The sequence below is a fragment of the Cetorhinus maximus genome, chromosome 14 (genome assembly GCF_964194155.1).
Source record: "Cetorhinus maximus chromosome 14, sCetMax3.hap1.1, whole genome shotgun sequence".
Classification (NCBI taxonomy): Eukaryota; Metazoa; Chordata; class Chondrichthyes; order Lamniformes; family Cetorhinidae; genus Cetorhinus; species Cetorhinus maximus.
This window is the reverse complement of record NC_135892.1, coordinates 106059398-106203576: the sequence shown is the minus strand read 5'-3', so window position 1 is coordinate 106203576 and position 144179 is coordinate 106059398. Positions and strand designations below refer to the sequence as shown.

General features: G+C 44.6%; 2 protein-coding genes across 3 annotated transcripts; one reads left to right on the top strand and one right to left on the bottom strand.

The window, feature by feature from the left end:
• Nucleotides 1-19176: 19176 nt before the first annotated feature.
• On the bottom strand, nucleotides 19177-26011 carry dldh (dihydrolipoamide dehydrogenase). Its single transcript, XM_078557431.1, has 11 exons — nucleotides 25818-26011; nucleotides 25335-25628; nucleotides 24804-24864; nucleotides 24415-24672; nucleotides 23394-23454; nucleotides 22160-22290; nucleotides 21862-22031; nucleotides 21534-21750; nucleotides 20258-21050; nucleotides 20023-20137; nucleotides 19177-19837 (listed from the first exon to the last, which is right to left on the bottom strand). Exons 1-11 carry the CDS (start codon nucleotides 25890-25892, stop codon nucleotides 19832-19834), a joined length of 2181 nt encoding a protein of 726 aa, XP_078413557.1. The 5' UTR covers nucleotides 25893-26011; the 3' UTR covers nucleotides 19177-19831.
• A 15405-nt stretch (nucleotides 26012-41416) lies between these two features.
• On the top strand, nucleotides 41417-102985 carry fam120b (family with sequence similarity 120 member B). Of its 2 annotated transcripts, none has more exons than XM_078557430.1 (11): nucleotides 41417-41466; nucleotides 56815-57872; nucleotides 61573-61753; nucleotides 64015-64128; nucleotides 66195-66370; nucleotides 67859-67951; nucleotides 83476-83682; nucleotides 86407-86509; nucleotides 86816-86971; nucleotides 98269-98326; nucleotides 102766-102985. In XM_078557430.1, exons 2-11 carry the CDS (start codon nucleotides 56859-56861, stop codon nucleotides 102767-102769), a joined length of 2106 nt encoding a protein of 701 aa, XP_078413556.1. In that variant the 5' UTR covers nucleotides 41417-41466; nucleotides 56815-56858; the 3' UTR covers nucleotides 102770-102985. The 2 variants fall into 2 exon arrangements, with proteins under 2 accessions (XP_078413556.1, XP_078413555.1); XM_078557429.1 differs by having other exon boundaries at nucleotides 98251-98326.
• Nucleotides 102986-144179: the final 41194 nt, after the last annotated feature.

Here is a 144179-nt window from a genome sequence, read left to right as displayed (position 1 = left end):
CTGGCCAGGAAGCATCTGTTGCAGTCAGGACATGAAAGCATCTGCTGCTATTGCTCTCCACTCCCAGCGTACCATAAGATATGGCTTCATCCAAAGGTGCCTTTGTAGCTGCAATTGTTAATTCCATCATTGTGGACTGCAGGCTGTTCCCTATTACACCATAGTGTTACTAATACACACTGACAAATAAATCTCACATATACATAGACCATACCAGAATCACAACACACAGTAGCGCTTGTTTATATGATTGCTCCTGTTGGGTTGCTGTCAACTTTGCATTCCCATAAACTCTCATATTGATTTGAAAAGTTGTGGCAAAGGTATTAGCGATTATTACAACATGAGAAAGGTTCTGTGCGATTGTAGCGAATTTGAGCTATTCTGCTCAGAATTCAAATGCAAAGCAATCAAAAGATAAGTGTCATTATATCTCGGTTTCTTGAAGTGATCATTAAGGGCTGCCTTTAACCATTGCAAGCCATGATTTATTTGACTGATTTTTAAATACCTTCACCACAGGCTCCTGATGGACATGGGTGTCCTCAGCTGTCTTCCTGCCTTGTCCTTATGTCAATGTTGTGAGTTTGTACAGAGCTTCTCCTGGGAACTTGCAGCATCAGAGTTTCCAAGCAGAGAGCACCGGGTCTCCAGAGAGCTACATTTAAATCAGGGCAATATCCTCAGTGTCAGCACAGAATAGCCCACCCCATGGGGTAAGATAGGGAAGACATAGCAGATGTTGGTGATAAACCCTGTTTACATTCTAAAATGTGGCTGCTTCATATACCTTTCTGGAGCAGTTATGGAATTCTCAGGCAAAGTGGAGGGAGGAGGCAAAAGTTTCTCTTGGTGACATTAAAATTACTATAAATATTGCATGGCTATCTATCTATCTATATAAATATATAGTTTCTGCTCAGTAAAGTCTAGCAGCTCAGGATAAGGTTCTAGTTCAACTACTTAATAGTGAACCCAGATATCCTTAGTGCTTCACTTTTTAAAAGTAAGGAACTGAACTCCGGTCAAAATTAAAGGAATTGGGCCCAGCTTTCTTGAGAAACCATGTTCCATTTAAAGCCAGAGGGTTTTCCCTGTAAAAGAATACACTTAATAGTGTCTGCGTTTTGGCAGCTTTGTTTGCTTGTGTTCATTGTCGAGGCTGTAGCATGTGGTCTTCTCACAACTTGGGCGAAGCTCCCCTACTATCACCCTTCCTTTGTCAAAAAAAAAATCGGTGCATTTTAATTGTGCTGAATTCTAATTGTTTTTCCCAAGACTCCCCCAGCAACAACCTTAACCAGATCCCTCGCCCAATCAGGAGGGGCCAAGGGGGTCAGGCTGCCGCAGCACAAGAAGGGGTGGGGTCCAGCATTGTACATTCTGACAGGTGACCAGTACGACAGCACAAAGAGTGGGTCATAGCTGGAGCCAGATCTCTTTTCTCAGCTTCATGTTCTTCACTCCTCACAATCTGTCCAAATTTAACTCGCCATTGAGGACCTTAGCCGCAGAAAACAGCTTTATATTGACTAATCCAGGCAGAAATAAAAGTACACACAGAGACAGGTTCGAAGGCGGGACACAACTATTCTCTTTCTCTATGCCTCCAGTGAAAAGTCTTCAGAAAATCAGTGACAAGATTAATCAGCCTGTGGAGCTGAAACACATGCTTGACTTAAACAACCTCTTTGCTGTGTTAACAACTGCTCCAATAGTTCTCTTGTTATGCTAATGCAGATTAGTGCAAAACTCATTCCTTCTCCACTGAACAGGCCAATTAATTCAAAACAATCTACATATGCTAGGCATTACCTCAGAGACAGTCGGAGCAGTGCATACATTGCATGGAGAAATTGTATTACAGTACCTTTCCTAATGCTCCGACACATTGCAATTGTGGTTGGCACACAAACCACAGGCAGAGAAAAAAAGTCTGCAGTGAATGCAAAGTGACAACAATCTGTTTTCTTTTCTTATCTGTTTTTTGGTGCCTGTTTGATTTTCTACTGGCAAAACAATAACCATACAGAGAGGAATGGGGTGTCATTCCCACTATATGTCTATCATAATGTTGTTTAGTCAGTGCTCCGAGCTCAATGGCTCCATTAGCGCAGTTCCCTTTTCATAGGGGCTGCGTGCTGCAATCTGCAAGGTCACTTCATTCTTCATCAGCTCCCTTTGCGCTACCATTCCGAGATTGTATTTGTCTGGCAGCTTATACAGATGTTACTGTTTTATTAAAGTGCAACAATATAATTTGTTCTCCCCAAAAACAATGCAATTGTAGTCTAAGCGAAAAGCAAAATACTGCGGATGCTGGAAATCTGAAACAAAAACGGAAAATGCTGGAAAAACTCAGCAGGTCTGACAGCATCTGTGGAGAGAGAAACAGAGTCAACGTTTTGAGTCCGTATGACTCTTCTTGAGAGCGCTGAACGTAGTCTAAGCGCCTGGTCACCTGTCCTAACATTTCCTTCTTTGGCTCAGTATCAGTTTTTTGGCCTGATTTCACAACCTGGGACATTTTACTGTGTTAAAGGTGCTATATAAATGCAAGCTGTTGTTTTTGTTGTGGGGAGCTGTCTGTGAGCAGAAACATTTCACCCTCTCCCTCTCCCAGTTGATTCCACAAAAACGAAGAAGATAAAGTGATAAACATCGCTGGTCTGGTGATTGAAACTTGGTAAACACATAGCCTGTTTGCCAAAAAAAGAAACACTGGACCTGGATAAGAAACTGTGTAAATTGTCCCTAAAAGTAGCTAATTTGCAAATTGATGCGCCACAACTAAAATAAATCACCCATTCAGCAATTCAGTCTAAAGAAAAACACAAGGGCAAAAAAACAATATATATTTCACACAAAAGTGGCCAGGTTTCTTAAAAGAAGGATGCTGTTAGGTGAGAGTTGGCACTGTGCTGGCTATATTTAACATGCTGAACATTTTTTTTAAAAAAAGGCTAATTGGTGCACATTTTCTGCTTGGTTGACGATTTTGTGTTTGAACATTATGCTTGGATCAGCAATTCTGCACAATCGCAAATAATGAGACGGGGGGTTTGCAATACTAGGCGTAGAGCAGGTTTCGGCTCAGATCAGAAGTTAACTGTACAGTGGTCTTGCACGGAAGTTGGCCAGGAAGACAACAAAACAAAAGACACAAACCAAATTTTTTTGACCTACCTCCTAACTAGTCTATAACTCATGCCACATAATAACCTATTCCTGTTTACCATGTATAATGCCCGGTGTTTCGCTGTGGTCTATGGCTTGTACAGTGAAGCAGGCAGACATTTGACCCACAGTCCATTCTGAGTAAAATCTCAGCTGAGGTGAAAGTAGGAGCTTTACTGTTGGTCTTAGTGAGCAAAAGGCCAGAAAGAGTCAGGCAGGATTCATGTAGCTGACACCCATCCAGGAAGCTCACCGCAAAGCACTCGTACGTGGCCATTAAGTGATGGTGGAATCTGTCTTTGCTGTGATACCTGTCGCAAACCTTTGTCACATAAGGAATGGTCACTTAGGAGGGATCAGAGAAAGAAAGAATATTCCACAATCTCAGGATGCGCCAAAGAACTGTACGGGGAGAGATGGTGACGTAGTGGCAATGTCACTGAACTAGCAATCCAGTGATTCAGGTTAATGTGCTGGGGACGTGGGTTTGAATATCCCACCATAGCAGCTGGTGCAATTTAAATTCAATTCATTTTTTTAAAAACTGGAATTGGAAACTAACCTCTGTAATGGTGCCCATGAAACTATCATCGATTGCTGTAAAAACCATCTGGTTCACTGATGTCCCTTAGGGAAGGAGATCTGCTGCCCTTACCCGGTCTGGCCTACATGTGACTCCAGAACCACAGCCATGAGGTTGACTCTTGACTGCTTTCAAGGGCAATTAGGGATGGGCAACAAATGCTAGCCTTGCCAATGATACGCACATCCCACAAACAAATATGATGTATTGCAAATTGATGCACTGTAGCTGAAATGCTTTCAACAATTATGTATTTTTGAAGAGTAGTTGCTGTTGTAAAGCAGGAAACACAGCAGCCAATTTGCACACAGCAAGCTCCCACAAACAGCAATGTGATAATGACTGGATAGCCTGTTTTAGTGATGTTGTTTTGTGGGATAAATATTAACCAGGACCCCAGGGAGAACTACCCTGCTCTTCTTCAAACTCATGCTCTGTAATCTTTTACATTGACCTGAGAGGACAGGTGGCTGATTCAAAAGAAGGCATCTTCAACAGTGCAGCAGTCTGTCAGTGCTTCACTGAAGTGCAGCTCAGATTTAGTGCTCAATTCTCTGGACTGGGACCGTACCCCAGCATTAGTTTGTGACTTGAAAAGAGAGGGGGGGGGTGAAAAGATTTTTTAAAACCCTTGAATGATATTGAACTGATCTCTTGACATATACTTCTTTGTCAGAAATGTTATTTTCCCTCCAGTCACAAACTCTGGTACGTTTAATAATCCGGTTTGCCAGAGTTTCTATTTTCCCATTTCACTGTTTAAATATCTTCACCTAAAGCACTTTGGGTTTCATTCAGAAGTAGTTGTAAATAGTAGGTGTCACTTCATGCTTAACTTACATTCAGACACATGTGCAGGCTGGCCACAATGAATGCAGACAGTGACAGAGTGTGGTTAATGATTAATAAATGGAATAGGTTTCCTGTGGGATGTTCCAGTAATGGAGAAAATATGTTACTCCTTACATGGTCACTACTCTTTAAGGCTTTTGAGATGAAGGCCTCACCTTTGCACTGCCTCATGACTTGTTGCACCTTTGACCTCTGTACAATAGCATGATCGTCTGCTTGGTTGAGTGCTGGACTCCCTAGCATCCCGCAGGGCTCATCTGTTGCAGTGCTGGAAGGGCTCTCACACCCATGACCCTCTGCAAGTCTTTTATTGTGTCCCAACTTGCTTGAGTTGTCCCTCCAATTATCTGTGGCTCAATAGTAACCAATCCGGCTGCAGTCCGCCCTTAAGCTGCAACAATCTCTCTCTCAGCGTTCCCTGTGTGACATGGGGTGGCCACAATGCTGGTTGATCACCCTTCTCCATCTCCATTCATATCAACCATCATTTATGGATGCGGCAGGTAGTTACAAGCGGCTACCCTTCCCGTCTCTAACCCTCCCCATTCCTCCAGGTTGGGGACTGCCAACAGTACATGCTAGCTTGCCAGCGCCAGTGGCTGAGTTTTTCCATGGGCAACATGCCTGGAATGGGACTCGAACGCAGATCATTCTGGCTCAGAGGCAGGGTCGCTGCTGCCTCTGCCTCAAGACCCTGCTCCTTACACTCCAACAATATTATGCTGAATATTTAAGATGGATGAAATTTCCATTTTAACGAAAATTGGGAACTTAGCAGTTTTTCCTCCTTAAGTAATGCCCGCCAGAGCATTTTTTGGTAAAGGAGGGATTTTGAACCTGCTACTTTAACCAGATGGGAGTGGCTTAAGAGCATGTTTGACACCTGTGATGTTCTATCTCAGCACATGCTTGTGACACTGGTCTCATGCTAAATGCAAAATTTTTATATATAAATATATTTTTGGGTATTGTTGAGAAAAGAGACATGCTGTCAAAGCTTCTCATCGTGCACTTATCAGGACATTTCACAGGAAATTACCAACAGCAATGGGGTAACAACAATTTATACTGCATGAGAAGAGCTGCTCTTCCCATGCAGTATAAATTGTTGTTTTCCCTGTAGTAGTTGGTAATTTTTTACAAGCTATCCTGATGAGTGCAAGATGAAAAGCTTCGACACCATGTCTCTTTTTTCAGCAATACTCAAGTTCTGTACTACCAAATGCCTATTAAATATATTTTTATGCAACTCCCAAACAATACATGGTAGTGTAGGAGTTATGTTAATGTACTATTAACCCAGAGAATGAAAGTTCAAATCCCACCATGGCAATTTTAAGAATTTGAATTCAGTTTACAAGACCTGCAGATAAAAAGTTGGTATCGGTAAATGTGGCAATAAAATTGTCAGATTGCTGTAACACGTTCACTAATGCCCTTTAGGGAAGGAAAGCTGCTGTAATTACATGGTCTGGCTAAGTATGATTGCAGCCTTACAGCGACCCTTTACTGCCCCCTGAAGCGGCCTAGTAATCCTATCAGTTGTTTCAAGGAGAAAGCTGACTACCACCTTCGCAAGGGCAACTAGCAATGGGCAATAGTTGTCAGCATTGCCAGCAATGCCCACATCCCAGGGGTAATTTTTAAAAAACTATTCAATGAAAATGTTAAAAATCATCATGCAAATGCACAACATTTGAGACCTGAAGATCTCCCGCTCCAATTTTCTCCACTTCTCTCTTGAAGACACTCACTTATGGCAGGCTATAGTATCCGTTGTCTGGCTGTTGACTGATTTCTGCAGCACAACTGGTGACACATCATTTACTTATCACCATGTAATGTTGCCCCAGGTCTATCACAATCTCATTCATCTTTCAGATGCAAAGTCAACTGCTCTCCCAGGAGTGATGTCATCAACCAGGAGAACAATATCACCTTTTGATGACATCTACTAAGTTTTGGATGAACAAGGTGACTGCATTGTGCTTCTGTCAGAAGAACCTAATTTAAGGTGATTGGCTAAAGAACCAGAAGCCATGTGAGGAAGCAGTTTTTTAATGCAGCGATTTGTTTATAATCTGGAATGCACTGTCTGTGGAATCAGATTCAAAGGCAACTTTCAGAAGCGAACGAGGTGAATAATTGAAAGGAAAAATTATTAAAGGTCTATGCGGGAAAGAGCAGGGAAGTAGGGCTAATTGGATAACTATCAAAGAGCTGGTAAGATGGGACAAATGGCCTCCTTGTAGATACTACTGTGATACTATGAGATACAACAAACCCAAGCTTGTTTCCTCAAGAGGTCTCTGCATTGTGCTCTTGCAAGAAGAACCCAATTCATCATGGAATGCTTTAGCACACTTTGAAGACATTGTGCATCCATCACTTCAGCAAATATACCACATCATTGTTACGTGAAGATGTCATCCCCCACTAAAAGTACAAAACTGAGATGGTCTAACTCAACTGTTTCAATCACAGATTCATCAGCATTGTCTATAGCACCTTCTTGTGTACAAATTGGCTGACTCATCTGCCTGCATGACAGTTATGAAAAATGAATTCATTGTATGTGAAGAACTTTGAGCCAATGAGTGGGATGTGATAAGGCAGTATTAAAATGCCAGGATTCTTCATTTCTGGCCCGTGAAACCGAAGCCATCGTGTCATGGTCATTTTATCCGGGTCTGATGGTTTATCCGCTTTCAAGGATGTTAAACATCTTAATATTTTCTCCCTCACTAGGTTTATCCACAGAACCATAGAAAGGTTATGGTATAGAAAAAGGCCATTCAGCCTATCCTGTCTGCACCGGCCGCAAAAGAAAGAATAAAAACACTAGCTGTCCATTCTAATCCCACCTTCCAGCACCTGGTCCGCAGTCTTGCAGGTTACAGCATTTCAGATGCTTATCCCAGTTACCGTTTAAATGCATTGAGGGTTTCTGCCTCCACCACCATACCGGGCAGCGATTTCCAGATGCCCATCACCCTCTGGGTGAAGAAGTTTTTCCTCATGTCCTCTTTAATCCTCCTACCAATCACCTGAAATCTATGCCCCCTGGTAATTGACCCCTCACCTAGGGGAAACAGGTCTTTCTTGTCTACCCTATCTAGGCCCCTCATAATTTTGTACAACTCAATTAGGTCACCCCTCAGCCTCCTCAGTTCTAAGGAAAACAACCCCATCCTATCCAATCCTTCCCAACAGCTGCAATTTTCCAGCCCTGGCAACATTCTTGTAAATTTCTTCCGCACTCTCTCCAGAGCAATTATGTCCTTCCTGTAATGTGGCAACCAGAACTGTACACAAAATTCCAGCTGTGGCCTAACCAGCGTTTTATGCAGTTCTATCATTACATCCCTGCTTTTGTGTTCAATATCTCGTCCAATAAAGGAAAGCGTTCCATATGCTTTCTTTACCACCTTATCCACCTGTCCTGCCACCTTCAGGGGCCTGTGAACATGCACTCCAAGCTCTCTCACTTCCTCAACCCCTCTCAATATCCTCCTATTTATTGAGTATTCCCTTGCTTTGTTTGTTCTTCCCAAATTAATTTCCTCACACTTCTCTGGATTGAATCCCATTTGCCACTTTACCGCCCACTCAACCAAACCATGAATAAAATTCTGGAGTCAGATATATATACATATACATATTATATATTGTAGTCCAGGGGTGAGATGCTGCAGAGTGCCAGGTCAAGGGAGGCAGGGTGGGGTGGAGGAGGTGGGGAAGGGGAAGAGGCTGACTGCTGTGTGTGGAAGATTGAGGGTCTGTGTGTGTGTATTTGCGCGAGTGACAGGTTGGTGTGAGCGTGTGTGTGTATGTGAGCGAGTGCGTGGGGGTAATAGAAAGTGAGTGTGTATATGTGTGTCTGTGTCTGTGTGTGGGGGTGTGAGAAAGTGAGTGAGTGTGTGTGGGAGTAATAGAGAATGAGTATGTGTGTGTCTGTGTGTGGGGGTGTGAGAGAGTGAGTGAGTGTGCGTGCGCGCGTGCGCAGGGGAGTGAGAGAGTGAGTGTGTGTGTCTGTGGGAGTGAGGGAGTGTGTGAGTGAGAAAGTGAGTGAGTGTGTGTGTATGTGTGTGAGTGAGTGAGCGTGTGTGAGTGAGAGAGTGTGTGAGAGTGGGATTGAGACAGAGTGAGATTGTAAATCCACCTTACTCCCAGTCTTAGGTTCCTCCCTTACCCTCACCACCACACACCAACACACACACACACCCGCGCACGGTGGGTGAGGGTGAGTGAGTGATCACGCTGAGACTGGGAGTGAGCCTGGCACACACACTCTGACCCTCTCACACTCTGGTCCTTTTTATTAATTACTCTGTTTTTAACATAACAACTTATTGCTGTGACACTGCTTTCTTTCTGCACAGCATCTCAACTCGGTTTTGAAATTCACTGCACGGGTTGTGGGCATTGCTGACTAGACTGGCATTTGTTACCCATCTCTAATTGCCCTTGAGAAGGTGGTGGTGAGCTGCTTTCTTGAACCGCTGCAGTCCCTGTGGGGTAGGTACACCCACAGGTGCAACGCATTCATTAAATGCATTTTTCCCAGCAGAGACCCCCCCGCCTTTGATTTCTATCAGATAAACTCAATGAAGAAGCTTCTAAACAGATCGATTTGCAGCCTTGGATGTTTAAGGACCCATTCCACTGAGGTGAGATGTAATCTTGAACATAAGGAAGGTTAATGACAGCATCCATTTGGAAACTTCTTCAGTCACAATGGCTCAGTTGTAGTTAATACAAGCACAACATCATCATTTTATTAGCCATTTATAAAAATTATCAAAATATAGAGATGTGAAGCCTAGGTAAAATATATATCACACTCATTTTAATAACAAGATGTCCATTCTAATTCATCAAATAGTGTGTAATCTGAATTACACATTCATGGGGGATGCATGGAGAGCATTACAATATTACTGGACAAGTAATGCAGAAGCCTGGACTAATGAAATCATATCACACCATGGTGGCTGGGGGAATTTAAACTCAATTAATTAATAAATAGCCTCACTTGTCGTGATCATGAAATTATTGGATTTTTGCTAAAGCCCACCTCGTTCACAAATTAGCTTTCAGGACAGGAACTTTGCCATCCTTAGCTGGTCTGGCCTACATGTGACTCCAGACCCACAGCGATATGGTTGACTCTTAACTGCCCTCTGAAATGGCCAAGCAAGCCACTCAGTTGTATGAGGCTCGATACCCACTGTTCAAGAGCAATCAGAGACGGGCAACGATTGGTGGCCTTGCCAGCGACACTCATGTCCTAAGATGAATAAAAAATAAATAAATGCCATACCATTTTCGATACAATCATACCTGATTTAAATCGAGCTCTAATGGCTTGCTTGCTGTTCTCCCAGTTTAGGTAAATGAGTTTTGCTCTCATTTGATATTCACATCGTGATATCACAGAAGCTGCGTTAAAAAAAAAAGCATTTGGCACGAAAATAACAAAGCTTAAAATCTGGACTGAAAATGTGAACAGCATTGAGATCTAACTGAATAGAATAGTAAATCACTTGAGAGTACAATAAGTTGCAATTAAGAATAGACAGCTGGATGGAAAGAGTTGGCCTATAGTCACAACCCTCAATTAGGAGTGTGCTACTTCTCAATTACTGCTTAAATGCAAAAAAATATACATAGTGAGCTACTTTGTAATGAGCATCAGGCAGCTGCATAACTATACTTGAAGATATGTACAATGCACAGGTGCTTGGAGGGCTGAGAACGTGCTGGTCCTCCTTATGTAGAGTGCTCTCGAGATGTTTTCCTGCATGTGAATGGAGCTACATGAAGGCAAGCTGATGTTAACTCTTCCTCCTATGTTGCTGACATAGTATTATATAGAATTACATTGTAGCTGCAGCACAGAAATAGGCCATTCAGCACAACAAACCCATTAAGGCGTCCCCAAATGAACCTCCTCCCACTCTTCCACATCTAACCCCATCAACATATTTTCCTTTCTCCTTCATACCTTTAGCTAGCCTTCCCTTAAATGCGTCCATACATGTCGCCTCAACTACTCCTTGAGGTAGCGAGCTCCACATTCTAATCACTCACTCAGTAAAGAAATTTCTCCTAAAATCCACCTTGGATTTATTAGCGACATTCTTATATTTATGGCCCCTAGTCCTGGCCTCCCAGCAAGTGGGTCAATCTCCTCCATCAAACCTTTCATAAACTTAAAGACCTCTTATCGTTCAAGCCTTTTTTCTCTCTTTTAATGTTTCCTGATTAAAAATGAATTTTTTTGGTTATATTCTTTCAGAAGTGCAGTTTTTACCTGTGGATATGGAATGGAAAACTGCACATCGGTGTCTTTCATGGGCATCCATCAGAACAGGCATCTGTAAAACTGATTGCAGGATGTTTGGAGTTAAGGAAGGTACTCAACTGTAGGCACTTGTTGTGTCGTGTTTATTTTTTTTATTCATTCATGGGATGTGGGCATCCCTGGTAAGGCCAGAATTTATTGCCAATCCCTAATTGCCCCTTGAGAAGGTGGTGGTGAGCTGCCTTCTTGAACCGCTGCAGTCCCTGTGGTATAGGTACACCCACAGTGCTGTTAGGGAGGTAGTTCCAGGATTTTGACCCAGCGACAGTGAAGAACAGCGATATATTTCCACGTCAGGATGGTGTGTGGCTGGGAGAGGAACTTCCAGGTGGTGGTGTTCCCATGTGTCTGCTGCCCTTGTCCTTCTAGGTGGTAGTGGTCGTGGGTTTGGAAGGTGCTGTCTAAGGAGCCTTAATGAGTTCCTGCAGTGCATCTTGTAGATGATACACACTGCTGCCAATGTGCGTCGGTGGTGGGGTGAGTGAATGTTTGTGGATGGGGTGCCAATCAAGTGGGTTGCTTTGTCCTGGAAGATGTCAAGCTTCTTGAGTGTTGTTGGAGCTGCACTCAATCACACTCCTGACTTGTTTCTTTAGATGGTCGACAGATTTAGGGGAATCAGGAGGTGAGTTACTCACTGCAGGATTCCTAGCCTCTAACCTGCTCTTGTGGCCACAATATTTATATGGCAAGTCCAGTTCAATTTCTGGTCAATGGTAACCCCCCAGATTGTTGATAGTGGGGGATTCAGCAATGGTAATGTCATTGAATGCCAAGGGGTGATGGCTAGATTCTCTCTTGTTGGCAATGGTCATTGCCTGGCACTTGTGTGGCATGAATGTTATTTGCTAGTTATCAGCCCAAACCTGGATATTTTCCAGGTCTTGCTGCATTTGGACATGGACTGCTTCATTATCTGAGGAGTCGTGAATGGTGCTGAACATTGTGCTATCATCAGCGAACATCCCCACTTCTGACCTTATGATGGAAGGAAGGTCACTGATGAAGCAGCTGAAGATGATTGGGCCGAGGACACTACCCTGAGGAACTCCTGCAGTGATGTCCTGGAGCTGAGAGGACTGACCTCCAACAATCACAACCATCTTCCTTTGTGCTAGGTATGACTCCAACCAGCGGAGAGTTTTCCCCCTGATTCCCATTGACTCCAGTTTTGTTAGGGCTCCTTGATGCCACACTCGGTCAAATGCTGCCTTCATTTCAAGGGCAGTTACTCTCACCTCACCTCGAGATTCAACTCTTTTATCCATGTTTGGACCAAGGCTGTAATGAAGCCAGGAGCTGAATGGCCCTGATGGAACCCAAACTAAGCATCAATGAACAGGTTATTGCTAAGCAAGTTCTGCTTGATAGCACTGTTGATGACCCCTTCCATTACTTTACTGATGATGGAGAGTAGACTGATGGGGTGGTAATTGTTATGTTGGATTTGTCCTGCTTTTTGTGTACAGGACATAACTGGGCAATTTTGCACATTGCCGGGTAGATGCCAGTGTGTTGCAGCTGGTATGGAACAACTTGGCTAGGGGCGCGGCAAATTCTGGAGCACAAGTCTTCAGCACTATCGTCGGAATATTGTCAGATTTCATAGCCTTTTCGGTATCCAGTGCCTCCAGCCGTTTCTTGATATCAGGTGGAATAAATCGAATTGTCTGAAGACAGGCATCTGTGATCCTCCGGAGGAGGCCGAGATGGATCATCCACCTTGGTTGAAGTTTATTGCAAATGTCTTTTGCGCTGATGTGCTGGGTTCCCCCATCATTCAGGATGGGGATATTTGTGGAGCATCCTCCTCCAGTGAGTTCTTTAATTGTCCACCACCTTTCATGAGGTTAGGGTTGCCACCCCCATTTTCGTTTCTGGTGCCTAAGTCGATGCCAAGTGGTCAGTCCCATCCGGTTTCATTTCTTATAGACTTCGTAACGGTTTGATACAACCGAGTGGCCTGCTAGGCCATTTCGGAGTCAACCACATTTCCATGAATCTGGAGTCACATGTGGGCCAGACCAGGTAAGGGTGGCAGATTTCCTTCCACATGGGTTTTTACTCACCACCATTTTATGTGGCACGTGACACGCGCCCGGAAGTGCTGAGCGCTCCTTGTACGGGCGGGGGGTGGGGGAGGGTGGTTGCCTGAGTGGGAGTCTGGGCTCTTCCACGCATGCGCGCGAAAGAGCGCAGAAATCTCCCTGAGGAACAGATCTGCCTCACGGAGATTAGATTAAGTTCAAAAAAATTTAATAACGGGAAAAAAAAATTTTTAAGACATGTCCCCTCATGTGAAACTGTCACATGAGCTGGGAAATGTCTGTTAACTTTATTACAAATTTTTACAAGTCTTTAAAAACCTCCATGAAACCTCATCCCGCCCGTGGATGAGGTTTCATGACAAATGCGAAGGCCGCCTGGGCTCTTTGCCTGCCCACTAACCTTGAGTTTGGACGGGCAGCTCAGTTAATTATTTCAATTGATAGTCAACTGGCCTTAATAGGCCTTTGACAGTTCGACAGGCGCACAGCCAACTCAGATGCACACCCACCGAACTGGAAGTCTGAATGATGCGCGGTGACGTCGGGAATCATGCCCAACATCACCGTGCGTCATTTTAAGCCTTGGCGAGCAGGCCCCACCTCCGCTCGCTGAGCTGAAGATTGTGCCCATGGTCATCATTAGACTTTTAATTCCAGACTTTTATTGGATTCAAATTCCACCATGGTGGGTTTCAAACCCTAGTCTTTAGACTCTGGGTTACTAGTCCATTGACAATACCATTGTGCGACAACCTCTCCAGTGTGTTTATACGCTTGCAAATTTTCAATAAATCCCAATATTTGAATAACAACTGTAATGATTCCAACAGTGTGAAACTTTGAAATAAATTGGCATCCATCCCAAGTTGTGGCCTTCTGTAGAATTTTATTACAATGAAATTAATTGAGTATTCAGATACAGTTTGTGACTGCCATCATGCCATCAAATAACACTGTCTTCAAGCTGTTTCCAAAGCCTTAGCATTGAGGGAATGCTATTCTGAGTAAACATCATTGGCTGGAATTTTGCGGCTTCTCGCTGGTGGTTGGGGGGGGGCACAGGGACAGGGCCATAAAATGCAGCGAACCATTCTAAAACTCCGTTTATTTTGGTGGGACCATAAAATCCCGCTGGCATAAAATTCCGCCCATTGTTTGCAGCAGGAAGAGAGACTTCCAAAAGGCATTTGAAACAGTGCCACACAACAGATTTGTGAGCAAAGTTATAGCTCATGGAATAAAAGGGACAGTAGCAACATGGATACAGAGTTTGCTGAGTAGCAAATAGAGAGTAGTGGCTAATGAATGCTTTTCAGGCTGGAGGAAGGTTTGTAGTGAAGTTCCCCAGTGTTGGGACCCTTGCTTTTCCTGATACATATTAATGACCTAGATCTTGGTGTACAGGGCACAATTTCAAAGCTTGCGGATGATACAAAACTCAGGAGCATTGTGAACTGCAAGGAGGATAGTGTAGAACTTCAAAAGGATATAGACAAGTTGGTGGAGTGGGCAGATAGGTGGCAAATGAAGTTCAATGCAGAGAAATGTGAAGTGATTCATTCTGGTAAAAAGAACATGGAGAGACAATATAAGATAAGGGGTACAACTCTAAAGGGAGGTGCAGGAGCAGAGGGACCTGGGTGTATATGGGAATAAGTCATTGAAGGTGGCAGGGCAGGTTGAGAAAGTAGTTAATAAAGCTTACAGTATCCTGGGCTCAGGGTGCAACAGCAAAGAGGTTAAGTTGAAATTGTATAAGTCATTGGTTCGGCCTCAGCTGGAGTATTGTGTCCAGTTCTTGGCGCCACACTTTAGGAAAGATGTGAAGGCATTGGAGAGGATGCAGAAAAGATTCACAAGGTTGAGGAGCTTCACTTAGGAAGATAGACTGGAGAAGTTAGGACAGTTGTCCTTAGAGAAAGAAAGGCTGAGAGGAGATTTGATAGAAGTATGCAAAATCATGAGGGTCTGGACAGAGTAGATAGGGAGAAAGTGTTCCCACTCATAAAAGGATCGAGACCAGGAGGGCACCGCTTTAAAGTAATTAGTAAAAGAAGCAACAGTGATATGAGGTAAAACTTTTTCACACTGCAAGCAGTTAGGGTCTGGAACGCACTGCCTGAGAGTGTGGTGGAGGCAGATTCAATTGAAGCATTCAAAGGGGAATTAGAGCGTTATTTGAAAAGAAAGAATGTGTAGGGTAATGGAGAAAAGGCAGGAGAATGGCACTAAGTGAGCTGCTCATTTGGAGAGCCGGTGCAGACACAATGGGCCAAATGGCCTCCTTCTGCACGGTGATGTTTTTGTGATCCTTGAGATTCTGTTTTACTGAGGGCGTATAACATCTAGTCAGTTTTGGTGAAAATGTATTTCAGAAAAAGCAACTCAACAATTATTTTAGCAGGATTATCTCTAATCAACATAGGATGTGGAGTTATTAGCAACTTGCATTCATGGGCCAGGATTTTTCCCTTGTCAGGTGGGCTGGTGGGGGCTGGGCGGGAGCAGTTGGGGTTGGACTGCGATTTCATGCTGGCAGGCCAATTAAGGCCCGCCCAGCGTCAAACACGCGCTTCAGCGCTCAGCGCTACCTGTGCGTCGGGGAATGTTCTTAATGAAATGTTTACATTCTTATTTGCTGTTGGAAACCTCATCCCATCCGTGGATGAGGTTTCCTAAAAAATGCAACGGCTGCTTGGCCTTTTCGCCTGCCCGCCAACTGTGAGGTTGGGCAGGCAGCAAAAAAAAATTCTTTCAATTATAATTCAAAGGCTTTAATAGGCCCTAAAATTGTCGCCGGCCCACTGACCAAAATATCGTGCGAGTGCGCGATGATGTCGGGACGCTCGCCTGATGTCATCGCGTGTCATTTTACACTCGGTCGGGTCGGGCACATGCCCACCTGACAAGCATTATGTCCTGACCAAGGTTACAACCTTTGCAACAGTCCTGCCTCAGAGGCAGCAAGTTGACCAGAGATGAGCCTTAATCTAGGCTGACATTTCAGTGAAATACTGTGGGAGTGCTGCACTGTCAGTGGTGTCATCTTTTGAAGAGACATTAAAACAAAACCCCTGAACCGTGAACATATAAGATCCCTTAGCATTATTTGATGAAAAGTAGAACAGCTCTCTCAGCGTTTGGCCAATATTCATCCAATATCACTAAAAGGAATGAATTATCTGGCTAGTAGCATCCTAATTTGTGCAAATTGGCTACTGGGATTGCCTGCATTACAACAGTAACTGCCCTACCAAGGTACCTAATGTGGTTGTGAAGTGCGTTGGGGAATCCTGAGGTTTTAAATGTAGTGTGTAAATGCAGGTACATTCTTTATTTCTCATATAGAGTTCCAGTGCAGGATAAACCTCCAAATCATTATTGTGAATGAAGGGATACAGCAGGTACTGAAGATTGGAAAAGGGGAGATAATTGAAGAAGCTGCGTTTGGAGAATTGAAGGTGTGGACAAAGGAGAGGGTTTTAGAAAAGGAGGGATGTGAAGTCAGGACAGCCTGGAGAAATACAAAGGAAGCTGGATGGCGTGAATATATGGCTCAAATTGAAAACAAGGGTGAGAATTTTGACTTCGACATGCTGGAAATCTCTGGACTTGGAGAGAGCAGGGTAATGGAAGTGTGGGGTTAAGAGCTGGTGAGGGAATGAGCTGCAATATTTTGGCTTGAGCTGGACTGATGCAGGGAAGCCAGAAAGGAGAGTGTTGAAGAAATCAAACCTCAAAGCAAATGAACGGATGGTTGACAGTTTCAGGAAAGATGGGGGCAAGGAGAGGAGACAGACAATAATCGAGGAGGAAATAAAGCAGATGTGGTAACAGCAGCCAAAAGGAGAGGAGGAAGTTAACCTTTGGGTCAACAGGTCTCCAGAATTCTGCATTTCCTGACATAGCTTGAGATAGTGTCTGGAGAGGGTAGGGGTTGGAGGGGTGGTGGTTGTAGGGCAATAATAGAATAGGGGTAAGAGGTGTTGCCAGGATCGAATAAGGGTAACCTCAGTCTTGGATAAAGAAACTGAGAAGTCATTTAGCTCACCAACTGCCCCAGTTATATCCAACATATTTCCTCCCCACAATTCCAAATGGGTGGCATGTAACCTAATATTCACCCCAAAATAAATCTGAAGCGTAGAATTTTTAAAGAAAATATAACATTGATCTTAATTTTTTTTTTAAATCATTGAATATTCATGGAATATAACAGAAAATCATAGCTAATAAAACGGATTATGACAAAATCAGCATAACTTTCATTTCTATTCAAACTGTAAGACTCTAACTAGCTACATCCCATCGCCTAAATAATATGAAAGTGAAACCATTGATCCTCAAGTTATATTTTGGTTGCTACACCGGGAATTAGAATCTGCTGGATGAAATTTAGGTTTGGTCACATTAAAGAGTTTATAAATCCGCTCTCCCAGGATAGCTTAGGAACAATCTAAATCCCTTGTGTTTTTAAGACTTAGAAAGCCGAGGTTCATACATCGGTCAAACAATTGCCAATTGCACTTAAACTTCCCATAAGGAAAATGTTTGTTGGTTTTGACTTAGTCCTCAGTTTACGGAGCTCATGTGATAGGATAGGGTGGGATGGAGAGGAAGGAATCTGAAGACCGGCAGAAGCTCTGTACCTTCCTGTTTGACGAAGCATCATTCAGCAATATTTATCAAATTATCTGCAAACCCTCCTGTACCATTTGCCTAAGAATAGCACAGATACAAGGACATAATTCTGGAGTGAAGTGGGGGCTGGAGTGGGGCAGAGGAGCGGGTGGAAGAAAACATATGAAAGAGCAAAAAAAAGAGGAGTATGAACACCATTTTCAGTATGACAAAAAGAATGATTGTGTTCTAGCCAAAACTCAAATCCTGTTTACACTGTAAAGTAAAAGTACAGCTGGTATACATTCAAATCAAAGCTACTAATCACAAGTGCACAACACAGTCCCTTTAAACAGGAAAACCTCATTTATAAAGAAATAAAACATCAAGCCAACACAGGTTCAAGGGTCAAATATCCCCGGTGTAAACACATCCACAAACATTCACTCCCTCCACCACCGACGCACTGTGGCAGCAGTGCGTACCATCTACAAGATGCACTGCAGGGATTCGCCAAGGCTCCTTAGGCAGCACCTTCTAAACCCACGACCACTACCATCTAGAAGGACAAGGGCAGCAGATAGATGGGAACACCACCACCTGGAAGTTCCCCTCCAAGTCACTCACCATCCTGACTTGGAAATATATCGCCGTTCCTTCACTGTCGCTGGGTCAAAATCCTGGAACTCCCTCCCTAACAGCACTGTGGGTGTATCTACACCACATGGGCTGCAGTGGTTCAAGAAGGCAGCTCACCATCGCCTTCTCAAGGGCAACTAGGGATGGGCAATAAATGCTGACCCGGCCAGCGAAGCCCACATCCCATAAATGAATTTTAAAAAAAGGTTGGGGCAAACAGCCCTACCTCTTTATCAGAAATTGAGGTCATCTACTTCTATCCCCAAACACAAAACAAGTGTCTCCATTTATATTGTCCGTTTTGAATGGCCTTCACTGCTCATTTAGTCTTCAGCTATATTACACTTCAAATGAAAAAGTTACACCTGTCCACACTTCCTCTTCCCAGCTTTGACACTATACAACCTTACCAGTTAATTTTTACTGGAGCTCTTGGACCTATAAACTCTAAAAACTAGATGCTCCACTGGGAAATGAATACTGAGGGGGGAAAGAAATCATTCGAGGAACTTATCAATTGTATTTTGTTTTATGCTGTGCAGAATTTCTAGTTTTGGATACAAAACACAGTAGGTTATATTATACCATTTCTTTTTATTTGAAATAACCAAGATGCCAATCGCAAATGTTACCGGATAAGATATGAATTTGGAAGCTAGAAATTCTACTACAGTTGATCCAAATTGAAGGGATTAAAAAGCCTTAAATTAAAGCAATGGCTAGAGGTCTTTTAATTCAATACTGGGATAGGCAAGTATTTATAAATTGATCCTGGATTTTTCAATCTAATGAGGAAAAATTGGTTTAACAGAAAATTGGAGCAAAGCTGTCAACTTTGTTCTCAGTATCAAAGATACTGATAAAAGAGAACAGGGTAAAACATCAGAAAATTATAACCAATTTCATTTATTTAGAAAAAATATTTATAAAACACTTTTCTTCAGTAACAAAAAAACAATACAAACAACTCCAATAATTTTTTGCACCTGTTTCTATAAATACGATTATGTACAAAATATAGACATAGAACTGAAGTGCCTTTTTTTTTACATATTTACCAGAATTTTAAATTATGTGAAATGAACTTCAAGAACCATCGACTGCACAAATACGTTTGAAAAATATTTCAGCGCTTGAAACAATACTTTTTTTGTTTTCCTTCTCCACTCCTGATCAATTAGAAAACATTTTCTGTCCAAAAAAGGCATCAGAGGCAGTATTTGCATCTCCAGTACAAGAACATTGTCTCTTGCTGCACCTGAGTTTACACTCAAGGCAGGGCAGGCTTTCTAGTCAAGCATTAAGCCCACGTAAAGAATACAGGAAGCAACTGTTTGTCCGTAGTGCAATGGACTTTTCTTCTTTCAAAAAGCCCACGAAAAGGCAGTGCAACAGGTGTCCATGGGTTACAGGTCCTGCCTTGCTGTCTGTCCTTTGAGTCTTCTTGCCAATTTCAGCAGATAACCAGTTTAATCTGAGCAGCAGTTTACTGGAGCAAATCTCTTCTTGGCAAGGCAACTATATTTCCATCGTGGCTCTTCCATTTTACACCTGTGAAGGAATCAAGCACAGCTACCATCAGTCTATGGGTTTGCATAGTGGAACTCTCAAAACAAGGTCATAGCTGAATAACGAGGGATTGCTACGAAAAAGGGAGTTTGTTACACTCCTGATATCGACATCTTCATGTATGGAGGAGGTGAAAAGGGAAAGTGAAGTAAAAAAGATGTACAAACCTCAGTTGCTATTATACATTCGTCCTTCTCTTCAGATATGACGTACACTGACTGGTACTTGGTGTCTTTTGAGGCAGAGTATGTGGACTCTGGCCGTCTTCTTTCTGAGGGTTCACTATTGGGTTGAAATAAAAACATGAGTTAGGTTGGTACTCAGTCGACAGAGTAGCCCAGATAAAAACAACATTCTGCATTTACAATACCAAATAAATAGGAGGCTGGTTTACTTAATTACCCATTATGCTGTGTAGCACTTTTTTGCTCTGCTTCCAGGCTACTAGCATCTCCCCGCTCATTTTCAGCTTTAAGTAAATCTTCGTTCTTTAACTCGTGTACCAGATTATAATCCACTGAAGGGTATTTGACCCTATAGCCATTTCTCTCAGCAGAGCTGTCACTTTGCAAGTCTACTTTCTTGTTGGTGTTTTTGATTTGAGTGGCAGCGATGATGCTGATGGAGATGTCTTTCTCACGATGGCAGTCGGTGAGGTTGTTCATCGTCTCTATCTCGCTCTTGGAGATGTCGGGCTGCTGCTGCCGCCCCTTCTGCAGCTTCACTCGCACACAGACAACAACCGCTGCACATCCCAGGAGCAGCATCAGGACCAGAATAACCCCAGCACACACAGCGACCCATGGAAACTGCCCCTTGTTCTCAGCTTCTGTGTATTTATCCTTAACGTCTATGATAACGGTTTGACCCTGAGGCTGCTCTGGCAGCAGGAACTGGCAGTTAAGCCCACCGTATCCACGGGCGCACTGGCAGACGTAGTGGCTGTTCCTCTCATGGCAGGTAGCGCCATTGTGGCAAGGGTTGTTCATACATTTACTGATGGAGATGCTGCAATTCTTTCCACTAAATCCAGGCAGGCAGGTGCAGGTGTGATCATTAACTCCATCTTGACATGTTCCGCCATTAAGACAGGGCATTCTTGCACAGTTATCCGTGTCAATGTCGCAGTGTCTTCCTGTGAAGCCAGCCCGGCATTGGCATATGTAGGAATTCCCAATATCGACACACTGGGCACCTGAACAAGGAGAAAGGAAAATATAAACTTAACAAACAGCGAGCTTCAATTCTTTAATGGTGAGACTTTTACAAAAACAACAACAACTCGCACTTATATAGCACCTCTAACATGGTTACAAGTCCCGAGGCTCCTCACAGCAGTGTAATCAGACAAAATTTGACAGATATGAAGGCAGGTGACCAAAAGCCTGGTCAAAGAGGTGGAGCATCTTAAAGGAAGAGAGAGAGGAAGAGGGCAGAGAAGTTCAGGGTGGGAATTCCAGAGTTTCGGACCTAGACAACTGAAGCTAGGGCTGCCAATGGTGGAGCAATTAAAATTAGGGATGCCCAAGGAGTTAGAATTTGAGGAGCATAGAGATCTCGGATGTTGTCGGGCATGAAGAGGTTAGAGTGATGATGGGGTGGGTGGCATTGGGGTAAGGTCGGAGGGGGATATACACATAACCCTAGAGTTCATCTGAATATTCATATTACTGCTTACCATTGGTGCATGGGTTGGAACTGCAGTGATCAATTTTCTTCTCACAGTTGAAGCCGGAGTAACTGGCAGGGCAATGGCAGCTGTAGCCACCAGTAGCTTTGTCTGTGCACCTTCCACCATTAAAGCAGGGCCCATCTGCACACGTCATGGCACTCAGTTCACAATTTCGACCGTGGAAGCCCGGTGGGCAGGTACAAGAGTAGTGATTCTCCAGGTCCTAAGGCAAGATTTCAGTCCATTGGTCAGTTATCCAGGCACACTGGCTGTACATCAGGAAGAACTATATTTTGTTTTTAACCGTTATCTTTAACGGTTCAGTCCCACTTACCGTGCAGGTCCCATCATTTTTACAGGGATTGGCATCGCACTCATTGATCTCGATTTCACAGTTGGAGCCAGTGTAGCCAGGACGACAGGTACAAGTGTAACTTCCTTGACCAGTATTGGTGCAAGTAGCTCCGTTCTTGCAAGGCTTGTGATGAGTACAATAGTTCAAGTCTGGAGGAAGAGGAGAAATAAAAGGGGGCGTGGAAATCAGCCAGTGGCAAGAATAGCAGCATGAAGACAAAATATCAACCAAAATAAATGGCCTTTATAACAGGAGCAGGAAGGACATAACAGCTTACCCTGGTTACAGAAGAGACCACCCCATCCTTCCTGGCAGTTACACTGCCAAGGCTGCTGACATGTCCCATGAAGACACCCTGGATAACGAATACATTCATCGCAGTAGCGTCCTTGCCATCCCACCCTACACCTGCAAATCGAACAAAAAGGAAGAATCGCTCAATACCTTTGGTCAGCTTTTTCTATGAAAAAGATGTAAAGTTTTAAGAGAATTAAAAGCAAACAAAAATCTTCCCAAAACTGTAGAATTTCCATTCCCCCTGCACACCCCCCCCACCCCCACCCCCCCACAACCACCCCAGCACATTTCTACCACAACCACAACTATGCCATCTCGCTGTCGCGATGATAATAATGCACACAAACGATTCTGGCAGAGAGTAAAATGCACCATTTAAAAACCTAAATTAGAGATTTTAAAACACATAGTCAGGCAGCCATCCTCTCTGCTGTGCCTCTTTAGGGGGGCAATAGAACTATTCTATAGGCTTGTTCAACAGTTTGATTGTAAAGATTGTGCTGATTTAACTGAATCACTAGGGATTGAAGAGCTAAAAGATTGTGGTTTCGTGATATAATGCCAGTTTAGAGAACACTTAAGATGAAAGCAAATGTTTATTTTCTTGAGGGGGTGGGGGGGGGGTCTAAGACAGTGAAATCATTTGCAACACATTTCCATCGCAAAATAGTTTCTGGAAATGGAAGTCCATTCACTAGAGAAAAGGGGATCCCAAGGATTTCTCTGTCCCTTCTGGGTTCAATAATGCCCAAGGCAAGTATATATATATATATATATATACATACAAGTATATATATATATATATATATATACATACAAGTATATATATATATGTGCACACACGATGATAAGTTTCTGCAGATAATGAAACGGACGCCAACAGAGGGCGCTCCTACCGGCTGCTGAGCAGCAGAAAGATAGTGAACTGCTATAATTGGTCTATCCACTCGTTTAACTTGGTAATTATAGTAAATTTACTTCCCACTAGGGCACTGTAAACTTAAGTTAACAACCGTGTTTTCCTTTTGCTACATGATCCCCGAAGACTTTGAGTTTCCCAGGCTTCCAAAATGTACCTAACAGCTACCAGGAGATGAGCCGCTTTGAACTCTAGAAGATGCCTTCCATTCCCACGCACCTGATAGAGATCATTTACCGACTCTTTTATGTACTGTTAACTTTAACTAACAAAAAAAAAAGCTCTCATTACTTACTTGCATTCCCCAGGCCTGTCGCAGTATCCGTGTTGCTCATCACAGCCAGGGAGACAGATTGCTGGAGAGGGAAGGAATATAGGGTTAAGATGGACTGTGTCCTACATCCTATAAATCACAACACTCCAGTCAGACCTGACAAATCTTAAACCATAACTTTGTTTAAAAAAAACCTGAGGAGCGGGTAAGTTTTACAAGTGCACGATTGGTTTTCTTGGGTGTGGAAAGTGATAAGTTTGCCCAGTAATTGAGTGTTTTACTCTTCACTAAGGATTCTGCTTAACACACACATACACAAAAGGGAATGCACAAAGCCTTTTTTTTTTGCTTCTTCCCCCGCCCCCGCCCTCTCTCTCTCTTTTCAGTGTTGGTCAGAAGTCCTTTTTTTTTTAGCCCAACTCCACCCCTTCATATCTAGCTGTGTGTGTGTGTGTAGATAAGAGTGGACAGCTGGTTTGCAGGCTGGCTGTGGTAGGACAGCTGCTCCATTGTTTTGCGGCCTCTCAGCTTGAGAACGCAGCTGCCCCGTGGACCTGTGAGCGGCTCAACAATACACGCTACCGCCAGCAAGCCTGGCCGGCCCGCCAATCCACACACCATGACCCAGCGCCCGCCCAGTTCTAACGGCACCCACATGAGATGGCCCAATGAGCGAGTGGAGGGGGCTGGGAATTAAGGGGAGGGGGGTGGTGGTTGGGGGTTTGTGCCCCGGGTCTGCCATTTCCACTGGCTACTTTACATCCACATGAAATGCAGCCCAGGAACAGGGGGCCAGGCCAGGTTTTTTTAAAAAACATATTATATGGTTTCAGACAAGCTGCCCACTAACCCCCGACTCTTTTTTTATTTCTAACAAATCATTAGAACACATTTTTTTTTTTGTTTTGTTTTTTAATACAAAAACCCCGCACGAGTGTTTACACCAGATTAAATGCTGCTCATTGGCATTTGCAATGAAAAAAAAGCCCAACTCCTGGGGATTGTGCAGCGTGATCAAGCGGGGGAAGAAGGGTGGACTTACATTCGGTGCAATAGGGTCCCTCCCAGCCCGGGTTGCACAGCTTTTCACCCTTCTCGCCGCAGCTGAAGTGGCCGAAGGCGTCGTCCCGGGGCCGGCAAAAGACGGAGCAACCCTCCCCGTAGTAGTGCTCATCGCAGACGAAGCGGTACGAGTACTTGAGCTCGGTCCGGCTGCTAATGTGCACGTCCTGGGACCATTCGTCTCCCACAGTCAGGTGCCGCTGTGTCGCCAGGCGGCTGATGAGGCGATCAGGGTTGTCTGGATGTCAGGAAACACACAGACCGGTTAGAGAAGCACTTTCAAGGGGGGAGCTTCAGTCAAGCAGAGAGAGGGGGTTAACTGGGATGGGGAGAGAGAGAGAGAGAGAGAGACAGGAGGGAGGGAGTTACCTGTACTCAAGTCATCAGTGGGTTCCGCATGCAAGGCTTCAATAATCAGAGAGAAAGTTCCCTGTTTAAAAGAAAAAAAGTTAAAGTCATTTAAACCCAGTCAAATAGGTTAAAAAAAAAAGGAATTGAGATCAAGTTAACTGACACACACTATCTCGGTGTCGCAAAGGTTAAAGGATCCTCTCGTGTCCCCATAATCTCAGTGTAGGATATTAGCAGAGGCTGCAGTTGTCATCCGTCTTGACGCTTAATTCCACTGTTTTCACACACAACATTGTAAGATGAGGCCGTTTGGAATCTCACGCTGAGCTGAAAATTCCCAGTTAGGGTCTGAGAAGTTTCCCACATCATTTAAGTTCCCCCCTCCCAGAGTGTGGCGTTTCTCCCTAAAGGGACTGAAAACTGCCCTCAACCCCCACCACCACCCCCAGTACCCCCCACCTTCTCTCTCTCTCTCTCTCTCCCCCTCCCCTCCACCCCAAACACTGCCATTCAACTCTTGACCATCCTGAGAATGAGACCGCAACTTACCGGCCAGGTGAAAGCGAAGGGGAATCGCATGGGGTTGCTGAAGGCTTCCGCGTCCGGGATGGAGAAGGAGTTGGAGCCCAGGACCGGGGTGAGGGCGCTTCCGTAAGTGCACGGCGGCACGGGGGAGATGTTCGCCTGGTAGTGTTTGAGACACACGCGGAAGAAGGTCTTGCATTCGCAAGGCAAGCCGTAGTTAGAGGCCGAGCCGCCTTTGCAGCAATTCGCATTACCACTCAGTCCTTTGCGGTTATTAAATTCCTGTAACTTCAGCTCAAATACCCCAGAGGAAAAGGCCTGTTAAAAAACACACACACATATATTATATATTATATATATATATTTATATAGGGGAGGTGGGGGTGAGAGAGAGAGAGTGTGTGGAAGCGAGGGAGAAAAGGACAGTTGGAATAATAATGCAGCCAGATTCAGAAGTGGGTAATTGTTTAAAGGTACAAATGGAAACAAGTCCCAGTTCTGCCTTACCTGCTGGAGTATAGCGAGCTGTGTGATGAACAGACACAGGCTGCGGTGTGCCATTGCTAGGTACAGGGTCCTCATCAAGCTTCTGTTGAATGAAGCGCCGGCCGAACCTCACCGCTCCCAAATCCACTGAGAATGTTTCTGTTTTGCTCTCTCAAGTCCTTTGATTGCTCCTCGTCTACAGAGAACCGCCCTTCCCTTAAATGACTGACAGCTCTTTTCAATGAGGGTCGCTTGCTTGGAAGAGGTTGAAACCAGCCGAGAGATCGGTCGAAACACTGGTGGGGTTACTGGGCGCTGTTCTAACACCTCTCTCCTTTCTCTCTCTCTCTCTTTCTCTCTCTCTCTCGCTCCCTCTCTCGCTCCCTCTCTCGTGTGGTTATTTTTTTCGCTCTGTGCCAGATGCTCGGGGTTTTAATTCCAAACAGAACTCGCAAAAACGAGACGATCCCAGGATTTTTTTTTTTTATTATTTAGGGACGGACAGGGAATTCTTGCTCCTGTTTAAACTGCCCAACAGAGAGAGGGCGAGGACCCTGGTGTTCTAGGCTGCTGTGTTGTAGGAAGTCAGGTCCTGTTTGTCGTCCCTTTTAGTCCTCTGGGGTTGTTTTATCTTGTTGGTTTGCCTCTCTCTCACACACACACACACAGATATATATACATACACACGCGCGCGTCCTCTCTAATTCACTTCGACTGGGATCTGCAGCACAACTTCTGATGCACCGGGCGCTTAGTCTGGCCTTTATATATCGCAGCGGCTCTGCATTCCTAATGATATGCAGATTGTTCGACCCCCCAATCTGGCGAGCTGTCACAAAAGGGGCCGTTTCACCCTCCTCAATAGATCGCCAAATGATCACTGAACTGTAAAATGGGCAATGCACCCGCTACACACACACACACACACAAATCTCATTTAAATTCCAGTTAAAAAAAATACATCTACAAATAAAAAACCCCACGCGCAAGCATCTCCCCTTTCTTAATTAACCATGTATCACTTAACACCGAATAGCTACACACATACTAGGGGAAGGCGAGTTGGAAAGTCTACCCTGGACTGACTTTTCCCGCGAGTTTTATTTTATTTTGTCAACAGAAATTTTGAGGGGGAGGATGGTTGGGTTGGGGGGGGGGGGGGGAAGGGGGGGGGGGGAAGGGGGGGTGGGTGGGGGGAAACTTGAAGTCATCCTACAAAAGTTAGGACAATTTGTGGATTTTGTGTGTGTGTGTGTTTGGGGGTGGGGGGAGTGCGTGTTTCTATAAAGCTGTGGCTTTTTTCAAAAAAAAAAGTTGGTGGGTGTGTGTCGTTCGCGTGGCTGTCATTACGGCAGTTGGTATTGTTCAGCTCAAGGCGGCTCATTGTGTTCTCTCAGCTGTATGTTAATGCTCGCAAGCACCTGCTCCCTACAATGGAACAGCTCCCCTTGGCGCACGCAGTCTTCCCCTCCTGCAACAATATCTGCGCCCTGGCCCTGTACTGAGTCCAGCCAACACACACAAACACACACATACACACACACACACACACATACATACACACTGACCAACTGACCAACCGCCAGCTCATTATATATCTCTCTCTCTAAATGTTACAAAACTAACACAGACACCAACACATACACACACACACACATACACACATACAAACACATACACACACACACACTGACCAACTGACCAACCGCCAGCTCATTGTATCTCTCTCTCTCTAAATGTTACAAAACTAACACAGACACCAACACACACATACACACACACACATACAAACACATACACACACACACACTGACCAACTGACCAACCGCCAGCTCATTATAAATGTCTCTAAATGTTACAAAACTAACACAGACACCAACACACACACAAACACACACATACACACACACACATACAAACACATACACACACACACACTGACCAACTGACCAACCGCCAGCTCATTATAAATGTCTCTAAATGTTACAAAACTAACACAGACACCAACACACACACAAACACACACATACACACACATACACAGACAAACACACATACACACACATACACACACACATACACACAAACACACACATACACACACACATACACACATACACACACACATACATACACACAGACTGACCAACTGACCAACCGCCAGCTCATTATATCTCTCTCTCTCTCTAAATGTTACAAAACTATCACAGACACCAACACACACACGCGACCGTTTAATATTATAAAAAAAACTTTACTCATCCAACAATCAGGGCAAAAAAATTCCTTTATTGTAAACAGAGCTGTCTCGTCCAACATCGCTTAATAAACAGCTGAGAGCAGGGGAAAACATCAAACTGTCAAAGGGTTTGCAGTGATCTCTCGGTGTTGCTCACTTTTCAATTACCCCGGGGAACATTTACCTCAGATATTAAATAAATACATTGCGTGTGTGGGTGACCATGAAAAGTTCATGTGCATGTGGAAGCGCCGCACGCCTCTCCGCCGCGTTAGACTAGGCTCGTCCGACGGGATTTCTGATCCTCGGGACATGCAGATGGGGGTTTGAGAGACCCCCCCCCTCAACTCCCCAACCCCCAAACAACTGCATTTATCGATGGCCGAAGGCAGAAACATTGACTTTGGGGAGAGAGAGGTTAATGAAAGAAAGAAGAAAAAAGCCAGGGGTGTGATGGAACCTTCCTGGATGGGTGAGCACTCTGAGTAAAGGATGCAACAAGTCATTCAGATGATGCTCTTTCCTCCCCCAATCGGTGTCTGGCGAAGAGATTTTGTTTTTTTTTAAAAACAAAATCTTTATTTACAATGCGCACACGTCGTCATGGCTTACGCGTTGTTACCAAAAAAAAAAGCCTTAATGCATTGGAATTTTCGTTAAATATACAAGTGTAAATAAGTTCCACGCGCATGGGTTTAAATGTACAAAAAAAAGTTATGCCTCTCTCTCAACCTCACCCCCACCCCCCCCCCTCCCCCCAGCATGCGTTTGTTGAAGTGACATGATACAGATTTTTCGATTCTGCAGCAAAGCGTAACTGAAAGGCATACTAAAACATGGCAATTCTTCGCACTGTACTTATTCTATTCAGCCTTAATTCATGCCACGCGATTCTGTTTTCGTGAAATCAGGCAGAAAGCTCCCCTTTCTCTCTCTCTCTCCTCCTCCTCTGGCTTAAGCCTGGGTTCCAGGAGGGGAGGAGGAAGGGAGGGGAGTGGGGAGGAGAGGAGGAGAGGAGGAGGGAGGGGGGGAGGTTGGTGGTTGGTTGGGGCTGGAATGAGACAGAGAGACTGTTTAACTAAAGCGGTTCTGTTGGAGCCTGCTGCAGTTTAACTCCTGCCCACCAGTAACTAAGGGAACAAAGAGGACACATCGTTGGGGACTCGAGGTCCAACTATTCAGGCGCTTTTTTTTTTCCCAGTTTAATTTTCATTGATTATCAAGACAAGAGGAGCCCTTGGGGGATTCGATCTAAAGGGGGTACGACACGCCTCAAATGCGGTCAGCCGCTAGTCGGCCATCTGTTCCTACCAAATGGCGTTATCCCACTAAAAAATGGCATGTCTCTGTATGACTTTACTTACAATATGCGGTCCTCCGATCCCAGTTACACAAAGCAAACCGCTAAGAACCTGTAACGGTATGACGAATGACATGTGGCTTACTAGGTCCATTACTAAGGGATGTTTTCCCCCTCCACTCCCTCTCCCTCCCCTAATGATGAATTAGGAGAACAAATCTATACAGGCGAAAGTACGTTTATTGGTTACAGCACGTGGTTTTACAAGAATATCAAACTCGTATGATTCATGAATAAGGCACACATTTTTAACGCAGTCTCATCGGCTCGCTTACTTTATTCAGCACCTCGTCATCTAACCGAATCTCAAAGTTTCCGTCGTTTGCAAGGAAGCAAAGTGTAATCTGCCCCTTCGCAGATGCAGTGTTGTGGAGCCCTGTAACAAACCTGAATATATTGCAGCTTATTTCATATATATATATATATGGAAAGAGAATGAATTAGGGAGAAAAGTGCACTGGAATTTATGTCCTAGAAATGGATCACAATTCTGAAAAAAAGGATATTGTCTTATGCACTTGATACGTGTTATATAAAGGGATGGGGAGGATAATGTTGACTGCAAGATATTGGCTTGTGAGTTTGGCAAGTTTAAATGAAAGTTGTAATGTTATGGGCTGTAATACGGTCAAAGGTTTAAACTGGCGGTATAAAACTGGGATCAGAGATTTCATATTGCAATATAATACTGGAAAGGAAGACTTACATGGTATAAAAGGGAATCAGGGCTTTAGCATGCCAATTAAATTTAATGTCAGGGTTAACTGATAATGATACGGGAATCAGGGATTTGAATGACATAAACCCGACTCGAATTTTTTTTTTCCCAAAAGAAATGAGAGCATCTCAAACCACTTGTTGGACTCGCTAGGAACGAGCCAATTGGTCTAAGCTGCTCTGAAGGTTCTGTGGACATTGTCAGTTTATGGCGATGAAGCCGGGATGATTCAATGTGTTGTGTGTTTTTTTTTGGGGGGGAGGTGGGGGGTGAGGTGGTGGGAAGGGGTGGGTGGAGCAGGTAAATGTGAGAATCTTGGATTTTTAAAAATTTGAATTCTCCCCTCTTCTGCCGCCCCCCCCCCCCCCCCCCCCACTCCTCCCAGCCTCCTACCCCCCAAAAAAAATGAAAATAAAAGTTTGGAAGAGTCTGAGCAGCAGAGAGCCGCCGGGCTTGCTGCAGTGGTATGTGCTGCATTCGAATGAGAAAGCGTCAGTCGCGTGGGTTCAGCCAGTCCAAAGGGTAGCAGCTGATGGATACGGGGCCCTCTCGTCTCCCTTTTCAAACACTACAATCGGTCGAAAATCATCTGCTGCGGCTAGTCGCAGCCCCTCATTTTCATAACAAAACTGGGATGTTTACCTGTGATCTTAGAACCGAGAGGGCATTCCTTTTGACTCCAGATCAGATTACTAGGACCAGCTGCTCTCTGCGTGTCTTTATACTTGCACTCTGCCCATTCTCCTAGTGTTCCTGATCTTTTCTCTCTCTCTCTCTCTCTCTCTCTCCCACCACCACCCCCCTCCTCTCTCTCTCTCCCCCCCCACCACCACCCCCCTCCTCTCTCTCTCTCCCTCCCTCCCTTGTTGCTGGGTTTAAAGGGTAGTGGAGGAGGGTGGGAGGTGAAGAGTGAGGGAGTTTGTCCACTCTCTCTCTCTTGGAGGGGAGGAGGAGGAGGGGGGGGTGGGGGGTAGAATAGGAGAGATTATTTGTTGAATATTCTTGTGGGGCTGAGGCCAGTCGCGTGCCGATGTCTGCTCTGGAACATCTGCCGGCGCCGGGACTAATTACCAACGTGATTGTAAAGAAGCCTTCGACTTGTGACAGAGGATTACACATAACTTCAGGCTATGAATCGCACAATGGCCATTGCAGAGCCCCGGACGAACAGACTGCCAGTGCCAGGGGAGGCTATCGCATTTTCGCATTGTCGAGAAGCGCGTTTTTATATCTCCCCTCCCCAAAATATATATTAAAAAAAAAGAAAATTGCAGCTCGATTTCTTGCAAGGGCGAAAAAGGCTCCGTCCCCACCACCCTCACTGCGAAATAGAAATAGAAATAGAACCGTTAATGGCCATTAAACGTTCCCCCCCCCCCCCCGACCCCACCATCCCCAATCGGGATCGATAAACCCGCTCTGGATAAAATCACTCGCTTGAGCACAGGTCAATAAATGCTACTTTGCAAGATAGCCCACTTAGCCATCAATTCGCCTTCGGTGCTTTTCACACCATCTTTGACTTATACATTTTTAAATGTCACTAGGAAGGTGCAAGGACCGTGTCACTAAACAACCCCCCACCACCTCAGCACCGAACCTGTTTGAACCACGGCAGACAAGCATCGATTTATCAATACCACGTATTCAATGTTTTCCTCTCTGTGACCATGGCTTGCGTGCACTGTTTGGAAATTGTCCACTGATTATGCAACGTTTAGTTACACTGCCGAGAAAGTGGCCTGTTTCATCCCACAATCTAACTGGTTTGATTTTTTTTGGATCAATCGGGTTTCCAGGTGTCAATGGTAACTTGGTGTTTTTTTCTGTGCCGATGCCCTAATGCGCGTTTAGTATCGACGAATCTTCTGTCACCCAAAACAGGCGTACTTGTCAACTTTCTCCAAATGTGCCTGCCATACTCTTGTACCCCCCTAGCATGGTACACATCCCACCTCCTTGCTCTCAGTAATACAACCAAAATATTGGCAACGGCGACACTTTAAAATCAGCAGTGAATTCCGATAGTTTCCAGGGTTTTCCTTTGCACCAGTGATTTAACATTGCTGTGCAATGTGATCTGATTTATTACGCTAGGTATTGAGCAATGGGCTCTGAATGGAGCGGAGCAGGGTTGCAGAGGCTCGATCGGCTTTCTATAAGCATCTGCCTCAAGATGAACAGATGTCGGCACCTGCGGTGACAGGCTGCATATGTTTCATCCCATTCACTGCTCACTCATACATCACCACAATGGATAGGCTTTGTGTGCACAATTCCACAATATATTAATCTCTCAGATAGCTACACTCCCCAGAGCTCTGCACTGTTTAATTTTATACCAGCAATAACATCTGACTAATCCTTAAATCTCCTCTTAAAAGGTCCTTTACCCAACCTGTAAAGTTATTTAACTTCCACCTGTTGCCCTTTCAGTTAAACACAGTGCTAAAGTTCTGGTAGGTGATTCAGTTGTTCCTCTCTTTGCATACACTTCAGGGAATAGCTTTGCCTAGTTCCGCCTAATTAAAGATATATTGTTCATGAAAGAAGGGAGGAGATAGAAGTTACCACACAGACTGGTGCCAGTCCATGCCACATGGTCCTGTGGATGTTTTAAACAGGCACTAAAACTAAAGTCATAATCTGGATCAGCACCTTGTAGCGTTGAGATCCCAGAGAGAAAGAGCTTCTTCTTGGCGTTTCCAACATGCAGAATGGGAAAGCATTAAACTTCTTAAGCCCGAGGACTGTCGCATTGCAACGTGTATGCGATAGTCCATCCTAACACATACATACACGCACACATACACATACATACACATAAACAGACATGCATACACATAAACACACATACATACACATATACACACTTACATACACATAACACACATTCATACACATGAGAACAAATACACACACATAAACACATACGTACACCGAAACACACATATGCACACATACATTCACACATACACACAAACCCACATATACATACAAACACACATACACATACATACGCATATACAAACATACATACACACATGCATACACACGAATACATACATACATATAAATACACACATCGACACACAGGCGCAGAGGAGATTATTGAGGATGTTGCCAAGAGAGCGAAGCCTCTCATGCACAATAAACAAGTATAGAGGAACAGAGGAATGCGTGTCTACAGATCCCTGAAGGTAGCAGGACAGATAAATGGAGTGGTAAAGAAGGCATATAGGGCCAAGGCATAGAATATATAAGAGCAGGGAGGTTATGCTAGAACTGTGTAAAACACTAGTTAGGTCACAGTTGAGTACTGTGTGCTTCTGGTCACCACATTAAAGGTTGGATGTGATTGCACTAGAGAGGATACAGAGGAGATCCACTAGGCTGTTGCCAGGACTGGAGAATTTTAGTTATGAAGAAAGGTTTGATTGGCTGGATGTTTTTTTTTTCTATTGGAATAGAGGCTGAGGGAAGGTTTAATCGGGGTGTATAAAAATGATGAAGGACTTGAATAGAGCGGATAAGAAGAAGCTATTTCCCTTAGCAATAGGGAAGGTCAATAACCAGGGGGCAAAGATTTAAAATAATTTGTAGAAAGATTTGAAAGGAGCTGAGGAAAATTTCTTTCACCAGAGGGTGGGATGTGCGGGATTCACCGCCTGGAAGGGCGGTGGAGGCAGAAACCCTCAGCACCTTTTTAAAAAATCACTTGGATATGCACAGGAGGTGCACTAACCTACAGGGCTAGGGACCCAGGGTTGGATAAAATGGGATTAGGCTGAACAGCTCTTTTCAGGCCGGCGTGACACGATGGGCCGAAAGGCCTCCCTCTGTACTGTAAAATGTCGTGATTCTCTATAAAATACTCAATATTGCCGCAGTTTGCACCCATCGTTAGGTTTTTAACTATACCAACTGGAACATTTCCCATGAAATGCATGTCTGGGAGCAGTGCAAAGGGAATCCACAGATCCAGACTTGTTTTTATTTCCCCCACCCCCTCCTGCCACCTGTAAAGACTTCCGTTAACATCCGAGAAAGTTGCTTTGTGTGTTGTGATTCCTGGGTCTGCCTTGCACACCCACACACACAAGCGCTCGGGTCTTTAAATGGGAACTCTTTCTGTCCCCCTGAATAAAGGCAGCCCGGCCGCAGAGTGGCCATGTGAAATCAATGGAAGAGAGCTTTAATGAAAAGGGGAAGGGGGAGGGAAACGTCCAAGGAAGAGGAGACAAGAGAGAGAGGGAGAGAAAATGAAATTAACGCAGAAAAAGGCCTGGTTGAGGGTATAGGTGTCCGGTGTTGTCTGTTTATTGCAGTCAAATGGAGGTAAACACCGGCCTGCAGGAGACTGAAGCGTTCGAGACAAGCGGTACTGATGCCATGGAGTGAAGCAGTTATAAGTTAATGGGGCACTCGTGGAATTGCCGACTTGGAACTGAAAAAGACGCCCATAATAACCCCTTCATTTAATGAATCCTCTTAATAAAAATCATTTTTTTAAAAAATTCCCCCAAGTATGACGCGGAGATGAAACAAAACGTTCAAAATCTTAACACACTAATCGATAGAAGGTGCTCAATCTATCACAGTATCACAGTATCTTTACAGTGCAGAAGGAAGCCATTCGGCCCATCGAGTCTGCACTGACTCTCTGAAAGAGCATTCCACTTAACTCCCACTCCCCTGCCCTATGCCCATAACTTTGCACATTCTCTCCCTTTTCAGGTAGCATTTTTTTTTGCTGAGAAAATTCCTTGTCCATTTTCTGCCTGTATTACTGTTTGTGCTCCTTTTATGTGGCCCTCTGTCTGTATGTGTGTGTGTGTTAATGTATCTGGGCGGCGTTGCGCTAGTTAGTCAAAGGACTCTGGGGTACGTATGTACCTGAAGTTCCTGTGGATGCCGGCAGAGGCACGATGGGCTGAATGGTCTCTTTCAGCGGCCTGTGATTCCACGATACGTGTATTATGCGGCTGCATGTGGAGCACAGTTCATTACGTGTCCTTTCCAGCTCATTTATCGTGATGCTACTTACCCAGGTATGTGCCTGCATAGCTGTGCCTGTTTTGGGTTCGTATATGAGTAACCCTATCTCTAGATATGCCTGTGACTGTATGCATGCACATCAAGGCATACCTGAATACCAATGAAATATGTAAGTGTGTAATTCCGATTTGCACGAGACTTAACAATTCTCATTCATGAAATGAAAATGCATCGCTCGTCAGTTCTGCTAAGTATTTCGATTCATGGGGGGTAAAAAACAGCGATGCACTGGGTGAGTATGCGACCTGTTTAAAAAGTGTGCTTGTCTATCTATTAATTCGCACTCACAACTGCCTCACCGTTAGGCATGAGAGATGGGGTGGGAGGGGATGGTGACAGTAATAGCAGGAATGGGTTTGTGGATATCCAAGTGGGGCACCATTGTTTCTCCTTTATTCTTTCATGGGACGTGGGCATCACTGGTAAGGCCAACATTTGTTGCCCATCCCTAACTGCCCTTGAACTGAGTGGCTTGCTAGGCCATTTCAGAGGGCAATTAAGAGTCAAGCACATTGCTGTGGGTCTGGAGTCACTTGTAGGCCAGACCGGGTAAGGACGGCAGATTTCCTTCCCTAAAGGACATTAGTGAACCAGATGGGTTTTTACAACAAAAAGAAAATCAGCAATAACTTCATGGTCACTATTACAGAGACTAATTTTCAACTCCAGATTTATTTAATTAAAGTCAAATTCCACCAGCTGCCATTGTGAGATCTGAACCCAGGTCCCAAAGCATTAGCCTGGGCCAACTGGATTAATTAGCTCAGTGACATGACCACTAAACCACCATCTCCACTGAGTGAGCACTGGTTATCCCAAACCCAGGTTGGTGGCTGGTTGGGCTATGGTTAAATTCAGTTTCCACTGGTTGCCACTAAGCCTCTGCCATTCCATCCAACCTCAGTAAAGGAGCCATTCCATCAGTGACCACCCTTTGTTCTTCATCATCAAACCATTCATCTTTCTTCACACTTCAAACCAACTATCAACCACAAGTAAGGAAAAAGCTTTATTCCCTAAGTTTCATCCACTGGCAAGGGATCACTTTTATGGGTTGAAAATGCCAGGAATATTCACTGGGAATGGTCTCTCAGTTGGTTGGGAGAGTGAAGTGGGAAATGCTCCCAGGAAGCTGTAGAAACCAGGAAGTGCCACATTTTCTCCATGGTTTGACCTTAGATAATAAAAAGGATTCATTGTCATTAATCTCAACACCACTGATACAGGGAAAGGGGGATTCAGCCAAGGTTCATACTCCTGATCATCGCTAATCATTCCTTCTGGATCGCTGAGGTCAGTGAAGGGTTGGGTTATCAACACACAGCCCCCCCACCGCCCGCACCCCCCTCCCTCCCCCGCCCACCCCACCTCGGACTGGCCTGGAGTCTCCAGAAATTGAACATCAATCTCCAGTGCACTGCAGTATGCAACCCTAGAGAAAAAAGCATCAAGGCATTAAAAAATATTGTGTTTTTGTCACTTTCTTTGAACATTTCTCTTCACCAGATGTAAAACTATTGAAAATGGGGGAAAAAAAGGCTGTTTGGCTGACAGTCAAGCATTGTCCAATTGATTAATGGGTCTTTATGCTTTCCAAATGGCGTAGGAAGGCAGTGCATCACCAGGATGGATGTGTTGGCTGACAAATGGCTGGAGCATGGGGGCAAGTCACGTGATGAAAGCTCCAGGAATACATTTAATCACAGTTGGTAACCTTAGTGAAGGGCAGAATAGAATTTGAGTTCAATTCTCATGGTTATTCAGGTTTACACTTCAGCAACGACCACTTATTGGAAAGTACCAAGGACAGGGTCATGCACTGCAAGTCACTGCAATCAAGAGGTGATTGGGGGCAGGGTTAATCCCTCTCCTCCTTCAGGCCTAGAAAATTGAGAGATGATCTGATGGACGTGCTTAACATGATAAAAGAATTGGATAGGTTAGCTGAAAAGAATCTTATTTCCTTTGACACAGGAATCCAGAACAAGAGGGTGCAACCTGAAAAACAGAACTAGGCCATTTAGGTATGAAATCAGGAAACACTTCACCCAAAGGGCAGCAGAAATTTGGAATTCTCTCCCCCAAAATAATGTGGGTGCCATCTCAGCGGAAGCTTTCAAGACTGAGCTCGATAGATCCATGTTAGGTGAGAGCATCCAGGGTTGTGGGTCAAAGGCGGATAGATGGGTTTGAGGTATAGGTCAGCCATGATCTCATTGAATGGCAGAATAGGTTTGAGGGGCTGAATGGCCCACTCCTCTTCTGATGTTCCCTGAGATGCCAAATAATTGCAGGTTGAGATCTTTTCTCTGAGACCTGCCCAAAACCAGAATAATTGAGCTCTCCTGCATCATACAGATCAAATCTGCATCTTTGAAACACTACCTGCAGTCATTCTGTGGTGGCACATTAGTTTTCTGTAATCTGGATAAAGGCCATCAGCATCCACAATGGATTTAGGGAATTCACTGTAGATTTTATTCCCTAGTAAATCTCAATGGCAAAATACTATTGAGGAAAACTTCAGTACAAAAGTCAGCAAACTCCAGATCAGGGACAGCACTAATTCTGGTAAGATTTTTTTTCTTCATTCATGAGATGTGGGTGTAGCTGCCTGGGCCAGCATTTATTGTTCATCCCTAATTGCCCTTGAGAAGGTGGTGGTGAGCTGCTTTCTTGAACCACTGCAATATAACCCTTGTATTCATATAGCACCTGATCACATTTTGGAGTATCTTTACACAATCAATTAATTTTGCAGAAACTGTTGTTAAATGTACACCTGGATGGATTTTAAAACTAGGATTGTTTCAAATTGACATGATGTGTGTTGTGTTTCCCCTTGGTCCCTGTCTTCCTCTCAGTAGACCTTCATACCTCAAATCAGTTGCATTATCTTCACAACTTCAGAACAGCCTCTCCTCCGTTATATTTCTTTGTCAATCGCAATGTTATAACTTTGATTTTGGACCAGTTTTAGTAAAGCCATTCGAGGTGAGGGAGCATCAAGATTGGTCTAAATTTAAGATTAGAAAAAAATGAATGTTTGGGTGTTTAAAGTTACTGGCCAACTGTTTAAAAAATGGGGTAATGTTCCTTGATAAACCAATCTCTAGTCACCTTCAATCCTGCTTATTCACAAATATTATTCTTCATCGCCATTCCTTCAATTATGGTTGATGGGTCACCCCACAGTACAGCCTTACTGTCCGTTTTCATTGTGCCTTTAGTAATTTAGCTTCATGTTGTGCATTTACCTGAGGAGCATCCAGTCACTGGGTTTTGCATTCCTTTTGGGACTGTTTGATCTAAATTAGTGCTTTAATGTTGATTGGGTTGATCTGCCTTAACTATATTTGTATTTTATCTTGAGCTTTATCTTGGTGTTTAACAATCATTCCAGTACACGAATTGCAATTATAAGTAAAGTGTCCACAGACTCTGCTACCCAAGGGATCCCTCAGGTTTAAGTTTATTGAATATTTTGAAAACTTCCTTTGGAGGCTTGTATCCCCATAAAAATAATTATTCTTTCATATCTTGGTCACCTGTGATTGAATACTCTCCACTTGCCTGGATGAGTGCAGCTCCAACAGCACCAAGAAACTCAACATCATCCAGGACAAATCAGTCCACTTGATTGGCACCCCATCACCCCATTCAGCCCCTCGAGCCTGCTCTGTCATTCAATAAGATCATGGCTGATCTGGTGTGGCCTCAACTCCATATTCCCACCTACCCCCGATAACTTTTGACTCCCTTGTTAGTCAAGAATATATCACCAAGACTCCTTAGACAGCACCTTCCAAACCCACGACCACTACCACCTAGAAGGACAAGGGCAGCAGACAAATGGGAACACCACCACCTGGAAGTTCCCCTTCAAGCCACTCATCATCCTGACTTGGAAAAATATTGATGTTCCTTCACTGTCGCTGGGCCAAAATCCTGGAATTCCTTTTCTAACAGCACTGTGGGTGTACCTACACCACATGGACTGCAGCAGTTCAAGAAGGCAGCTCACCACCACCTTCTCAAGGGCAATTAGGGATGGGTAATAAATGCTGGCCCAGGCAGCAAAGCCCACATCCCATGAATGAATAAAAAAAAGAAACCCCTGCCTTAAAAATATTCATTGACCCTGCCACCGCTGTCCTCTGGGGAAGAGAGTTCCAAAGATTCATGACCCTCTGAGTGAAAAAAATTCTTCTCAACACCGTTTTAAATGGGAGACCCCCTTATTTTTAAACTGTGTCCTCGAGTTCTTTCCCACAGGGGAAGCATCCTCTCAGCATCCACCCTGTCAAGTCCCCTCAGGATCTTATATGTTTCAATAAGATCATCTCTCAATCTTCTAAACTCAAATAATGATTCTACAAATCTAACAGAACAGAAGTTTTGAAAGCCTGTAATTGTACCAAGTTTTCAATTTAGTTTGAAATCACCATATCATTTGATTTATTTTCACCCTGTGATCTTTGATGTGAGCTGGGAAATGAGATATTTTCCACTTTTGTCACTCAGAGTTAACTTTAAGAGCTAACAAAGCAGGTACGTGACTGACTGGGTGCAGAATTAGAAAGTCCCCCCACCCCCCACCCCCCCACCCCACCCCATGCTTTCCCCAAGAATATGCCTTAAACTCATGCATTTTAATTTTCTATATCATTGGAGAAATACCTGGCATTTCAAATTTTCCCTGCATTGCCTTACAGAAAGAGTTCCAGTCTTACCTTTTATCTCTTTCCCATGTGAAAGGGTTCATACACTGGCACTGGGGTGGAAAGTCTGACATTGCCGTAAAGGTGACTAACATTTTGTTTGTTCCTATCCAACTGTAACAATACCATCTGTGCAAAGCCACAATATTTGCAACTTTGCCTCCCAGATGCACATAAAACTGTCAAACTATTATTTTGTATGATTAGTGAAAGATCCAAAATTCAGAGTAAAGAGAGGTGGGAACAACAGTAACATTCACATCTTGAATTTAAGTAGCACATTCAATCTGGAAAATATCCCAAGGTGATTCACAAGGAGCAATTATCAAACCAGGTTTGACACTGAGCCATATATCAATGTATTGGGTGGTCAAAAGCTTGGTCAAAAAGGTAGGATTTAAGGAGCGTCTTAAAGGACAAAAGTGATGTAGAGAGTTTAGGAGGGAATAGCATAGCTGAACTCACAGCCACCAATGGTGGACTGATGAATGTCGGGGCCATGCAAGTGGCCAGAATTGGGAGGAGCACAGGTATCTTGGAGAGTTGTGCAGCTGGAGGTGAATACAGAGAGAGGTATTGGGGAGGCCATCGTTGGATGAAATTGAGGATGTGAATTTTAAAATCGAGGCATTGTCAGACCAGGAGCCAGTGTAGGTCAGTGAGCACAGGGGTGATGGGTGAACTGCTCTTGGTGCAAGTTAGGACATAGGAAGCAGAGTTTTGGATGACCTCAAGTTTATAGAAGGTAGAATGTAGGATGCCAGCCAGGATTGCATTAGAATTGTCAAGTCTGGAGGTAACAAAGGCATTTAGGGTTTTAGTAGCAGGAGAGCTGAGGCAATGGTGGACAATGTTACAGAGGTGGAAATAGGTAGTCTTAATGATGCCCTGGGTATGTGGTTGAAAGCTCACCTCGGGATTAAATACGTCACGAAGTTTGCAAGCTGATTGGTTCAAACAAAGGCTCGGATGAGGGTTTTCACAGCAGATTAGCTGAAGCAGGGCTGTAGATGGGGTGGGGGGGGGTGGCTGGGGGCAATGTCATGGAGGTGGAAGGAGGTGCCCTTGGTGACGGAGCAGATATGGGGTGGGAAGCTCATCTCAGAGCCAGGTAAGAAGGCAAGGAAGCTGAATCCGTTCTGCTGAAGGGTCATGAGGACTCGAAACGTCAACTCTTTTCTTCTCCGCTGATGCTGCCAGACCTGCTGAGTTTTTCCAGGTAATTCTGTTCTTGTTAAGGAAGCAAAGGGCCTGGTTCAGCCTCAGACAGCAAGCCAAGGAGAGGGATGGAGTCTGTGCCTGGGGAACAGAGTTTGTGGCAGTATGAATGGGCAAGTGTACCTTTCCCCCTTTGCCCCAGGTTGGATGACTATCATTCTGTAGAGCTACAAAACAGCATTGAGCTTCAGGTGCTCAGGTGCAGGAGTGGCCACTGAACCAAGGCTGAGAGGAGGAGAATGAATGAATAAATTGACCGGCGCTGGGAAGAATACCACTAGGGGGCGCTGCTATGGGAGCGCGTGTGCGCGCGCACATCAGTCCGGGGGCGCGCGCAGGGGCGGTGACGAGCCCAGGTAAGCAGCGATTTAGAGGCACTTTTGATGGATTTCCGTCCGCCTTAACCTCCTGAAGGTGGGAATTTGGATCTTCCTGTGCGGGGCCCGAGTATTTTAAATCCGCCCCCACCCCTCCCCGAGCCGCCGAAGAGGGAATCGGCTTCAGGCCGCACTCATCCCCGGCCTCGAGTTAGGTCGTGGCCGCCTATGGACACCCGTTACCCCGGGGCAGAGGGAGGGGGGGAGTCACGGCCCCATTGGAACTGGAGCAGGAATTCGGATTTAAAGCAGGCTCCATCCTTTCAGCCGTGTAGGGAGTCCCCCCCCCAGTCACCCCTGGTGTTTGACAGTTGGTGTCTGGCCATTTGTGCCTGGGTAGCAACCACTCTTAAAGTTGCAAATGTTTTTGTTTCCAATCAGACCCCCTTTAGTGTGGTTGGAGTTGGATTTCATCAAGGTGCATTTTATTTGTAAATCCCCTGCTGAGCTTGAGTCTGCTTAAGTGTTGGTGATAATGTGCCTTTGAGGGAAATATATGCTTTAGGCCAATGTTTGTGGTCATTTTAATTGTTTTGTGTCAGATTACCCTCACCCAGTGATGGATCTGTTACTACTGGTGTTTCTTCAGCCAGTGGAGGTATCTTGTCTAGCCATCTTGCCCTTACTCTCTGGAACACTCTCTTTTGCATCTACGTTCTGTCCCCTCCCTCTCTTCAAAATCCTCCTCCAGTCCCTTCTCTGGGAAGATTTACCATAACTTCCTTCTCACTACTTTAAATAAATTTTCACCTGTAATGCCACATTCTTTTAAATGCCATTATCGCTTCTGGTCCCTCTTTTATATTTTCTAATGTTGTAGAAAGCATAGAATCATCAGGCAAAGCCTCTCCATCTGCTCATCTGTGTTTTGAGCACACTCCTGACCCCCCCCCCCTCCAACAAACCTTTTTGGTTCTCTGATATGTTCCTCCTTGCTGTTCACCATTCTCAACCAACATTACTAAAATTGATTATCTGTTCATTATCACATTACTGTTTGTAAATTGGCTGCTGTGTTTTCTGCATTGCAACACAGACCATTTCAAAAGTACTTAATTGGCTGTAAAGTGCTTATGGAAGCTGTCAAAGGTGCTATCAATGCTAGTTAGTTCTATCTGCAAAACTGTGAGATGGTACTTTTGCTGTAAAGGAAAAATTGTATAGTTAGGAAAATTTATAATTGCCCAACGGTTGAAGCAGTTAAAAGGGCAAACAGGATCTTGGGCTTCATAAAGAGAGGCAAAGAAGCTACGTTGAAAAATTGTTGATTTGGCTTCATTTGGAGTATGATATTAAATTCTGGGCATTGAAGGTTTTAAGGATATGAAGTCTTTAGAGAAGGTGCAGAAAAGATTGACAGGAATGGCTCCAGGGATGAGGAACTTCAGTTACGTGGATCAAGTGGCGAAGCTGTGGTTGTTTTCCTTAGAGAAAGGAAGGTTGAGAGGAGATTTGATAGAGGGTTTCAAAATCATGATGGGAGTAGAGAGAGAAACTATTTCCATTGGTGGACAGATGGAGAATTGGAGGATACAGGTTTAAGGCAAAAGAACCAACATGAGGAAAAACTTTATCTGAAGGGACACAAATTGCAGGGCTGTGGAGGAAATGGTGCAGGTGTGGGATGAGCTAAAGTGAGCTGACATGGACATGATGGGCTGAATAACTTTCACTGTGCCCTAACCATTCTATGCTGACTGATTTTCATTCCCCAAATTGTCATTGTGCAAAAATGCCATAGTACCATCATTGGGCTTTGTTGGAATTCTGGTGACAGTGCTGCAGGAAAAGGTGACTATCACTATCCCGTTTTTGTATGGATACAGGGTGGATGAGTTTGATCAATGAAAAATGTAGAGGGAAAAAAAATGGATCACTTGATGTGCAGGTTCTAGTGAGTATCTTCCTTCTCTAAGTAGAGGGGTCTTGCTCAGCTCAGCAGTACAGGTTGCAGACTGTCCATCCTTGCATAGACTATGCTATGTATGGGAAACTGTTCTGTTTTTCTACGGGACAATAACGGGTGGCTTTGGGCTTTGACCATCTACAAATGCCCACACACCTCATTCCACCTCCTTCAGAACCAGGGAAGATACTACTAACAATGCCAACACTAATATATCCTTTAATAATAAAACAATTAAAATAACAAGTGGTTGAAAGAAGTAATCCACCTCATTCAGCAACCACCCATTGTGGAAAGCTTTGAGTGAGTCAGCAGGCACTATCTACCTGCATCAAAGCTCAAAACATGGATAAGCAGCTGGAGAGTCTTTGCCTGATGATTCAATGCTTTCTACAACATAGGCAAATATAAAAGAGGACCAGAAGTGATAATGGCATTTAAAAGAATGTGGCATTATGGGTGAAAATTTATTAAAAGTAGTTAGAAGAACTTTTGTTAAACACTGGTTTGACCTCAAATGGAATATTGTGTCCAGTTCTGGGCACCACATTTTAGGAAGGACTTGAATGCTCAAGAGAGGGTGCAGAACAGATTCATGGGAATAGTCTGGGGATGAGAGGCTTCAGTGACATGGATAGATTGGAGAAGTTGGGGTTGTTCTCCTTAGAGAAGCGAAGGTTGAGAGGAAACTTGATAGAGATTTTCAGAGTCATGAGGGGTCTCGGCAGAGTAGATAAGGAGAAACTGTTCCCATTTGTAGAAGGATCGAGAAAGAGAGGACACAGCTTTAAGGTGATTGGCAAAAGAACCAAAGGCAACATGAGGGAAAACTTTTATGCAGCAAGTGGTTAGGATCTGGAATGAACTGCCTGAGAGATGGTGGAGGCTGTTTCAATCATGATTTTCAAAAGGGAATTGGATAATTATCTGAAGAAAAAAATTGTAGGGCTACGTGACAAAGACGGGGCAATGGGACTTGGTAAGGTGGTCTTTCATAGAGTCAGCGTGGAGTCAACGGGCTGAATGGCCTCCTGTGCAATAATCATTCAATGATTCTTGTGCTAAGAATGTTGATGTGCTCATTTATGAAAATATGACTGTTCATAAATTTCTAAGTAGCATTCCCGGGCCACCTGATTGGTGGAATTAGGGAGTAAATTAAAATAAGGCAAGGTGAAATGCTACTATGAATAATTTTGCAAAGCGAATTTTGAAAAATAAAAGCAAAGACTTCTGGCACATTCTGTTTGGTGTTCATCTACAAATGTAGCATTTAATTGGGTCCCAGACTTTTGAGTGTTATCTGAATTCAAATTTCCACCCTTGTGGGATTTCCTTGAGATGGAAGATGATCGGGTCAGTTGTGATTCTCACACAGTGGACAATGCATTTACTCACTGAACCACAAATATATAATTTTGTTACATAGTCACTGGACTCACATTGGTATTTCACAGGCAGCACAACACAATGAATTCTTCTTTATTTTGAGAGGCACATAAATGAAGAGTCAACAAAAATCCAAGGACCTAAGCATATCTCCAGAGAACATGCATCTCATTTTTCTGCGATTAACCAGTTTTCCTCTTGCCGTTAGCAATAATTGCAAAATAAAGACTAGCTGTGAAGTTGGAAGTCAAGTAACTTCAGCACCTAGACAGCTCCTTTTTTCCAAATCGGAAAGTGCCCTAGTGAAAGCAAGCATTCTCAACCAGAAATTTGATGGAATTGGCTAGGAGATGGCAGTTTCTCTGTCTGACTACCCCAAAATTCCCAACAGTGCCGGAACAAGGCTCCTCTCATCCATAGCTTCTGCCACTTACCACAGTGGATTCTGCAGGCGATGGTGGGGCTTGGCTTTCCTGTTGCAACCATGACAAGATGATGGGAGCTTGCAAAACTGTTAAATTATTAGCCACATCTTTTTAGCAAGAGAACAGGAGCCCCCTCCAGGCTATTCCGAGACCCCCTCCCCCATTACTGTCCATGCTCAAGACAACTGTTTCTAACTACTTATTGGCAATAAACCACAGGTATTTTATACACTCTCCACCTGTCCATTTATCACGCAGGGAGCAGAGAGAAGAGACTTTAGGCTAACCAGAATTTACAGCATTTTTTTATCCACAGAAAGAATATTTATATTCAATTATTGAACTGCAGTCCTTCCGCATTTCAAAATGACTTCTGCTGGCAATGTGATCCTAAGATGCAAACTTATCCTATTAGTTTTGGTTTAGTTAGGATCAATTGCTCCCTCTACAATACAGTATTTTTCAGTCCTTCTATTGCTTTGTTACAGGCAAGAGGGTTTAGTCTGTGCAGGAAAGTGTCAATCTCCACTACGGATGGATTGCACTCTGAGGAATAGTAAGTGGAACAGAATTTAATAAACTCTGGATTAAATTTGCGCCAGATCATGGCTGAATGTGACATCAGCGCTTTTTTTAAATCACAGTTACTGCATTATTCTTGTTATTTCCTATGGTTGAGCCAGGACTGCAATTGCACTGCCCTCAATTTGTAGACATAACTTGCAGATTGCACATTCAGTTTTATCTGTTGTTAGGGCACTGCACTGATATTTGAGGAGGGCCCGATGGTTTTGAGTATTAGTGGCAAAAAGCTGCAAGTCAAATTTACAAATCTTTGGTATTAATGTCTTGATTCATGATCTTACACTTCTGCTTGCCCTGAGAGGCAGTGGCCCCTGATAAATGGTTGATGCACATCTCATGACAAGAAATTGCTGGAGACACAATCCAGGTGATTGGCACAGGACTCAATGGCCTAAACTTGGCCTTGTGCCACTGTTTAACTTCCATTTAGGTTTGGGTTTACTTATTTCAGCTAAGACAAATTCCAGGGCCACCACTTAATGATCTGAAAGTAGATTAGACGCTAAGAAAATGCTTTAAATCACTTGTTCAGCTCTCATAATGGCTCTTTCGGTAAACACAGTATGGTAAACACTGGGTTTAATTTCTGGTTTGATCTTTGTCAGCATGGCATAGGGGAGGAGAAATCCACAATTAGCTTCAGCGTCCCCAGATCTAAAGCAGAGAAAATTACATAATATTCACAGTATAGAAACAGGACTTTGGCTCACCTGGTTGGTGCCAACCATTTATGCTCCACTTGAATCTCCTCCCACCCTACTTCATCTAACCCTGTGAGCATGCCCTTCTATTCCTTTCTTCCTTGTGTGTTCCACATTCTTAACCACTCTATAAGTAAAGAAGTTTCTCCTGAATTCCCTATTGTCTTTATTAGTGACCATCTTGTATTTATGGAAGCTGGTTTTGGTCTCCCGGACAAGTGAAAACATCTTCTCTATGTCTAGAATGCAGTACTCAGAATTGAAAGTACAGTACTCTAAATGGGGTTGAACCATACTTCAGGACTAGGCTGCATTCCTAGTTCAACCCAATTCAAAATGGCCTCCCTTCTTATGGAATCATAGAATGGTTACAGCACAAAAGGAGGCCCTTTGGCCTGTCAAGTATGTGCAGGCTCACTGCAAGAGTAAGTTAGTAGTTGCACTCTCTGGCCCTCTCCCATTACCCTTATTTTACTTTTCCATCTTGTGCTTATCCAATTCCCCTCTGAAAGCCACGATTGAATCTGCCTCCACCACCCTTTCAGGCAGTGCATTCCAGATCGTAACTACTTCTTCAGGCCAAGCTTATGTGGTAAAGAAACATGCACACCCATAAATACCCAACATAATCATGTCTAGTCAACCAGGGTTACCACTCCTGCTAGGAGTGTAACTGTGTGGACATCAGCTGAAGGAAGGACATGCATCTCCTTGGACCAACAGCTTATCAGCGCTCGCTAAGTAAGTACACACACAAATGGCCACTTGAATGAGGTACAAGAGGTTGCCTTGTGCCCGCAAGAATTGTACCTCATCAAGGAGTCAAGTCCTTCAGCAAAGAAGCTGGGGAGAAAAGGACAACTCTGCAACCCCACTCCAACTCTGAAACAGTATCTATATTAAGCATCACTAGCTGTAGTGTACAGCTGTTGGAGTATCAATAGTAGCTGTATGGCATAATGTTGCTTGTACCTAAGATGGTGAAGATCCAGCAGACAAAATCTCACACATGTAGCTCAATTTTGGGCAATAAAATGTAGTCCTAGTCCTTATTAAAATAGGTAGTTATTGTCAGTGGAACATCTGCCATGAAAAGCATCTTGTTTAACAAAACAGAAACCCCGGAGGGGAGTCTACACTGGGTGCATATATATTACAGAATTTACATAATTTTTTTGCTCACGTTTGCTGGGACAATTTTAAAATCTTCCTCGGGGTCAAAGGTTTTATCTGCAGTGCTGTAATCTTTTCTGAATTAGGGCTGCTATTTTGAACATCAAACCCAGGCTGCCCTCCCCAGGGACCTTGGTTGACTCCTCATTTTGCTGCATGTCTTAAATTTATGCAATGTCCCATCCCAACCGTTTCATTTTTAAATATTTTTTTCTTCTCCCAGCCATGATAATTGCTGAAACATTGAAGCGTCATTGTGGTGTAAGACGATGGTTACCTAAGGTGCATGAGATATTGACGCAATGCTACCTCCAGGTTTAATTGGTGCAAATAAGTAACGGGGAGAATCACACTGGAAGCTTTTTGTGTGAAGTTTTTAATTCATCAGCTCAAATTACTGCTACTACTGCTACTGTTATCATTGCTCATGAGAGACCCACAACCATCTTTGTGTCATACAGCTTAAAATTGCTCTCTGCAGGCACAAGAAAAGATTGGGGCAATACTATAATTGCACTACTGGGCCTTTCTCACAGGTCAAGTGGGTAAGGGAGATGTAGTGTGCCAATGTTGCACACGCAACCATTAAACTTCACTCAAAGGCCAGTGACAGCATTTGGGGTGTGTGAGTAGATCCATATAATACAAATTCATAGATGGGATCCTCCATCAATATGAAACATTCGTCAAACCAACACAAGGAGTATTATTTCCAGCTAAGGTCAGTGCGCGTAGAAAGAGCAAGAGAGTGAAAAGGATAATCCAGGTATTAAATGACTGTGATATAAAAAGAGATTAGGGAGGCTAAGTATATTCTCAATTTAATAAAAAAAGAAAGACTTGCATTTATGTAATGCTTTTCACAAACACCGGACTTCTCAAAACACTTTACAACCAACTATATACTTTTTGAAGTGTAGCCACTGTCGTCAGAAACACGGCAGCCAATCTGTACACAGCAAGCTCCCACAAACAGGACTCTGATAATGAGTAGGTAATTTGTTTTACTGATGTTGACTGAGGGCTAAATATTGTCTGGGACACCAGGGATAACTCCCCTGCTCTTCTTCAAAATGGTGCCATGGGATCCACCCGAGCAGGCAGATGGGGTCTCAGTTTAATGTCTCATCCGAAAGATGATACCTCCAACAATGCACTCCCTCAGTACTGCACTTGGAGTGTCAGTCTTGACTTTTGTGTTCGAGCCCTGAACTTCCCGAGTGGGACCTGAAAAAGTGCATTTGGTATCTTTAAAACCTATGTGTTCAACCAGGCCTTGAGTCTACTTCTGAAAGTCCAGACCAAGTGTTGGTCACTCCTTGTGTGAAGCTGATATCAGTTCTAAATTCTTCCTTATTTCTCTCTACTTTGTAAATGCTTACGCAGCCCTGCTCCTGCAATGTTACCCAACACTACCCCTGTAATATTCCAGATCTACCTTCCTGCCTGCTGTGATTGCTGCTCTGCCCTTTTGGCTGTAGATTTCAACATTTCCTTGGATCTGTTGATAGCTGCTTAACATTGGTTGGCCATGTTGAGTGTTGGGGCTCTTGTGCTTTTTCTGACTTTATCTGTGCCACTTATAGAGTCTTTGTGGTCCTCAGTTTCCTTTCTAGGTGTAGTACTTTGCCCTCCCTATATTAAATATTATCTACCAATGTTCTATCCACATATGTTTTTTTGTCCAACATTTTCTATAATTTCTGAGGTGCCTCCTCCAATTCTACTGCCATTCTAGTTTGGTTTCACCTGCAAATTTGGCCAATTTTCATCACAATTAAGGTAATTGGGTAAATTAGAAGCATTAGTGGCCCTAAGACTGATGTACTTTGCTCAGAAATGCCTCCTTTTCCCATCCGGTATACCTCCTCTAACAAGTACTCGTGGATTGGTGTAGTTAACCATCCTGAAAGCCACAAAGCGATTTAGGGTGGACGAGAAAGGGCGTTGCACCATGATTAATGTTGAGTGAGATTTATCAGTTAGTCTTAATGCTGTGGATGAGGCAAAAACCAGCCTGAAGGGATTCACTTAGGGAGGGACGGACACAGGATTTGATGCAACAACACACTCCACCATCTGAGAGAGGGTAGTGTGGGTTGGAGAGGATGGGGGTAAGAAGCTGATGGTCACAGTAATTTTGAAAGGACTGGGAGGGGAAATAGACCCTTGGTAAACACATTAAACCAGTTTAATTTGCTCTTGTTTTGGCTCAGTGTTTGGTTTTTCTTACTATGTGTATGCTGTTCACAATGTGCGGTTGACTGGCTTACTTCGTCCTTTCCCAGCAGGCACTATCAGTATAACACTATCCCTGACCAGCTGAAAATAACATGGCATACTTCTGGTATTATAGAAAAACAGATGGTCAAAAAGCATAATGCCGTGATGATTCGGGTTAAACCACAACTCGATTGCCTGATACCTGTTTCAGGGTTTTTAGCAAAATTTGTAAAAGCATTTGAAAGGAATCCATGGAAATGAGCGATACCAGCAGGACTGACCGTGAAATCCTTGATGACAGCTACTCCATGGAAACAGCTGGCAGCACATGAAGAGTCAATATTGAGTCCATATTAATATAATGCAAGTGGATTTTATAGCGTTGTTCAATGGAGATATCATGGTAATTCTCAAATCCGTTCATACACTTTTCAATAAGGTCTACTTCTGTTAATTCAATGGGTTTCTTCACTTAAAAAGTAGAACTATTCAGATGAATCCATTTAAAAACCGCTCAGGAGGTATTATTCTCACAATTTCAATTTAAGAGTGGGCTGTATTTGAATTACCTTGCCCCTCCCTAGCTCTGTAACCTCCTACAACCATCCGAGAACTGTGTTCTCCCAGCTCTGCCCTCGTGCATCTTCCACCTCCTTTGTACTACTATTGGCGATTGTGCCTACAGCAGTAGTCTAAACCTAAGCTCTGGGATTCCCTACCTTGGAACCCTGGCTATTTTTATTCCTCTCTCTCTCTTCCTAAGTGTAATACCATGCTGCTGCCCCTCACCTGCTGACCCCATTTAATTCAGCACATTATGACACCTTTGCACACTTTTCCGTGGTTTAAAGTGGGGACATGTTTGCAACATACTCTTGCTTGTTTTCCACCTTTGCTCTTGAGTGAGCCATGGAGGTGAGCTTCTGAACTCTTATTTGAATGGACCACAGCTAAATCATGGATTGAATTACAGATTATTTGAATTGGTCTGAAGCCAAAGTTTAGATGATCAGGAAGCCCAGAGTATTTGGCTTGAACTGTATGAACATGGGAGATACTAAAATTGCAAGCCCAGTGGCCAGTTTGGCAGTTTTCTTTGTGCACAAAGGACGTTGCCTGACCTCCAAGAGGGAGTTTAGCAATTGGCTTTAAATTAGGAGCAGTTTTCTGCTGTGTTTTTACTGTGCAATGTAGGAAATGGATTGTGGTAATCCGAACTCCATTCACATTGGTCTGCTGCAGCCAGGAGACAAGGGAAACTTTCATTCTTCAGTCCGGCTCAAAATCCTAAAAGTAAAAGACCAGTGTGTAGCCACTGCATCACCCAATTCCTCCTACTTAACACAGGACTTTGTTTGGGCCTCTGACAGAATTGGCCCATTCCACAGTAAATACATAACATGACTGAATTCTAAATCTTTAAATAGTTTAGTCTGCCAGGTGAGATTCAACCCAAATAGAAGCAACTTACGCCAATGTTCTGAAGCATTTTTTGTGCTTTGGACTCGTGCCCACTGAGAATCCAACTCACGCCACTTAGGCCGAGGGGAATGAATTTGAACTCGGGTCCCAAAGACAAAAGAGTGTTTTAGTCAACTGCACCACCCAGTTCCCTGGGATTCCTGCAAACCCAGAGCTCTGCAAATAATTCATTTCTCAGTATTGTCCTTTGTCAATGTGGTGATGTGATATTGCAGTAGTGGAAGCTGTACCAGTGCAAAATGATATTCAAGGCGACCCTAATCCACTACAGTGTAAATACGGTTGAAGAAAGCAGCCTTGCCACCACTGAATGTGAGATGCACTCAGAGCAAATGGTCTTTTTTACCTTGCATCCCCAAAGTGATAACGTTTCCCTCCGATATGATGTATATTCTTTTCCTCAGTGAAATAGAACCATAGAATAGTTACAGCCCATCTTGTCCATGCCAGCCCGAGGATACCCAGGTGCCCTTTCTAATCCCACCTTCCTGCACCCGGCCCATAGCCCTGCAGCTTACAGCACTTAAGGTGCAGATCCAGGTACTTTTTAAAAGAGTTTAGAGTTTCTGCCTCTACCACCAACTTGGGCAGCGAATTCCAGACACCCACTACCCTCTGCGTAAAAAAGTTCTTCCTCATGTCCCCCCTACACCTGTCCCCTGGTTCTAGAATTCTCCACCAAGGGAAACAATTTTATCCTGTCCACTCTATCTATTCCCCATATAATTTTGTACACCTCAATCAAGTCACCTCTCAGCCTTCTTTGTTCAAAGGAAAATAACCCCAACCTATCCAATCTCTCCTCATAGCTACACTTTTCTAACCCTGGCAACATTCTTGTAAACCTCCTCTGCACTCTCTCCAGAGCTATTACGTCCTTCCTGTAATGTGGTGACCAGAACTGCACACAATACTCCAGTTGTGGCCTCACCAGTGTTTTATACAATTCCAACATTATATCCTTACTTTTATATTCTATACCTCTGCCAATGAAGGAGAGCATTCCATATGCCTTCTTTACAACCTTGTCTACTTGAACTGCTGCCTTCAGGGACCTGTATACTTGTACACCAAGATCTCTCACTTCATCTACCCCTCTTAGTATATTCCCATTTATTGTGTAATCCCTGTAACTGTTTGACCTCACACTTCTCCTGTGTGTTGTTGTGTTGCCTTGCTACAAAATACTCCTATCACCTTTGTGTACAGCTTTAGTTCCATTGTAATGGAAATAACTTCTTCCATCAATCTCAAGATTGTGTGTTTGGAGTCACAAACATTAAACAAATAGGGGATGAAATGGGACACAGCATCATCCAGGAGTCCCACTCCTTCCCCCACCCCACAACAAATGAGCAAAAATGGAGCTTTCACTAATGTGCAGAATGTTCCAATAAATAGTCAGAAATGCATAGGGAGAAAATGCTCTCAAGCTGCAGCAATACAGCTTTCAAGATAGCTACAGCAGGTGGCATTTATATAGCGCCTTTGATATAGTAAAATGCCTCAAGGCACTTCACAGGAGCGTTATCAAATAAAATTTGACACTGACCCACATAAGAAGATTATAGGGCAAAATGACCAAAGTGGTATGTATTAATGACTGTCTTAAGGTGGAGAGTTTTAGTGAGGGGCTTCCAGAGCTTAAGGCTTCAGCAGCTGAAGGCATAGCCACCAGTGGAGCAAGGAGTGCAGAGATCTCGCAGGGTTGTGAGGCTGTAGGAGGGTGGGGGGGGAAGCAGGTGGTTGCAAGGCCATGTAGGGATTTGAAAACAAGGATGAGAATTTTAAAACAGGTGTTACTCAATCGGAGCCAATGCAGCCATGGGTTAACGGGCGAATGGGATTTGGTGCGAGTTAGGAATAGGTGGCAGAGTTTTGGATGAGCTTAGGTTTATGGAAACAAGCTTCAAATCAGGGTGGGCCAATTTCTAAATGTTGCACTCTCTAATCTAGGCAGCTTGCTTTGTGGCACCACCTTATCTGAAGTCAGGTCTTGATGTAGCCAATTTCCCGCTGCAGGTCAGAGGCAAGGTCCCACTTTCTCTTGTCAATCTCCAAAATTGGACACTGCCAGAGCAATGCATAATGTGAGGCCGGAGGCCCAGCTTCACACGTACGCTGCCAGTGAGTCTCTGAGCACCTTTGGCTCCGAACTCTTCCAAAGGCCAAAAAAGATGCATTCCTTACATTTGTCATCTCTTGTTTTGCATTGCTCATATTGCTAACAGGAGGTGATAGCAGGCATTGATGCCTTTCTCCGACTTTGATAATTAGTTTGGGGATCAGGTTAGTGACAGTGCAAATGGGACTTCCTGGTGAGAGCAATTTTGGCGAACAGCAGGTGATTTACAGCGAGCGCTTTCATGGAAATTTCTGTACTCTTGAGAATTTGACTGAATGCATGAAACATAATACAATAATTGTCCCTATGTTACCCAAAGTGGATGTCTCCTCTCCTCCCCCTCTCATCCCATCCCTAGTTCGTGGTGGTTATATAGAGAGTAACCTCTGACTGCCAAGCAATCAGTAAAATTGGTCTGCAGCACACATACTGAAAATTCCCTTGTTACAGCCCTGCTGTGTAATGTAATACATAAGTCACAGCTTAAAGTGTTGTTGGCAGCACAATTAATGGATGAGACCTTCCACTAGAAGTGTGCCCTAGATCTAACTATATAGTCATGCTCTAGGTATATCATATCAGGAATTGATGTTACAGACACTGAATGTTTAGGCATTCAAGTATTCGGAATCTGAACATTAGTCTTCTAAGGTTTATAATATTGAGTGCTATGAGGTATGGCTATTCCAAACTGAAATTGTTGTAAAAGATTGGCTTTGAATTAGTTGTTGCCTGAAAACATGTTAATATGTTCACCTGAAACAACCAAATAAAATAACAGTAAGAGTACATATACTGCCACAACAAAATGGTCTAGACATTTAATGACAATGCCCGCCTTTTTCCGGGCATAAAATTGGTGCAAGAGCATTCAATATGGCACACACTTGCTCAGTCAGAAGTGTACTGACACCCCACCCTGCGTAGGCATCAAGAGGGGTGTCCAAGGCCCTCAGCTAAAGCAGGCATTAGGCCCTTTGCACTAGCACTTCTTTCATATCCCCTATACCAAATTGGTTTGCCATGACTGGCTATGTCCAGTAAAATGTTGTCTACACCTTTTGTAAGGCACTGGACACAGATTCAGCAATGACATTTGAAAGAGAGTTGGATGAAAACTCAAAAGGGGAATAATTTACAGGACCATAAGGAAAGAGTAGGGAAGTGAGATTAATTGAATAACTCTACCAGGCACAATGGGCTGAATGGCCTCCTTCTGTTTCATTGAATGATTCTACACTTGTCCTTAAAGGCAGAGCCACAGGCAGTCATGTAGAAAGTTTAAGTTCTGTAAAATATACTTGCCTGATTATGGAGTTGGTAGCAGCAGGACATCGCCCCTTGACCTCAACGGCATTACCAACGCTGAATGTCCCACTATCAACATCCTGAGGGCTACCATTGACCAGAAACTGAACTGGACTAGCCATATAAAATACTGTAACTACAAGAGCATATCAGAGGCTAGGAATCCTATGGCAAGTAGCTTACCTCCTGACTCCCCAAAGCCTGTCCACCATCTACAAGGCACAAGTCAGGAATGTGATGGAATACTCTCCACTTGCCTGGATGTTTGCAGCTCCATCAACACTCAAGAAGCTCAAAACCATCCAGGACAAAGCAGTCTGCTTGTTTGGCACTCCATCCACAAACATTCACTCCTTCCACCTCTGACGCACTGGCATCAGTGCGCACCTTCTACAAGGTGCACTGCAGGAACTCACCAAAGCTCCCTAGACAGCACCTTCCAAACCCAGACCACTACCATCTAGGACAAGGGCAGCAGATGCATGGGAACACCACCACCTGGAAGTTCCTCTCCAAGCCACACACCATCCTGACTTGGAACTATATCGCCATTCCTTCACTGTCTCTGGGTCCAAATCCTGGGAGTCCCTCCCTAACAGCACTGTGGGTGTACCTACACCACATGGACTGCAGCGGTTCAAGAAGGCAGCTCACCACCACCTTCTCAAGGGCAATTAGGGATGGGCAATAAATGCTGGTCTAGCCAGCAGCTCCCATAACCCATGAACGAATTAAAAAAGGACAGTCATTCTTGGTTCCACTGCAGCTCATCAGGCCATTGCCTGTACCTGCTCAGCACTCTCCCGATCACAACATTCCTTGTTCTGATTACTTCCACCATACCTTTCAAGACCCACCTGAGGGCAGCTGCAAGCTATTCCATGGCTGAAATTGCAGTCCTCTTCACCAGCAAGCTACGTGAGGACACCCAGCAGGTTTCTGCAAGTTGCTGGTATGACGCAAATGAAGCCCATGGTCCTATTTCGGGTGGGCCTCGGGTCTACCAATTGTGGCGCAGGATTGATCCCTGCGCTTGCCTGCATCCGAGCCAATTCTCGGTCGGTATGTGTTCCAGGACATCGAGCTATTCTCTGGGAAGTTGCCGTCAGCTCAGCTCATTGGGAACACTGTCATCTCTGAGTCATGTGGTTGTGGGATACATTTTGCAATGGAATTTGAGTGCACAATTTAGATTGACAAGTCAGTGCAGTACTGAGGGGTATCACAGGTGCAGAGGTGCTTATTTCACATGCCACTTGTCAGATTTTAAAGTCTTTGCACCCCTTTTAGGCAGGAACGGACTTGGCAGCAAAGCTGGTTTTAAATTGACTATATTAGGACAAAGGATGAATTTATTCAAGTTCTCAGATAAACTAGGAATAAACTCAGGCAGTGATTTACAGTTTAACGAGTATTATACTACCCATGTCAAGATCTGGACTGTAGGGTGCATGAATGGTCTCTCTCACAGCTTTGGTCTTCTGGTCTTCAAATCTCTCTCTCTCTCTCTCTCTCTCTATCTCAGACAGCCTCAAGGTCCCAGAATTTTTGCTATGAGTAAACTCCTTAGCATTATTTTCCCATTGTCCCACCACCTTGGCATCTTTTCTATACTATGCCCTATTTCCCACTTCTTTATTCTACAAAGAAGAGTATGTCATAAAATGTTAGTTTCTAATAAAGTTAGATGTTAGTTTTTATACAAAAGTTATATTTTAACAATTAGTATTCTGTTAGTACCCCTGATAGTCTTACAAGACATTGAACTAAGGCCTCCCTCTGCCTGACATAAAAGATCCCATGGCACTTTTTTTCCAAAGATGAATAGGGGGCTTCTCTTTGTGTCTGTTAACATTTACCCCTCAGCTAACACTGCAAATGTGGGTCAGTCATCTCTGTTATTTGTGGGGTCTTGCTGTGAAACACTTTGGGATCTGAAGGGTGAGACACTAATGCAAGTCTTATTTCCACACAGTTGATGGTTTGTAATTTCCCTTCCTTTTTCTCCAGACTGCTGATGTTATTTTTTTAGGGTTTATTAACCAACAGCGGCAATGGGTGTGAAGGGTCTCCAGGGGTTCATGGATCACGCCTGTCCACAAACGAGCGTGTGGGTGGATTTGAAGGAGATGGCGGAGCAGTACCGGAATTCCCATCCTGGACATTCGCCTGTTGTGGTGGTAGATGCAATGGCATGTCTCCGGTACTGGTACACCCCAGAGGCCTGGGTGCATGGCGGGCAGTGGCGCGAGTACTTGCAGAGCCTCAACACCTTTGTGGGTTCGTTTTTAGCCATTGACATCAGGCTGGTGTTTTTCTTTGATGGGGTGATAGAACAGAAGAAAAGGGATGAATGGGTCAAGCGGCGGCTGAGGAACAACGGAGAAATAGCAAAAATCTTTCAGTATATTAAAGCAAAGACCTGCCAACCAGCAAGAGACATGTTCTTCATTCCCTCTGGGCTGGCTACATTCACTCGCTTTGCCTTGAAATCCATGGGCTTAAACACCATGTGTTCCCTGCAGGAGGCAGATTATGAAGTTGCCAGCTATGCCACGTTAAATGGTTGTATGGCAATCCTGGGTCAGGACACTGATTACCTCATTTATGACACTGTGCCATATCTCTCAGTTAGCAAGCTGCGACTAGACAAGTTGACAACTGTCATGTACTCTCGAGAAAAGCTCTGCCACACCCTCAGCCTGCAGCGGACCGACCTGCCACTTTTGGCCTGTCTTCTCGGCAACGACGTGGTGCCAGAAAAGGCAGTGGAACGACTGAAGCGCCAGTGCTTGGCTAGATACACGCCAAGTGACTCAAGAGTGAGACAGAAGAAGGAGGTGGTCGCGGCAATGGCATGTTACATCTCCGGTGTTGCCCATTCGCACGACGGATTGAGAGAGGTGGAAAGAAATCTGCAACACCCTTCACCTGGAAGTTTGCTGGAGATGGGTGTGAGATCCTATTTACTGCCTGGTCAGTGCTCGCCCTGGCTTCCTCACAACAAAACATCTCCAGTGGCAGGTCAACGTGAAAATGCCACGTACCCAGACCAAAAGATTTTGGAGGTGTGTATATAACTCGCCATCTCAATTTTAGTAAGGTTGGTAACATATACTCAATGGAAAGCATTGATGATGCTGATTGTGATTGATTGTGTGCTGGCAATACCTAAGCTATTAGGGTGACAAGTGTAGGGAAACAGCCTATTGTATTACTCCAAACCATTTTTGTAACATTGTAGAGAAACAGAAAAAAAACCCAAGAGAGCTAAGGAACATTTTTAACCAAGGGTGTTTTAATTTTGAGATGTTTAGCTGGGGACAGTTTGATAATGAATTAGCACAAGGGTCACCTCTGGGACCCAGGATTATATCTAGGTCAAAGTCAAGGCTCTGATTGCCCTGGCTGAAATGAGTTGGGCAGTTACAACCTTGTTGTAACTAGCTGAGAGTCCACAGTACAAACTAGCTTCACTTTGGCACATTGGACTCAGTATCCACCCTCATGTTAATTCCAATAATTGTATGTTGAGGAAGAATGAGTCTGAAGCTAGCCTGTACCTTAAAACAGGTTTATTTCCAAGCCAGCAAAGTAAAGTCACAGGCTCTCTCAGTTCCTCCCAGACACCCAAAGTGAACTGGTTTATTTACTCTTGCAAAGATTCCCTAATCCTTCCCCAATTGGAGATGGATTTGTGCTTAATTACCAATTTAAAGCACGTATTCTATTGCAGCACAAATTCAACATTAACACCTCATGCATTTATATAGCACCTTTCATGACTTTAGGATGTCTCAAACTGCTTTACAGCCAATAAAGTCCTTTTAAAGTGCAGTCACGGTTGTAAAGTAGGAAAAGCGGCAGTCAATTTGTGCACAGCAAGGTTCCACAAACAGCAATGAGGCCAAAGTCAGATAACCTGCTTTAGTCTTGTTGGTTGAGGACCAGGACACCAGGGATAACCTCCCTGCTCTTCTTCGAGTAGTACCATGAGATCTTTTATGTCCACCTGAGAGGGTAGCTCTCATTTTAATGTTGCATCTGAAAGATGGAGGGTTGTACTGCAGTAACTCACCAATATTACCTCAATAGCATTTCCCTGCTCCATGATTTCTACCACTGGGAAAATCTAGACTAGCAATATTGTGGGAACTTGGTAACTTCCAGGTTCCCTTTAAAGTCACACACAATCCTCAACTTGGGCATGTATCACCATTCTTCTGTTGTCACTGGGTCAATATCCTGAATAATTCCCTACTTAACACTATCATGGGAGCATCATCACCACAAGGAACTGCACTGGATTAAGGAGACAGTCCACCACCTTTCCCAGCTGGGGATGGGAAATATATGCAAGCTTTGCCCACATCCTGTTAACGGATTTTAAAATTATGGTCAAAAAGCCTACTTGATGAGGATGGTTAATGTGGGAAGTGGTGATGTTGCATTGATGCAAAACTGCTTCCTCCACTGGGAGAAAATTGGCAGGCAGAGTGCAGACATAGATCTATATATAACCCATGGTATCTGTGAGCTGCAAAGGCTTAATGCTGACACTCCCAAATCAGGCACAGCAAACTAAGTTCCCTCAACAAAGTGCCTCATTATCAGATTTAAAAGAGCACCCCTGTCTGCCTTTTCCCACGCCTCTCTGAATGAGATTGCCAAATTACTGGACCACACCCACTCAGAACTGTTCAAATTCAAATTGATAGAAAACCCTCACATCTAGCGAGAGTCAACAGGATTTGCAGTTAAACCTCGGAAAAGCCACCACCTAATCAAATTTTCTGTTAATCACTTCTGTGTATTGGGCATAAAACTAGGACTGAGCTGTTGGTGGAAGAATATTTTCAATGGAGTGCGGTGATTTAAAAGGAATGGCTTGTTCAAGTGGACCACTAGTAACCAATGACCCTCGGTGGGCAGTAACAATATTAGTTGGTTAACCAATATGATTTTGTCAACTGATTTTTATTTTTAAACTGCTAAAATTAGAAGTAAATTGCATTTGTATGTTGGGATCTTGTAGTCATATTTATCAGTGTTAAACAAAATGTGATGAAGTGGACTGAACCCATATTTCTCTTTGCACTGTTGGTGCTCGGTCTAAGAAATGCAGATCTTGATTGTAGCCTTTCAGTTAGCATTTATTATTGTGTGCACCTTTAAGGGATCAGCTTTAGCTCAGTCATAGCACACTCAACTCCAGAGCCAGAAGTTCATGGGTTGAAATCTCACTCTAGAGACTTGAGCCATAATCTAGTGCACAGCTAGGGAAAAATTTTATCCATCCCCCAACCAACATCACCCGAAAACAGCTCTTGTAGAGTGAGATCTTGCTCTGCTCTGTTTCCTCCATGACAGCAGTGACTACACTTCAAGAGTATGTGATTGGCTGTAAAGTGCTTTGGAATGTCCTGAGACCATGAAAGGTGCTATTTAAATACAAATTATTTACTTTATCCTTTGCCTTAACAACAGAAAGAGAAGCGCTGTGATGAGCAAGGAGGCAGGTAGGATTGATTTATGAAAAGGAGCAGGATTGTTTAAACCTTAAAGTCTTTTTCTAAGTCATTAGTTTTTCCAGTGTTACATGTATGTATTTCAATTTTTTTTACCGAAACACTAGAAACATGAAACCCTGGAACTCCCTCCCTAGCAGCACTGTGGATGTTCCTACACCACATGGACTGCAGCAGTTCAAGATGGCGGCTCACCACCACCTTCTCAAGGGCAACTAGAATGGGCAATAAATGCTGGCCTAGCCAGCGACGCCCATATCCCACAAATGAATAAAAATAATTTACGATGTCACTGAACAAAGTGATCCAGAGTTTTCTTCCCATGTTACTGTTGTATTCTTATGAAACCATTTAGGAACAACTTCATTTATGATCATAATTTAATACTGGAAGGGTGTTCACCACTTTCACCTTCCAGCCTCACTACCTCTGCCACCTGGAAGGACAAGGAGAGCAGGTTCATGGAGACATCTTCACCCAAGGCACACACCATTCTGACTTGGACATATATCGCCATTCCTTCGCTGTCGCTGGGCCAAAATCCTGGAACACCCTCCCAAATAGCCTTCACCCTACGGGCTGTAGTAGTTGATATCAATATCCATATAAATACTGTGGCTACAAGAGCAGGTCAGAGGCTGGGAATCCTGCGGCGAGTAACTCACCTCCTGACTCTCCAAAGCCTGTCCACCATCAACAAGGCACAAGTCAGGAGTGTGATGGAATACTCTCCAATTGCCTGGATGAGTGCAACTCCAGCAACACTCAAGAAGCTTGACACCAAGCCTGACAAAGCAGCCCGTTTGATTGGCACCCCTTCCACAAACATTCACTCCCTCCACCACCGATGCACAGTAGCAGCAGTGTGTACCACCTATAAGATGCACTGCAGGAATTCAGAAAGGCTCCTTAGACAGCACCTTCCAAACCTGTGACCTCTATCACTGGAAGGACAAGGGCAGCAGATACAAGGGAACACCACCACCAGGAAGTTCTCCTCCAAGCCACTCATCATCCTGACTTGGAACCATATCGCCATTCCTTCACTATCGCTGGATCTTCTTCCCTAACAGCACTGTGGGTTCTACCTATGTCACATGGACTGCAGCAGTTCAGGAGGGCAGTTCACCACCAACCTCTCAAGGACAATTAGGAATGGGCAATAAATGCCAGCCTTAACAATGATTCCCACGTGCACATTCATATTCCCATTAAATCTGTTTTTTTTTTATGTAAAAAGGTTGCAAGGGAGCAGCATATTAAAGCAGAAAGCTACACAGTTTACAATGTCCTGAATGCTGGGGAGGTAGAGTGCAGCAACACTCTGGAAGACGAGTTAGATACTGAACTTCCTGGTCAAGCCATCGTTTACCGTCCTGCTCGACAGTCCATTTATGGCATTCTTCTAGCAACTGAACTAAGTAAGGATTTCTACCAATGTTTTGAGTGTTCTAAAGGCAGGTGATGCTTTTTCATGTAGAGAAGTGAGCTTTTGAGCATTAGCACACTTGTATTTATACCTGCTGACTGAAATAACAGCCCCAGTGAACCCTAGTGAAGTTACTAAGCCTGACAATGCGAAGATGTTGAATTATTGTGCGCGCGGGCACACACACACACACACACACACACACACACATACATCAATCTGAACCCTCAGGTTAATAACTGCGGGATGAATCTTAAATGTGCAGCTCTTAGGGGAATTTGATCATTAAATGGGGTCAGTTTTATCATTGGAGACATCAGGGGAGCTGAAATTAGTTTGCTTTTCCTGCACAATCCCACCATGCCAGTTCCCCTGATGTCACTTTCTTATTTCAATAGACCACTAAGAAAACCACGGAAATAAATGCTCAGAATCTAAATAACCATGGTGTACTTAGTGGTTTGAAGAAGAGGGTTAAGCTTCTCGAATGTGCCATCTTTTTAATTTCTTACCTTGCACCAAATTTCAAGGTTTGCACATGTAAGCCAGGTCTTTGTGCACTGCTCTTCTACAAAACCATGTACAGATTGTTGTAAAAATAAATCTGCATAAGTCAGTGCGGCCTTGCATTTTTCGATTATATTTTCAAGTTTTCCCATATTTTTCCTCCTTTTTAAAAATTTATTCTTTCGTGGGATGCAGGCATCGCTGGCAAGGCCAGCATTTGTCGCCCATCCCTAATTGCCCTTGAACTGAGTGGCTTGCTAGGCCATTTCAGAGTGAGGTTTAGGATGGGAACTCCACAGAATAGAACCAAGGCAGCTGAAAGTATGACCGCCATTATTGGGGTGATTAAAATCAGCAAGAAGCCAGAATTGAAGGAGCATAGACATCTTGCAGGCTTGTTACAGAGAATGTTATAGAGACGGTTACAGAGATAGGGAGCAGCGAGGCCGTGGAGGGATTTGAAAACAAGGGTGAGAGGAAGCTAGTGTAGATCAGCAGGCACAGGGATGATGGGCAAACAGGACTTGGTGCAAGTTAAATTGAATTCAATAAAAACCTGGAATTAAAAGTCTGATGATGACCAATTGTCGTAAAAACCCATCTGGTTCACTAATGTGACCTTACCTGGTCTAGCCTACATGTGACTCCAGACTTAAATGCCCTCTGAACAAGGGCAATTAGGGATGGCCCAGCCAGATGATGCCCACATCCAATTAATAAGAAAAAGGTTGGGAGGTTAGCCAGGACAGCACTGGAATAATCAAATCTAAAGGCAAGAAAGACATTGGATAGTCCCTCATCCATGGTACTGTTCTAATAAATCTCCTCTGAACCCTGTCCAAAACCTGACATGCTTCATGTGTAAGCCCATGCACTGTGCATCAGCAGGCTACTTGGCATCATGACCTAGCCCAGCCATAATCTCACTTGGCAGCAGTGTAACTATTCGCAACAGGATACCAATTTAGAGTGTAAACCCCTCCTTTGCTGATGGAGCTGGGACCAATTATTGAGTCCTAATTGCTATTTCATAGTGATTTCAGTGGCCTGTTGCTGAAGTACTATCAAAACTGAATGTTGAAAACTATTTCTCATTTCCTCCCTCCTCCTGGTCTTCCTCCTTGTCAGAAGTCATTGACTCATTGATCAAGTATGGATCAATGGGCATCAGGTATCCTCCATTGCCTTGTCTATGTGGGGACAGGCTTGTTTCCCAGCCCTGGATCCTCCTATTTATCCTCATTCTACTCCATATGCACTTGTTGAATGGTAATCAGTTGGTGGAGCATTCCTGGCTTATTTTCCTCTCTTTCTGGCCTATTTGACTCAGTGCCCTAACTAGTTGAGCCATCAGGGAAGCTTCAAGAGTGATCATTCTAATGCAGTTTCTGATTACTGACATAGGCTTCAAAATTTGCAGGGCAATGGGGAAGAGAAGGATCAGTGCCTCATTGGATAGCTCTTTCAAAGAACCAGCACAGGCTTGATGGGCAGAACAGCCTCCTATGATTAACTCACTTGAGTAGAATAGGCATTGCTGTTTTGATTCAACCTCCTGTGGTCCCAGCACACATTGTGGCTCAGGAATGGGATTACTAGGATTGCTCTTTCAGAGAATTGGCACAGGCATGTAAGGCTGGATGACTTCCTTCCAGATCATAAAATTCTATGAAGATGTGTTCAGGTCAACTGAGAGAGGACATCCTGTGACACTTGATAATCCTGCTTGAATTTCTTTGCGTCTAGATGGCCAACCTGAAGCTGCCAAAGTGTGCTCTACAGTAAAGGAGTGGTTTGTATATCCGGGTAACACGCTCCAGCAGCCAGATCTTGTGCCAGCTTTGCCACCAGAGCTACCAGGTACCACCCTCATTACCTTTATGCAATTCAACAGATTTGGCAAACAAGTAAAAAAGGCTTGCATTTGGTGTAGCGCCTTTTGTGTCTTCAGGACAGCACGACGCATTTTAGAATCAACAAAGTGCTTTTGAATTACAGTCCGTGTTGTTATGTAAGGAAACGCAGTGACGCGTTTGCACACAATGAGCAGAATTTTGCCCTTGTTGGGCGGGCATGGGTGGGCAGGTCCGGGAGTATTCGTGAAGCCGACCGCCACCCGCGATCGGGCCCCAACGTGGATTTCACGGCTGGCCAAGTAACGGCAGCTCAGTGCTGCTGGGGTGGGAGCGGGAGGAGCGCGAGAGCGGGGTTGTGCGCTGTACAAGCTCCCTGAGGCACAGAGCTGCCTCAGGGAGCTGAAGAATTTTGAAAATAAAAAATAAGGAGTTTAAAAATGTTAATAACATGTCCCTGCTCATGTGACTCTGTCACATGAGCAGGGACATGTTAGAAATTAGTTTGAAAAATGTTTTTTTTTAAATCACTGATCGAAACCTCATCCTGCCTGTTTAATTAGGACTTTAATGGCCTTGATAGGTCTGTTAATTGTCACCAGGTGCGCTGCTGACTCCTGCGTACCCGCCGACCGAAATACCGTGTCCGCTCGTCCAACGTCATCACGCTTCATTTTACTCTCGTTCAGGTCAGGTGCTCGCCTTCCGACATGTCCAATATTCTGCCCAATAAGATCCCACAAACTGCAAGGAGATTAATGATCAGCTGATCTGTTTTAGTGGCATTGGTTGAGGGATTGTTGACACTGTTATAAATCACTGCTCATTTGCTGAGTAAAGGAGGAATCTGGAATTAGTCTTTCCTGAACATAGATTATTCACAAAATCTAGAAAACACAGGTACAGACTCCCTTTTCCTCCCCCCTCCTCTCAGTTGGAAACCAGTTCTTATATATATATATATATATATATATATATATATACTTAAGAATAATGCCCTAAGCTCTCACCAAGTAGTAACCGCTCCTCTCCCTTACAACTAGAGCTTGTACTTCCTTCTGACAGGATTGCACATTAACAGACACATCTAGCTGTGCTGAACCTGACCTGGGAATGCTCGATGCCAACACTGACTGCAGAACCTGGAGAAGTGTAATCATTTTCCAGCACTGGTATCCCTCAAACTGATGCACACATAATTGGGATGGGTGTGAAACGGCACGGGGAGGGGTATTTTTGTGGGTCGCTGTGCGTAAATAATAAATCATCTTATTTTCAGCATTTCCAACAATATTAATTATAATCCATGCATTGTAACTTCTCTCCAGTTTCTAGAAAGGAAACCTGACAATTGAGATGAGAAAGAAAAATTGCAGCTTTGGAAATCTAAAATTGAAAGCAAATAATGTTGGAAATAAGCTGCAGGTCTGACAGCTTCTGAAAGGAAAGCGGGGTTTTAATAAAAAGCTAACCTTTCTGGGCTGAGATCCATGGTCAGATCCCAGGGGTCCCATTGCTGAATGTTAACCCGTCTTTTCAGTTTGCAGATGCTGACAGACCTGCTGTGTATTTCCGGCACACTGTTTTCATCTGAATGCTCCTAGTGAGTATGTTCTCTAATTATCAAATAAAAAGAGCTTTTTGAGAATGTTGCCCTCGTCACTGACCTTTGTAAGCTAGGAAAATTCTGCTCCGTTTGGCAGTGGGGGAGTTCACAAGCAGACGTCTGCACGTGTGCAGTCTCCTGCAGGGCCTCAAAGGATAGTGGGGACCCTGAGTGATTTTTCCTTCTCTGCAACAGGGGCGCTGAGGCTAATTGTAGTGGCCTTACTACTAATCGGGCTGTGGTCAGTTAACTTGGCACAGAGCAGGAGTTGGCAGAGTCTTCTGGTCTGCTCCCATCCTCACTTTTGCACCATTCCTTAATTTAAAGGGAGGGGAATCATTATTTCTAATACAGGAGTTTAACTGCTGCCTTAAAGCTGTCTAGCTGCACCGTGATGGTGCTAGATTAAAGAATGTTTAAACCTGGTGAAGCAGGTGGTAACCTAAACCAAATATTTTTATTTGCAGGAGGAACTCCAAACCTACGAACCTTGTGGCTGACAGAAGGGCCGGAGGTTAAGAAGTTACGTTACTGCACATTTCTTGCATGTTTTGGCTTACAAGATTTTGCTGAAGAGTTTCTTCCTCTAGAACGTCCCACTGCTGCTGCTGCTTGCTGCCTGCTAACCTATGTTACGCTGCAGGTAGGGAGAAATGTTTGCTCCTTTTTGTTGCCTTCGTGATGTAATGGACAGGATACGAGTCCCTAAACGTCATTGAAAATCCCGCAACCCCAATAACAAAATAAAAATGCAGTCTGCAAATCAGATTTGGTGGGGGGGGGGGGAGAGTTAGACTTGGCAGGGAGGGAGAGAGAGAGAGAGAGACTAAAAGAGGAGATTTAGATTAGTGGGAGCGGAGGGACTGGGGAGGGTGAGAGTGAAACTGGACATGAGGGATAGAGATACCTCGTGAGTACAAGGTGAAAAGAAGGAAAGTAGCTCATGATCAGCTAATGGGAAGGAGGACACTCTTTCAGGAAGGATGTACTCCTGGTTGACCAACATGATAGCTTTCCCAACAGCTTCACCATAGCATTCTGTAGCAGTATCGAGGTTCATCAACGGCAACAAAACAAGAAACTAGAAGTAAATGTAAGTAGAGAGAGAGACAGCACCAGGAGCTGTCAGTATTTAAAGATAAAACAAAAGGTTTTGAACTATGTGCTGGGAGAACTCCACCCTTTAGAATCCTTGGCACGAGGCAGCAGTGAAGATCAGATAATTTGAAAAGGGTAGTAGAAAAATTAAGAACCTGACAAAATAACATTTTATGGGAGACAAGTAAACTAAAATTTAGAAGGGAAACACCTGATAGAAGTGAAATGAATGTGAATGTCTGAGAGATTGGAGTATGCTGCAGACTGTGGGCTGGTATAAAAAGGGAGCTTGTATGAAGAGATGGAGGAGTATATGAAAACATGAAGGTTAATTTAATGGAATTTCAGTCAATTAAATATAAACTGAGAATCCATAAATGGTCTGGAGACAGAGTTGGTAAACATAATAGAAGACTAATTCATGAGTCATGTGTTGGGGAAGTCTGAAGAGGTGGTGTGAACCTTAACTTGTTGATGTTGAGTGATCCAGATATGGAAATGGAAGTCACAGCGCCCTTGGGAGATAGTAACCACAGGATGATCAGCATCATCTTGTGGTAGATTAGAAATAGCTCAGCCAGGTGCCTGTCAAAGAAAGACTTGCATTTATATAGCGCTTTTCATGACACCAGCTGTCTCAGAGCTCCTCAGAGCCAGTGAAGTACTTTTGAAGTGTAGTCGCTGTTGTATTGTAGGAGATGTGGCAGCCAATTGTGTGCACAGCAAACTCCCACAAATAGCAATGTGATAATGATCAGATAATCTTCTTTTTATGATGTTGATTGAGGGATAAATTTTGGCCAGGACACCAGGGAGAACTCCCCTGCTGTTCTTCAAAATAGTGCCATGGTATCTTTTACATCCACCAAAGAGGGTAAATGGGGCCTCGGTTTGATGTCTCATCTGAAAGTGGCATCTGACAGTGCACCACTTCCTCGGAACCGCACTGCAGTGTCAGCTTTGATTTTTGTGCTCAAACCCTGGAGTGGGACTTGAACCCGATGTTCAAAAGGTGTTTTATTGTTTGCTTCAGGTAAGCACAATCTGTCGGGAGGATCTGGATGCATATTTAGCTCAGGCTGTCTGTATCCGGGACAAGCCAGCTGACAACCTCGCTCAGATACAGGTAAGTGATTTGCTCTGCTCATCTACTTGACTCTGATAACTTTGAATACATCTTTCCTGGTTCCTAGGGCATAGCAAGGAGCCTAGTGACTGTACCATCACCAAGTACATAAATTTATTTCTATATTTACCTTTTAATATTCCAATAACAAAAGAAAATTTTATGTCAAACTAAAACTACAGTTAAACCTAGCCTTTGTTATAGACTGTTATCTGTGACACAGCAAATAGTGCCATTTAACTAAGGAACAGTATAAATGAGTTACTGGCACTGTTAGCATGCTAGGCTGTTCAAAAGGAATTAGTGCATATCTTTTAAATATTTGGCATGAATACTGTTAACACCTCTTACCATTATCTGGGGAATTCATTGCAGGGTTCACTTCCTCCCAGTGAAGTTAAGACAACACACCCATCTGGCCTTCCCCACCTCTAGACATCTGGATCCCCTACATCAGCTTATTGGATTAGATAACATCCCTGTATGCTACTCTCTCAACAAGATGTTGAAGAGACTGGCATCTTATTGCTTATCAGCAGTAGCACAGACCATGATCGAGGACAGACATTGGCCAGTGGACAAAATGATTTCCGATCAGGTTTGCAAGCTTTTCCAAATGAATGCAATCCATTGAATCCGCTTCATTTCCATGACTACCCACTTAGCTTGTTACATTACAGTCCATCTTCACAGCTATACTTAATGGCTACTAAGATTGGTCTTTGAAAGACTGTCTACTCATTGGCCAAACCTCCACTAGAAGTTTGGTAAAAGAATAAGAATTTAAATGGGGTAGAGGAGCAAAGGGATTTGGGACTACAAATACACCGATCAATAAAAGAGACAGCACTGGCTAAAAAGGCCATTAAAAAACACAAACAAAACACTAGGGTTTATTTCTAGAAGGATAGAATTGAAAAGTAGAGAAGTTATGTTAAACCTCTATGGAACTTTGGTTAGACCATGCTCTGTGTTGTACTGTGTACAATTCCAATCACCATATTTATTAAAAGAATATAGAAGCACTGGAGAGAGTACAGAAAAGATTTATACGGGTGCTACGAGAACCGCAAGGCTCTAACTATCAGGAGAGGTTGGACGGAATGGATCCCTTTAATAGAGTAGATGCAGACAAAATGTTTCCACTATTGGGGAAGAACAAAACTAAAGACTATCGTATATTGATATAAGATAGTCACCAAGAAATCCTGTAAGAAATTCGGAAGGAAGTTCTTTACCCTGAGAATGTGGAATTCACTAGCACAGGAAGTAGTTGAGGTGAATTTCAGGGGAAGCTAAATAAGCGCACGAGGGAGAAAGAAATAGATGGAAATTTTTTGGAGTTATTTGAGGAAGTATGGGAGAAGACTTGAGTGGAGCATGAATGTCAGCATGCCCGGTTGGCTGAATGGCCTGTTTCTGTGCTGTGTATTCTGTGCAAGCTTGACCCCTCCAATGAGGCACCAATATCGTACTTGGATTCATATCCCAGCACATATTCACCACCTTCAGGAAAGGAAGCAGAACTTTGGAGGAGGTAAAATTGGAATATAAAGAGCAAATCCTTCTTGTAACTGACCATAAAAGAATGATTGTTGTTAAAGCCTAACTGGTTCATCAAGCCCTTCCGTGAACAGAAACTGAGTTCTGGTCTACAGACCCACGCCATATAGTTGACTTAAAACCCATTGAAATAGATTAGCAAGCCACTCACACAACAATCATGGTAGGATTGCTTCCTTTTTCCACTTCAAGACAATCCTTAAAACCTACCTCTTCAATTCCTCATCTGACCTAAAATCACCTTATATGACTTGATATCAAATCTTGTTTGATAATGCCCCAGTGAAGAGCTTTGGGACGTTTCAGTATGTTAAAGATGTTATATAAATCCAAGTTGCATTTGTAGGGCTGGGCAATAAATGCAGCCTTGCTCATGTTGGCTATATCCGGAGACCAAATGAAGAACATGCCCTACCAAGTACTCATTGTTCTGCACTGAGTGCTGCCTTCCTCCCCTCATCCCAGTATTTACACCACATAGGAACAAATTGGGAGTAGGGTGTAATGCTGCTAGTCCCATCCGCCCAACCCTGGGGGATTTATGTACCCTTTTTCTGTGACCATAAAGTGCAACTTCATCAACCTGATATGGATTTAATGAGAGAATTGGGACTGGAAAGGCGATTGCATGTCTCAAAATGTTAGCATAGCGCTTGGTGTCTGCTCGTTGCAGACTTGCAATGCTTCATGTTCACATTGTGCTAGACTTCAGACCCCTGAATTGCAGCCGCAGAGCCAGGAGATTGTATTCACTTGGCGATCTAGACTCCCATGTTGTCTGCGGACTCATGTGGAGGATAAATGGCAGGGCTATGGCACAACAGCAAGGTAATGGAACCAACAGGATAGCTCTTTCAAAGAGGCATGACAGGCTGAATGACCACTTTCTGCTCTAGATGATGTGAAGTTGCTGTACAACAGAGTTTGTACCTGCCCCACCAGTTTGCGGGAGCTCGATGTGGAATTGGGGCTACACAATTTTGAGGCTGCAAACAGAATCCTAGTCTGACACAGGAGTGCTGCAGAACGAGTGGATACTTTGCAAATCAGTCACTGGGCGGTCATTCAGCACACTTTCGAAATGCCTTTGCGGTTAGCAGTGTTTGAGTCAATAAGCTATGCTTCAGCTGTCATTGCTAATCATTAGGTAAAGAGTTGTTACTGGAATTTTGAAAATGTAAGAGCTGCTTCATGTGGGATTGTTAACCTGTTTCAGCCTGGGTAAGTTAAGATATCTCAGACATCTCGTGGCCGTGCAGGAACCCAAAAGAATCTGACTTGTTTCAAACTAGATGGCTCTGAATATCACAAACGGCTCTGAGAAACCCCAAAATGCCCAAGACCCGTTAATAAAACTTGTCGACACCATCTAAATCTGGCGGTTGTGTGTGCTTGTTGTGGACAAATGGATGCGAATGTGAACAGAATACTGCAAATATCTTCTAATCTTTCCCACTGCCTCCATCCTGGACTTTGGAAGGTCGACCATTTTTCTTGTGCTGAGGCAGTCAGGGGAACTGGAAGATGAAAAGCGGCTGTTTTAAAGGTGTAACTGGCAGAGTTGGTTAATTATCCCAAACTTCTAAGATATACGCCAGGCCCTCATTAAAAGGCCTGCAGTTAAGAGTGTGGTTTTTTGTTGTAAGGCAGCTGAACTTTGACTCCTGACTCCTTTCCTCATACTGTGTTACGGGGCAGTTGCTATAGCGCACACGACTCATTATAACACACACAATGCTTGCCTCCAGAGGACTGTTGCTGTTGGAGTGAAGACAGATGAACAGCGAACGCTGTGCATCCATTGTACATACCAAATACGGCAGTGGAACAGCAGAATGTAGTTTTGAACCTGCTTGTGAAATGTGCTTTAAGATACCGACACTGCGTTCAGGCTATGTAATGTTTCCATCGTGTCCATTTTGGATTCTGCATCTGTTTTTTTTATTAAGGTGCATTTAATTGGCTCTTTTTAGAACTGAAAATGTAGATTTTCCTTCCCCCAACCCCCACTTTAATTTAAGAAAAAAGCAAATCCTTTCATTAGCAAAATTTGCCCCTTGCAATCCCTCATTTGAACTGCACGCATTCCATCGTGCTAGAGTGGGTAATTTATAATGAGGACATCCTGCTGTTTAAGGGAAATGCTTCTCATTAAAGAATCTGACAGTGGCTGGACAGATCTGGATGCACCAGGACTGGCTATTGGCAGTACCTGCAAAACAAAAAACCTGATCCCCTTCGAAGAACTTCTGTAAAACAATAGTTAAATAATGCTTAAGTGGTCCCAGTGAATGATTAAAGAGGCTCGGAAGGACTGCTTGTGTTGCATGGGTGGGGCTGGCAGTCAGTGAGACAAGCATCGGATTGCTCTTTGGAGCAGGCCTGTGTCTGCAGCGGCAGGTGTTGCCTGAGGAAGGTCGCAGTCTTGCAGTAAACCGGGGGGGGGGAGGGGGGAGGTAAGTGTCCCAGGACACCTGCCTGTCATCTGCCACTGGTCTCGGGCACCTGCCAGTGGGGGTGGGGGAGTGGGTGACCATTGTTGCAGGTGGTCTGGAATGCAAGCAACAACAGTGTTACATCTGCCGCAGGTCTGGTGCACCTGTCGGGGTGGGAGATCCAGTCATTGTTTGCACTCCTGGTAAGTGTTGCATCTGCCAGGGGTTTGTGCTATTTCCAGCTCGGGAGAGACAGCTGGCTGCAGTTCAAGGGATGCTCAGAGCTCTGTCAGTATCTAACCTGCTGCCGATCATGAACACAGTTCCCAGCTCCTGGCTTAGACCTACATAAACAGTCCTAGAGAATTAAATATTAATGACTTTGGTAAACGAGAGAAATCCTCAATAGAAAGTGATGGTCTTTTGTCCTGATCACTATATTATTAGTGGATGTTGTTGCAACAATTCTACACCACCCTTCTACCAAAATAAAAGGTGCGTTAAGGCTGAAGATGGTGAGTAAAACAAAGTTAACCCCAGTTCAGCCTGGGTGAGCGATTTGTCATAAATTGAAAAATCACTTAAAGACTAAAACATGCAGCACAGGAGGAGGCCATTCAGTCTATCCTGCCTGTGCCGGCTCTTTGAAAGCTCTCTCGAACTAATCCCGTTCTTTCTCCTCCCCGCACTTACTGTTTTCCCATAATCTTGCAAAACCTTACTCCTTAAAGTACTTATCTAATTTTGTTTTGAGAGTTACTACTGAATCTGCTTCCACCACCCTTCCCAGATTACGCAGCTCCCGAGGTAAAAACATTTTTCTTTATATCCCCCCTGGCTCTTCTGCCAGTTACCTTAAAACTCTCTTAAAACTTACCAGTCCTCCTGCCAGTGGAAGCTCTTAACCAAACCCCCACGTAACTTGGGACAGTTCTAATAAATCTCCCCTATGCAGTGGAAGAATTTATACGTTAACTTATTTACTCTAAATATTGGCAACAGCAGGGCCTTGACTGGCCATCCTGATAAACTCTGTAAGCTGACGAATGCAGGGCTGGTTACAAAACAAACTCCTTAAGATTAGTGCCTGCTTACATTCGCTCCACCAATCACACGACCTGAAAGTCCAGCAGTATAAACATAAACAGGGCTATTTACCATAAAACATTTATTGAATGGGGTTAAACTGGTTTTTCAAACTGATATTATTTGCAGTGCCCAGTCCAGCCCACGTATATGGCTTGCTGCCCTGGTATGCTAACAATTGAGCTGTAAAGATCTGGATTTAACCATTACTTTGTCCCAGGGTAAAATATAACCTTTTCCAGATAAGAGTGTTTGCGGGCGATTTGGTTGGAACCAAGGCAGTAATCTGCTCCGACCTTGCAGGCGATATTCCAATCCTGTCATCCGGCAAGGAGCCGCTCCACATGGGAGCACAAACCGGAAATTCCGGTGCATTCAAATTCAAGTCAATGATCATGCACAGAGCTAATCAAAGTGTCTAATGTGTATACCATGGGGTGAGTTTCCCTGCTCATTGCTCTAAGCTGGAATGTTACTCTCCTGTCTCAATATCCCGAATCTGGGGTTTGTGGCTATGCAGCTGCGATCTATTCAGCCCACTTGTGTGAACAATGGCATCTTTACTGCGACAGCGATAATATTAATATATATATATATATACACATTTACATGCTGATAGTTTTATTTGTCAGATTGTTGGACTTACAATCACAATGTGAGCGGTTATACTGCCAACAGCATCAACTGTAGAAATCAGGTGGGCCCAATTTTAACCCACTCAAAATTCATTCAGTTACGCAGAGTTAAAATTGGGCCCACGGTCTCTTGTACTCAGGAAAGTTAAGGCAATGAATAAAGCAGAGCTGAAAAGGATAACTGTATTCTGGAAATAAAACAATTTTGGAAACGCACAGCAGGTGTGTTAACACTGGAAGCGGGAGTTCAGTAAACTATTCAGTGGTCTGAGAGGAGCCTCTTCACCGTAACTAAAGTAGTAGAGTATACGTCAGAGCAGGCCCTGTTTAAACTGTATGGGAGTGTGGATAGGCTGTACCTTGAGTAACATTCCAGTTCTGGTTATCAAGGCATAGGGGAAACATTGAAACGTTGGAGGCAGCTCAGAGAGGAGCTATGGGGCTGATCTTGCATTGGAATGTGAGGTATGAAGATAGACTGGGGTTTTATTTTAGCTTGCAAAGGAGGCATGAATGATAGAATGATGGAACACAGCAGGAGGCCATTCAGCCCATCAGTGCTGTGCCAGCTCTTTGGTAGAGCTATCCAATTAGTCCCACCCCCCTGATCTTTCCCCATGACCCCACAACTTCTTCCCTTCAAGTATCTCCTTTTGAAAGTTGCAATTGAATCTGCTTCCGCTACACTTTTCAGGCAGTGCCTTCCAGAGGTGTTTTTTTTAAAAAGGTTTGCTCATATTGCCTTCAGTTACCTTCAATCTGTGTCCTTTGGTTACACTGTGAAAAAAAAAGGCCATTCATGATTTATGAACAGCTCTACTAGATCCTCTCTTACCCTTCTCTACTGTAAGGAGAACAATCTCAGCTTTTCCAGTCTCTTCAGATAGTTAAGGCCCCTCATCCCTGGTACCTTTCTAACAAATCTGAAAGGTGATCCCATTGAGGTAAATACGATAGATAGAGGAATGGAAAAGATAAGCTCAGAAAATTCCTTTAAATTAAGTTGCAAGAGAATGAAAGGGAGAAAGCTTGAAACTAGTAAAATTTAAGGCTAATGTCAGTAAAACAATCAAGTCAGAGGGAGTACAGCTGCATTAAGCTTCAAGGGAGTAAGGCAAGGCTAGATAGCCTCTACTTTAATGCCAGGAGTATTACAGGTAAAACGGATGAGTTAAGGGTGAGGATTGACACGTGGAATTGTGATATAGTAGCCATCACTGAAATGTGGTTGAGGGAGGGGCAGGATTGGCAGCTCAACATTCCGGGATATAGAATCTTCAGGCGAGACAGGGGAGGGGGTAAAAGAGGAGGAGGCATTGCATTATTAGTTAAGGAGTCAGTTACTGCAGTAAGGAGAGATGATATTTTGGAGGGGGCATCGAATGAAGCTTTGTGGGTAGAGCTTAAGAATAAAAAAGGGGCAGCCACATTGTTAGGTGTTTATTATAGACCCCCAGATAGTCAGCGGGAAATTGAGGAGCAAATATGTGCACAATTTGCAGAGGTGTGTAAAATCAATAACAATAGGGTAATTATATTAGGTGATTTCAACTTTCCTAACATTAATTGGGATAGACATAGTGTTAAGGGCTTGGATGGAGTGGATTTCTTCAAATGTGTACAGGAGAACTTTTTAGGTCAATATGTAGAGGGCCCAACAAGGGACGGCGCAGTGCTGGACCTAATTCTGGGGAATGAAGCCGGACAGGTGGCTGAGGTGGTGGTGGGTGAGCATTTTAGTGATAGCGACCACAACATGGTACAATTTAAGCTTGTTATGGACAAAGAAATAGACAAGTTGCAAAAAAATGTTTTGGATTGGGGGAGAGCGGATTTTAGTAAAATAAGGCAGGATCTGGCCATGGTAGATTGGGAACAGCTACTTGTAGGGAAATCCACAGAGGAGCAGTGGGAGGGGGGGTTCAAAAAGGAAATGGGGAGGGTACAGGCTCAACATGTTCCCTCTAGGGTGATAGGAAGGAGTAATAAGCCCAGAGAACCATGGATTACCAGAGATATTCAGGATACGATGAGAAGGAAAAGAGAGGCTTTTAGCAGGTACAAGGGAAGCAAATCAGCAAAGACATTAGTGGAGTATAGAAAGTGCAGGGTGGAGCTTAAGAAAGCAATTAGGAGAGCAAAGAGAGGATATGAGAACGCTCTGGCTGGTAAAAGTAAGGAAAATCCCAAGATATTCTATAAGTATATCAATGGGAAGAGGATAACCAGGGAAAGATTAGGGCCCATTAGGGCAATCTATGGGTGGAGCCAGGGGACATTGGTAGAGTGTTGAACGAATACTTCACATCCGTCTTCACCCAAAAGAATGAGGGTGAAGGTATCGAACTCAGGGAGAGAGACTGCGAGGTTCTTGAGCAAATTGATATAGGGAGGGGGAAGGTATTGGAGGTGTTGACAGGCTTAAAAGTGGACAAATCTCCAGGTCCAGATGATTTGTGTCCCAGACTGCTGAGGGAGGCAAGGGAGGAGATTGCAGGGGCTCTGACCCAAATTTTTAATTCCTCTCTGACCACGGGGGAGGTGCCAGAGGACTGGAGAACAGCTGATGTGGTTCTGCTATTTAAGAAGGGTTGTAGAGATAAGCCAGGGAACTACAGGCTAGTGAGTCTCACGTCAGTGGTAGGGAAACTATTGGAGAAAATTCTGAAGGAGATAATCTATCTCCATTTGGAGAGGCAAGGTTTGATCAAGGATAGTCAACATGGCTTTGTCAGAGGGAAGTCATGCCTAACAAATTTGATTGAATTTTTTGAGGAGGTGACCAGGTGTGTAGATGAGGGTAGTGTAATTGATGTAGTTTATATGGATTTCAGCAAAGCCTTTGACAAGGTCCCACATTGGAGACTTATAAAGGCGGCAAATGCACATGGGATACAGGATAATTTGATAAGGTGGATTCAAAATTGGCTTAGTTGTAGGAGACAGAGGGTGATGACAGATGGCTGCTTTAGTGACTGGAAGCCAGTGTCCAGTGGCGTACCACAGGGATCTGTGCTCAGTCCCCTATTATCCGTCATTTATATAAACGACTATGTGTGCAGTAGGATTAGTAAATTTGCGGATGACACAAAGATTGGCCGGGTGGTTAACAGTGAGGTTGAGTGTCTTGGGCTACAAGAAGATATAGATGGGATGGTCAAATGGGCAGATAAATGGCAGATGGAATTTAACCCTGAAAAGTGTGAGGTGATACACTTTGGAAGGAGTAATTTGACAAGGAAGTATTCAATGAACGGCATGACATTAGGAAGTTCTGAGGAACAAAGGGACCTTGGCGTGTGTGTCCATAGATCTCTGAAGGCGGAGGGGTATGTTAGTGGGGTGGTGAAAAAGGCATATGGGACACTTGCCTTTATCAATCGAGGCATAGATTACAAAAGTAGGGAGGTCATGTTGGAGTTGTATAGAACCTTGGTGAGGCCACAGCTGGAGTACTGTGTGCAGTTCTGGTCGCCACATTATAGGAAGGATGTAAGGGGTGCAGAGGAGATTCACCAGGATGTTGCCTGGGATGAAACATTTAAGTTATGAAGAGAGGTTGGATAGACTTGGGTTGTTTTCATTGTAGCAGAGAAGACTGAGGGGCGACCTGATCGAGATGTATAAGATTATGAGGGGCATGAACAGGGTGGATAGGAAGCAGCTGTTCCCCTTAGTTGAAGGGTCAGTCACAAGGGGACATAAGTTCAAGGTGAGGGGCAGGAGGTTTAGGGGGGATGTGAGGAAAAACTTTTTTACCCAGAGGGCGGTGACGGTCTGGAATGCACTGCCTGGGAGGGTGGTGGAGGCGGGTTACCTCACACCCTTTAAAAAGTACCTGGATGAGCACTTGGCACGTCATAACATTCAAGGCTATGGGCCAAGTGCTGGTAAATGGGATTAGGTAGGTAGGTCAGGTGTTTCTCACGTGTCGGTGCAGACTCGATGGGCCGAAGGGCCTCTTCTGCACTGTGATTTTGTGATTCTGTGAATGTCAGGAAGTTTACATACTTGGAGCTACTAATGGATTAAGCTTCTGGATGGAGTAGTGGAGTTAAAAACCCTGAAATCATTTAAGGAATAATTTGATGCTGAATTGGGTAGAATGTTAGAGCCTTTCTGGAACGATGGGCTAAGATGAGGCGAATGGCCTTCCCCATTGGCTTATCTTGTGATCAGTCAGGGCTAAAATAAATCTTCACCCATAAAGTTAAAAGCTGTCTTTTCTCAATTTCACAACATCCACCTATCTTTAATATAGTAAAACATTCCATGAAACTTAAAATATTCACATGCTGGTGGTCCTGTGTATTTCAAGCATTTTCTGCTTCTCCGTTATCCTAAGGCTCCACGCCGGCTTTCCTGATAGCCAGCTACAGTCTGGCGGTAATCTTGCCAGATTTCACTAATCCTCCTGGCTTTGAAAGACCTGGTTTAAAAACAGGTGATTGAACACCAGCCAACACCAGCTCCCGAGCTGGAACGGCCATGGCAAAGTCCTCAAGCCCACATCAGGATCGCTAGTGGCGGATTGCATGGTTTTTATTCCCAGATATCCATACAAAGCATTGCAATTCCCAGTGCCAGACTGTGAAATAAAAGCTCCAGGTCATTCAGTGTCAATTGTGCGATATACTTGTACAACCCCTTCCACAATCTACAAAGCATCATTCTGAAACAAGAAGAGCCATTAAGCCCATCTCATATTTTGTGTTTATAGAGTAACAAATATCTCACATCTCTTTCAAGGCAGGAATGTATCTGGAGGTCAGGAGCATAAGTAGTTTTGAGCTTTGCTGTTGTGCTTCGTGATGCTGTTTGATTCTTCCCCTCCATCCCATCGATATGTATTACACTTTTGTTATGCGCTCCTCACTACTTACCACCACTTACCTACCATGTGCTGTGATAGGAGCATTTCTGACCACACGTAAAAGGGGAAGGAAATCCTAATTGAAAATGAAAGCATTAACTTTTTCAAAGAAAATGCGAGCGGCAGTTTTTATAAGAATGAAGCCTGTGTGTAAAGGAATCCAGTGACTAGCATGTCAGGGGCTGGCTCTTGGGATTAAATGGTAAACTGAGAATGAATAGAAACCTGACACGTGTATTTTACTACGCTAACTGCTTTAAGCAAAATGAAGTGGCTGAAGTTTTGTGTGGAAAAACAATGAGCTCGCAAAGAAAAATATTAGTAAAAGTTGTGACTAAATGTAGAAGAGCACTTTGATTCATTAATTTAGGAGTGTGCAGCAAATGGCTCTCAAGTTGCATGTAGTTGGTTGATACACAGGCTGACCAGTGGCTTTGTGATGGACTTATATTGGCTTCCCTGGGACCTCATGGGTAAAGACAATATTCAATCTAAAAATGAAGCCTCCATGCTAGGGTCTGGATTTTACGGCCTCAAATCAGGCAGGCCTCTCCCCAGCGCCAATGTAAAATAGGGCTCGATGACGTTGGGTTAGCAATACTATGTCATCACGTCAGTCTCTGAAATTACGGAAGGTAACTGGGTGCCCACCCGTTGTTCTGAAAGTACGAATTAACAAACTATTGAGATGGTTAACAACCCAATCACCTGCAATTTCCTGTTGCCCGCTGCATCTTTCGGGCACTGGACGTGAAAAGGTTTGGGAGTGTCTTGCGGAGCCGTGATGAGGCGGCACAAGGGTGGAAGAAAGGGCGTGCCACCAAGACCCTGGCTGAATGTAGCAGCAGATTCTGCTGGGGAAAGTGGCAGCACCTGCGTGATTTTTTTCAAATTCATTTTTTAACTTTTGGAGCCTGCCATCATCAAAAAAGGGAAATCGAGAGAGCAGGGGGCCTTTCAATTTGTAGCCACGGCCGACTTCTTGTTAACGGCACAATCGCTCTGCCGTATGACATCCCGGCCTTGACTCCCGATTGGACACAGAGCCCCCTGAGTGGCTACTAACTGGTCACCCGAAGCTTGATTCAATGAGCTCAAGACAGTGGGAGCAGGAGTGAGAGGACTGCTCATTTTCCCAACCCATCTCCCTCACCCTGCCGAAAGTGTAAAACCCAGCCCCGGGAAGCCCCAGGTTTTAATCCCTGGTCCGTGCTGAATCAGCTAACTCTGGGGCAGCAGTATGCCGTAATACCATTAGGCTCAGCGCACGCGGACCAGGAAGAGGAAATCCCTAATTGAGGGTCCCTTTCCCCAGTGACCTCCAGTAGAAAATACAGACAAGTGGATGGCTGATGGGAATGGGATCGGGCTGAGTCATGAAGCCCCACCGTGGTGAATAGCTGACCAACACGCTCTCTGTTGTCCAGATCAGCCTGTGAAGAATGAATGGCCGCTTGAGGGAAGGAGAAATTAGGAAACAAAAAGTCATTTAAAAATAAAAGCTTAAGGGCATTGTGCAGTGCCTATGGAGTTACTGGAGTTTCACGTGAATTTTGTAGACCTGATGCTGATTATAAGGCACAGACTTTTCCACTGATTTTTCCCATCCCTATTGGCATCCCATACTGTACAGGTCAATGAGGAACCTAATTGAAATACAGTTCACGTTTAGAAACTGGCAATGGGTTTTGTAGCAAATTTGTTAGGACACTGGTATTGTTTTAACTGCTGTCAGTTGGAGCTCACAAAGCCCTACTGTCTGTTATCTATAACCCAGCAGACGGAATCCCTTCATTTCAATGTAACGTTAGATGCCTTGCATTCGGCCTATTGTCTTTAGCCTTCTGCGGATCAGCCGCTTTCTCTGCCCACGTGCGGGGAATGCTCGGTTTTACTGGGGTTCTGGCTTTTCATCCTTTGTTCCTTTATTTTTCTCTCAGCTGCACTCGCTTCTTCTGCTGGGAGAGAAGAATAGACTTGGGTTGTGAACTTCACTGGAGCCACGTGGAAATCCCGGCCATGGGACTCGGTCACTGGCTCCTCCAAAAAAATAACCTCTCCGACATTTTGTTTTGCCCTACGCACCCACAAATTCCTGAGCTGACTCTTTCGAAATCCGCTTCCTGTCCAGATGCATGCACTCTCTGCCTGTTGATTTATTAACCAAAAGTAATAATAACTAAATCCATTTTTTTTTGCCTCACTTTGAGAGCTGGGTTCCTCCCTTTTATTATTCCCCCCTTCTTAGCTTCAATTTGCGAAATATAATTTCTCCACAGAGAGCCTTGAGGTAGAACTGTTCAAAGTGAACCAGTAATTCTAGGTGGAGATTGCTATCAGTATTCTCAAGTTCTTGTTCAAATTGTGGGGGTCTGTGCCTGTATTTCTGCTTCTTGCATTTCTCGTGCGGAGACTGGTCTATGCTGTGCCTATGATTCTGCTCTTGGGATAAAAGAGAAAAAAAAGACTTTATTTGCATTGCGCCTTTCAAGACCTCAGGACACCTCGAAGCGCTTTGTAGCCCATTGGGTATTGTTGAAGTGCAGTCACTGTTGTTATGTAGGAAACAGCAGCCAATTGCACACAGCAGTGTGATAATGACCAGATGTCGGTTTTAGTCACAGAATCGCAGATTTGTTACAGTGCAGAAGGAGGCCATTTGGCCCATCATGCCTGCACCAGCTCTCCAAATGAGCAATTCATTCAGTGCTATTCTCCTGCCTTCTCCCTGTAGCTCTGCACATTGTTCCTATTCATATAACAGTCTAATTCCCATTTGAATGCTTCGATTGAACCTGCCTCCACCACACCCTGAAGCAGTACATTCCACTCGCTGTGTGAGAAAGTTATTTTCTCATATCGCTTTTGCTTCTTTTGCCAATTACTTTAAATCTGTACCATCTTGTTCTCGATCCTTTCGGAGTGGGAACAGTTTCTCCCTATCTAATCTGTCCAGAACCCTCATGCTCTTGAAAACCTCTATCAGATCTCCTCTGAGCTTTCTCATCTCCAAAGAAAACAGTCCTAACTTCCAGTCTGTCTTTATAACTGAAGTCCCTCATCCCTGGAACCTTTTCTGCACCCTCTCCAATGCCTTCACACCCATCCTAAAGTGCAGCGCTCAGAACTGGACACAGTGCTCCAGCTGAGGCGGAACCAGTGTCTTATACAAGTTCAACATAACCTCCTTGCTCTAAATCCTAGGCTTTATGAATATGCCCCTACTCATAAAGCCTAGGATACTGTATGCTTTATTAACTGCACTCAAGCTGATGTTGGTTGATGGAGAAATATTGGCCAGGGCACCAGGGCAAACTTCTCTGCTTCTTCTTCGAAATAACACCATGGGATACTTTATGCCTACCTGAGGCGGGGGGCCTCAGTTTAAAGTCTCACCCGAAAGACAGTGCAGCAGTCTCTCAGTGCAGTTTCTGGAGTGCGACTTGAACAATGACATCCAACACAGGGGCAATTGAGACAGCTACCCGCTGAACCACATTGGACCCTGCCAGGTCAGAGATAAGCCAGACGGGGTAAGGACAGCAGGTTTCCTTCCCTAAAAGCAAAAAAACTGCGGGTGCTGGAAATCCGAAACAAAAACAGAAATACCTGGAAAAACTCAGCAGGTCTGACAGCATCTGCGGAGAGGAACACAGTTAACGTTTCAAGTCCGTATGACTCTTCACCAGAACTTCTGATGAAGGGTCATACGGACTCGAAACGTTAACTGTATTCCTCTCTGCAGATGCTGTCAGACCTGCTGAGTTTTTCCAGGTTTCCTTCCCTGATTGGTGCTGTCCACTCTTGACATGAAAGAAACAACCAGCGGGACCGTTGAGTATCGTTGCAGAGTTGTTACCTGCAGAATGTGACACGTGGACCGGGATTTTCCGGGCCCCGTCACGGCAGGTTCCCCCACAGCGGATGTGGTAAGCCACTCAAAGCTCTGTTGATTTGGGTGGGACTGGCAGATTCTATCGGCGGGAGGGGCTGGAAATCCCTGCCCATGGTCACCTTGTGCAATCCACCCAGAAACCAGCATCTTAGGAGAGAAGGGTAGAGATTTGGATGGGGAGGAAAAACGCACTTGAATCAGCCGGGGTTGTGTTCCATCAAGCTATGTTACCATGTTAATCCAGGGAGCGGGACTAATAATCTAAGGAACGAGAGTTCAAATCCCACCATGCTGGCTTGAGAATTTGAAGTTCATTTAAAGCAAATATTGAAATGTAAAGCTGATACTAATCAAAGTGACCATAAAAATATCAAAATAACTCATGTTCTTTAGGGCAGGATACCTGCAATCCTTACCCCGACCTAGTTTGCATTGTCAGACTTCTCTCTGATGTGGCCTATCGATACCAGCTTCTCAGGGCAGCTGGAGATGCATAAATAAATGCCTTGCCTTGCCAGAGAGAGCCACAAACTCAAAGAGTTAATTAATAAAAAAAGTGATTGTGTTGCTTCCAAAAAGAGAACTCATAATTTCTAGTAATCTCTCAGACAGGCTTACTGAGATCAATTTCTGCACCAAGTGTTTCCCTTTAACTAACAGCATGTACGGCTCTCCTTTACCCAGTATCTTTCATAAGCAACAGTAAAATGACTGTTTCGCCCTCCTGTTGTGCTAAGTTGCAATTACAGGTGTAAGCACCAGACTGCATTACTGTACTTAAATAAGCTAGGGGGGGCAAAACACTGCGATTTATGAAGTTTAGTCCTTGATTTTACCTCACTGAGACACAAATTGTCTTTGCAAATTGTTTTGTGTGCCTTTCTGGCTGTGCTGCTCAAACCTACTTTGACCATGCTGTTAGTATAGATGCTACCAGATGGACCTCTTGCTGGTAGCCACTGTTTCGCACAGTAAGTGCAGCGAGTGAATAATTTGCCGTCATTGTCCAGCCATTAATCTTTGACTCTCTTTCTCAGGTGCCCTGTGTTGACTCTCGAGCTGTGCACCTGGCCTCCCTCTTTGTTCGGGGCCTGTCCGTGCTCGTTTCAGTTAATAGTGCCTGTGGGTTTCCATTTAAAATGGTCGACCTGATGCCGTGGGAGGTGTTTGATGGGAAGCTTTTCCACACAAAGTACCTGCAGTCTCACAGTGGCTGTACAATGGAGGACCTTCTAGAAAAGAACGTAGGTCTACAGATGGAGTGTGCATGCTTGAGGTGTTTCTCAACTAATGATGGTGGTTTACAGTAGATTGTTTTCCAAAGCAAATACCATCTGGTAACGTGCATGCAAAACCAGTTATCACAAACAAGGTGAACTAAATGATTAATCTTGATAGTACAAATAAGGCCAGCTTCTATCTACATTTGTGAGGAAATAAACTTTTCACTCACTGTGTGTATTTAATATAAATATGTTCTTAGATAGGACTAGTGTTTTTAAAAAAGGTTCGAAGTTCACTTTACTCAGGAGCCTTTATTAAGGTTTCTGTGTGTTCCAAAATCTGATCAAAGGGCAGCATTGCCAATAACAAGGATTTTTACTGCAGTGTGCTATTTTGTTTTTTTCAACTTTCTCCCTTCATCCTCTGAAGGCGCAAGAGGAAAGTTTTACAGATGTTACTTCACCCAAACACTCATTCTTCACACATCAGTGTCAACCGTATTTGTTAGCAAGCTATTTGACCAGCAGGGCATCACATCCAGTTCTCACCCGACATTGACGTGTGCACTTTCCAGCAGGGTCACTGGATAGAAGTTTCCCTAGCCTAGAGATCGGGCTGAGGGAAGTGGGGTGCACGCGGTGGTTTGTCCAGATACCAATTCAATCACTCTGCCTGCTTCATCTGTGTGCTTGTCACCTTGGGCTGCCAAGTTAGTTTGGCAATTGTGCGTGTTCCTTGTTCCCCATCATTAATTCCCAACTGTCTAGCTTTTGGCCCTCCATTCATCACAACATTTCTGCAGCTACCAATCTGCTCAATCACACATTCACCTCTATCTTTCTTGACCTTAACCCCATTAAAAATCTTCCACAGCCTGGCCTTTCTCCTTCATCTCCTCTCCCTTAGGTCCAAGGGACTTGAATGTTAATGGATTAGAGTTGGTTCAGTCAATCATTACCAAATGTGGCTGGACCACATAAAGCAGAAACCCGTCCTGCTGTTCTCTGCTAAAACTGCTTATCATTCTAAGATCATCCTGGAATGCAAAGCTAACTCCCGACTTCTCCTCTGTACTGCAAACAGCCTTCTTAAACCCTTCTCCCCTATATCCTCCACCCTCACCTCCAACAAGTGCAAAGAACTCATGGACTTCTTTATCACCAAGATTGAGGCCATCAGCTGCTTCTGCCACTTCTCTCCCTTTCCCTAGCCCACCAGCCAAACTTCCTCTAAGGTGCCCCTTTGCCCTAGCCTTGAACTTGTATCCTTCTCTAGTTTCTCTCCTATGTCTTCTCATCTCCTGTCCGAGCTCATCTTGTCCCTGAGACCCACCCCTTACCCCTTCGCCCCTGTTCCCATTGAACTGCTGACCACCTAACTTTCCTTCCTGGCCTCAATTGCTGATGTTAATAGTTTTCTCTCCTCAAGGACAGTCTCTTTCTCTTTTTCTCTCTTTCTCTCTCTCTCTTTTTTGCTCCCACTCTCTCTCATTCTCCAAATCTGCTGTCATCATTCCTCTCCTTGTAAAAACCCAAGCCTTGACCCTCTAATTCCTTGTAAACTATTGCTCCATCTCCAACCTTCCTTTCCTTTCCAAAGTCCTTGAATATTTTGTTCCCTCCCAAATGCATGCCCATCTTTCCCAGAGCTCCCCCCAGTTAGGTATCCGCCCTTGCCACTGCTGAAATGGCCCTCAACAAAATCACAAATGACATGCTATGCAACTGTAATGATGGTAAGCTATCCTTTCTCATCCTACTTGACCTCACCACCTCCTCGCGTGAACCTTCCGGAACAGCACCTGATTTGTCACATCACTTGTCCAATTCCAGTACTGGATGAGCAGAAATTTTCTTCAGCCAAATATTGGGAAGACCAAAATCATTGTCTTCAAATTCGATTCCCTAGCCATCAACTCCAACCCTCTCTTTGGGCCACTGTCTAAAGCTGCAACCTGGCTATCGCATTTGACCCCAAGATGAGCTCCCAACCACATATCCATTCAATCACCAAAGTCGCCCACTTCCATCTCCATAATGTCACCCTTCTCCGATCCTGCATCAGCTCTACTATAGAAATCCTCATTAACTGCATTGTTATCTTTAAATTTGACTATTCCAATGCTCTTCTAGCCGGCCTCCTTCTTTCTGCCCTCCATAAAATTGGCTTATCCAAAACTCTGCTGTCCATACCCTGAGTTCCGTTTGCCCAGTACCCTTGTGCTCCCTGACCTACCTTGGCTCTGGTTCACTAGTTCCTTGATTTTAAAATTCTCACCCTTGTTTTCAAATCCCTCCAGGGTCTTGGCCCTCCCTATCTGTGTAACCTCCTCTAGCCCTAGAACCCTACAAGACCTATGGGTTGTTCCAATTCTTGGACATCCCCAATTTTAATCATTCCCATCATTGCTAGGCATACCTTCACTCTGCCAAGACCCCAAGTTCCCTCTCCTCCCACTCCCTACCTCCTCACCTCTCTATCTCTCTGTCTCTCTCTCCTCCCTTAAGGCTTCTATGAAACCTCTTCGACTAAGCTTTTGATCATCTGTCCTGGTGTGCATTGGAGTCAAATTTTGTTTAATTATGCTCCTATGAAGCACCGTGGGACATTTTACTATGTTAAAGGTGCTATACAAATGCAAGTTGTTGTCATTGTTGTAGTAATGGCTGCCGCAAAATGTGCAATGTTATGTGATGATTTTATTTTTTTTGTCAGATTGCTGATCATTTTTGTTCCTGATGTAGGATGTTCTGCTACAGGAATGTCAGAAGCTGAAGTCCCTCATCAACAGTATTTGTGTGAGGAAGAATAGAAATGTCCAGAGCAGCCCCCGGCCACTTGTAACAGGTCAGTGGCCAAGGCTGAATTTTAATAGTTTTATTGTTTACTGCCTTTCCTGCATTGGACAGACCCTAGAGATGGAACGAAATATTTGATTAATAATGATCTTTGTCAATGCTTTTAAGTGAGGAACAGGAAAAAATCAGCAGAATAAGGGAGGTTAAAAACTATTAAAGGTTTCTTGGAAAATTACGCATGTTTTTCTCGTGTTGTGGGTGAGAGCGATAGTTTAGTAGAACTCACTTGTTGACTGTTTCACTCATGAGCAATGTATTGAGTAAAATTGATCTGTCATGTGTTCTGCATCACTAGAGAACTGTGAAAGGCCTGGTCCCCATGGTAGAGGAGGCAGTCATCACATGGCCCAGCATGAGCAACAGCCACATGCTTATCCTCCATATCTCAGCCATCGCCAGAGTTATCAGGGAAGATATCCACAGCCTGGTCCTACCAATCTAGCACAAACAGGTATGCTAAAAATCATTTATATGATCATCACCTATTACGTTCTGGTGCTTAATTAAAAAGTAACCCCCCCCCCCCCCGCAAAAAAATCTGACATCCTCTGGTGATTTTGTTGAGCCATTCAACATGAGAGAATCTAACCATCTCCCCTTGACATTCAATGATATTTCCTTCGCTGAATCACCCACCATCAACATCCTGGGGGTTACCATGACAGGAAGTTGAACTGGACTAGCCATGTAAATCCTGTGGCTACAAGAGCAGGTCAGAGGCTGGCATTCTGTGGCAGGTTACTCACCTTCTGACCTCCCAAAGCCTGTCCACCATCTACAAGGCACAAGTCAGGAGTGTGATGGAAATCTCTCCACTTGCCTGGATGAGTGCAGCTCCAACAACACTCAAGAAGCTTGACACCATCCTGGACAAAGCAGCCTTCTTGATTGGCACCCCTTTCACAAATATTCACTTCCTCTGCCACCGACGCACAGTGGCAGCAGTGTGTACCATCTACAAGATACGCTGCAACAACTCGCCAAGGCTCCTTCCACAGCACCTCCCAAACCCATTACCTCTACCAGCTAGAAGGACAAGGGCAGCAGATGCATGGGAACACCACCACCTGCAAGTTCCCCTCCAAGCCACACACCATCCTGACTTGGAACTATATAACTGTTCCTTCACTGTTGCTGGGTCAAAATCCCTTCCTAACAGGGTGTATCTACACCACATGGACAGCAGCAGTTCGAGAAGGCGGCTCTCAACCATTTCTCAAGGGCAATTGGGGATGGGCAATAAATGCTGACCCAGTCAGTGACGCCCACATCCTGTGAAAGTTTTTTTTAATTCTCTGGCTATGGGCATTGTTGGCCAATCTGGCATTTATTGCCCAAACCTAGTTGCCCTTGTGAAAGTTCTTCCTGAACCGCTGCAGTCCACGTGATGAAGATATCCACACAGTGCTGTTAGGTAGGGAGTTCCAGGAATTTGACCTAGTTATGATGAAGGAACGGTGTTATATTTCCAAGTTGGGATGGTATGTGACTTGGAGAGGAACTTGGAGGTGGTGATGTTCCCTTGCACCCCCTACCTTTGTTTTTCTGGGTAGTGGAGTCCACAAGTAAAGCATATGGTTTGACACAGTAACTGCCTGTTCGTAATTGAAAATAACAGCTTCCCCAATGATTTAATATGCTACATGCATTGCTACTATGTCCCCACACCTGACCTCAGATTCTCCTGAGTTAGTTAATCCCCACTTGTAAGCCTTGGAAGTCCTGCAGTTGAACTCGGTGTCACCAGGTTAGGGAGAGAGGTAAAAGTGGCTAGGATTCCTGCTCTTGCTCAATGATCCGTGCAGCATTATTAGGTTCAACTGTCATGCGCACCCTTGTGATTAAACTTATCCTCTCTCTTGTCATCCTTCGAGGTGATGATGACCATGTTCATCATCCGGGGTGTTCAGTGGGGTTCTGATGGGTATGCGGGTGACTGTTAAGGCTGATCTGTGCCTGGAAGGTCCTGCTGCAAATAGGTCAGGATACCGCAGATGGTTTGGTTCTGGATGAATTGCTGTTGCGGGATTTCCCCTCTTTGCATTTTCTGTCGGTCTCTGCGCTTGCTTTCGAAGGTGGATGCACTATTTTTTATTGGCTTGCGCCAAGTGCAACAATCCTGCCAAGCTACACCCAGGACTTGAAGTCGATATCAAAACTCCGAAGTGAAGCTCTCAGAGTGTCCTTTCCACATTCTCTTTGAGCACAATGAGAGCGCACCCCAAACTCAAGCTCTCCATAGAAGATTCAATTTGGTATGCAAGTGTCAGGCATTCTGGCTATATGGTCACCCAACTCAGTTGTGACTGTTTCAATACCATGTAGATGCCTGGCCTGCCAGCCTGAGTGAGCACCTCAGTATCTGGTATTTCGTCCTGCCATCTGATCTTCAGAAGCTTCCAAAGCAGTCCAAGTGAAAGTGTTTGAGCTTCTTGGCATGATGCTGGTACATAGTCCAAGTCTCGCATCCATAGAGTAGAGTGGACAGGACTATTGCTCCATAGACTTTCAGTTTGATAGGCAGACTTACTCCTCTTCATTCCCAGACAGATGTTCGCAGTCTGCTGAAGGTTACACTTGCTTTGGCAATTCTTGCATGTGTCTTGTCATCAATGTAGACAACTCGCGAGAACTGTCAAGATAAGTAAACTATCCACTGTTGACAGGTTCTGGTCATGGATTGAAACCTTGGGCTCGAGATGGAGCTTTCCTGGAGCAGGCCAATACATTACCTCAGGTTTCATCGCGCTGATCGTAAGGCTGAAGTTGTCACATGCGTTGGAAAACAAGTCCATGTTATGTTGCATGTCCGACTCTGAACCGGCAGCTGGTGCACCATCATCAGCAAACCAGAAACCGTGAAGCAGGTCCTCGGAGACCTTAGTCTTTGCCTAGAATCGCCTCAGATTGAGCAGCTTCCCATCCATGCGATATCTGATTTTGATGCCAGGATCACCATCACGGAAGGTATTGGAGAGCATGGCGGAGGAAAACATGTTGAAGAGGATTGGTGCTAGCACACAGCCCTGTTTAACTCCATAAGTGACTGGGAATGGGGCTGAAGACTCACCATCATCCAGCACATGCGTGAGTATGCTGTCATGGAGCTGCTGAACATTGTGATGAATTTCTCAGGGCAGCTGAATTTTTCCATGACCTTTCAAAGGCCCTCATCCCTGACTGTGTCAAAGGCCTTGGTCAGGTCAACAAACATGGTGGAGAGGTCCATGTTCTATTCTTGACATTTCTCATGGAGCTGTCTGACTGCAAACACCATATCAATGATTCCTCGGCCTTTCCTGAAACCGCACTGACTCTCTGGCAGCAGTTCCTGGTCGAGATGTTGCACTAAGCAGCTCAAATGGTTTCTGGCGAAGATTTTGCCAGCAATGGAGAGGTGGAAGGCGTCTTTATAATTGTTGCAAGATTGGCGAGTTCCTTTCCGCTTGTACGTCCTGTTTGCGGGATGGTTCTTTGCTCTCACGTTGTCTGAAAGAGTTCGCCAGCAAACATTGACAAGTTCAGGCTGAATTCCAGCCATTTAGGTAAGTACCAGAGATCGTTATTAAAACTATTGAACTCAGGGAAAAAAAGATAGATTTGCATTGCTTTTCATGACCACCGGACATCTCAAAGAGTTTTACAGCCAATGACGTACTTCCTTTGAAGTGTACCATAAGACCATAAGACATAGGAGCAGGAATTGGGCCATTCGGCCCATCGGGTCTGCTCCGCCATTCAATCATGGCTGATAAGTTTCTCAACCCCATTCTCCCCGTAACCTTTGATCCCCTTACCAATCAAGAACCTATCTATCTTGGTCTTAAATACACTCAATGACCTGGCCTCCACAGCCTTCTGTGGCAATGAATTCCATGGATTCACCACTCTCTGGCTAAAGAAGTTTCTCCTCATCCCTGTTCTAAAAGGTCTTCCCCTTACTCTGAGGCTGTGCCCTCGGGTCCTAGTCTCTCCTGCTAATGGAAACATCTTCCCCACGTCCACTCTATCTAGGCCTTTTAGTATTCTGTAAGTTTCAATCAGATCCCCCCACATCCTTCTAAACTCCATCGAGTATAGACCCAGAGTCCTCAAACGTTCTTCATATGTTAAGCCTTTCATTCCTGGGATCATTCTCGTGAACCTCCTCTGGACCCTCTCTAGGGCCAGCACATCCTTTCTGAGATACGGGGCCCAAAATTGCTCACAATATTCTAAATGTGGTCTGACCAGAGCCTTATAAAGCCTCAGCAGCACATCCCTGCTTTTATATTCTAGTCCTCTCGAAATAAATACCAACATTGCATTTGCCTTCCTAACTACCGACTCAACCTGCGAGTTAACCTTAAGAGAATCCTGGACTAGGACTCCCAAGTCCCTTTGCACTCCAGATTTCTGAATTCTCTCCCCATTTAGAAAATAGTCTATGCCTCTATTCTTCCTACCAAAGTACATGACCTCACACTTCCCCTCGTTGTATTCCATCTGCCACTTCTTTGCCCATTCTCCTAACCTGTCCAAATCCTTCTGCAGCCTCCCCGCCTCCTCAATACTACCTGTCCCTCCACCTATCTTTGTGTCATCTGCAAACTTAGCCAGGATGCCCTCAGTTCCTTCATCTAGATCATTAATGTATAATGTGAAAAGTTGTGGTCCCAACACTGACCCCTGCGGAACTCCACTAGTCACCGCTGCCGTCCTGAGAAGGACCCCCTTATCCCCACTCTCTGCCTCCAGCCAGACAACCAATCTTCTATCCATGCTAGTACCTTGCCTCTAACACCATGGGCTCTTATCTTACTGAGCAGCCTCCTGTGCGGCACCTTGTCAAAGGCCTTCTGGAAGTCCAAGTAGATAACATCCATTGGCTCTCCTTTGTCTAACCTACTCGTTACCTCCTCAAAGAATTCTAACAGATTTGTCAGGCATGACCTCCCCTTGATGAAACCATGCTGACTTTGCCCTATTTTACCATGCACTTCCAAGTATTCTGAAATCTCATCCTTAATAATGGACTCTAAAATCTTACCAATGACCGAGGTCAGGCTAATCAGCCTGTAATTTCCCGTCTTTTGCCTCACTCCCTTCTTAAACAGGGGGGTTACATTAGCGATTTTCCAGTCCTCTGGGACCCTCCCTGACTCGAATGATTCCTGAAAGATCACCACTAATGCCTCCACTATCTCTTCAGCTATCTCCTTCAGAATTCTGGGGTGTAATCCATCTGATCCAGGTGATTTATCCACCTTCAGACATTTTAGTTTTCCTAGCACCTTCTCCTTGGTAATGGCCACCATACTCATCACTGCCCCCCCGACTCTCTTGAACTTTGGGGATGTTACTCGTGTCTTCCACCGTGAAGACTGACGCAAAGTACCTATTCAGTTCCTCCACCATTTCTTTGTTCCCCACTACTAGTTCTCCAGCGTCATTTTCCAGCGGCCCAATGTCCACTTTTGCCTCTCTCTTACCCTTTATATATCTAAAAAAACTCTTGCAATCTTCTTTTATATTACTGGCTAGTTTACCCTCATATTTAATCTTCTCCCTCCTTATTTCTTTTTTAGTTGTCCTCTGTTGGTCTTTGTAGGCTTCCCAATCCCCTGGTTTCCCACTGTTCTTCGCCGCAGTTGTAATGTAAGAAGTGTACCCACTGTTGTAATGTAAGAAACACAGCTTAGGTACATAGCCACCACTTAAATCTAAACAACTGAGGTGAAAGTTGACAAGAATGAAGGCTTAGAGAACTCCTAGGTATGTGAAAGGATATTGCTGAAGTTCAATCCATTGAACATTTGCAGCTTACCCAGCACAGAGAATTGGTAAGCTTCTCATTACTTGCCATGCTCAAACCACCTCACCCAGTAGGTTATTACTTTCCTTGATTTTGTAGGGTAAAAATTCAAGTCCGTGTGATGCATCTTATCTTTTCTGAGCCCCATTAATGAGCCAGACCAGCTACTCAAGCATCAGTGGTACCTTGGCATATAAGACAACCCCATTTTCCAGCCCCAAAAATCAGGTTTTTGCATATACTCAGCATATAAATTGACTTCCTCTTTCCAGCCATGACGTGCTGTACTTGTATGAGTAGTCAGCTTCAATTTTTTACCCCAAAAATGTATGTTTTACTTACCAGTACCTCATAACTGGATGCTAGGGATCAAACAGGCGATATGGGGAGTGTTGCGAAGTTGCACAGGGGTTTAAGACATGCCAGCTCTTTGTGTCAAGTGCATTTCAAAATGGCGACCACCCACACCAGGGGTTCACTTTGATACTCAGCACGTAAGTCAACCCCTGTTTTGCGACAGATTTTTCAAGGCTTCAGTGGCCAATTTTTACGCTGACACCTATGGCACTCATAGTCATTGTTTCATAGCCATTGCTGCTGGAGCTGTGAAGTGGCCCTCTGAAACACATCAGCAGACTTACTTGGACACTATGTCAAGACTTTACCAACACTTAAGTAACATTTATTCTGGAAATTCTCTGAGGATTTCACCTAAAGAGAGTAAGTGTTGTGTTATTCTTACCCTATTAAGGAGTCACCAGGAGAAAGGGAGTGTTTGGTCATGAGCATCTTGCCAGGGTTTCCCTTGGTCTGGCCGGGGAATGGGAGGAGGATGTGAGGCCAGGCAGAGCGGCACCAACCGCTGCAGGAGAGAAGGGCCAGGGGGCATCCTGGCTCCCTCTCACCTACAGGGCATTCCTCTCCCTCTGGAGCTCCTCCATCAGGACCCCCAGGGCCGCATTCCAGAACCTGAACATCCTCAGATAATATCACCACCTTCAACACCTCTTTGCCCTTTTGTCTGTGACATCTTTTGGTTATCTCCACCTATCACTGGCCCTCTATCCAGCTCTCTTGTCCCAACCCCCCCCCCCTTAAACCAGCTTATCCTTTTCTATTTTTCCTTAGTTCTGTTGAAGAGTCATGCGGACTCGAAACGTTAACTGTGCTCCCTTCCACAGATGCTGCCAGACCTGCTGAGTTTTTCCAGGTATTTTTGTTTTTGTTTTCGATTTCCAGCATCCGCAGTTTTTTGCTTTTATCTTAGTGTTTAATTGACTGCCACTTCTCTTCAAGGAATGCCTACCTTGAAGAAGTTTTGCTCTTCTCTCCGTCAGGATTTTCGTATCTCTCTTTTGCCTTGTTCACCTTCATTGCTTTCTATTTCTCTCCTGGTGTTTGACAAGGTGTTTACTAACACCCGCTTTCACAGCCATATTTCCTTTCTCAGTGACTGTCTCCGTCTCCGACTTACCCCATGTGGATTTCAACTGAAGTTCCATCCCTCATGTTTCGAAACCACCCAGGATGACAGGTACCTCCGGGACACACAACGCTCCTCGGACTGCTGTTCTCGTCCCATTCTGAGATCCACACTCCGTGTCATGCACCGCAATATGAACACACTCGACCTCTCCCTCCAGCAGCACCGCCGCACCCTTTTTCAAAGCTGCGCGTGCCCCCAGTTTCATTTTATTCTTCGTCTCATCCGACGCCTCAACAAGAAACTTTGTCTCTTTCTTTCAGGTGCAAAGGAACGCAAGCTCCAACAACTCATCGACACCAACACCCATCCAGGACCCTCCAGCCCTGCCTGTCCCTCTGTCCCCATCCCGTCTTCCAATCCCAGCCCCGGTCGTGTATTCACCATACCCCCTGACCTTCCCCTCTCCGACGCTGAATGTTCAGTGCTCAGCAAAGGACTTAGTTTCATACCCTTACACCCTCATCTCAATGAATTTCGGGCTCGGCACGATGCTGAACTTTTTCCGCCGCCTTCGTCTCCGTGCTCACTTCTTTGGGCAGGAGTCTTCTCCCCGTTCAACAGATCCTTTTACCCACCTCCAATATTCTCCCTCCACCTGGACCCCTCCCTCTGGATTCTTACCTTCTCTTGATCTTTTCATTGAGAACTGTCGGCGTGACATTAGTCATCTCAATTTCTCTGCTCCTCTCACCCATTCTAACCTGTCTCTCTCTGAACTTGCTGCACTCCGTTCTCTCAGGTCCAACCCTGACATTGTCATCAAACCCGCTGACAAGGGTGGTGCTGTTGTTGTCTGGCACACTGACCTCTACCTCGCAGAGGCTGAGCGTCAACTCGCAGACACTTCCTCCTACCTCCCCCTGGACCATGACCCCACCACTGAACATCAAGCCATTGTTTCCAGGACTGTTACTGACCTCATCTCCTCTGGAGATCTTCCTTCCACAGCTTCCAACCTGATAGTCTCCCAACCTCGGACGGCCCGCTTCTACCTCCTACCCAAAATCCACAAACAGGACTGTCCCGGCAGACCAATCGTGTCAGCCTGTTCCTGCCCCACTGAACTCATTTCTCGCTATCTTGACTCCATTCTCTCTCCCCTTGCCCAGTCCCTTCCCACCTACATCTGTGATTCCTCTGACACCCTACATCATATCAACAATTTCCAGTTCCCTGGCCCCAACTGCCTCCTCTTCACCATGGACGTCCAGTCCCTCTACACCTCCATCCCCCACCGGGATGGTCTGTTGGCTCTCCGCTTCTTCCTCGAACAGAGGCCCGAACAATCCCCATCCACCACTACTCTCCTCCGTCTGGCTGAACTTGTTCTCACACTGAACAATTTCTCCTTTAACTCCTCTCACTTCCTCCAAATAAAAGGTGTGGCTATGGGTACCCGCATGGGCCCCAGCTATGCCTGTCTCTTTATGGGGTATGTGGAACATTCCTTGTTCCACTCCTACTCCGGCCCCCTCCCACAACTCTTTCTCCGGTACATCGATGATTACTTCGGTGCTGCTTCATGCTCTCGTCTGGACCTGGAAAATTTTTATTAATTTTGCTTCCAATTTCCACCCCTCCATCATTTTCACATGGTCCATCTCTGACACTTCCCTTCCCTTCCTTGACCTCTCTGTCTCAATTTCTGGTGATAGACTGTCCTCCAATATCCATTACAAGCCTACCGACTCCCACAGCTACCTCGACTACAGCTCCTCACACCCCGCTTCCTGTAAGGACTCCATCCTATTCTCTCAGTTCCTTCGCCTCCGTCGCATCAGTTCTGATGATGCCACTTTCAAAAATAGTTCCTCTGACATGTCCTCCTTCTTCCTTAACCGAGGTTTTCCACCCACGGTGGTTGACAGGGCCCTCAACCGTGTCCGGCCCATCTCCCGCGCATCCGTCCTCACACCTTCTTCTCCCTCCCAGAAACTTGTCCTCACTTATCATCCCACCAGCCTCCGCATTCAAAGGATCATCCTCCGCCATTTCCGCCAACTCCAGCATGATGCCACCACCAAACACATTTTCCCTTCACCCCCCCCGGCGGCATTCAGTAGGGATCGTTCCCTCTGTGACACTCTGGTCCACTCCTCCATCACCCCCTACACCTCAACCCTCTCCCACGGCACCTTCCCGTGCAACCGCAGAAGATGCAACACCTGCCCCTTTACTTCCCCTCTCCTCACCGCCCAAGGGGCCAAACACTCCTTTCAAGTGAAGCAGCATTTCACCTGTACTTCCCTCAACTTAGTCTACTGCATTCGTTGCTCCCAATGCGGTTTCCTCTACATTGGAGAGATCAAACGCAGACTGGGTGACCACTTTGCAGAACACCTTCGTTTTGTCCGCAAGCATTACCCAGACCTCCCTGTCGCTTGCCATTTCAACACTCCACCCTGCTCTCATGCCCACATGTCCGTCCTTGGCTTGCTGCAATGTTCCAGTGAAGCTCAACACAAACTGGAGGAACAGCACCTCATCTTCCGACTAGGCACTTTACAGCCTTCCGGACTGAATATTGAGTTCAACAATTTTAGATCATGAACTCTCTCCTCCATCCCCACCCCCTTTCTGATTTTTCCCCCTCCTTTTTGTTTTTTCCAATAATTTATATAGATTTTTCTTTTCCCACCTATCTCCATTATTTTTAAATATATTTCCATCCATTGTTTTATCTCTACCTTTCAGCCTTTTTCGATTCCTTCATCCCACCCCACCCCCACTAGGGCTATCTGTACCTTGCTTGTCCTGCTTTTTACCCTTAATTATCACATTCCTTTAGATAATATCACCACCTTCAACACCTCTTTGTCCTTTTGTCTGTGACATCTTTTGGTTATCTCCACCTATCACTGGCCATCCAGCTCTCTTGTCCCAACCCCCCCCCCCTTAAACCAGCTTATATTTCACCCCTTTTCTATTTTTCCTTAGTTCTGTTGAAGAGTCATGCGGACTCGAAACGTTAACTGTGCTCCCTTCCACAGATGCTGCCAGACCTGCTGAGTTTTTCCAGGTATTTTTGTTTTTGTTTTCGATTTCCAGCATCCACATTGCTTTTATCTGAGCGTCCTCTCCTTGGTCTCTGAGCCAACCCGCAGCATGCTACTGTGTGACAACTAGAGTACTCCACACCTTTCAATGGAAGTGAGTGCGTGGAGCCCACATCTACTTCTCCATAAAAAATTGTTTCTAATCAGCACTTGAGTGCTAAACCTGCAGGTGTCTGTTTAGTACCTGCATGCAAATTCAAATTATGGTAATTGACAATTAGAGCCAAAATTGTGTCCAGACTCTCAAACAGACGTGTCTTATTAGCACAGCACCCACTTGGAACCTGTTTTCACATCTCTCCACAGTCATAGAGATCTACAGCACAGAAAAAGGCCCTTCGGCCCATCTAGTGCACCAGTCAAACTAGTACCTAACTATTCTAATTCCATTTTCCAGCACTAGAAACCTTGAAACCTTATGGAATGTTTCCCAAAAATCTACATTAACTAAATCTACTGTATTTTCTTTGTTTATCCAATGTTGTCATTTCTGCATTTTTAAAAAAATTATTAAACATGACTTGCCTTTAATCAATCTGTGTTGGCTGTCATTGATTAGTCCACGCATTTTTACATGCTGGCTAAAAGTCACCCCAGTAAATTAACAGTCACCTGGTTTATCTTTTCCTCTGTTCTTGAACGAACTTGTTGTATAGCCTATTTCCCAATCTAACAACATAATTTGCATATGTACTTCCTGACCTACTGAGTGTTTCCAGCACTTTCTGTTTTAGTATCTAAACCTATAAATCTAATTTGATTCTGTACTTCATTTTTAAAGATTTTAGCCGTCATTGTGATAGATTTTCACAGCTGGTACTTTTTAATTCAAAAAGATAATCATGTTAACTCTTCCCTTCAAGGCATTGGGTTTTGTTTCACATTTTCAACTGTTACATTTTGCTTTTTAGAATTCTTTGATAATTCCATGTGGAGGTGGGTGGAGCGGTTTCCTGCTAATTTGAACTAGAAATGTGGCTTCCAAGAAACCTGCCATCATCCAGTTATGTCCCGAAATGTTTCTGATAAAGAGTTTATGTGAGATGCATTAACCTTTTCCTGTGACTTGCAGATTGGAATTCTTTCTCTCTCCTCGACAAATTTTTACCTTTAATTTCCATCCAAATTTTGAAAAGTTGAAAGTAAACGCCAGGATAAGTGCCAGCAAATCACTTGCACTGTCAGCCGGTAGTATTGGAGCTGCTGTTGGTTCAAGTTGCAAAAAGCCCACTGTATTTCTTTAGCTGTAAGATACTTTGGGGATGTCCTGAGGTTGTGAGAGTCACTGTATAACTATAAGTCTTTTACTTTTGTACTGATTGAATACAGTAATTTAAGAAGCTGCAGATACCAATCATGGGAAACGGGCACCCTTATTGCTGAGTTTTATGTAGCCTGCTTATTTATCTCAGGTAGAGGACCTCAACCAAGATCAGGACCTCCCAACAGGAGACCACAACATTATCTGCGGTGAGTAGATGTAGTTTCTACTTGAAAGTGGCACACTCTTTATGTAAGGCTCAATCGTTCTATTCTTTAAGCATGTACAAGTTAGTAAATTACATAGATATGGCTGAGATATGGAGTACTTTAAGTTGTCAGGCTACTCAAGGCAGGAGACATGGATTAAAACTGGTAAGAGGAGAGTTCAGAACATACATCAGAAGAATTTCATTCAAAGGGTGATCAACACTGGGAATGGTATTTTGAGTAGGGTACTGGACCTTACACTCATTCATGGGGCAAGACTCTAGGACGGAGGAAATATAGATCATCTGGATGGACAAGCTAAGATGTGGTGAATGGCTCCTCTCACCAAAGTCTCTTTTGTGACATTCATAGTGTCATTGAGCAAGTTGGCCTCCCCTTTCCATAAGACCATAAGACATAGGAGCAGAAGAAGGCCATTCAACCCATCGAGGCTGCTCCGCCATTCAGTGAGATCACGGCTGATCTGACAATCTTCAACCCCACTTTCCTGCCTTTTCCCCATAACCCTTGATTCCCTTACTGATTAAAAATCTGTCTACCTCAGCCTTGAATATACTTAACAACCCAGCATCTACAGCCCTCTGTAAGGTTCAAGCCTTTCATCCATACAAAACAACACTCCAAATCAAGCTCTTTACAAGTCACTTCTTGAATTGTTTATTCACTTTCTGGTTAACAGCTGTCTCTTACCAAATATGGCCTTTCCCATTGCTACCCTGTTCTTCTTATTCTTCCATCTGCAGATATGCTTCCTAAATACTTGAATTCCCGCACCGGTTCTGGTTCTTTTCCTTCTATGACTGTGAATATTTCTCGGTGATTTTGAGATATGCGTCACTATGGTTTTGCTGATGTTCACTTTCATTCCACAGCTTTTGCCTGAGCCATGCACTAGTTCTTGTAATTCTTATTCTGTGTTTGCTCCCAAGTGCTTTGTAATCTAACTGATGTTATCATTCGCCTCCTAACGGGAATAGTGATGGGGCAAGGAAAGAAACGAAAAAGCAAAAGATGCCCTTTAGCCCCGTAAAACTACCTCTTCTGTCATTTAATCTCTCCTGTCTTCCACCGTATCACAGACCTTCCTTTTGTCCCTTTTCCCACCCGCTCCTTGCTCAAAACCTATTACATTTCTAACTTTCTTATATACTTTTCCTCGGTATTAATTAGTTTACTCATGTCCACTTCATAAAAAAAGAACATGCCCTCGATAGCTGAGCAAGTTTATCTGGTGAATAGTTGAGGCACACAGACCAGAAAGATGCCTAGAATCAATCCTCACTCAGTGCTGAGTTAGCTGATCTCAGCTGAGGTGGTATTACGGATGCGACAATGGACCCAGTGCCCTGGATTAGGAAAGCCTTCCAGGGTTCTCAACTCTGTGATCACTATCTGATGCTCCCTGCTGGACATTTCGGGTTTGCAACTGCAAGATCGGAGTCAGTTGTGATGGCTTCTGCAGTTGAATATCCTGACAACATTCAGTGTCAGGGCTCACATATGAGGAATGGCCGTGTGGGTGAGGTACCAGAGAATGACTGACTGTGCAAACATAGCAAGGAATCACTAGGTTCAGAAGAGGCGGGGAGAGAATTGGCAAAGAAAAGAGAAATAAGAGTACACAACAGGAAATGATAGATTCTGAAAAGTCTGCTACACATATTTCAGCCATGTTTTTTTTTTCATACTTCCCCTCCCATGATGTGTTGTGGTTTATACAAAACCCTTTGCATCTATTAATTGGCGTCGGTGTTAGGAGAGATTTTCCCAGGTCTGCTCCCAGACGCACTTGATCAACTCGGCACAGCTAATATTGGAAAATCAAGCAGGTCACAGTGTACTCCTGTAATGGAACCCACTCAGTCTTCCTTCGAATGGCTCAGGACCAAGTGAAATGTATTCCTAACATTTTATCAGATATAATAGTTTGGGGAATCATATTGGGCAGTCTTACACACGTCTACAGGTGACGTGAATAGCAACATGAAAAAAATGCTTTTCCTCGCACCGAGTGGTTAAGGTCTGGAATGCACTGCCAGAGAGTCTATGGGAGGCAGGTTCAATCGAGGCATTCAAATTAAAGATAAAAATTTGTCGAGAAGAGAGGGGCGTGTTGGGTGGCAGAAGCAGCACAGCCCTCGAACGTTTTCAGAGCAGCAGTTGGCAGTGGGCGAGGGGGTCTTGATAACTCACCAGGGTCTGGCACCACCAGAGGCATTCCACTTCCCAACTTGTCCTAGTGGTCACGAGTTCCACATTCCAGGTAAAGATGTTTCTTGTGACTTCCCTATTGGAGCTATTGCTAACGGTGTTATACTAATAACCCCTCCATATTTATATTTCTGCACTCAGTCTGCAGTGTGAAAAAGTAAATGTTGGAGAGACTTGTTTTAAAATAATTGCCGAGCACAATCTACAGTCGGTAGAAAATTCATGCTCCATTTTGAAGCACTGTGTCCAGTGAAGGGTCACTTTTAGCTAGACTCTGCATCTTTCACATGGTTGTGATTATGGAAATACCTTGCAGTCCACTCACATGTTTGAAATTCTCTTCTCCTGATTGTCAAAAGTGGAACCTCTTACCAAGGCATTTTTGCAGATTTGCAATCCTCACCTTTGCAGTGCCTAATTGGAATCTCTTCTGGAATTACTCAAGGTGTGTCTGGGGTAACTGGTCAAGTAACTCACTAAGATCAAATTGGATTGTATTAAGATGTGCAGAATTTGTCTTGAAGTCTTGGGAGTGGTTTAAATTAAGGCCTTTGACTTCAATGGGAGAGAAAGTCGTGCATGGCGCAGAGCGACCAGCCAGCTCATCATGTGCTATTAGTGAAGACCAATTTCATGACCCTCATCTCTGCTAGTGTGAAGATTCACACACAGGCATTGCCATCAAATTTGATGGTATAGGGATAAGTGACCACATTCCACCAAAAAACTCCCACACAGATCATTCTGATATCCCTGCATGGATTTTCACTCCAGTGAAGGTGGCATAGAGCATATATAGTCGTAGATTCTTCAAATGGACAAGAATCTGGATCTGTGTAAAGTTAATGCCCATCCTTGTATGAAACCAGTTCCAGTTTGAGAAATACATTTTGCTTCACCGCTCCTTATACCTGCTGCCCCTCCAGGAATTCGCCAGTGCCTTCAGGGCTCTTTCCTAACTCCAGTTAAGGTCAAGGGGATTGCCATCCTTCAGTTTATGTGTCCTTGATGTTAAAGTGTGTTCACCCACAGGAGAAACCAAGCTCTCGACTCCTGTGCTGTTGCCCCAGGTGTGAATCCAAGGGTGTGTGTTGTTCGTATTCTCCTTACACATTGTCTATAACAACCTCATCAGACAGAAGCACCAGATCAGCTATCTCTTTATGATTCCATTCTTTCATGTGAAGGTTTCTCTGCCTGTTTTCTGCCATCCTCCTTTCCCCGCTACAGAATGGTTCTCCAAATACTCTTCCTCTCATGGCTTGCCCAAGTCACTTCTTCATCTTTGAGTCTAGACAGTCCAGAGATGAGGGTCATGAAATTGGTCTTCACTAATAGCACATGCTGGTCACTCTGCACCATGCACGACTTTCTCTCCCATTGAAGTCAAAGGCCATCATTTAAACCACTCCCAAGACTTCAAGACAAGTTGGCTATTCAACTGCAAGGTGCATCCCACATCCATACATGACGCAGTTTCTGGCAAAGGTCGCTGGATAATTGTCAGGAACAGGAACAGGAACCCTGTTTCAAATGTTCCTCCCTCCCCCAACCCAGGGGCTCCTCAGTCAGTTAACTCAGCATGAACTGGGGATCAAAGCTGGGACCCTCTGGCTTGTACAGCTTTGCTGCAAGACTGGTCTACCAACCAGTATCAATATTTTGAACTTTCCTTGCTATATGCAGATCCTGTGTATTAATATAAATGTTGTGAGCCCCCCCCCATTTTACCTCACCATGAGAAGAGACCTCAGTGGTTTAAGAAAAGAATTGGAGTTTGACACGTATGATTTCTGCGAGTGTACAGTCTACTGGAGTGTTCTGTTAACACTCAATAACCATGCAGCGGATGTTTATGGCACTGTGTCGCCTACATGTAAAGGTGCACACCATATCTGTCGCGACAGTATGAGCCGTGTCCTGCAAGGCCCTCCTCACACACACCCATACCAGCCCGTACCAGGTTCACCCATCATGATCTTGTGTTCATGCCTGCAGGCTGGCATCAAGAGTGCATCACCTCATTAATGTCGGTGCCCGCAGCATTGACACAATCAAAGGGCTTTTCCTAATATTTTGAACTGGATGAATAAAGCTAACTGAGCTAATCTTGTCTAAAATAACTCATAATCATATCTCTTTATGCAAGATCTTTCTTTCTGTTTAAAGGTCTAACTGTTATTTTGTGTTTACATTTGTATTTTTAGGTGACCTAGATTTCAAGGTCCTCATTCCGGCTGGAATTAGTTGGATTGTGGAATTTTAAAGGGTTGAAAATGCCATTTGATCTAAAGGAAGAATCAGCATTGATTTCTGTGTGTTCCATAGCAAAATTACTGGAAACATCCTTCCAACTATTGACTTTGTATTTGAAATACTTTGTTATGCACACAGAGCAGAATATTAAATATGATTCATAAAACATAATATGGGCATCGCTGATATCTGTGCAAGTCTCTCCATCTGAGTCATGTCAGGAAAGTCCCCGGTTTGATTCCCAGTTATAGCGGAGTCAACTGACCCCAGGAAATAGTTTCAACAACTCCACAGCTGCCGCAGGTAAATCGTCCAGCGTTGGCAGTTTCAATAGCAATCCAATGACCCTGCTGGGAAAGTGTGTATGTGAAAATTGAGAATATGATGGGATTTAACTGTGATGCCCCACATGGTGAAATAGCAGCCCCCCCCCCCCCCCCCCCACACCCCACAATGCTCACTGTCGGGGTTTGCAGATAAATAGCGACCATTTGGACAAGATGCCGCAGGGAAGGAATTCCAGCGAGCGGAGCCTGGACAGCTGATAGCACAGCCACCAGTGGTGAATCAAAGGAAGCGGCTGATGCACAAGAGGCCGGAGATGGAAGAATGCAGAGTTGTCAGAGGGTTGTAAAGCTGACCAGAGTGTTACAGAGTTAGGAAGGATCGAGACATGAAGAGATTTGGACTGAACACAAGATGAAATTGGAGGACCAGGATAATACCAGTGTAGGTGAGCAAGCTGAGAATTAATATACATTAATGATACAGATTGGCTCATTAGAGCCAGTTCTGCGATTGTGCGCCTGTGATGTTTGACCCACACAGATTCTTCGGAGTTGATTAATTTGACCAAGCACTGAGTTCAGTTGAGTGAGAGAACAGGGTGTCCAAAAATGCACCAGCTCTTCGAGGGCCGTGCGTAACTTTGGGCAGAAGCTACCCTGTGGGTGTGGAAGATGGCTGGGGGAACTGCATGGATGGCCTCATTCACCGAAGAGAACTTGGAGTCCTGTTGGAAGGGGAAAGTGGCTGATTGTAGGGCAGAGGGGAGCCCTCAATATGGAGTTACTGTGCAGCAGGTATGACAGGAGTGCAATAATCCGATGGGCACCTAGAAAGATAAAGGAGGTTAACTCTGTGCCTCATACCATGGCATCAAACCATAGAGAGTGGTTTGATTGTGGAGCTCACTACCATATCAAATAGTTGAGGCGCATAGCATGGACGCATTTAATGGGAGGTTTGAGGGAGAAGGGAATACAGGATATGCTTATAACATTAGATGAAGTAGGGCAGGAGGAGACTTATGTAGACCAATAAACACTGGTATAGAGCAGTCGGGCTGAATGGCCTGTTTGTGTGATGTAAATTTTGTGATTTTTTTTTTCCTGGGTCCCAAGTCCAATCGATGGAGGCTTGGAAAATGTGTGGAGAATTCCTCAGCCCCAGAGTGACGTTCAGACGCACTTTGAATGCTGCTGGCTGGGCGTAAGGTTAATAGCTTTTTACTCAAGTGTTTGACTGGGATTCGAAACATGGAAAACTAACGGCTAGTTTGATGCAATTATTTCAAATGTGCAAAGGAAATCTATGGCCGCACCATTCAATATTAGTGCAAACATGTTCGTGGAACCTGTTTAGGACAAAATGAAAATAAGAGAGCAAATCTGGTCAATGCACACAGCACAGCAAAGGGTCTGTATTTGGTACAGGAGTACATCAGCCTACACAAGAGGATATATATCTGACTGCCTAGGTTGTCTACTGGAAATGTGCAGCAGCCCAGGGATTTCTCATTTCCTGCGGGACTGGCCAAAATTTCTGGATGGAAATTACAAATCAAATTTAATTTCTAGCAGAAGCCTCAATTCCCTGAACTGCACCAATAATTATTTTAGGTGACGTCCCACTCTTGTCAGTCAGCCAGGGTTCTCAGTCACGAATGCTATGCAGCCGCAAAGATAGTGGGTACGCTGGCAATGATTTTCCAAAATTCCTTAGATTCAGGAACGGTCCCACTAGACTGGAAGTTGGTAAATGTAACACTACTTTTCGGGAAAGGAGGGAGAGAGAAAACAGTGGACTACAGGCCAGTTAGCCTAACATCAGTTGCTGGGAAAATGCTGGAATCTTTTATAGAGGAAGTCTTAACAAAGCACTTAGAAAAGCATAGTATGATTAGAACAAGTCAACATGGTTTTACCAACAAGGAAAATCCTGTTTGACAAATTTATTACAGTTTTTTGAGGATGTAACTAGTAGGGTGGATAAAGGGGAACCGGTAGATGTAGTATACCTGGATTTCCAAAAGGCATTCGATAAGGCGCAATACCAAAGGTTAATAGACAAAATAAGGGCTCATGCAGTTGAGGGTAATACATTAGCATGGATAGAGGATTGGTTAACTGATAGAAAACTGAGAGTGGGCATAAACAGGGCTTTTTCAAGTTGGCAGGCAGTGAATAGTGGAGTGCCACAAGGATCAGTGCTCGGGCGTCAGCTATTTATAATCTATATTACTGACAGATGAAAAGACAGAGAGTAATGTATTTAAATTTGCTCATGATACCAAGCTAGGTGGAAAGTTAAGCAGTGGGGAGGACACAGAGGCTGCAAAGAGATATCAACAGGTTAGGTGAGTGAACAAAAAGATGGCAGATGGAGTAGAATACAGGGAAGTGTGAAGTTATTCACTTTGGTTGTAAGAATAAAAAAGCAGATTTTTTTTAAAGTGAGAAACTTTTAAGTGTTGATGTTCAAAGAGATTTGGGTGTGTTTGTACAAAGAATGCAGGTGCAGCAAGTAACTCGGAAGGTAAATGGCATGTTGACCTTTATTGCAAGGGGAGTACAAAAAGCAAGACTTCTTTCTACAGTTGTACAAGGTTTTGGTGAGACCACATCTGGAGCAGTGTGCAGTTTTGTCTCCACGTTAAAAAAATTATATACTTTCATTGAAGGCAGTACAGCGAAGGTTCACTAAGTTGGTCCTTGGGATGAAGGTTGTCCTACGATGAGAGGCTGAGCAAATTGGGCTTCTCTTTTTTTAGAGTTAAGAAGAATGAGAGGCATTAAAACCTACAAAATTCTGAAGGGGCTTGATAGGGTGGACGCTGAGAGATTGTTTCCGCTTTTCAGGGAATCTAACACACGAGGGCACCGTCTCAGGATAAGGGGCTGATCATTTAGGACATAGATGAGAAGAAATTTCCTTACTCATTGTGAATCTCTGGAATTCTCTACCCCAGAGGGTTGTGGTTACTCCATCGTTGAATACATTCAAGACTGGAATGTACAGATTTTTGGTCTTTCAGGGAGTTAAGGGATATGGGGAGTGAAACTAACATTTTTCATTATATTATTGAGGTTTATTGTAAAGTAGGTTTATGGGTCTGAGTGTGGATGGTTGTCTGTGTAGCTGATTTAATTGAAGTAGAGTCAGATAGACTGCAAGCTTGAAATTATCAAAAGAAGTTAGGGATAAAAAGCATTTGAAATACTAATGAGTAAACATGGATGAGGGCTTAGCATATAAGGTGTGAAGGAAGACCTAAGAGGGCCATATAAAACAGCCTTGGGGAAACCTCCAGCCACTTTGCAGAAGCCTGCTCTGTTCAGTAACCAAAGGCGGAGGAATGCCTTTGGAATTCCACTATCGAGTGGGTGCTGTGGTAAACTTGCTGGCTTGATTGTTTAAATTTAAATCTATTTTGGACTGCTGCTTTAAAGGGGGTGTGAGGTTGGGAGTCAGGTTAATTTGGGATTTGGAGATTTATTATAGTATTAAATAACTGTAATCTTATATATGTGCTTGAAATTTTTTCTTTTGTTAATAAATGTTTTAATTTAGCTTTTAAAATCTCTAAAGGTGTTAATGGATTCATTACTCCTGAAGTCAGTACGCAAATCTTCTCATAATAAATACAAATTGCAAAACGGTTTTGATAGCGTGGCCAAGTTTCCCTTGTGGATTTGGTCTGCCTGGCACACATCACCTGCCACGTCATAACAAAATTGGAGGCTCTTTGTGGGATTTTTGGCTTGGAGTTGGTGAATCTTAAGGCTACGGGGGTACGAGATACACATTGAACTCAGGAGTTGGTGTGAGGGATTTTAAAGTGATGAGACTGCAAAAATGGCTTTATCCATAGCTAAGACTTTTCTTGGAGTAGAAGAGGTAACTGATTGGTTTACAAAAAGTCTCTTAAGGGTAAATTAGTGGAATTGGCGGATGAGTTGCAGTTGAGGTTCACTGTAGGTGCAAAAAAAGCAGACATGGTTGAAGTGATAACACAGCATTTGAAATTGGAAGGGGTGCCTGAAACTAGTGAGTCACAGCTGGAGGTAGTGAGACTTCAGTTACAAATGAAGAGGCATGAACAAGCAATGGAAATGGAAAAACTGGAATTAGAGACAGAGGAAAAGGAAAAAGGGTATTTCAAAGGGAGCAAGGAGAAAGGCAGGAGAGAGAAAGAAAACAGGAAAGGGAATTGGCACTGAATAAATTAACAATGGAGGAAAGAGAGAAAGGGAGAGAGAATATCAGCTTAAAAAGCTAGAAGTTAAAAAAGAGATCTCAGAGGCTGAGGGAGGTTCTGAGGGTGAAATGATCACTTCCAATCTAAAGCCCAGTGGGGAGATGTTTAAATTTGTGCGGGCTCTTCCGAAGTTTGAGGAAAAGGAGGTAGAGGCGTTCTTCATTTCATTTGAGAAGATAGTTAGCAGATGAAATAGCCACAAGAAATCTGGACATTGCTTTTACAGTCCAGATTGGTAGGTAGATCTCATGAGGTTTAGGCTTCGCTGTCAGAAGAAGTATCGGTGGATTATGATGCAGTAAAAAAAGCTACTTTGAGTGCATGTGTGTTAGTTCCTGAGGCACGCAGTCAGAAATTTAGAAATATAAGGAAACAGCCTGGCTAAACTTATATTGAGTTTGAGTAAAACAAAGTAATTTTGACTGGTGGATACGGGCATTAAAGGTAGAGACAACATATGCAGCTCTTAGAGAAGTAATTCTTTTGGAAAAATTTAAAGATTCAATTCCTTCAATAACGAGAACCCGAGTGGAAGAAGAGAGTTAAAATGGCAAGGTAAGCAGCAGAAATAGCTGATGATTGTGAGTTAGTTCATAGATCTAAACTTTTTTTTCATCACCCTTTTAAATCCGAAAAGGATAGGAAGTGGGAAGGTGAAACGAAGGTGGGTATTCAGGGAAGATGAATAGGTGGAAATTCCCAGGAAACTTCTTCTCAGACCAAAAAGGAAGGTGTTGAGGGTAGAAGTGACACTTGAAAACTGAGCTGTTAACATTGTAATAAGGTTGGGCATACAAAGTTAATGTGTTGGAGGTTACAGGGAAAATCTGTTGCAGCAGTTGGAATGAGAAAAGTCCTGGAAATAAGAATACTGTGGGTTCTGAGACCCAGGCACAGGAAAAACCAGTAGGTTGTATACAGGCAAAGCAAGAAGAATCAGTGATCAGTAAAGAAGTGGGAATGTGTTCACAATTTACCCAAGGGAGTTCTGAAGGACAGGTTACAGACATGTTCCGCCGAAGGGTCATGAAGACTCGAAACGTTAACTGATTTCTTCTCCACCGATGCTGCCAGACCTGCTGAGTTTTTCCAGGTAATTCTGTTTTTGTACAGACATGTTTTGTATGTGAAGGGAAAGTCTTTCCATATGTACAGGGTGGAGCAGGGAAAGATATTATAATTTTAAGAGGCACAGGAGCTAGTCAATCCTCATTGTTATGGGATAGTGATATTTGTTGTTTAGAGGGAGTATTGCAGGAAAAAGTGATAATAAGCGGGATTTATGGAGATACTAAAGCTATTCCATTGTGGAAGGTGAATTTAAAGAGTAAGTGGAAAATAGGTGAGGTGACTGTTAGAGGGGTAGAAAAATTGCCCATTGCAGGGGTTCAGTTTATTTTAGGTAATGTTATAGCTGGGACACAGATGTTGGGTATGCCTGTTGTAGTCAAGCAGCCTGTGAAGGCGCATTCAACAGAGGTGTTACCGAAAGAGCCTCCTGGATTGTCTCCAGACTGTGTAGTAATGAGATCACAAACTCTCAGGTTAAAACAGTAAGAGGAGGAATTTAAAAGGCAGGGCAAAGATGCTGATATTCAGTTAGCTGATACTACCTTTGATAAGATTATTCAGGGAGAGGGAATGGAGGAGAATGAAGCTGAAGTGTATAGTTCAGTTTAACTTGTAGAGTTATAGCAGAAGATCCACAAATAAAGCAGTTATATCAGATAGCTTACTCAGAAACAGGCAGAATATATTCCAGAATGTTATTACCTTAAAGGTAATGTGCTAATGAGGAAGTGGAGATCATCTCATGTTTCAGCAGATGAAAAATGGATGGTAGTGCATCAGATCTGCATACAGAAAGGAGAATTTGACAGCAGCTCATGAAATTCCAGTAGCTGGACATTTAGGAATAAGGATGTAGTTAAATTCTGTAGAACATGTCACACATGTCAGGTGACAGGGAAACCTCAAGCAGTGATTAAATTGGCACCTTTAATTCAGATTCAAGCATTTGGGGAGCCTTTTACCAGGATCCTGATTGATTGTGTAGGACCCTCCCTAAGACTAAAAGTGGAAATCAGTACTTGCTGACAATAATGGATGTGTCTACAAGATTTCCGGAAGCGATACCTTTGCGAAATATTACAGCAAAGAGAATTGTGGAAGAGTTGACTAAATTCTTTACCAGATATGATTTGCCAAAAGAAATACAATCTGATCAGGGTTCAAATTTCAAGTAACAGCTGTTTAAGGAAGTACTGAACAGCTTGGGGATATAACAGTTTAAGGCAACAGCTTATCATCCTGAATCACAGGGTGCTTTGAAAAGATGGCATCAAACTTTAAAAACCATGATGAGAGTTCATAGTCAAGACTATCCACAGGATTGGGATAGGGGAATTCCATTCTTTTTACTTGCTATTAGGGACGCTCCTAATGAATCAACAGGATTTAGTCCTTTTGAATTAGTCTATGGTCATGAGGTAAGGGGACCACTGAAGTTGATTCAGGAGAAATTAGTGGATCAAAATTTGGAAACTACTCTCCTGGATTACGTGACAAACTTCAGAGAAAGATTAAACAGAGCATGTTAATTAGCTAAGGACCATTTAAAGAGATCACAGCAGCTAATGAAGGCGAAGGCTGATAATAGGGCTATAGCTTGCAGTTTTTATGCTGGGGTAAAAGTATTAGTTTTATTTCCAGTATTGGGTGAACCATTAAAGGCAAGATTTAGTGGACCTTACAGGATTGAAAACAAACTGAGTGAAGTAAATTATTCAGTAATTACTCCAGATAGAAGAAAGAAGCAGAGGGTGTGTCAGGTAAATATACTTAAAAAGTACTTTGCCAGGGAAGATGACCAAAAGGTGTTGGTAGATAATGAGAAAGAGGTAGAAATGAAGGATTCCAAAATTGATTTTCCTCTAATCAAATAAGATAATGAGGGGGCACTTAAAAACTTAAATGTAATATTGAGTTACCTTCCAGACAAGAGCCAAAGTGATTTGGAGAAGCTATTGCAGTCACATAAAGCTATTTGTGGGAATCAGCTAGGGAGGACAAATTTAGCTTCACATGACGTAAATGTGGATGATTCAGTTTCAATAAGGCAACATCCTGATAGGCTAAATCCAGCAAAATTATCACAAGTACAGAAGGAAATTGAATTCATGCTTCAAAATGACATCATTGAGTCTAGTTGTAGTAACTGGAGTTCACCTGTTGTGATGGCGCAGAAGCTGGATGAAACACAAAGACTCTGTGTGGATTATTGAAAAGTGAATGCAGTGACAAAAGCGGATTCATCTCCTATTCCACAGTTGGAAGATTGCATTGAGAAAGTGGGACAATCAAAGTGTATCACAAAGATTGACTTGCTGAGAGGAAAATGGAGCCGAATCGCAAGATCATCCAGGATCGTATTGAACGTGGAGCAGGCTCGATGGGCCATGTGGTCTATTCCTGCTCCTATTTTTTATGTTCAAACTACTCTTGTCATGGACTGTGGCTGAGGGCAGGGTCGGGTTTGACTGGCGGGGAGTGGGTTAAAGGATCGGTGGGGGTGGGAGCTGGTGGTGGAGGGAGCGGGAGTGGTGGGGCCGACAGTATGGGGAGGATTTTGCCCTCCTCGGGCGGGCCTGAGAGGGGCCGCGAAACGGTCCGCCGCTCACAATGGGGCCCCGACCACGACTTCACGCTGGCTGACCAATTAACGGCCAGCTTCCTGCACCAGTCCTAGACCCCCTGATGGGCCACTGTTAGCAAGGCACTTACCCAAAAAATTGTTAGTGTCTCTCATGGAGTGACAGGCGCCAACAGCTTGCCCCAACATATACAGATGAGGCACGTTAAACCCTCAGCCTTCTTGGCTCAGGAGTCTGCTGCCTTGAGTCAATTGCCAGAAACAGGCCCAGACTAATATTTACCCCGAGATCTTTTTAATCTTAAAGTGGATGAGTCTGTTTCCAAAAGGGTGAGTCTGTTAACAATCATGTATAAGATAGATAAAAATCTGGCAAGTTCATTTTAAGAAATTTCAGAAATACCGGAATTCCTCTTGTAATGTCTCGGGTAGTCATATCCTGAGAGTTTAATGGTGCGAAAGGCACTTAACTAGAGGAGTCAGCCTTTGTCAGCTTTCAGAAATGCTTCTTGTTCAATTCAATACTTCAAGCGCAGTGGCATAACAGGAATGAACTCCCAACAGTGCTTTTTATGTTTAAGCAATTTGGCAAAGAAGCCAGGAGGGAGATGAAAATGTTTTTGTTCAGGGAGCACTTATGATCAGAAATGCACTGCCTGCAAGGGTGGCAGAAACAGATGTAATGGTAATTTCCAAAAGGGAAGAGAGAGACTGCGAGGTTCTTAAGCAAATTGATATAGGGAGTGACAAGGTATTGGAGGTGTTGGCAGGCTTTAAAGCGGACAAATCTCCAGGTCCGGATGATTTGTGTCCCAGACTGCTGAGGGAGGCAAGGGAGGAGTTTGCAGGGGCTCTGACCCAAATTTTTAATTCCTCTCTGGCCACGGGGGAGGTGCCAGAGGACTGGAGAACAGCTAATGTGGTTCCCCTATTTAAGAAGGGTTGTAGAAATAAGCCAGGGAACTACAGACCAGTGAGTCTCACGTCAGTGGCAGGGAAACTATTGGAGAAAATTCTGAAGGAGAGTATCTATCTCCACTTGGAGAGGCAAGGTTTGATCAGGGATAGTCAGCATGGCTTTGTCAGAGGGAGGTCATGACTAACAAATTTGATTGAATTTTTTGAGGAGGTGACCAGGTGTGTAGATGAGGGTAGTGCAGTTGATGTAGTTTATATGGATTTCAGCAAAGCCTTTGACAAGGTCCCACAAGGGAAACTTATAAAGAAGGCAAATGCACATGGGATACAGGATAATTTGATAAGGTGGATTCAAAATTGGCTTAGTTGTAGGAGGCAGAGGGTGATGACAGAAGGATGCTTTAGTGACTGGAAGCCAGTGTCCAGTGGCGTACCACAGGGATCTGTGCTCGGTCCCCTATTATTTGTCATTTATATAAATGACATAGATGACTATGTGGGGGGTAAGATTAGTAAGTTTGTGGATGACACAAAGATTGGCCGGGTGGTTAACAGTGAGGTTGAGTGTCTTGGGCTACAGGAAGATATAGATGGGATGGTCAAATGCGCAGATAAATGGCAGATGGAATTTAACCCTGAAAACTGTGAGGTGATACACTTTGGAAGGAGTAATTTGACAAGGAAGTATTCAATGAACAGCATGGCACTAGGAAGTTCTGAGGAACAAAGGGACCTTGGCGTGTGTGCCCATAGATCTCTGAAGGCGGAGGGGCATGTTAGTGGGGTGGTGAAAAAGGCATATGGGACACTTGCCTTTATCAATCGAGGCATAGATTACAAAAGTAGGGAGGTCATGTTGGAGTTGTATAAAACCTTGGTGAGGCCACAGCTGGAGTACTGTGTGCAGTTCTGGACACCACATTAAAGGAAGGATGTGATTGCACTGGAGGGGGTGCAGAGGAGATTCACCAGGATGTTGCCTGGGATGAAACATTTAAGTTATGAAGAGAGGTTGGATAGACTTGGATTGTTTTCGTTGGAGCAGATAAGACTGAGGGGTGACCTGATCGAGGTGTACAAGATTATGAGGGGCATGGACAGGGTGGATAGGGAGCAGCTGTTCCCTTTAGTTGAAGGGTCAGTCACAAGGGGACACAAGTTCAAGGTGAAGGGCCGGAGGTTAAGGGGGGATGTGAGGAAAAACTTTTTTACCCAGAGGGTGGTGACGGTCTGGAATGCGCTGCCTGGGAGCGTGGTGGAGGCGGGTTGCCTCACATCCTTTAAAAAGTACCTGGATGAGCACTTGGCACGTCATAACATTCAAGGCTATGGGCCAAGTGCTGGTAAATGGGATTAGGTAGGTAGGTCAGGTATTTCTCACATGTCGGTGCAGATTCGATGGGCCGAAGGGCCTCTTCTGCACTGTGATTCTGTGAATTAAATGTATACTTAAAAATGAAACAAGTGCAGGGCTAGGCAGAAAAAGGAGAGTGGAATTAATTGGGTAGCCCTCTTTTAGAGGGCTGGTATCGGCATGATGGGTCAAATGGCCTCCTCTCTGCTGTATGACTCGTAAATATTTTGTTTCTAGTGTTCACCTGCAGCATGACCTGGACAACAGTCAGACTTGCGCTGATAAGCGGCAACTGTGCCACTCAAGTGCCAGGCAATGACCATCTCCAACAAGAGAGAATCTAACAATTTCCCCTTGACAGTAACAGCATTATCATCGCTGAATACCCCATCATCAACATCCTGAGGGTTATCAGTAACCAGAAACTGAACTGGACCAGCCATATAAATACTGTGGCTCTAAGAGCAGGTCAGAGAGAGGGAATTCTGAGATGAGTAACTCATTTCCTGACTTCCCACAGCCTGTCCACAATCTACAAGGCCCAAGTCAGGAGTGTGATGGAATACTCTCCACTTGCCTGGATCAGTGCAGCTTCAACAACACTCAAGAAGCTTGACACGGTCCAGCTCAAAGCAGCCCGCTTGATTGGCACCACATCCACCATTTTAAACATTCCCTCCCTCCACCATCGACGCTTTGTGGCAGCAGTGTGAACTGTTGTAAGCTTTGTGTAGTTTGGTAGGTCTCATGAAGAGATTCTAAGTCTTGTATAGTTTAATAGTAATAAGTAATAAGTTAACTACTTGTAACTATATACAGTATAAGTTCTAAGCTAGGAGCTGCCTCCATGCTTGCGTCTACACACATCTCTGTCCAGTACAGACTGCCCTCTAGACTTGGGTCATGTGTTCCTTTACATCACACTGTGGGTGCTGCTGTACCAAGTCCCACATTAACCCTTCCTGTGTCAGAGCCTTATACTACATGCACCTTATATAAAATCCACTGCAGCAACTTGTCAAGGCTCCTTCAGCAGCACCTTCTAAACCCTCAACCTCTACCGCCTAGAAGGACAAGGGCAGCAGGTGCATGGGAACATCACCAGCTGCAAGTTCCCCTCCAAGCCGTACACCATCCTGGCACCGTTTCTTCACTGCCGCTGGGTCAAAATCATCAAACTCCCTTCTTAACGGCACTGTGGGGGTACCTACATCACATGGACTGCAGCAGCGGTTCAAAAGGCGGCTCACCACCACTTTCTCAAGGGTAATTAGGGACGGGCAATAAATGCTGCCCTTGGTGACGCCCACACCCCATGCGAGAATTTTAAAAAAAGAAACATCTTCCCGGGTGTGCAAAGATCTCACTGAAGTGGCGAGGTTCAATTTTGAGTGAATTTTTCCAGGGTTTAGAGAAGCAGTTAGTGAACAAATGTGCCTATTTCGGAGCCCGGATGGGAGAGGCCACAGATGCCTTTTGGAACAACAGGTTTATGGTCTTCACAGATTAATAGGGAAGAAGGTTTCCCACAGGATGGTGCAAGATGAAAGCGTGTAGGTGCTACATTGCCACTTCCAGTTCATATTCAAATTATGGAAGTAACGCCTCCACACTAAAGCAGTGTGTGACAAGGGCCTCCAGAAAGTGGGGCATATTCCATACACGTACCACCTTTGGCACAACCATGACAAATAACCCAGAGCCGCAGGAGGCCTTTCATTTACAGCAATTAGAGGGCTTGACAGGTTTTCGAGGCGCTTTGGCAGGACGGTGGTCCCTTAACTTTAAACCTCGTCGAGCTAGGCAAAGGCATCGACATGTGTGGAAGAAGAAAACAAAAACGCAGAAGGAGGCTTTTACAATACAGTACGCCTCGGCAGAAGTCAAGTTGGAGGGCAAAGCTGTGTGTGTGTGTGTGCCAGCTTCCTAAAGGGGTTCTACTGCAACAGTCAGAGCAGCAGCCAGAAATTTCACTCCTATCATTATCTTATCAGGGATTAATGAGCACTATAGTCAGTGCACATAATACAGATCTCCCAGAAAACAGGTGCAGGTTTCCATGGCAGTATTGTATTAAGCACACAGTCACAATGTGTACACATTTACAACTGCTAATGTAAAGTGTTTACACGTTATCCTGCGCTTCAGTGCTTTTCTCTAATTATACGCTGCACAGCTTTTCCAGCCAAGGGGGAGCTGAAATGTTTCCTTATTGAAGGGTGTGTGTTCATTATTTTAGTGGAAAAGTGGATCTTTGCGCGTGTGTGTGTGTTGGAGAGAAGTGGAATTGGCCTTCCTTGCGACGTGCTCTGCATCATCTCTGAACGAAACGCAGGGAACTGACCGAGACAGGCATCCAATTAAAGTCTCTTCCCCCCCTCCACCCCCAGCAGCACTGGCAAGCTTTTAATTGAATGCAGGGCCAGGATTTGAGCCTGTTTTCAGTTGTACAGCCAGCAGTCTGTTCATCAGTCATCCAGAGAAGGCTTAAAAGGGCCATTGTTGACCCAGTGGAGGCTTGTGAACCGAGAAATGTAGTAACATTGCATGGCAGAATAAAAGCCTCTGTTAGACACCTTCAACTTTTGTGAAGTTTATTTAAAATCTGAAGTCAAGCCCCCTGCTGCCTCAATTGGTTAAGAAGGCAGTGACACATAACCACATGGATTAACAGGTACAAGCTGCAACTCTCAGTCCGTACTGAGTTAGCCTCATCTTAGATGTGCGGTGGTTATGAGGACCTGCAAGTGTTCACTATGCACTTAGACACAGGGAGTTGAAAATCACCCAGTTCTTCCCTTCTCCCCAGGCACCCGCAGTATCTCTTGCTGCAAAGATATACTTGTGCAGGCATGGAGGAAGAACAGGAAAAGGTGAGGTTATAAAGCCTCCAGAGACACTCTAATGGCACTCCTTATCAAGGTTCATCCATGATGAATGGCCATTTGGGCAGAGCACCAATACTGTAACTCGCTGCCATTGAACTAATACCCAGCAAAATGTCAGTGCCTTAAGGTGAGAACAGATAAAAATTGAGAGTAAAAAAACTTATCAGCTCAGATCTCTAGATTTAGAACAGGTGAAGTGTGATTATTTGCACTTGGCCAATATTGAGATAAATTCTCTAACCTCTTTCTATATTGGTTCCCCAGGCACTAACATCTAGAGGTGAAAAGCCAGGTAAATGGTTGGTTTCAGAGCAGCACTGTCGGTGCAGTCAGAGGTGAAGTTCTCACTTCGTTCAAGTAGAGAAGCTCCAGATTTCCAGTTAACACCTTCACCACCTTTGAGGTGCAGAGTATCGTGAACACGTCATTCCTGTCTGTCCCTCCGCCCCTCACATACATTCCCCTTTCGTTGTAATACGCCTTTAAGGGATAGCAGCATGCCATCACTTTCAGGGAAGTGTGTCATGTGATCTCAGTCTCACTTTGTCCTGGACGGAGCACAGACACACAGCTCTGCAGCTCTGATGTCCTCAAGCTTCCTGTCCATGTAGATCTGTTCACATGTGCCTGTTCTTAATAAGCGAACCCAAACGTGTTTACCCAATCCCTTATGAGCAATTGGTGCCTTTACATCATTATAACACACACGACATGGTGGCAGGCTGTTGGCTTTTAACAAATAAAGAAATCGTTGTCACAGCCCAGATCATGTAAACACACTTCTGGCTAACTGGTACTGGAGTACAGACGGAGCACTGGACAAGGTGAACGGCACAAGGTATCCATTGTCCAGCTGTAGCTCAGTGGGTAGGACACTTGCTGCTGATGAAGAAGATGTGGAAGTTCCAGAAACTTGATCGCCAACTCTAGACTGACACTCCCCGCGTAGAACTGAGGGTGTAGTACACAGCCGGAGTTACGACTTAAAGAGACGTTAAACCATCTGCCTCCTCAGGTGAATGTAAAAGATCCCTTGGTGTTACTTTGAAGAAGAACAGGCAAGTTCTTCCCAGTGTCCTGACCAATATTTATTCCTCTTATCTGGCCATTATGTTGGTAGGAGCTTGCTGTGAATAAATTGGCTGCTGTGTTTTCTACACTACAACACACTTCCAAAAAAAAACTAAATTGACGAAAGCGCTTTGGGTCATCCTGAAGCTGCGAAAGGTGATGTATAAATAAAAACCTTTCGTTGACATCAGGTAACATGGTTTCCCCCCTCCCTGTGTGCAAATACACACACAGGAGTAGACTGGCCCTGTCAAAAACGGTGCAGGGTTGTGAGGAGAGGAGTGGGGGCACGCCAGTACTACAGCACTATGTAACCATTCACAGCGAGAAAGGAAAGGATTGGTATGGACTCTGATGGCACAAAAAAATGAATGTGACGAAAATGCCAGTTAAAATCTCACATCAGTGCGCTGTGCCTTCAGCAGCAAAGGCCCTAGGGCTCAGAATTCCCTCCCTTGATTGGGTAGTGGTTTGTCGTTCAGAGATAAATATCAGCGCGGACACCAGGGAGAACTCCTCTGCTATCTTTCAAATAGTGCCGTGGGACGTTTTTACAATCCAGCTGAGAGGGCAACAGTTTAACACCTCACCTGAAAGACGGCATCTTCAACTGATGGAGTGCAGCCCATGGAGCCATGGCTGACATTTGACCTCCGCAAAGCATCAGGAAAACAATTGATGCCGAGCCCAAAGGAGGAGGTGTTAGGAATGGTGACAAAAGCTTCGTCAAAGACATTGGTTTCGAGGGGGTCCTTGAGGACGGTGGGAAGATGTGGAAGCAGAGAGATTTATAGGGAGGGAATTCCAGAGCTTCAGACTGAGACACCTCAAGGTGGAGTGAGGGAAGCGGGGATGAACAGATTGAGAGGAACGGAGGGTTTGTGGGCTAGCAGTGGGGCTGTAGGGGATTCCAGAACTAGGGAGCGACGGGGTAGGCCTTGAAACAGAGAAGTGAGGGGGGAATGACAAAGATGGGAGAGAGTAAAAAATTTAGCGAGGGTCAAGGATATCGGAGATGAGGAAGATCCTCGGTTTGACATGCAGCTAAGTCAAGTCAAGTCCTTATTAACACTTCAGCAAAAGACCAGTTGCCTTTGGAGGAGGTGAGGGAAATGGGGAATTGGAAAAGGGGAGCAAAGGTTCAGAGACTTGAGCATGTTTATAATATTTTTGATAGCAGAAAGGTTTTCAGTGACCCAAGTGCCCTGTGTCCAGGGTCAGTGGCCCGTGGGTCTCCCCCTCTCCCCTTACGTGGTTAAGTAATTGCTGTGAACAGTGAGTTGGTGGAAGTCTGTTTATAAAAGCAGATTTTCTGCTGCCTTTTCCCTTCTCTCTTTCTGCATGAAAAGGCCCTGCTAATCTACATGTGTGAGAGATTACAATGCAGCACCAAATGAGGAGGAAATATCAGGTTATGTTTCTGCACCAGCCTTCTCTCCACCCTCCATCTGTGGTGATGTCAGGCCTTTATTGTCACATATGCTGCCTGTTGCACACTGACCATCTGTTTACCAAGTTGATTAAGTGCTCTGGTTGCTATGGGAACTGAGCCGCCGAGTGCAATGGCACTGAAAGCATTTTATGGTCAGATTTCACTTTTTCTCATTCAGTGCAGCGGAATGACAGTAAATTATATCATTTTTTTTTGTGTGGTAGGAACATCCCCTCTAGTGTTTGCTCTCAAACAACACAATGACAAGCCGCATATGTATCTAACCCTCCCTACAAGGCTGCACCGTCCCTTGCCGGTAATAACGTTGCGGAGGGGAAATTCAGCTCCTCCGAACCGTCTCCAGACGCTTTTCCAGGGCTTCTTTCGAATGGTCCCCAAGAAGGATGTTGATCTCCGTGCGTTGCCCTCTGCGCTTTCTTTTCCCCCTCAAGCCAGGACTGGCGTGCCTCAGGGAAGCACTCAGGCAGAGACTCAATTGCTTAATAGGATGTAAACATGATAATCAGATCGCAGCACTTACTGAAACAGGTTCCCTGAGTCACAAAACATACAACTCAATGGTTTCCAATCGGCCGATACCGTATGATTCACCGAATGCGAAACTGGCTGTCATACAGAATGGTGGGGCAGATATCACGGGCACGTTTCAAACGACTTAACGCGTAGCACCCGCCGTCATTGAGACTGTAATCTCGAGTGAAACATGCTAGTTTGCGTGGTGACAGGTTGCAATCAATCAAACCTCTCCGAAAATTATTTTTACTTCAGGCCGTAACATTAAAATGAGAGCTTAGGCCATTCAGGGCTGATGTCAGGAAGCACCTCTTTACATGAAGGCTAGCGGAACTCTCTGGAACCCCCCCCGCCAACCAAAAGTTGTTGACACTATTGAGGTGCCCGGATTTCCATGTCTCTGTCCATGTCAGAACGGAGGCGAGCACAGTGGGGGGGGGGGGGGGGGGGGGGGGGGTATAAAAATAGCGGGTGGGACCCAATTCCAGGACTCCCCGCCACCCCCCCCCCCCACCCACCCCCAGCCCCACACTCCCAGCGTGTGAGATTTTTATGTTCCCATGATAAGGGTGCAGGTAGAGAGCCCACACTCAGCAATCCTGCCCTTGCCTACTCGGTTGCAGAGGTGGACATTTTAGACAACTGCTATTTTCATGGAGTCAGGCACGTTTTGTTAGGAGACGTGTTTCACGGCACCTCAGAGAACCATGAAGGAGCACCAGACAAAAAAAAAACAGCCACCTGCTCCTAGAATTCTTTCATTGACAGGCTTTGAAATACAAAAAAAAATCTGTTCTTTCAGTTTGAATAGTTGGGTGCTGTATTGTAAATTAGGTTTGTTTTTTTACCAAAGTAGCTGATTATATGGCTAAACACTGCTTGGCATCTCGGACCTAATATTCTGAAGTGATTTAAATTCTTGGAGTCCTTCTAAAATGCAGCTTTCGCTTAAGAAAACAAAAACGCCTCTACCTGTTTCTGGACTGCTTAGATTAACAAGACATCTGGTGTAGCTTAGGGTTTTTTCGCTTTCAACAGACTCCATTGTCTTCATTTCCCAAGGGTTGTTTTTATAGCTGAGCTGGTTATGAATGCTTGGCTGCATTTCAAAAGGTCCAGAACCATTTATTTCAGCAGGGGGCTGTGTTCACATTTTGATTGACAGTTTTAAGAGGTTATTAAAGGATTATAAATCATTGACGTGGTTAGTGTAGTAGATGCTTATTTTTACAACAGATTGGCCACTTGAGGGGATTTAAATTTATTGGATGGGTTTCATGAAAGAGAGTTTTTTCAATATGAAATGTGTTTGAGTGGGAGCTCTATTAAATTGTTAGAAGTTTAATTCCTTTCAAGTCCATTTCAAAGACATGGATCCTGTAGTCTTCCCATTGTGGATACTGGATGAGTGGCTATGGAGGATACATGGAGGACATTGGAGGTGTCGTGGGGAATATGAGGGGGCATGGCAGGGGCATGGGAGTAGGAAGGGGCATGGAGGGGACATGGGGAATACGAGAGGGCACAGAGGGGCATGTGGGGTGGGAAGGGGTGAGCATTGAGAATCTGAGGGCCTGACATTCATCATTAAAACTGGGCTGATGCTCCAGTAAATGGACACCGATGTTCTAGCCAACCGACCTGGTGGTGAGCCCATCTCCATCCCACCTCCCCAACAAAAATATATGGCGGATGGGGACCTTTCTGAAGGAGAGGATCTGCCAGGTCAGGAAGGTTCCCGTTTTGACCTTCCTGCGGCCTCCAAAAACACCCCGGCCATTGTTGTCAATTGAAAATTTCAAAACTGAGATTGATTTTTTTTTGGCGAGGCAAGGGCATTAATCGATATGGAACCAAGATGGGTTGATGGAGTTAAAATACAGATCAGCCTTGATCTAACTGAAAGACGGAACATGCTTGAGGGGCTGAATGGCCTGCTCCTGACCTTAAATTTCCCACAAAACCTAATGAACAAGGATGTCAATTCTTAAATGCTCCAGTATTTCGCAGTAAAGATGAAGCAAAGATTAGAAAATCTGTTTTGGTTTGTATTGGTTAGCGGTTGATCCCATGTGACTGACAGTTTCAGTGTGTTCATTACCATACTCTGTCCTAATAAGGGCATATCAATTATTTTGTGTGCTGAATAAAGTTGGCCAGAAATAGGAAACAGTGCTAAATTGTTTATGATAAATCCCAAACATGTAAGGAAGTTCTCCCAATGGCTTTGGAAGCTAAATAGCTTCCCTAATATAACACTGCACTTTATAGAGCAACAAGGCCCAGGTTCAATTCTGAGTCAGTTTTTTTTCTGGATCCAGCTGTAGTGTCAGTAGGAGCAAGACAATTGGCCTCAGTGCCCCTGACTTGTGTTGCCCAATCAAATTGCTGACGAGCCACAGGGTGTGGCTATGGCAATGCCATTTTAATCCACAGAATCACAGAATTGTCACAGTGCAGAAGAAGGCCATTCGGCCCATCATGTCTGCACCTGCTCTCCAAATGAGTAATTCCCCCAGTGCCATTCCCCCGTAGCCCTGCACATCCCATTTCAGATCGCAGTCTAAAGTCCCCTTTGAATGCTTCAACTGAAAAATTTTTTTCTCATATCGCTTTTGCTTCTTTTGTCAATAACTTTCAACCTGTGCCCTCTCAGGGGAGAATTTTGTCCCCGTCGGGTGGGCTGGTCGGGAGCGGGCGGGCGCAGAGCCGATTGCCGCCCGCGATTGGCTGCACACCACCATGTTACGTGGGCGGGTCAATTAAGGCCTGCCCAGCGTAACGCACGCCCGGTAGCGTTCAGTGCTACCCGTGCGGGCTGGGGGGGGGGAGGAGGGAGAATCGGGGCCTGTGCTTTCTTGCGCATGCCTCAGGGAGATTAAGTTCAGTTTTAAAGGTGCAAAAAATAAAAAAATAAAATTATTCAGACATGTCCCCTCATGTGACAGTGTTTATGAATTTTCATTAAAAATTTTCTTTAATTTATAAAACATTCATGAAACCTCATCCTGCCCGTGGATGAGGTTCCATGAAAAATGCGAAGGCCGCCTGGGCTCTTCGCCTGCCCGCCCGCCAACCTTAAGGTCGGATGGGCAGCTTCCTCAATAAGGCGAATTGGTTTTTAAATGGCCTTAACAGGCCTTTGACAGTTCAGTGGGCACGCAGCCAACTCCAGCGCGCGCCCGCCAAACCAAAGATCGGAATGACACGCAGTGATGTCGGGACGCACGCCTGATGTCACTGCACGCCGTTTTACACGTCAGCGTGTGGGGCCCGCCCCTACATGCCGGACAGAAAACATTGGCCTCGTTTTCAATCCTTCCACGAGTGGGAACAGGTTCTCCCCATCTACTTTGACCAGATCCCTCATCATTTTGAATACTTCTATGAAATCTCCTCTCAGCTTTCTTTTCTCTACAGAAAACAGTCCTAACTTCTCCAGTCTATCTTTATAACTGAAGTTCCTCATCCCTGGAAACATCCTCCTGAATCCTTTCTGCACTCTCTCCAATGCGTTCACAATCTACCGTAAGGGCGGTGACCAGAACTGGATGCAATACTCCAGCTGAGGCCAAACTAGTGCCTTATACAAGTTCAGCATAACCTCCTTGCTCTTGTACTCAATGTCCCTATTAATAAAGCTTAGGATACTGCATGCTTTATTAATTGTGTTCTCAACCTGTCCTGCCGCCTTCAATGACTTATGCACATATACACCCAGGTCCCTCTGCTCCTGCACCCCCTATAGAATTGTACTTTTTATTTTATATTGTCTCTCCATGTTCTTCCTACCAAAATGAAGCACGTCATATTTCTCCACATTGAACTCCATCTGCCACCTGTCTGCCCATCGCGCCAAATTATTGATGTCCTTTTGAAGTTCTACACTACCCTCATCACAGTTCACAAGGCTTCCAAGTTTTGTATCATCTGCAAGCTTTGAAACTGTGCCCTGGAGACCAAAGTCCATGGCATTAATATATATAAGGAAAAGCAAGAGTCCCAACACTGACCCCTGGGGATCTTCACTATAAACCTTCCTCCAGCCTGAAAAAGATCCATTGACTACATTCCTGTCACTCAGCCATATCTGTGTTGCAACTGTTCTATTTATTCCATGAGCTATAACTTTGCTCTGTTCTGGTGCACTGTATCAAATGCCTTTTGGAAGTCCATGTACACCACATCAATTACATTGCTCTCATTAACCCTCTCTGTTAACTCTTCAAAAAAACTCCAGCAAGTTGAACAGATTTTTGATAGATAAGGGAGTCAAGGGTTATGGGGGGGCAGACAGGAAAGTGGAGTTGAGGCCGCAACCAGATCAGCCATGATCTTATTAAATGGCGGAGAAGGCTCAAAGGGCTGAATGGCCTACTCCTGCTCCTAAATCCTGTGCTCCAATGTCCTATTCTCCTAAACTGATTTAATCCACCAGGCCTCAATTTTAGTTTTAAAATACACTTTAATACACAATGGAGGTAATGTACTTCACACATACCTATTTGCTAAATTAATAATACTCAAAATAAAACTAGAAACTTTCATCACATGTGGCTTCCTTCAGACGGTGATGTCAGGAGCCTGAGTCAGTCCAGGGGGCTGGCCTGGGTTAAGCTGTCAGAGTTTAACAGGCCTTAATTTAAGTTTCAAGAAGACACTTTAATACAGACACAATAGAGGTAATGTACTTCACACATGTCTATTAACTGAACAAACAACTTCCAGCATTCAGTAAACAAGGCTGTAAATCGCACACAACAATCAAAAAGGACTCACACACTCTGGTTCTCCTCTTACCAATAAACACACAAAAAGGTTAAAATTCACACGCATGTGCCCTATGAATATCAGTATCGAGATCTCAAGCTCAGGAGTTACTAACATTTCAATTTACTAATGAGAATTATGATTAGCCACATCCAGGTTTTCAATTAGCCACATGTGGCTAGTAGTCAATGTATTGGACAACACTGGGATAATGAAACACTCAATCATGTTTCATATTTCATGATCACTGTCCAGTCATCCCTGCACATGTAAAAATATCAGGACAGGGTCAGCCTCGTGCAGGTATAGCAAGTATTTCAGAAGGCATAAGACCATAAGATCACAAGACATAGGAGCAGAAATTAGGCCAATCCGCCCATCGAGTCTGCTCCGCCATTCAATCATGGCTGATAAGTTTCTCAACCCCATTCTCCCACCTTCTCCCCGTAACCTTTGATCCCCTTACCAATCAAGAACCTATCTATCTCGATCTTAAATACACTCAATGACCTGGCCTCCACAGCCTTCTGTGGCAATGAATTCCATAGATTCACCACTCTCTGGCTAAAGACAAGGCAAATGGAATGTTGGCTTTTATTGCAAGGGGGATGGAGTTTAAACGTAGGGAAGTCTTGTTAAACTGTACAAGGCTTTGGTGAGACCACACCTAGAGTACTGTGTACAGTTTTGGTCTCCTTATTTAAGGAGGGATATACTTGCATTGGAGGCAGCTCAAATTCACTAGATTGATTCCTGGGATGAAGAGGTTGTCTTATGAGGAAAGATTGAGCAGGTTGGGCCTAAACTCATTGGAGAAAAGAAGAATGAGAGGTTATCTTATTGAAACATGTGAGATTCTGATGGGGCTTGACAGGGTAGATCCATGAGGATGTTTCGCCTCATAGGGGAATCTAGAACTAGGGGTGAAATTGATTGCAGCGCATTGGAAACAAACAGGAATAACCACACAAAAGTAACTGGTCTCATTGGCAAGTGTAGAAGACCAAAGGAATGAATGCTGAGGTCAGGTGAATCCCCTTCTCTCCTACGACTGCCCAATATTTGCTTCACCTCCTTGTAGTGCCTCCATACATTAAATTCACATTATAAACACAAGTTATTATTGATGCTGAAGGTATCATGGCAAGAACCTCCACCACATCAGCAAATGTTATATAAACAATGGCATGCTGTTCTGAAAGGACCCTATTCACGAGATGTGCAGAAATCTCAAAGTGTCTTGCTCCTGATAGTGTTTATAGGAGCAGGCAGTAATACAGGACTCAAGTAGGACAACAGCAGCTTTTAAGAGGCTTAGGGCACAGGACAAACCTGGAACCGAGAATAAGCGACTACAGGAATGTTATGTTTCTGATTGACGCTAAAAGGGATTCCTGCAATTTCTTTGCTCTGTTGCCTCCAATCATACCTCATAAAAAACAGCCAGTAGGAAACTAGGAAAGATGTACTCGGCCATTGTCACCATGGCCACCTGAGCCTTTCACTGCGAAGATTGGCCTTCCCTGCTGTTCACCTCCTGAGCCTTTCACCCTCTGACCAGCCTCAGCACCAGCCTATCACTCACTCCTAATCTGTATAGGCCCCAGGCTCTACTACCAGGTACAGCACGTGAAAATGGAAGAGAATTTGCCCAGGCCTTATCACCAGCTGGCAAGCAGTGCGACTAATAATATCCTGCTTCCAGACTTATTGCCAGCCTTAAAGTGGAATGTGACAAATGGAATGTATTTCACTTTGTATTGAATTGACAGTATTAAGCATCTTTGGTCAACTTGACAGGAGCCTCAGGCCTAATACATCACCATCCTGACAACTGAGAAAAAGAAAGACTTGTATTTATATAGCACCTTTCATGACCACAGGATATGCCAAAGCGCTTTGCAACCGACAAAGTACCTTTGCAGCACAGTCACTGTTATAATGTAGGAAATACGGCAGCCAGTTTGCACACAGCAAGTTCCCACAAAGAGCAATATGGTAATGGGCAGATAATCTGTTTTAGTGACGCTGATTGAGGGATTAACATTGGCCAGAAGGCCAGAGACAAGGCTCTTCTGTGGAATCGTGCCAACTTTTAAATCCACCTGAGACAGCATAAGGCCCCTCGTTTAATGCTGCATCTGATGGATGACACCTCCAGCAGCTCAGGAATATTTGACAGTCCACCCTGTTGTAGAATGTGCTCGGACAGGATTCTAGCTGCAAGCGTATCGTTGAAAACTAGTTTATTTACACTATTTATGGTATGTACATAGCGAATTGTCAGGAAAACCCATCACCCCTCAGGGCTGCCCATCTGCTCCATACATTGTACCCGACTGCCTAACATCAGTGCCACATCATCATATGCCCCATAGATTAGCCCATCCATTTTGTTAAACCTTTGTACCACACCTCCCCCCAAGTACACAATCTTCTCTTTAACTGTTAACATAACCTTTGTTTTTAAACTATTTACATTTCTGTGCCCTCACCGCATGCTGTCCCACCCCTCCCCCCCGGCCAACCACCAACACCACTGAGTCCCTCAGCTACGGATCGAGTCTCTCAGGGGCCTTAACCACTCTGCCCAAGCATGCCCTAGTGACAGCTCCACTGGGCCGGAAGACTGTGAGTGGGTCCTGGGTCCTCGGGTGGGTCAACAACCCTTGGAGCACCTGCGATGTTGTTGGGGTTGTCCAGCCACATCACATGGTAGTCAAAATCCTCTGGTCTGGTGGGGGTGAGGGCGATGAGGACTGCTTCTCCAGGTGGCACCTGGGCCAAATACAAGTATGGGCGTTCCTTGCTAGTCAGAATGAGGCCTTCAACGTTTCAGTCCCATATCCAAACTCGCTGGCCCAGCGTCAGAGGGAGCAAAGCTTTCACTCTGCATCTGGTATTGTACCATTAGAGTTGCTTCTCCCGAAGGTTCAACTCCTTCACTCTCTCTGCGTTTTGGTCAGCGGGGGTGATATGTGACTGAAGTCTTGCTTCCCCTTTGGCTTGTGGGTGAAGAGGAGAGCTTGTGGCATGTGAGATCCCATTATCAATGAAAATGGCCGTTGGCGAATTGGGGCCTGTTATCTGAAATAATTCAATCTGGGAGCCCATGGGTGTAAAAAAGGGTCTGTAGTGCTTTGATGATGACCTCCACTGCGGCTGTATGAAGCCCGTCTATCTCTAACCACCGAGAATAATAATCAATAACCATGAGGTACATCCTGCCGTGGAAGTCAAAGATGTCAAGGCCTAACTTCTGCCACGGGCAGTGAGGGAAAACCGATGGCACCAAGTTGGTGTCAGAGTGCGAATGCAGCAGGTGTGGCAGGATAGGACCAAATCCTGGACCACTTGTGTGATGCCCAGGCACCACACCGATTGTAGGGCTCTCGCTCCACATTTAGTGACTTCCGTGCAGACTGTGGAGAGTATCTTGTTGCATGGTGTTTGAAATGACCATAAAACAGAATGTTGGCCACAACGGTCAAATGGGCTCGTTGCTCATAGTATTTGCAGATAAGATGATTGGTTGGGTTATATTTGGACCACCCATGGAGACAGAACTCCCACACTTTAACACAGTTGGCATCCTCTTGTCAGCACATCAAGTGTCCTGGAGCTTCATGGCAGATATGGGCAGGAGGTTCATATAGGTGGAGAAAAATGCTTCCATTTCTGACACCAATCTAGAATTGAGGTGGACTGTGTGGTCAACCGTGGCTCTGGAGAGAGCATCAGCTATGGCTTGTGACTTGCCTGGGACATAGACAGCTGTACCTTGGCACTGCACCAACCTGTGTTGAAATCATTGAATACAATGGGCATCTTAACAATCTCCGTGGAACTGAAGAGTGTTATGAGGGGTTTGTGGTGTGTTTCCACCTGGAAGGGTAGCCCTATCAGGTAATCAGAAAAGTGCTTGACCACTTATATAACCGCCAATGCCTCTTTCTCAATAGCGGCATACCTTCATTCTGTTTCTTTTTGTTCATTCACAGGATGTGGGCATCGTTGGCTGGGCCAGCATTTATTGCCCATCCCTAATTGCCCTTGAGAACTGAGCGGCTTGCTAGGCCATTTCAGAGGGCATTTAAGAGTCAACCACATTGCTGTGGGTCTGGAGTCACATGTAGGCCAGACCAGGTAAGGACGGCAGATTTCCTTCCCTAAAGGGCATTAGTGAACCAGATGGGTTTTTACAACAATCGACAATGGTTTCGTGGTCATCATTAGACTTTTAATTCCAGATTTTTATTGGATTCAAATTTCACCAACTGCCCGTAGTGGGATTCAAACCCGGGTCCCCAGAGCATTACCCTGGATACCTCAAGTGACAATTGTGGCTATTCATCCCTACACTTCCCATCCCTCGAAGCTAAATGGACAGGGTTTCTATCGCTGTTCTTTTTGCAAGTTGGATGGGAACAGCAGCGAGGCCTGTGGAGGAAGTATCTGCAGCAACGAATGTAACGTGGGGTCATAGTGCACCAGGACATCCAAGGAGACTCAGCGAGCTTCGGTGAATTGAAAGGCCTTGATTTGTTCTGCTCCCCAGAACCATTGTTGGCCCTTCCGCAGGAGCTCTCTTAAGGGTTCCGTGAATGTAGCCAAATTAGGGATAAAATTTCCCGCCTGGTGTACCATCCCAAGTAAACATTGGATGTTGGCGAGGAACGTTGGTTGGGAAAGCTCAGTAATGGCCCTGGTTTTCTGAGGACCGACTGCTGTTGGATGATGTGTCCTAGGGATTTTATGTTGGCTGTGGCGAACCCACACTTGTCATTCAGCGTGAGGCCTGCTTCCTGGAGCGCTTTGAGGACCTCTCTTACCCGACGGCCATGTTCGGCCCTTGTATGAGGATGTCGTCCATATGGCAGATAACCCCTTGTTTACCGATGAGGATTGCTGATGTGGTATGTTAGAATACCTCAGGGCCAAGCGAAATGCCGAAACAGAGGCGATCAAAGCAAAACCAACCAAAGGGCCGTGCTAAAAATCGTCAGGAGCCAAGATTCCTTGTCAAGGGAAAAGCCGCGGTTTGCATTGAGCTTTGTAAGAAGGATGCTATTGGCAAGCTTAGCCAAATTGTCACCTACTGATGTCATTGAGTGGACTTCCTGCTGCACAGCTTTATTAAGCTGCATAAGATCCACACCAAGCTGGAGGTGGCCATTAGGCTTGGGAATGGTGACCAGATCAGAACGCCAGCGGGTTGGCTGTGGAAACTGGGGAAATAATGCCCCTGTGTAACATGCAGTCAAGTTCCTCCTTAACCTTCAGCACTAGGGGGGTGCAGCACCCTCCTAGGGGTGAACAGACACACTGGCATGGCCGGGAAACATGATATTGGGTCTTCAGCTTCCCCAGCCCTTGAAAAGATTGTGAAAATTCCTGACGGAAAAGGGCCCCCCCAGCGTCGGATGGGTGAATCTCATCAACTTTACTTACGATGCCTAACTGTACACACGCGTTCATGCTGAGGAAATAGCTTGGTTGTGGATGTCATAAAGGGTTTCCGTGATCTGTTGGCCCTTATGGCACAACGTGACAGGTAATGTGGCCCTTAACATATAGGCCTGTTCGACCCGGCCCCTGGAGTTCCAGAGTGGAAGGATGAAGGGGGATTGAGCAGAGCCATGCAAGGTGGTTGGCCATTTCAGATACCCCTGCACCCATGTCAAGTTTGCTGGGAACCCTCTGACCTCTAAATTGATGGACAAGAGGCCGTGGGAATGCTGGCGCATTTCGCCTAGGGACTGAGAGGCACCAACAGCTGGCAGTGTCATCGGTTATCCCGTTTGTTAGAGACAAACCTAACAAGCAGAAACGCTGGAAATCTCCCACCCTGCCGCATCTGAAACACTCAACGTCCCCCGCTGGGCATTCCTGCCCTTTGTGCTATCGTCTCACACCACAGCGCAAACATTTCAAAACGGCCGTGGAGCCGCTTTCCACCTTTTGTGTCGTTTTGGTGGGTTTCGGCCAGGGCAGAATTACCGGGTGCCACCCCGCAAAAGAAGGGAAAGGACTGGCCCGGATTGGTGGAGGTTATTTCCCACAGCGCGTCTGGCGACAGCAGCCTCCGTGACTGCTCTGGTAATGCCACCATCGCTACCCGTCCGGTGTGAGTGCGTCACCGGGATGTTCGATGAGGCATCTTGGCAAAGCGGGAACGCAATCATCTTGGACCGTGCATGTTCGTCATAGAGCGCCAACAGTAGACTAAATTGGTGTTGCCACCGCTGCTCCCATGTTGTAGAAGGAGCTTGGTCAGGATTCTAGCAAGGAAGAGCTGCAAGCGTATCAGGGTATCTGTTTACAAACTAGCTTATTTACACTATTTACAGCATGTACATAGTGAATTGTCAGGAAGGCACATCACCCCTCAGGGCTGCCCATCTTTTCCATACAGTACCTTATACACTACTGCCTGATGTCAGTGCCACATCATCATGGCTTCATAGATTAGCATATCCATTCTGTTAACCCTTTATACCGCACCTCCCTCGGCTGTGCTATGTTAGTCGATCTCAACGTTTTGGGAGCTGCAACTGGCGTTAAGCACTGCTGTCCCAGGGAGAGTGAAATCAAACAAGATTTCTCTTCCTCCTCACTATACCCTGGTCCCTTGCTGGAAAATGCATACATGAGCTCCAGGTAGGTGGTGCCAACCCTCCAGGATTGCCCTGGAGTCCCCAAGAATTAAAGATTCATTTCCAGACCACTGCTACAAGCAACTCAGTAATAGAGAGATTGAGGGCTTAAAAACACTTCCTTTGAAAGCTTTTGTTTATTAGATACAAACACATCAGACAAGGAAAAACAGGTTTTTGATGGACGGTCAAGAATCATCCGGTCAGGTAATGAAGGCTGTTTGCTTACCAATGGGCATAGGAGGTGGGGCATTGTGAGGGTGGTCATGTTGGGTGACCAACGGCAGATGTGGGGGGTGGCAGGGGCGGGGTGCAAGCAGTAACTCATGTGACAACACCACCAGGAACATGTCCAATCAGAGTTGGCAACCCTGGGACCAGGTGATGACAGGACCACCAGCCCTGACTAGTGGAGTCACAATCAGTTAGCTTATTGACACACACCAGCTATGGTCCTGGAGGAGGAATGGGAGTAGAGAGCTCCTGGTGAAAATGGAACTGTGCCAAAGTAAAGAGTTGGCACCTACAGGACAAGAATGGGAGGGGAGGATGCGGAAGCATATCCTGAGAGACTTGTCAGTCTTTGATCTCAGAGAGCTACCCCTTGCTGTGCTTAATCCAGTTAATTCTCTGGACTGTCTCCACCAGATCAAGTGTAGATATCCTTTCTGTCCTGACCCTAGCTCCTTTCCCCACGTGCGCAGCCTAGTAAACAATGAAGCAAATCTTTGTCAGAAATGATGCCAGAAATTTTTTCAGCGAAGTTGTTTTCAATAATTACGTTACTCAAGTCTGAGTCCGTATGTCTGACATGTGCATGTGCCACTGCCTCTCAAAGACATAAGCTCTTTCTGCATTTGTTTTCACTTCTTCCTTTTCACATTTCCTTCTTGCTATTAGATAGAATTGTGTTTGTCGGTGTAACATTTGAGTGTGTGGAGTGCCATCAACCCTCCCACCCCAAGAAAAGCAAGTCTGAATGGGATGTGGGCATCGCTGGCAAGGCCAGCATTTGTTGCCCATCCCTAATTGCCCTTGAAAGGAGTAACTTGCTAGGCCATTTCAGAGGGAAAAGAGTTAACCAGATTGCTGTGGGCCTGGAGTCACGTAGACCAGACCAGGTAAGGATGGCAGATTTCCTTCCCTAAAGGACAGTAGTGGACTCTGATGAGTTTTCACGACAATTGATGATGGTTTTATGGTCACCATTACTGAGACTAGCTTTATTTTTATATTCCAGATTTTAACAATTAAAGTTAAATTGCACTAAAATTAAATCCAAATTTAAATTTACAATTTCATTTATTAATTTCCTTTCCCTGGTTTTCCACTCCCCTCTTCTTCTCGCAAGAACCTTAACATTGAAGTGTTAGCTGGCTGGTCATCCCCGACTGCTTCACGGCCAAGACAGCTCCAGTTCTCACCCAAACACCACACAGGATAAGACTGAAGAGCAGGAACCCTGACTGAGTTTCCCCTTTCCTGGTGGAAACTCAATTGTGGTGACCCCCCTCACCCCTACCCAACCCCCTTCCCCCCACCCCACCCCACTTCCTGCTAACCCAGAGCATATTTGTGTCAGCTTGGCTCCATTGTTAATTAGTCCCAATCTCTTGAGTCAGAAGGTAGCTAACTCTGGGCCTGTGAGAGGAGTTTGATCACATTATCTAGGCCGGTGTTGTCCAATAGAAATCACCAACTAGCCATAGGTACGGCAACACTATTGTAGTCACAGGCGCTGGTTTTAATAGAAACCCCTCCAACAGCACGGTAAAAGGTTTGATGTTAAATAAATATCCAGCACCATTCAATAGCTAGGGCAATAAAGCACTCGCAATGATAAAAAAATACTCATAAACCCTGTTTTTCGTCTTCCTATTTTACCAAGAAATGCACAAGGAAGGTTAGGTTCACATTCATACCCTGTGTGAATATCGGCATTGAGATTACATGCTCAAAGAAAAGAAGGAATCACATTTACTTTTCCGATGTCAGGAGGTCCCAAAACGCTCTGCAGCCAAGTACATTTAAAGTGTAGTCACTGTTGTAACGTAGGAAACACAGTAAGAACTTAAAAACAGCAATGTGATCATAACCATTTAATGACCAGATCACCTGATTCAGTGATTTTGGTTGAGAGATACATAGTTGCCAGGGCACCAGCAAAAATTCCCCTGCTCTTCATCGGAATAGTGCCATGGGATCTTTCATGGTCACCTGAGAGGACAGGCAGAGTTTCGGGTTAATGCCTCATCCAAAAGGCAGTGCAGCACTCCCTCAGGACTGTTAGCTGAGACCATGGACTCAAGTCCCTGGAGTGGGATTTGAACCCACAATCTTCACGCCTCCCAGGATTGCTGTTTCCCAATGACCCATTGGGTAAAGGCAGCACTGTCTTGTCTGATGACTTTCACTTTGCGATCTGCACACAGGACTTCTCCCATACCAGCAAGTGCAAGAGGAATGAAAGTTACAGATGATAGATAATTGGTTTATTGAAAAGCCATCATGGTGGCAGCGGCCGAATTGTGAAGATGATGCAAATAAACAAGTAATCACAATTCACAACATAACTTTAGACAATCAGTAAAATAAAAATGAAGCATAGAATAATAAAAATAATTGCACAATTAAGTGCATTTAAGTATACAAATAACTACAATGCATTGCAAAATGCAGGTCTTCTTAATTTCCAGAATAAAAATGAAAGGACCACTGCATTCTGCAATTTGTATTAAAGTCCATAGATCATATATTGTCAGGTTGAGTTTGTTAAATTCTCGATCATTTACATACTATTTATAAGTTTTATAAAGTAGGGGATCGGGCAGTCTCGTAGCCTTTTCGTCCTATATCTTATTTGCAGGATGGTGTCTTTTTTCCTTAATTCCATCGCACATTTACTTTCATGTGGTTGTGGCAAGAGATAGTGACAGTGGAAAGCGGGATTCAAGAGTTTTTTAGCCAAATCCAGACAGAGTTTTGCCACCTTTCAGCGAGTGAACACATATTCAGTTGTTTGATTGTGTCAGAATAGATTTGGTAAACGTTACCCAGGATCAGTTTCAATGCTCTTTTCTCAATGCTTTTGAGCTAAAAGCTTACTCTTTGGTAAGTTCAGCATTCTAAACCAGCGCCGTGTATTCAACAATGGGTCTTACATTAACTATTAAACATAGTGTCACGGCAACAGTGAATTGTGACTGAGTGAGATCGACCTATGACTTCACCAGCTAGCCAAAAACCACATTAAACTGTTTAAAGATGACCAGTTTTTAAAAAATGTAAGAAAAGACACTGACCAAAAATGAGTCACCTGATGTCTGGAATTGTAAGTTGACCTTTTCTGGAAAGTTACTATATGGATTGCATTGCTGACATGTTGTTCATAGAATTCCACACCTGGGGGTGCCAAGGTACACTTTAAAAAGAAAGTCTTGAAAGGAAGGTATTAAAAATGCAAAGTGCTCGATTTTAATCAACTGTAATTCTGTCAAACAATGGGAACTGCTAAGCAGCCAGATACACCCAACAGACACTCAAAACCTCCTATGGAGGAGAAAATAACCCCATCTCCTGTTGGTTTCCACTATCTTGAAATATGTCAAAAGTTTCTGAGATGAAAGATCAAAAATGTGATTACTTGTTCTACAACAATGACTGCAAGACATGTTAATCAAGTTTCTTTCTGGCAATATACTGACAGGAGTTTTAAGAACTAGTTTTGCCAAGCCAGAAACAGAGAGAAAAATCAAAGTCATCTGGAAACACCGCTGAAGGAAGCAGTAAGAAATCTCTCTCTTCCTCCCTCTTTAAAGCTAATATTGTCTCCAGTAAAGTGCAGTTACCTGAACATCAGTTCAACTCCAGGATTTTAAAGGAAATCAGCTAATTCCAAAAAGCTGCAACATTCAACAATCTACGCCTCAAGGACAAACAAAGGACTTAATCATATAAACCTTTAACTTTTATTTGGACTCTAACATTTTCCTACTTCTGAGGTCTGTGTATGTGTCATCGCATCTTTTATTATTTTTCTCATGTTTAGTAACTAATAAACTGACTCTTTCTTTGACCAAAGAAAACCTGGTTTGATTGGTTCTTTGTTAGCAAGTAATTACATTTGGATTGGAAAAGGCATTTACGGGGAAAAGAAATCTTTAAAAAAAACCCTTTGATGCAACCAACCGAGGGGACAGAATAAAGGGGAGCCAGTTCACTCCTCCTCACCAGGCGGCAACAACAGTGAATAGACCAGCTTGACCTACCGTGTAATGCTGTAATGAGAAGACATAACATGCAGTGTCTTCCATTTGCTCTTTTAAACATTTCACACACACGTTTTTTTAAAAATTCATTCATGGGCATCACTGGTTTGACCAGCATTTATTGCCCATCCCCAATTTCCCTTGTTGAGAGGGCATTTAAGAGTCACCCACATTGCTGTGGGTCTGGAGTCACATGTAGGCCAGGTAAGGACGGCAGGTTTCCTTCCCTAATGGACATTAGTGAACCAGATGGGTTTTTATGACACTCAGCAATGGTTTCATGGTCATCATCAGATTTTTAACTCCAGATCCCATCTACTGTAGCAGCATTTGAACCCAGGTCCCCAGAGCATTACCCCTGAGTTTCTGGAATACCAGTCCAGTGACAATACCATTTACGCCACCACCTCCCCGACATGGCAATCCCATTTGAATGTAGGTTCTTGTGTGCTTCTTGCATAATCTTAGCCTCATCTAAGCCGATGAGAGGGGGATCAGGCGGGTTGCACACAAAGCACAATTCCATGGCATCGCACTTTTGGAGGTTTAGTCAGAGGACAACCACCAAGCTCATCAAGGCCAACAGGACAGCAGAGTTCGCAGGCTGTCTCCAATGCCTGTGCTAGCAAGGGGGAGCACCTAGACGTAGCACCCATAAATCTAAGTTTAAAGCACCTTAAGCATAAGAGGGACTGGTCACGGGTGATCTTTTGTTCCCCCATTTTGTTTTTGTTTTTTTAATGGTGTGACCACCAACACCGGATATTGTTCCGTTCAATACTATGTGAGTCCCAACACTAAATGACATTTGCTTTTGTGTTATAGGCCTGAACATGCTTCATTTGTTTTGGAGATGCAGGGTAGGCCAGTATATAATGCTGGACATGGGTGGCTCGAAACTTTATTGCACAGGCACCGAGTGTATCTTGGGGGCTAAGGAAAGAGTCATTTCTGTGACCCAGGGTCAGGGTGGCAACCCTGACATGAGGCAGTGGTTCTTATTTGGCAGCCTAACTGGAGGAGCATTGCATCAAGGCATCCCTGGTGCCTCTGCCTCCCCGGAGATTACTGAAGTCTGGCTCCACGCCCTCAGCATTCCCCTCATTGTGCCTCTCTTCTGACTCACTACTGGATTCATCATCTGCAGCCTGTGCAGCTGTGTCAACATCCTCTTCCTCCAGTGGCTCCCCTCTTGCCAGTGCCAGATTGTGGAGAGCACAACATGCAACCACTATCAGTGACACCCGCTCTGGGGGGGTATTGGAGTGCTCCCCCTGAAAGGTCCAGGCATCAGAAGCATATCTTGAGAAGACCTATGGTTCTTCTCTCTATCGCTGCCCTTATGGAGACATAGCTCCTGTTGTACTGCTGCTCTGCCTCTGTTCTTGGGTGGTGGAGAGGCATCATGAGCCACCTTTCCAATGAATAGCCCCTGTCACCCAGCAGCCATCCATCCAGCCGGGCTGGAGCACTGAAGAGCCTCGGCACCTGGGAGTGTCTCAGGATGTACTCGTCATGGGAGCTGTGCAGATTTTCAGAATCTGCATCCTGTGGTGACACACTATCTGGACATTCATGGAGTGCGATCCCTTCTTGTTGACGAAGGCACCCGGCTGACCCGCTGGCACCTTGATGGCCACATGTCTGCAATCGATGGCACCCTGGACGTGGGGGAACCCAGCAATCGCTGCAAAGCCTCTGGCTCACTCTGCCTGGCTGGCCTCGTCCGTACGGTAATGAATGAAAGTCATTACCTGCCTGAACAGAGCTTCTGTCACCAGCTTGACACAACTGTGGTCAGCTGATTGGGAGACTCCACACAGACCCCCCACTGAGCCCTGGAAAGAGCCGGAGGCATAGAAGTTGAGGGTCGCTGTGAACTTCAGAGCCACTGGCATGGGGTGTCCACCCACATAGTCGGAGCTGACCTCAGGCCTGATCATCTGACAAATGGAGGTCACGGTCTTTCTGGAGAGGCGGAGCCTCCTTCAGCATCGCACCTCGGACATATTGAGGAAGCTGCATCGCCACCTGTAAACCCTGGCAGCAGGATAGTGGTGTCCTCTGCGGCCCCTCCTGCCTTGGGCTACCTGCTGGCCCTGCGCCCCTTGTGCCTGCGTCTCTCCTCCCACATGTCCCTCTCCTGGAAGCAGCATTGGGACAAGTGACCTCCTCTCCCTTCTGCCCCTCTCTTCCTCCTCAGATGAGGTGCCACCAGCGGAGATCATAATCCCCATTCCCAGGATAACGGAAGGCTGTCAGATACCTGGAAAGGTCTACACAGTCCAAATTCTCAGAGGCCTTGGAGACACCAATAAGTCCAGAAATGAAACCTGAAAATGCTGAATGATGAATCCCTGATCAGAGATTGAGCTGACAAGTACCAATAAGCCACCAGCAGCAAGTTATCTCCAGAACTCCTCACTACGCACATTGGCAATGCTGCTGACCCTTCTTATCCCACCCGTGGATGAGGTTTTGCAAATTGTGCGCTGGCCGCCTGCCCATTTTGCCCGTGCGACGAGCGCAAAATCGCACAGGCAACATTCAATCATCGTCAATCGGGTTGTGAAGGGCCTTAACTGGCCTCTTAATGAATGGCCAGTGCGTCTCCGACTCCCGCGCGTGCCCACCGAGCGAAATATCGCGCAAGCACGCTATGACGTCAGGGCACTCGCCCGACATCACTGCGCGTCATTTTACGCTCGTTCAGGCCAGGCACACACCCGCCCAGTGAGCAAAAAATTCTACCCTAGAACGTAGGGAGCCCTGGGACATGGGTGATAAACAGTCCTGCAGTATAAAGAGGAATGCTAGCTGAGGGGGTAGCGGGGCAGTTTAAGGTGAGAGTTGGTGGGCGGTGGGTAGTGGGGGAGGGGGGCATAACATCAATGTTACTCCTAATTGGGTTGCACTTCTCCAGCAAGATAACGTGGAAGTCAAAAGCAGAATGTGGCTGTGTAGTGGGACAGCTGGTAGATGAGGACAATTTCAACCCATCTGTTTACACAGGGCTATCTAATTCAGATCAGCACTTAATTTCGACTCTAGCCAGTTCAACAGTGTCTGAGTAAATGGAGCCTTTAATTACAAACCAAAATCTTTAAGTATTTGGCTGGTGGCTTGGGAAGAGGTATTGATGCAAATCTCTTCCCCAAAGGCATGAGGTGCAGCTGATCTCACCCAGCTGTCAGCCGACTGCAGGAGTGAAGATCAGAAAGAAGCTGGGGCCCTTGAATATTTAATTCCAGGGCAATCAGGCATATGTCAGTGCAACAAAATGCCTCACGTTTAATCTAAGTGGAGATATTTTACCTTGAACAGTTTCTGAATACCAATGTGAAATGTCTTTACGGGGACCAGGAAGTTGTAAGCTGTTGCTAAGTGTTGCAGCAATGATAAATGGGTTAAAATGTAATTGCACATCACAGTGATGAGACCCTAATGGGACTTTGATTTGATTGGAGGCTTTACCATTTGTCCAAGCACATTGCCTGCCAATTACCTCCATTGTTTGAGGTAAACACTTGGTCCAAACCCGTTCAAGAGTTGATGCAGTGTCAAGCCATAACTAAAAATCCATTGCTCTCCTGCAGAGTGGGACACGAATCCAAAAATCCTCCATAGTTAAATCTCTGAACTGTCCGATTTTTAAAAATTCTTCCTTCATGGGATGTGGGCATTATTGGCAAGGCTGGCATTTATTGCCCATCCCTAATTGCCCTTAAACAGAGTGGCTTGCTCAACCATTTCAGCAGGCAGTTAAGAGTCAATCACATTGCTGTGGGCCTGGAGTCCCATATAGGCCAGACCCAGGTAAGGGTGGCAGATTTCCTTCCCTACAGGGCATGAGTGAACCAGATTGTTTTTTAAACAACAACCAATGAGAGTTTCATGGTCCTCAGTGCTGAGACTAGCTTTCAAGACCATAGTATTTTTTTAATTAATTGAACTTAAATTCCCACCAGCAACCATCATGGGCTTTGAGCCAACATCCCTAGCTTACTAGGTCAGTGATATTACCACCACACCACCACCTCCCCTAGGTTAGCTAGTCTTAGCTATGGTGATGATAGGATGACTCCAATTGATCTCAGTGCTTTTGGGTCAGTGGGAGAGGGGGTGTTGGGATGGCGGGGGGGGGGGGGGGGGCGGTTTGGGTGGGGACGACGCAAAAGAGATTATCCAGACATATTCCATATATTGGCCTTTGAGGAAGTGCAGCATAAATTTACCAGGATGATACCTGCACTTCAAGGATTAAATTATGAGGACGAGATTACACAAACTAGGGTTGTGGTCACTAGAATTTAGAAGGATAAGGTGTGATTTGATTGAAATTTTCAAGATATTAAGGGGAAGGTATAGGGCGGAGAGAACTGATTTCCGCTGGTTGGGGAGTCAAGGACTAAGGTCCATAGACTAAAAATTACTGCCTGACATTTCAGGAGTGAAATTCAGGGACACTTCACACACAGGTGGAAGAAGTTTGGAACTCTCTTCTGCAAATGGCAATTGATGCCTGGTCAATAGTTAATTTTAAAACTGAGGTTGATAAATTCTTGTTAACCAAAGGTACTAGGGATATGGGGCAAAGGTGGTTATATGGAGTTAGATCACAGATCAGCCATGATCTTAAGGGGCTAAATGGCTTCCTCCTGCTCCAATGTTTCAGTATGATTGCCACGCAGTGATCCTTGCTGGAGAGGAGACCTGCATCAATGCCAGGCGAAGACAGTCTAGGGTTTCACTTTGATGCCACCCATGCTCACATAGTTCAGGAACCCACACTCGTTAGACTCAGGCATGAAGGTTGGCCACTTAAGCACAATGCCAGTGGGCAATCGGAACATCTGGATTGGTCCCTTGGCAGCAATCAGCACCTTCAATCGAGGAAAAGGAAGCCCCAGTTACATTGTACCAGGCATAATTTATATTAATGGCTGAGTTTTGAAGCAGCCATGTAAGTGGATTACTGTTGAATGGGGGAGAGCAGAGGAGGTCTGTGCAGCTCTACTCAGACTACTGATCCCCAGCCTGACAGGAGAACCGGCTATTTACAATGATTAGAAGTTCAGTTGCCATACAGCAGGCTGCTTGAACGCTTAAGAAGTGCCAACGTGAGAATATTCCTCAGTAGCTCTGCTACAATAGAATCATAGAATGGTTACACATGGAGGCCATTTAAACCCGTGACAGCCCTCTGCCAAAGCAATTTAGTTGGTCCAACACCCCCACCCTTTCTCTTTAGCCCATCAGGAGTTTATCCAATTCCCTCCTGAATGCCTCAATTGAATCTGCCTCCAGCACACCCTCTGGCAGTGCATTTCCAGATCCTAACCACTCGCTGCGTTAAAAAGTTTTCCCTCATGTCACCTTTGGTTCTTTTGCCATTCACCTTAAATCAGTGTCCTCTGGTTCTTGATGTTCCTCCAATAGGAAGAGTTTCTTTCTGTTTACTCTGTTTGATTTTGAAGGCCTCAGTCAAATCTCTCCTGAATCTTCTCTAGTCTAAGGCCCCCCCTCCCACCAATCAATATATTCCAGTATATTCCAAAATTGTCAGAGTTCAATCATCTGTTGGTGCTGGTGCCAACATTCTGTGTGACTGTGGTAAACTATCATCATCCTTTCTGACCTGTCTAGAAACTTTGCCCTGATTGAACATGCCAACCTTCTCCAACATCTCTTCTCCAGCTGAGTGGATCTGTGCTTGCCTGGCTCTACCCTTACTTTTCCACTCATAGTCAGGGAATCTCCTGCAATGGCTGATAGTCCCTTTCCTATCTCATTGTCTCTAGAGTTCTCCAAGGATCTATCCTCCTCTTTCTCTTCCATGTGCCTCCCCTCGGCGACATCATGCGAATATCGGATTCCACACGCTTCCTAATGACACCCAGCTCTACCTCACCACCACCCTCCACTGCTTCTATTTTGTCAGCTTACTTGTCAAATATACAGTCCTGGTTGAGTTACAAGTTTCTTCAATTAAACATCAGAAACACTTAAGCCATTGTCTGCTGCCACCATCACATACACTATACCATCGTCACAGATTCTGCGGTGAGTAACTCTGTCTCCCCAAAGCCTGTCCACCATCTGCAAGGCACAAGTCAGGATTATAATGGAAGACTTTCCACTTGCCTGGATGGGTCCAGCTCCAACCACACTCAAGAATCTCCATACCATTCAGGACAAAGCCACCATCAGCCTCCCATTCACTAACACAGTGGCATCAGTGTGTACTATATACAAGATGCACTGTAGCAATTTGCCAAGTCTCCTTCAGCAGCACTTTCCAAACCCATGATCTCTACCACCTAGAAAGACAAGGGCAGCAAATGCGTGGGAACACCACCACCTGCAAGTTCCACTCCAAGTCACTCACCATCCTGACTTGGAAATATATCACCGTTCCTTCACTGTCACTGGGTCAAAATCCTGGAACTCCCTTCCTAACAGCACTGTGGGTGTACCTACACCACATGGACCGCAGCGGTTCAAGAAGGCGGCTCACCACCACCTTCTCAAGGGGAATAAATGCTGGCCCAGCCAGCGAAGCCCACATCCCATGAAAGAATATATAACATTTCCATCCCTCTACCTGTTCACTGTCTCAGGCTGAACCAGAAAATTTGCAACCTTGCCATTTTATTCTTCGCATTGGATGGTGATCAGAAGAAAGGACCCTGGGTGTTTTATTTCCCCTTCATCGTTTCCCATGGTAATTGTATTGCCCCAGCTGATATTGGGGTGTTGGGGGTGGGGGTGAGGGTGGAAGGGGACAGGGTGGGTGGTGAGTAGAACATGATTGTCCCACACGAATTGGAATTGAGCCAATCGTAAGGGTGCAGGGTGGTGGGGGGGAGGTGAGGAGGTGGATGAGGAATGTTTGTAAATGCCGTGAGTATTTCTCTTCGTTTGCTTTATTATGCTGTTTGCAATCTGTCGTATCCTTGGAGTATCATTTTTGAACGTTTCCTCCCATTACAGTAAATGTAAACAGGCTTACCAATATCTCAGATCACTGTTTCACCAAGGAAGTGTGCCGAATTTCACATCTTTTCAAACATCCCCTATTCCACCCAACAGACTTCTCCACAGCTGGTTAACTTTGCAATTTGGAATCAATGACTGTCCCAGGGACAGGGTGGTGGGCCGGGCAGTGATTTGTTTTAAAAGTAACATTGCGGAACACAGATCAGATGTGACTTTGACACCACTGCAGCGGAGTGAACTGCTGTTTGAAGTTTTACAGTGGCCCAGATGGATGAATGAAGCATTGTTCGGGTGCTGTCACAGCATTTGGGCTGACCATATGGAGCTTCAGTTTGTTCAGCAGGGCAAAGCTTTCACCGGGTGGGGGGGGGAGATATCCAGCAGCTTCCTCACGAGTGGGTGGATACAGTGAGTAGTGAGTAGAGTTGTTTCAATCCCCCCCTCCCCCCCAACCCCCAAAGCCACTCTGCCCTGGGTTTCACCAGTGTCCATCGAGTAAAGGTTCCAATTGCCACAATTAACGTCCAGGAGGGTCCCCGCTCCAATGTCAAGAAAGCTCTTTCCTCCATGCGTGGACATCATGCTCCCCATCGTCACGTAGCTTAGCATCGTCATCTAGGCTTGGCTTAAGGGAATAGCGGTGCCTTGGATGAGGCAACAGAGAGTGGCCAGCAACTAGTAGAACGCATCAGGGGAAGAAGGGGAGAAAGTTAGCAAGAAAAACACTCGCGAATGATCGTAGGGTTGTAATTAATCTATCTGTGTTCTGGGGTTTAGTTAAAATAACCATCTAAACTCCTTAGGGCAGAGGAGGCTAAGGAGATTTAATAGAGGTTTTGAAAATCATGAAGGGTTTACGCAGAATAAATAAAATTAAACTGCTTCCAAAGGCTGAAGGGCGGATAACCAGACAATACAGATTTAAAGTGATTGGCAAAAAAAAACACAGGGCTGACAAGAGGAAAAGCACAAAGTGGTCAGGATTTGGAATACACTGTCTGATAGAGTGGTAGTTACAGATTGACTAGTCACCTTCAAAAACAAATTGGACAAATACTTAAAGGAGAAAAAAATTGCAGAGATATGGGGAAAGACCGGGAGTGTAGGACTAACTGGATTGCTATTCAAAAAAGCTGGCACAAATCGATGGACTGAGTGGCCTCCTGCTGTGTTGTACTATCCTATGATACTGACATCTCAGCCAGCAGGAGTCAACTTGGCAACAATCACTGGCAACTGGCACTCTGGCTTGTTTGGAAATTCTGAAAGTAACGTTTGCACGCAGTGATTTAATCTTCCGGTTTATGCTATCAAACTGTACGTCTGGCAGTTCTTGGGATCAGGGGAATTGGTGTTCTCAAACCTGCAGCCCAAAGAAACCCTTCCTCTTTTTTTGACAAGTGCTCACTCTGAACTATGGTTCCATGGTCATTAATCGTCTCCCAGTGGGTTCAGCCAAGTGGTCAGTCAGGCGGGAGAAGCTGACCTGATTTTCCCCTCCCTAACACACAAGAATGAACTGACATTATTTGCAGTCCATCTACCAATACATTGCTGAGATCAGCCAACCCAACACCAACCAGGGATTGAACCTGGGACCTGCAGCATCGGTGTAGCTTTACGCTGTGGCTCAGTGGGTTGTGCTCTTGTTTTTGAGCCCCAGATGATTATGGGTTCAAGCCCCACTGCAGAGACCTGAACAGATAAACTAGGCTGACACTCCAGTGCAGTACTGAGGGAGTGTTGCACTGTCAGAGGTGATGTCTTTCGGATGAGAGGTTAAGGCCCTTCGGTCCTTTCATAGTGGATTTAAAAGCTCCAACAAAGAGCAGAGGAGTTAACATAATGTTGTCCTGATCAATATTTAGCTCTCAACCAACATAACTGAAAAAAGGTTATCTGGACATTTATCAGTGCTGCTGTAGGGACTTTACTATGTGAAAATTAGCTGCCTTTTTCCTACAGTACAACAGTGACTCTTCTTCAAAAGAAAATCCTAACTGGTTGTAAAGCACATTGGGGTCTCCTGAGGTTGCGAAGGGCACTGTATAAATGTAAGTCTTTCTTTTACACTGCATTAATCATGAGTAAGCCCATTCCCAATATTGCATTATGTATCTTATGCTGCAGAGTCATCACTGTTGTCATTGTAACTGCATTGCCACAAGATGAAGCACAATAGTTGGTACTGTAAAAACATGGCACAAAAATCCCAGTAAGTCAATCAATCTCAATATTTATTCTGGCTGGAAACCAAAAACTAGCTACAGCATTTCAGAGTGC

Excerpts from the sequence above, each read along its gene's own strand:
- dldh (XM_078557431.1), bottom strand. The coding sequence starts at position 25,892 with ATGAGGACCCTGTACCTAGCAATGGCACACCGCAGCCTGTGTCTGTTC. Across the intron at positions 25,629-25,817 it reads AGCTCGCTATACTCCAGCAG|GCCTTTTCCTCTGGGGTATT; the intron begins GTAAGGCAGAAC and ends GTTTTTTAACAG. Across the intron at positions 24,673-24,803 it reads CACTGATGACTTGAGTACAG|ACAACCCTGATCGCCTCATC; the intron begins GTAACTCCCTCC and ends CCTGACATCCAG.
- fam120b (XM_078557429.1), top strand. The coding sequence starts at position 56,859 with ATGGGTGTGAAGGGTCTCCAGGGGTTCATGGATCACGCCTGTCCACAA. Across the intron at positions 61,754-64,014 it reads TCTTCTAGCAACTGAACTAA|ATGGCCAACCTGAAGCTGCC; the intron begins GTAAGGATTTCT and ends CTTTGCGTCTAG. Across the intron at positions 83,683-86,406 it reads AGGACCTTCTAGAAAAGAAC|GATGTTCTGCTACAGGAATG; the intron begins GTAGGTCTACAG and ends TTCCTGATGTAG.